The sequence below is a fragment of the Melanotaenia boesemani genome, chromosome 24 (genome assembly GCF_017639745.1).
Source record: "Melanotaenia boesemani isolate fMelBoe1 chromosome 24, fMelBoe1.pri, whole genome shotgun sequence".
In the NCBI taxonomy this organism is placed as follows: Eukaryota; Metazoa; Chordata; class Actinopteri; order Atheriniformes; family Melanotaeniidae; genus Melanotaenia; species Melanotaenia boesemani.
Genome location: NC_055705.1, coordinates 7,149,262 through 7,293,440, shown reverse-complemented (window position 1 = coordinate 7,293,440; position 144,179 = coordinate 7,149,262). Strand labels below are relative to the sequence as shown.

Sequence of the window (144,179 nt, the reverse complement as noted above, 5' to 3'; positions counted from 1 at the left end):
AGGTTTTTTTGTTGAGCTTCTGGCGCATGTTGTTTCTTTGTAAGCTAAGTGTGCTCATTTTGGCAACGTGGTGCAGCCTTAGCTTAAAAACCACAAACACAACTAAAAATATAAAATAAGATCCTTTATTGATCCCACGGTGGGGAAATTTCACTGTTACAGCATCTCAAACACAAAGCAAAGGAAACATTAAACACTAGACTAAATAAAAAAAGAAGGACTCAAAAATATAGGTTTGAACCTGAAGGGAAGTGGCCTTTCTGTGTGGAGTTTGCGTGTTCTCACGTGTACACGTGGGTTCTCTTCTGGTACTCTGGCTTCCTCCCACCGTCCAAAGACATGCATGTTAGGTTAATTGGTCTCTAAATTCTCGCTAGGAATGAGGGTGAGTGTGAATGATTGTTTGTCTCTTTCTGTGTTGGGCCTGTGATGGACTGGTGACCTGTCCAGGGTGTACCTGCCTCCATCCATCCATCCATCCATTCTCTTCCGCTTATACGGAGTCGGGCCGCGGGGGCAGCTGCCTAAGCAGGGAAACCCAGACTTCCCTCTCCCCGGCCACATTCACCAGCTCATCCGAAGGGATCCCGAGGCGTTCCCAGGCCAGCCGAGAGATGTAGTCTGTCCAGCGTGTCCTGGGTCTACCCCGGGGCCTCCTTCCGGTGGGACGTGCCCGGAACACCTCACCAGGGAGGCGTCCAGGAGGCATCCTAACCAGATGCCCGAGCCACCTCATCTGGCTCCTCTCGATGTGGAGGAGAAGCGGCTCTACTCTGAGCCCCATTCCCGGATCACCGAGCTTCTCACCCTATCTCTAAGGGAGAGCCCGGCCACCCTGCGGAGGTAACTCATTTCGGCCGCTTGTATTCGAGATCTCGTTCTTTCGGTCATTACCCACAGTTCATGACCATAGGTGAGGGTAGGAACGTAGATCGACCGGGTAAATCGAGGAGCTTTGCCTTTCGCCTCAGCTCTCTCTTCACCACGACAGACCGATGCAGAGCCCGCATCACTGCGGACGCCTGTCGATCTCTCGCTCCATCCTTCCCTCACTCGTGAACAAGACCCCGAGATATGTAAACTCCTCCACTTGGGGCAGGACCCCATCGCAGACCCGGAGAGAGCACTCCACCCTTTTCCGGCTGAGGACCATGGTCTCGGATTTGGAGGTGCTGATTCTCATCCCAGCCGCTTCACACTCGGCTGCGAATGGCTCCAGTGCGAGCTGAAGATCACGTCCCGATGAAGCCAACAGAACCACGTCATCCGCAAAAAGCAGAGACCCAATCCTGAGGCCACCGAACTGGATCCCCTCGACACCTCGGCTGCGCCTAGAAATTCTGTCCATAAAAGTTATGAACAGAATCGGTGACAAAGGACAGCCTTGGCGGAGTCCAACCCGCACCGGAAACGATTCTGATTTACTGCCGGCAATGCGGACCAAGCTCTGACACTGGTCGTACAGGGACCGGACAGCTCTTACAAGCGAGTCCGGCACTCCATACTCCCGGAGTACCCCCCACAGGAGTCCCCGGGGAACACGGTCAAATGCCTTCTCCAGATCCACAAAACACATGTAGATTGGTTGGGCAAACTTCCATGCCCCCTCGAGGACCCCAAAGAGGGTGTAGAGCTGGTCCACTGTTCCACGACCGGGACGAAAACCACACTGCTCCTCCTCAATTCGAGGTTCGACTATCTGACGGACCCTCCTCTGCAGCACCCCTGAATAGACCTTACCGGGGAGGCTGAGGAGTGTAGTTGGAGCACACCCTCCGGTCCCCCTTTTTGAAGAGGGGGACCACCACCCCAGTCTGCCAGTCCAGGGGGACTGTCCCCCGATGTCCACGCGATGCCGCAGAGGCTTGTCAACCAAGACAGCCCTACGGCATCCAGAGCCTTAAGGAACTCTGGGCGGACCTCATCCACCCCCGGGGCCTTGCCACCAAGGAGATTTTTAACCACCTCAGCGACCTCAGCCCCAGAGATAGGCGAGCCAGCACCAGCTACCCCAGACTCTGCTTCCTCATCAGAAGACGTGTTGGTGGGATTGAGGAGGTCTTCGAAGTATTCCCTCCACCGCCTCACAACGTCTCGAGTCGAGGTCAGCAGCCCCCCATCCCCACTGTACACAGTGTTGACGGAGCACTGCTTTCCCCTCCTGAGCCGTCGGATGGGATGGGAGTTGAAACTCTTTCTGACAGGGGACTCTGCCAGACGTTCCCAGCAGACCCTCACAACACGCTTGGGCCTGCCAGGCCTGACGGCATCCTCCCCACCATCTGAGCCAACTCACCACCAGGTGGTGATCAGTGACAGCTCCGCCCCTCTCTTCACCCGAGTGTCCAGGACATGCGGCCGCAAGTCCGACGACACGACTACAAAGTCGATCATCGAACTGCGGCCTAGAGTGTCCTGGTGCCAAGTGCACATGTGGACACTCTTATGTCTGAACAAGGTGTTCGTTATGGACAATCCATGACGAGCACAGAAGTCCAACAACAAAACACCACTCGGATTCAGATCAGGGGGGCCGTTCCTCCCAATCACGCCCCTCCAGGTCTCGCTTGTCATTGCCCACGTGAGCATTGAAGTCCCCCAGCAGAACGAGGGAGTCCCCAGAAGGAGTGCTCTCCAACACCCCCCCCAAGGACTCCAAAAAGGGTGGGTACTCTGAACTGCTATTTGGTGCATAGGCACAAACAACAGTCAGGACCCGTCCCCCCACCCGAAGGCGGAGGGAGGCTACCCTTTCGTCCACCGGGGTAAACCCCAACGTACAGGCGCCAAGTTGGGGGGCAATGAGCAGGCCTACACCTGCTCGGCGCCTCTCACCGGGAGCAACTCCAAGCTGTACCTGCCTCTCACCTGTTAAATGCTGGGTTAGGCTCCAGCTTCCCCGTAATGGACAAAGTGCTACAGATTATGAATGAATATATATATTTATATAGTACATGTTGTAATACCTGCAACGTGCTTAGAAGTCAGCTCAATGGCAAGAACAAGACACCCTGCTGGGATAATAAGCTGCCAAAGGAGGAAGTTCAGACCACAGATGTTAAAACACGGAAGTTGTTCACCATGCATGGAGGCTTCCACCCACATCCAGTGTCCAGAGACTCTACGCTAAGCACAAAGAGGGAGGATGAGGACTAGTGAGCATCAGGGCCACTATCCAAGATGAAACAAGCTCCTTGAACACATCAGGAAGATGGACCCAAGGGATGAAGCACTGAGTGAATGTCTCAGACAACAGAACCTGGAGGAGAATGAAATGGAGGAACCATCATGGGAGGACGAGTCCCTGAAGTGTCTTATTATCAACATTTTATAATTAGAATGAATTAAAATGACATAGATTGGGATATACTGGGTTGCAGCTTAAGCAGACTGCAATTTGCTAAGAGTAGTTAATTTTAGACTCCATGTATAGACTGGCTGATGTAAGACACACTCAGGTTCTTACCACATGAGCTTCTCTGTCTTAGAGACTGGACTTCAACACAAACACCACATATGTAAACATATGTGTTTCCACAGGATTGGTCAACTCGGAACTTAAGGAATGTCTTTGTTTGAAAGGTATATAAGGTGCCTCACACATGTGGTTTTGGGATTCTCAAGATTGGCCAGAGACCTCACAGACTCTGCAGATCTGTTTAAGATGTCACTTCTTGTAATAAAATCATTCTTTTTTTATACATCAAGATGGCGTCCAGAGCTCTTCTTCTTACCTGAAACTATTTTTCCACATCACCTGCTTCCACAAAACAAACAACACCCCTGCATGGGATGTACCACCGACAGACAGCCGAAGTGGTGGAACAAGTCCAACCAACGGCTAGAGAGGGCTGGACTGAAGGACAGCACAGAGGCGCTAATCATGGCAGCACAGGAGCAAGACTTGAGTACCAGGACAATCGAGACCCAGATCTACCACACCAGGCAGGACCCCAGGTAAATATCAGGAAAAAGAAACATGAGAAACTGGAGAAATACCAAGAACCCAAGATAGAGCTGGAGAAAGCCTGGAAGGTGAAGGCACCAGTAGTAACAGTGGTCATGGGATCACTGGGGGCCGTGTCCTCCACACTGGAGAAGCGGCTCCACCAGAAACCTGGAGAACCATCAGACATCTCCATCCAGAAGAGCAGCTTAGAGCTAAGATACTGCGTAGGACCCTCAAGCTCCCAGGACTCTGGTAGAGGACCCGAGCTGGAGATGAAACACCACCCAGCCTACCCAGGAGAGATGGGAGGTTGGGTGGAGGAAAAGTTTATTTAAATATTATTATTTAATATGAATATATTCACTAGATTATTCCTCATCAGGGAAAAACAAGATTTCATTTAGTTTAATGTCACAATGTGGTTCTTTCTTACCAGTAATTTACATACTTTCATCATAATCACCACAATAATCATTTCACACTCACTGTTTAATGTTCAATGTCATTAAGAACAACGACTAACATGTTTTTCAATAAACACTGTTAAACAATAATTAAACTATTTACAATTATTCACTAATATTGTGTGTTTAATGTCGCTCTTCACAATGAGATATGTTGCTTTTACACAGAAAATGAATAATACAAGAACCATTTAAAAAAGACCAATATTTACAATAAACACTCAAACAATCAGAACTATTTACAATTATTGACGAGCAAGTTCCCTAAATTCTATTTAGGATCTTTCTCCTCCACATGCTGGTATCCAGCCACATTCTGCTCATCAACAGCCTGCCAATGATATTAAGCAGAAAACAGGAAAATTACTATTTAAAACCTTTAGTTTCAATAACATCCGTGAACATACAGTATGTAGAAAACAGCAGCAAATAACTGTTACTGAGCACAGTTTCATGTGAGGAATCTCCAGCCTCAGATATGCCAGAGGCCAGCGTGGAGGAGGTGCTGGGAGCAGGTTGAACCTCCATATCCAGCACTGTGGCTCGTCTGTGAGGTCAGAAAAGCCCTCATCTTCCTCATCAAGCACCACATCGTGCTCCTCAACCAACCGGGCGGTCTCCTCTGAGTCAGGGTTCATGTCCTGCAGTTCCTGATCAGTCTGCTGGAACAGATACAGCACTCCTACGAGTTCGCCTGAGACAGGACCAAATAAATAAACACCATGCAGACTGGAATGAGTAAAAACCAGTCGGCTGGAAGAATCATGAAATACATACACAGTAACAAAAGGCTAAATATTGTTTTCACTAAGCAACACAGTTTCACAGGTATACAGTACAACACAAGAGTTTTCAGAGAGATGCAGCCTCATGCTTTTCCTTTGTCCTGGTAACACTGATGTAATTCTGACCTGTGTAACATGAGGACGGACAGAACTCTGGCGCCACCTTTCTGCCAAACAGCTTCTTGTAGGTTTGGTTGACAGAATGCAGCAAATCACCAGAGTAGCAGCACAAAGGAGACTTCTCAGTTGCCATGGCAGCAACACCTGGTCCTGGTTCCACCTGTGTAGCCCTTCCAACAGGTAAACCTGAACATTCAGGCTGTTGGCACTGCTCCCTAGAAGTACATTGAAACGTAACATGAAATATCAAACTGAAACATTATAGGCGTACACAACACATGAACCACATCACATACACAACCACACGTCAACAATAACACACACGTTCTGGTTTCAGTTCTCTCAACACAAACCTGGTATGAAGCGGTTTAGCTGCAGATGAAAAGACTCCAAGGAAGTTGAGCCTCTGGTTCACCTAAACACCGGCAGACACACACCTCCCTTGGTCAGCTCCCAGTTTTAGTGTAGAGAGAAACACCTGGTGGATCTTGGATGCTCTTCACATGCTTCTTCTGGACCCGCCAGATGTGCTCCATCCTCTCCCGATCAAACAGAGGAACACCAAGCGAGTTTGGGGGTCTAGAGCCTGAACAAAGTTTTATCATCGGATGTTTAAATCAGTAGGAAAAGACTTTAATGCTGTACAGAGAATGAAGTGTAGAACTACAGATGCTCTGGCTGAAAAGGTCATCACTCACTGAGATGCAGTGCTGACCGGAGAACCAGTAATCTCCCACCTTCCATGACTTGTTTCTGTAAAACAGAGTCTAAGTAACTTGTATTAACAATCCACTTTTAAACAGTTGACGTGTGATTGCAGTTTACCTGAGACACTTTCCTGGCCATGGCGACATTCGGCTCTGCAGCTGCAACATGTGAACCACCAAGTCTTGGTTTGGTAAACTGAAAGGTAAGAACTGTGTAATGAGAGGCCGTTTACTGAACTAAACATATTTATCTGTAGCAAAGAGAACTAATATTAAAGCTGTACCGCAACATTTTATTATTTTTTTTGAGTTTCATTTAATTTCAGGATTCATTTAAATTTGTGAGACTTTTTCTTCAGATAAAATCTTTCATGATGACAGACTTTAATATTTAAGACAATTTAATAATATTTAACATAAAGCTGGTCAAAATCTCATAAATAACATCATATCATAATGATATTTATAAACAAAAATAACATTTTTTACATTTGTTATGCGATTAAAATGTGATTAATTGAGATTAATTAATTACATACATATGTATATAATATACAAAGTTTCCATCACTCTGACTTTAGGTTGTGTTATTGTGGTTGTTTTGAATAAAACAAAGTACTACATCAAAAACTGATCTCAGCTGCAGGAATTGAGGCCGTGTTGTTCAAATAAGAAAACTTTATCGTTACAATTAATTTTCTAATAAATGTTGCAAAGAGACTGAAACTAACTCAGCAGTTAGTGATAATCTACCCTGATCCATCATCCACTCAGGTCAATAATCCACTGCCACAATGGTCCAAAACAATCAATAACAGGCCCAATATTTATTAGTTATTTAATAAATAACTGCTGTTTAGAAAGCATCACACACTTCTACTCATAGGCCTATAAAAGCCACAGTAAACTTAATAAATGAATCATCAGTAATCCTAAAGTAATCTAAGTGTCAGTCAGTCCATTCACGTATGAAATGTTCATTTTAATTTAACCAACTTTAATAAATGAAACACTAAAACTGATTTATGAGTTAAACTCCTAGCTAGCTAACTAGCATTTAGCCGAGGCTAGCTGAGCTAGCTAGCAGTACTAATTACAATCTCTCTCTCTCTCTCTCTCTCTCCACATCACGCGCCAGTGTCCCACCTCTGACTGTCTCTCTTCCTCCGTTTTTCTGAACCGCTACGGTAACTTCTTCCTGAGGCCATGACGCCGTTTTCCTTTTATCTCCTCACTAACAGGAAAGATGGCGACCTGTCAATCATCCCGATCCTTCACGTGAATTCGTCCTCTGGAAGCTACGTAGAACTGTGTCACCATACTGTACTACAAACAGCTGCTACGTTACTGCGCACGCGCGCGGCACGTATCCAGGACACCACGCTGCCTTTCTGACGTAGCGTTCGGTGAGACATAATAAAGACAAGTTTAGAACGTCTCCTTCTACAAGCAGCTCTGAAAACCTGTTAGAGAGACGCTGGACCTGCTGGATGAAGGAAGCTTTCCTGATTTATGGAGGAGTTTTATTTTTCTCAGATTGTAGAAGGAAACGTTTCTGGTAAGTGGAATATTAAGGAAACTAAAGAGAGGAAGGAGAGCAGCAGAAGACCTGCCTGCAGCTGTTACAAGATAGGAGGGATTCAACCTCTGAACACATAAAGTTAAAGAAATATATTTCTAATTGTTCATTTAGCAAATGACTTCAAAGTAAACTGAAGTCATTTCACATTTTATGGTTTAATATGACTGAAATGTTTAGAAAAATAGTGCACATGTAGTTACACACATGACAAAAGTGTAACTACATTACAAAACTTTATCATATTTTTCCAGTTTTCCAAACATTTCAGTCACATTATGTCACAAACGTGAAATGAGTTCAGTTTTCTGAGATGTCATTTGCTAAATGTAAACTTTCTGCCAGCTTCAAATAGTTTAGATTAGACAGTAAATATCTGATTATGTGACTTCTAGAAAACTGACCTCATGTCCATCTTTCAAACTTGTGCAGCTGCATTTAATGGTAACCAGTTTGTATGTGTTTGGTCATTTCTATCACAGTTTCAGCCGTCAATAACATGGTCTGTGGGTTTAGTTGAGTTCTAGTTTGGACTCTTTTGGTTTCTTGATCAGACGTTTTGTTTTGTTGTTTAGTTTGATGAAGGTTTTTTCTTGTTTCAGTGTTTCGGTGCCAGGAAATTGTTATCTGATGTAAATATAGAAAGTTAATACCTGCTGCTTATTTCATGGCAGCTGTACATGAATGTGTTAAAGTTGACACATAAAAAGCAGGAAATGGTGTAAGTGACTTTACTGACTGAATATTCTCTGATATTCTGACAGAATTCTGGTCAAAAGGTTTTTAGTTTAGATTAAGATGCATAATCGGCCAAATATTTAATAGATTATAAATCATAATCATTGTGATTGAATGTTGTCATATTTAGGATCAGGTCAGAAGTCAGAAAATATGTTTATGATGTTATAGCTGATCTAAAATAACTAGATGTCATTTATATCCATAATGTTTGATTATTATTGTAAGAGGACAGAATAAAGCTCAAACATGTCAGAGTAACGTTTCTGTAACTAATATTTATCATTTATGTGTCCTAAACTTTCCTTTTCTTCTGCTTTCTGTCATGTACAGTTTATATTTCTAAAGTCATTTTCAAACATGTTTTCCTCCCGATTCTAAATAAAAACTTGTGACATTGTGTGAAATGTAAATAGAAACAGGATGCAATGATTTGTAGATCATCTTGCTGTGCAGTTTATCTAAAGCAGGTTTATTTTCAGAGCTTGTGATGAATCAAATGTCATCACCTTGGATGGAAACAGAAGTTATGCAGCAGAGATGGTCCACAGCAGTTTAAGGCTCATCAAGAGATGAAAAGGGACTTTATGACAACGCTTTTTCTCTCAAAGTTTGTACATTCCAGAGATATTTATATAAAACCTTCACAAAATGAACTTTTTTCTCTTTCCTGTGTCACCATAAGCATTGCAGATGTCATGGAAAGCCTGAATGAAAGAGAGGATAAAACCAACATCTTCAACATTTGTGTTACGAGGGATCAAATACTAGAAAGGAGCATGAAACAATGGCAGCGTCAGAAAAAACCTTCTCCCCTTCATCCCCTCAGAGTTTCTTTTACTGGAGATAATCTGAGGAAGGAACTTTTAACTGGGATGTTTTTTCTTCTTAATAGCAGAACTTATGTTTTGTTATGTCATTAGTAGCTTGTTAACCTTTATCTTGTATGTAAGCATCTTATTATTTCCTGTTTATTAATTCTAATCTATAATTTCCCACATTTTATACATTCCTGCTTAAAGTTGGCTAAGAATTTGCTAAATGGTTGCGTTCATATTTACTAAGATCATTTGATCAAAAGTAGGATAATTTGTTCTGAATTATCTTAAATAAAACATTTTCCATTTATTTTACTTTCAGTAGAAATCAAATGTCAGATTTTTGTGTAATTAATTATTTTGATGAGTTTGCAGGACAGTTGGAGAGGTATTTGCTGTGGTGTTATTTAATTTGGTACAAAAGTTGTGTTCAGTGTCTGAGTACAGTCCCCAATATATTTTGAAAGTGTATCATACAGGATCTTTACTAACAATGTGTTTTTCCAGAATGTAGATAGGACCAGACCTTTGAAGAAAAGAGGCAGAATAATCCTCTAAGGTCTGCTGAGACAAAGGCAGTCTACCCTTTGTTCTCTAGACAGGAAATAGATGGTGTTTTTATGTTGATCCAACAACTGGATTTATTGTCTGAGTTCAGTCCTCAGACAGTGAATCACATGTGGCGTGTTGTGAGGTTGTGGATCTCTCAAATGACATGGATGAGCAGACAAGGAAGACTTTATCCTTAGTTAGGAGGATAATTTCCAACCTGGTTTGTTGTCCTGTAAGTGATGTGCTTGTTTGCTCTGTTTCAGACTGAAGATCTACAGGAATTACCAGATAACAGACCTGCCTTGGACATTTTCCTGGAAAAAGCCTCAGATGACTCCTAGAACTGACTTGTCCATGACAGTAAGTCTTTTTCAGAAGTGCAATTCTAGTTAAACACACAAGCTCCCAAACAGAAAATAATAACTAATATTTATATTGTTAATAATAATGTTTGACAGTAACACCTTTAATTATAATAAAGAAGCAAATAACAAAATGAAATCTAAAATTTTAAAGAGAGATAAAATTAGTTTGTAGTAAAATATTGGACCTGTAAAAAGTAGAGACACATTTCTATGGAAACAAAATCAGAGTTTTCTAACAAATTCTTCACTATGCAAAGATTAGTGACAGAGCCATAGGGTGAACCAAAATGAACAATGTTGAGCTTCAGGGGCCATAAAGACTGTAGGAAATTTGTTTGAGTGATCAACTGTCAATCTTCTAAGTATTTTTCTAAAGCATGAATATTTTTACTGGAAACATAGTTTTTCCCAACAATACAGTAAAATTCAAGTTCAAATCTATCACTCCTACGGAAAAGGGGTTGTCCAATGGCAATCCCTTAACATGGGCCCTAGGAGGGGTTTGAATAAATTTCACAATTTTGCTCTGACTTTAATTATTCCAAAGTCCGTCTTTGCTCTCCTGGTACTCCAAAAAGAACTTTGAAAAATGACAGAACCATCATGTCATCCTGCAAAGTGAATTTTTTAAACTGATGTTTCAAGCTCCAGTAAATGACAGGAAGATCTTGAATGATGAATGAGACTTCTTTGGAATGGGCTGGGCTTTTGGGTGACAAAACTCACACTTTATATGGGAAAGTTTTACCCTCACCACAGCGCAGTTGAGTGAGATTTCGGTATTTGCAGCACTAATACTACACAATACCCGGACTTCACCCTCAGCACAGTGCAGCCAGGTGAGATTTGGGTATCTGGAGCAAGAATGCTGCCTCATAACCAGACTTTGTCCTCTAGCCCTCCCTGGCTTCCAGTGTTAAGGGATTGTCACTGGACAACCTTGCGGTGGACAAATGGACAGAGCTGATACTGATGGCAATCAACTGGTTGGCGACCACTGCCTTAAGCTGGATTTATACTTGTCTGGTGTCTACGTAAGATTACATCTGCGTAACCATCTGCTAGCAGGGTGTACGTTAGGTGTACAAGAGGTGCTCATCAAGCCTCCACAGACACACTCGGTGTTTGTGGCGATGACGCCGTAACCGCCCTCACGCAGAAGCCTCGCAAGTGTAAAGGGTGTAATCTTTTACAATGAAACTCTGGCAGCTTCCAACTCAGCAGTTACTATGAGCTTGTTCCAAATTGTATAGTTTACCTTTGGTAGTGGATGTGAAGCTTTTGGGCCTACAGAGCATTCCTTGTTAGTATAGTGACCAGTATCTCCGCCTCTCATGCAGAAGACCAGTTTGATTCCCTGACGGGGAGCTTTTGTTGTTTATTTGAGCCATAGTCTCTTACCACTGAACCCTTTTTCAGACACACAAACACACACAACACTGAGCAATGTCTTCACAGTGTGTTGAGAATAACTGTAGTTTGCCAAACAACTTTTATGGTTCAGATGCCTTTTCAGAATCAAAATGCTCTATACTGGAAACTGGATACACCTCATACAAATCAGGACATGGTGAAGAATCATTTTTTTTTGCCCTGTTTATGGTTATTGATGGGATGTAACTCGATAATGGATGGTAGTGATAAAATGCTGCAAAACTATAAATGTTTAGCAAGGTTTTTGGAACATCTTCAGTGTGTGGGAGTAGCAATGTAAGATGCCCTCAGCTCACCTAGTTTTTGCTGGTTATTTAGTGTGGTTGTGTCTGTATCAAATCATAATCTGGTGCACCTGTAAATACGCTGTAAAGACAGTCACACTGCTGTAGATATCCTCCAATGAAGCAATTAGTTTAAGGTACCTGACCAAGTATTACATGGCGAGTTGGAATAGCCTATTTTAAAATCATGTGCTTTCCTGCACTGTGCCATGACATTTTCATGTTGTGCTGATAAACATGTGAAACTGGTAGATGATTAACCTAGTAGAAGTAGTCTGTCAGGGTGTGATTTGAACCCACAGATCCTTTAAAAGACCAGAATTCCCTGTTTTATGAAAGGAAACAACCCTTGAGTTTGGCGTCTTAGACCGTTCAGCCTGAGTAGAATCTGACATGCAACTTGGAAATTCCTGGTGTTGAAAAACTTGTAAATCCTGACAAGGAGTAAAGCGTAAAACATGACTGCAATAAAAATACAGTTGTCACAGAAGGTCATGAAGATGCATTAAATGGCTGTTGGAAAAGCTTTTGTCACTTGATTCTTTCCATGAGATTTTGTTGCCCCTGGATCTGAAACATTCACACTTCATTAGCGCCTGATTTTCTGCTCTGTTGTTTCATAAAATGCACAAAAAGTCTTTTATAAATAAAGTTTTCCTGTCCTTTGACTCACATAAAAAAGGTTTCTAGGACCTCCTTCTTCCACCTACTTTATATTCCCAAGATGAGGAGCATCCCGTCTAAGAGTGATGCAGGAAAACTAGTCCATGGATTACAGATTCCCCATTATTGTTCTGTCCCAGAAATGCTCTGAAAAGTCTCCATCTGATATAAAAGTTTGGCTTCAGGAAGCACAGCTTTCAGTTATCGGACCCTCTCTGTGGAACCGGCTCCCAGTTTAACTTCAGGTATCAGAGCCCCTCTCCACCTTCAGATTATCTTCTAACTTTCCTTCCTTCCTGATAAACCTTATAGCAGGTCTGGTTTGGTGACCCTGATCCATCCCTCTAGTCCTACTCCTCTATGCCGAGGCTGCTGGGGGACATCCCATGATGCACTGGGCTCCTCTCTGCTCTCTTTACTCTCCACGTAGAAACATCGGACATTGACAAGGATTATACCACTTTTAAAGGTCTGACATGGGCTTTGCTTTAAACTGGTTTTCATCCTGCTTGTGGGTCTGTTTCCAGTTGTTCTGAGCTTGGTTTTGGGTCAGTTCAGAGGAGAATTGAACTAGCTTTGGACTTGGTCTGAAGCTGGTTTTCAGCTTTGGGTGGTGTAGTTATAGAGAGGTCTTAATTATGTTTTGTAAAAGTTTTGTAAGGATTAAACTGGTTTAAAGCTAATCTGGGTTTGAAATGGATTTTCGGTGGTTTTGTGATATTTTCTTAAACAGGTTTCAGACTGACGACCCTGAATTGGATTAAGACATATAGAAAATGATGAAATGAGACTTCAGACTGGTTTAACGGTGGTTTGTGACTGGATGCTGAACCAGTCTTGCGTGTGGGTTTTACAGCCTTTCAGTTAATGATTTAAGACTTCATCTTAATATTTAAGTCCTTATTTTGGCATGAATCTTATTTTTAAGGCTCCTCGGAGACCAAGATTGAGTGTCCCCGCAGCTCCAGTAAGACTCCTGTGTGTGTTTGTGTGTGTGGCCCCTGGGGGTCCATTGAAAGCATTTCACAGCTTTAAACGTTACTTGAGAAAGATTGGAGGGTGCAAGGCTGACAGCAGAGCTGCCAGTCAAACTTATTGTCACGGCAGCACACAGTCTGACAGCTGTCAGTCTTTGCATCTCGCTCTGTGTGTGTGTTTGGTCCTCAGGAGGTAATATTGCCACTTGAAGCCTCACACACACTGCTGCACACACACAAAAGCACAGACAGATTTTATTAGCGTGACAAACAGTTAAAGCAGCATTAGACTCTGGCAGCTAAATCAATAGGAGACAAATGATAAGGCCCCTCGCAGAGCTCCACGATGGGGCCTACTGAGCCTCCTCGCAGAGCTACGCGATGGGGCCTACTGAGCCCTCTCGCACGGTGGGGCCTACTAAGGCCCCTCGCAGAGGTCCACAGTGGGACCTACTAAGTCCCCTCATGGAGCTCCACGGTGGGGCCTACTAAGCCCCCTCGCAGAGCTCCACGATGGGGCCTACTAAGCCCCCTCGCAGAGCTGCACGGTGGGGCCAACTGAGCCCTCTCGCAGAACTCCACGGTGGGACCTACTAAGCCCCCTCGTAGAGCGCCACGATGGGGCCTATTGACCCTCCTTGTAGAGCTCCATGATGGGGCCTACTAAGCCCCCTTGCAGAGCTCCACGGTGGGGCCGACTCAGTACCCTCATGGAGCTCCACGGTAGGGCCTACTAAGCCCCCTCGCAGAGCTCCAGGATGGTGCCTACTAAGCCCCCTCGCAGAGCTCCACAGTGGGGCCTAATAGGTCTCCTCATGGAGCTCCTCGGTGGGACCTACTAAGTCCCCTCATGGAGCTCCATGGTGGCGCCTACTAAGCCCCCTCGCAGAGCTCCACGGTGGCGCCTAATAGGTCTCCTCATGGAGCTCCTCGGTGGGACCTACTAAGTCCCCTCATGGAGCTCCACGGTGGCGCCTACTAAGCCCCCTCGCAGAGCTCCACGGTGGGGCCTACTAAGTCTCCTCATGGAGCTCCTCTGTGGGACCTACTAAGTGCCCTCATGGAGCTCCACGGTGTGGCCTACTAAGTCTCCTCATGGAGTTCCTCGGTGGGAACTACTAAGTTCCCTCATGGAGCTCCACGGTGGGGCCTACTAAGCCCACTCGCAGAGCTCCACAGTGGGGCCAACTAAGCCCCCTCGCCGAGCTCCACAGTGGGGCCTACTAAGCCCCCTCGCAGAGCTGCACGGTGGGGCCTACCGAGCCCCCTCGCAGAGCTCCACGATGGGGCCTACCGAGCCTCCTCGCAGAGCTCCACAATAGGGCCTACTAAGCCCCCTCGCCAAGCTCCATGGTGGGGCCTACTAAGCCCCCTCGCCGAGCTCCACGGTGGGGCCTACTAAGTCCCCTCATGGAGCTCCACGATGGGGCCTACTAAGCCCCCTCGCCGAGCTCCACGGTGGGGCCTACTAAGTCCCCTCATGGAGCTCCACGATGGGGCCTAGTAAGCCCCCTCGCAGAGCTGCATGGTGGGGCCTACTAAGCCCCCTCGCAGAGCTCCACGATGGGGCCTATTGAGCCCCCTCGCAGAGCTCCACGATGGGGCCCACTAAGCCCCCTCGCCGAGCTCCACGGTGGGGCCTACTAAGCCCCCTCGCCGAGCTCCACAGTAGGGCCTACTGAGCCTCTTCGCAGAGCTCCATGATGGGGCCTACTGAGCCTCCTCGCAGAGCTCCATGATGGGGCCAACTGAGCCCCCTCGCAAAGGTCCACAGTGGGGCCTATTAAGTCCCCTCGCAGAGCTCCACAGTAGGGCCTACTGAGCCTCTTCGCAGAGCTCCATGATGGGGCCTACTGAGCCTCCTCGCAGAGCTCCATGATGGGGCCAACTGAGCCCCCTCGCAAAGGTCCACAGTGGGGCCTACTAAGCCTCCTCTCAGAGCTGCACGGTGGGGCCAACTGAGCCCTCTCGCAGAACTCCACGGTGGGGCCTACTAAGCCCCCTCGCAGAGCTCCAAGGTGGGGCCTACTAAGCCCCCTCATGGAGCTCCACTGTGGGGCCTATTGAGCCCCCTCGCAGAGCTCCACAGTGGGACGTACTAAGTCCCCTCATGGAGCTCCACGGTGGGGCCTACTAAGCCCCCTCGCAGAGCTGCACGGTGTGGCCTACTGAACCGCCTCGCAGAGCTCCACGGTGGGGCCAACTAAGCCCCCTCGCAGAGCACCACAGTGGGGCCTACTAAGCCCCCTCGCAGAGCTGCACGGTGGGGCCTACTGAGCCCCCTCGCAGAGCTCCACGGTGGGACCTACTAAGCCCCCTCGCAGAGCTCCACAGTGGGGCCTACTAAGCCCCCTCGTCGAGCTCCACGGTGGGGCCTACTAAGCCCCCTTCGCAGAGCTGCACACTGACCTGTGCTGACTCCGGAGTTGGTGATGACTGTGGCGTCGGTCCACTGGTCGGCACTGGAGACGGAGTAGGAGCGTTGGTGCATGATCTCAAGGCCGCCAGTGCAGCTGGACTTGTAAAGGAGTGAGATAGGTGAATTTGGAGGATTGAGTTATCAGCCTTGCAGCAGCGTTCTGAACCAACTGGTGACAGTCAAGCGATTTTTTGCTTAAACACTGTTGTGGAATTTTTAGTTATCAAAGATCACACACTAAGTGAGAATCGAACAAAGTAGTTTTTATTAAGAGCCGGCCGGCAATGAGAGTCACACAGTCAAAGGAGTTTGTCTGCGAGAGTCTGCCAGATACAAGTGAACTTAGTTAATATACCAGGCATGAGCTGATAACATCACAGTAGGAGGTCATTGTTTTAAATTTCTCACATAGCTGTTAACAAATGTTACGGAGTGAAGGGTGCAAAGGAGGAAGCTCATTAAACTCTCAACATCTGTTGAGGGGATGAGAGAGGGGGGGAAGGTGTGAGAAGGAGTTCTTATCTAAATACACAGACATACAAAGGGGATGAGAGAGGGGGGAAGGTGTGAGAAGGAGTTCTTATCTAGATACACAGACATACAAAGTGTAACCTACAAACTATAAGGGTATATATTGTAAATTTTCCATTACAATCCACCCCTTTGATTAAAATGCAACATATTAATCACACATAAAGAGGTTAAATTTTCCAAAGAGATTGATAGATCTCCCACAGTCCATGCTAGTTCCCCAACCCCCCACCAGGGCAAAGCCATCATAAATCCTTTCATCTGTGGAGAGAAGATACCGCGTTTAACACGATGGGGGTGATGAAAGGGTTCGGGAAAAGGCCGCAATGTACCATTTGGGGTTAGAGTAAACGCAGAGACATCAGGGAGCAGATAAGCCAGATAACATGTTCCAGACCAATTGACAGGAAGGTAAATATAAGAGTGTCTGCCACATGTCCAAACCATGTTCTGAGGACATCCAAAGCCGGTATCTGATGGGATATAAGACCAAATGGTGTTAAGAACAGAATTATTGTACATAGGAAGGTCAGGAAAAGGTAAGAGAGCTGTAAGGTTAAACACAACGACTCCTGAGGCCCACTCTGTAGAGGGAGAACTATCAGGGAATAAATCACGAGGATTTAAAGTGAACGGGTCAGAGCGTTTGGGGCAAGGTGAGGATATACATGAGGCTGAAATGATACGCTGACAACCTAGAGTGTGTCCTAAAAAGAATAGTGCATCTGTCCCATTTCGCTGAAAACAAGGAGGTGGAGAAGAATATGGATTTGTACGATCCCTTAAGCGGAAGACAGTTCTGGATGAAACACAAGTGGAGTTTGTGTTGCTGGAAAACTCAGCTGGTCTCCTCCAGGAGAGGGGAGGGCGCTGGTGTGGCCAAGTAATGTTCCTAGGGTGTAATCTATTACCCATGATCAGAGTCCACAAAGTGGTATTCAAAGGGACTGGATATGGAATAAAAACTGATTGAGTGGGTGTGGCATGCGGCACCAGTCCACAAACATAGCAACTGTCATTTGTCAATTTATGAGCAGACAAATTGGCAACTTGCCACCAAAGATTCTCAGTGTGATCATGATGCTGAAGGATGTGGTTATCTCGGCGGTGCCTCCTGAGGGAGGGTGCTTCTGTCCCCTGCAGTCGTCTGGCGGGTTGGGACGAAGCTGGGGTGCGTTGTGTCAGGTGAGGTCCGGTTGGATCCAGGTACCAGAGGAGGGAGGTGATAAGGATGAAGAGGATGACGCACGACCATCCCCTCACGGCAGTCTGGGTGTACTTCATGTTGTCCCGTGGAGAATGGACCATCTCGCACGGGGCTGACCTCAGGGATTATTCTGCCCTGTGGTTGAGAGGTCAGCTGGAGTTGGGGTACTTTGAAACCTTCTACAGTGGGACGCGTGAATCCACGTGGACCTTTCAGCGACCTTCACGGCTGTATGAGTGACCAACAGGACCTGGAAGGGACCCAGCCACCTTTTAGACCGCCAGTGCTTTCTCCTCGTCTCTCGAACCAAGATCCAATCTCCCGGAACCAAGGAGTGAAGCAGATCTGATGCTGGGCGTGGCAGGGCCTCTTTCACCACACTCTGCACCTGTGAGAGAACTTTGGACAGATTTTGACAATAAGCAAGCATGTTACTTTCACAGTATGTGGTAGACACGGAGAGTCCTGGAGGATCCAGACCAGTGTAGGGAGGTCTGCCAAACAGAATCTCAAATGGACTAAGATTTGTCCGGGCACGTTTCCTCATTCTCATGTGCATAAGAATGAGTGGGAGGGCTTTTGGCCAAGACAGTCCTGTTTCTTCACAACATTTAGCCAACTTACCTTTTAAAGTGGCGTTCTCTCTTTCAATTGCTCCGCCTGATTGCGGGTGATAAGCACAATGAGTCTTAAGCTGGAACCCCAATAGTCCACTTACCTCTTTCAGGGCCGCATTTACAAAGTGTGAACCATTGTCAGATGAGACCTTAACTGGAATCCCCCATCTTGGAATGATTTCGGTCACCAGAGCCTTAGCCACGACTGAACTTGTGGCATGCTTTGCTGGAAAACCTTCAACTCACTTTGACCACATGTCTACCATAACTAGACAATATTTCTTACCTTCTGCAGGTGTTAACTCAATGAAATCCATCATCAAATGATCAAAAGGCTGATTAGGTGGTGTATGACCAGCTGGAGGGCAGGCAAGAGGGCGGGCGGTGTTATAGCCTGCACAGATCAAACATTTTTTACAGTAATTTTCAGCCACCACAGTGAAGCCTTTTGTGAACCACAGAGATGTTGTGGAAGATACCATCCCCCCTTTTGACACATGGTCCAACCCATGTGACAACTTAGCAAACCAGGGGAAGAAATGGCGAGGAAGGCAAGGTTTTCCATCAACAGAGCGCCATACACCTGCAGAATCAGGGGTGCAGGAGTTAGCCTTCCAGACAGAGCGTTCCTCTGGAGTAGAAAAAGACTGGATGTCCTGCAGAGAACAGGGAGGAGAGTGATCCTCTTCTGTGAGAGGAGAAGAGGTGAGAATGTGCGGCGAGGCTGACAGAGCTGCCTGCTTAGCAGCCTGGTCGGCCAAGGCGTTGCCACGGGCAACAGAGGAAGTGTCTTTAGTGTGAGCTTGACATTTCACTACAGCGACATCTGAAGGAAGAAGAATAGCGTCAAGGAGAGCCGCAACCTGTGTGGAGTTCAAAATAGGCTTACCATCAGATTTCAAAAAATTACGGTGACGCCACAACGCACCAAAGTCATGAACTACACCAAAGGCGTAACGCGAATCGGTATACACAGTCAGGGACTTACCTTGTGCGAATTTACAGGCCTCAGTGAGAGCAACAAGTTCAGCTGTCTGAGCAGAGAATTGTGAAGGGAGGGAGTCAGAGAAGAGAACCTGATGCTCATCACAGACAGCAAAACCCACTCTGTTCTTACCAGAATGGTCTCTGAAGGAGGAGCCATCACAAAAAAGAATGAGATCAGAGTTAAGAAGAGGCTCATCAGATAAATCTGGTCTCGGAGTGCAGATTTCAGACAGAACAGTCTCACAACAGTGATGAACACCATCTTCTGCGGTAGGAAGAAGAGTGGCAGGGTTAAGTGATGTACACTGTTTCGTAGTGATGTTAGGCATATCGAGAAGAACTGTGGTGTATCTCAGCCATCTAGCTGCAGACAGATGAGAAGTCTTTTGTTCGAGCAAAATGATGGATACAGAATGAGGAACAAAAACAGTTAGCTCACTGTATCCCACAATGTCACGTGATGCAAGTACAGCCTTCTCACATGCAGCCACAGCTCTCAGACAGCCAGGAAGACCCGCAGCAACAGAGTCGAGCTTGGAAGAGTAATAGGCCACCGGGCGCTTGTGAGAGCCGTGCTGTTGAAGGAGAACAGAAGACATGAAACCATGTTTTTCATCAACAAACTGAAAGAAAGGTTTGGTTGGGTCTGGCAGAGCCAGGGCTGGAGCAGAACACAGCGCTTGTTTCACAGACAGGAAAGCCTGCTCAGCCTCCGGGGTCCAGAAGAAATGGTCATGAGCAGATAGATTCTTACCATGTATACAGGAAGTCAGGGGGGCCTCAAGTTCAGAAAAATGTGGAATAAAGGCCCGACAAAACCCTACCATACCTAGAAATGACATCAGCTGTTTCTTGGTAACAGGTTTTGGTGCTTTCTGAATGGCCTCAATCCGTTTAGGGGTCAGGGCCTTGGTGGTGGCAGAAATGTGATGCCCTAGAAAGATGACTTGAGGCTGGCAGAACTGTAGTTTACGCAGACTGGCTTTATGACCCTCAGAATGAAGATGGAGGAGGAGGGCCAGTGTGGCCTCCTCACACAAGGAGGCAGAAGGACAGCAGAGCAGAAGGTCATCAACGTAAGTTAATAAAACTACGCCCTGTGGAAGCTGCAAAGAAGAAAGAGAATCTCTTAGTACCTCATTGTAGATTGTGGGGGACTCACAGTACCCCTGGGGAAGCCGGGTCCAAGTGTATGGTTTCCCATTGAACTCAAAAGCGAACCAGAATTGGCTGTCTGGATGAACAGGAACAGACGTAAAAGCATTTGCCAGATCTACCACGGAGAAATGTGTAGCAGTAGGAGGAATCTGCGACACGATGGTGTGGGGGTTGGGCATCATAGGGGCCCGTGAAATAACTGCTTTATTGACAGCTTGGAGATCTTGGACAAAACGCCAGTCAGGTTTGGCTGGTGGTTTACGTGGTTTCATGATTGGGAAAATAGGAGTGCGAACAGGCGAATTTGGACAAGAAACAACAATACCACTCCTAAGATGTGAATTAAAGACAGGTGTAATACCCTCCAAAGCTTCAGGTTTGAGAGGATATTGCTTCTGGCAGGGGCGGTAGTCAGATTTCGGAGTGATGACTACTGGGGGGCAGTTCTTAACCAGGCCCACATCATGGGGCGAAGTGGCCCATAAATCAGAGGGAACCTGAGAGAGAGATGGGGGAACAGGTGGCAAGGGTGAGTCAGCAGATAAACATGTCAGAAAATCATCATCTACCAACTGAAGACTTTTCTGGCAGTGAATCACAGAGAGCATGCTCTGCTTAAACACACCCAGCCTTGGAGAAAACAAAACTGCTGAGTCATGAGTGGATTGCCACTGAGACTCTCTGAGAGCAGTAGCAACAAAGGGGCCCAAATCCTTCCACTCAGTCGAGTGGGACTTGGAAAGAGACACGTGTGGGTGTGTGTGAAGTTTAAACAACTTCTGTTGGTCAGAGGTTAGTGAGACAGACAAAACACACATACTCTCATTCCAAAACATACATGTCACAGTCAGTTTGTCAGAGCAGTCCCTAAAAAAGATTTTTTCATACTGCTGATCTGGCCCATCAGGACAGATGTAGGATGTGCAATGTAATTCCCTCTCCCCCATCACCTCTGCCCCAGGGGAGACTCTGGCTCTGCAGAGGGACAGCCAGTGTGAAGAAAGAGGGGAGCTTCCCATTTTCCACTGATAAGCATAGCAGGGAGCTCTTGGGTTATATTTAACCATCATTAAATCTTTTTCCTCAGTGTCAGAAGATGAACATGATATGGTCAGCCCCTGAGACCCAGAGGAAATCTGAATTCCCAGTTTGCACATCAGATCACGGCCCAGTAAATTTACAGGACAAACTTTGGACAAAAGAAAGGAATGTGTAAATGGATGCTCACCTTGTACTGAGCAGGTTAAAGGTACCGTGAATTTTTCTTTGTCATGATGGCCTCCAGCAGACACAGAAATAACAGTCTTACCACTGAGTGGTGGTGTGGGATTTAGGGTGCCTGTCTTAAGAACTGAGTGAGTTGCACCACTGTCAACCATAAAAGAAACTGGTTGATTATTTACAGACAATGTAAACAAAGGAAAACGTTTATAAGCTATAGCAGCTAAATGAGTGTATGTGTGTGTGTATGTGTGTGTGTGCATTTCACTTCCCTCAACAGTTGCTGCAGCGAAAACTGTGGTGGGTGGAGAAAAAAGCTCCTCTGGAGTCCTGTCTCCCGGGTCCGCCCCTCAGTCAGCCTGCTGGTATTCCTTCTGGTGGGTGGGCCCATTATCCTGAGGGCAGTTATCCTTCCAGTGTCCATATTGGCCACAGCGATGACACGGCCCATGTCGTTGTGGGCAGTTATCCTTCCAGTGTCCATATTGGCCACAGCGATGACACGGCCCATGTCGTTGTGGGCAGTTATCCTTCCAGTGTCCATATTGGTCACAGCGATGACACGGCCCACGCTGTTGTTGGTTGCCGCCCCTCTCTCGTCTTCCTCTGCCCCTTCCTCTGCCTCTCCTATCCCTATTGGATTGTGGCTGATTTTGGGAGGTGAACAGAGTCAGGGCTGTTGACATCTGTTTTTCTTTCTTGGATTCAGCTTTTTTCTTGTTTTCATCCATGTCAGGAAGATTTTTAGCATGTTCCATGATTTCAGAGGGGGACCAAGGGCGATAAACCAATATGGGGCCGGTGGGTCCTGATACTTCCACCATGGGGGCACTAAAAACCTCAGTGTCTTCATCTTCAGCAGTATTTTGTCCCAAAAATAGGCCCTTTGCAGTCTGTCCAAATTTGTAGAAAGGGGAGGTTGCTGACACCTCCGGTCCGTAGATCTTCCCGGACTTGGTACGTGAAGGGCTGGTCATGTCTGCTGACGGTCTTTCGGTTCCCCCTGTAGCTTGGCCATGGTTGGAGTCAGCGGGACCCGATGTCTCATCTCTCCATCGGTCCTCTGGATGACGCTGCTGAGGCTGCTGGGGCTGTTGTAACACCGGGGGACAGGAGTCCAGATCTGGATCCACCTTCAGCGCCTGTAATCGTTCCTGCAGTGAACGATATGGAGAGGGTTGTGAATGCCCTAAATTATTATTATATGGTGGAGGTGCACTAGACAGGGATGCATTATCCCTCCTGTTTCCTATATCTCCAGTCATATCTAATCCCCCACCCATTTCTTTCGTATTAGCTTTCCTAACCCTACATTCACTCTCATTCTTCCACATTTCAATGCATTTATTATGCCGTTCCCACTTCTCTACGTCCGTTGTCTTGATTTTTTTCTTCTTCTTTTTCTCATTCCAGTCCTTCTGTGCTTCCTCATTCAACTTATCTAATTCCTTTCTACTCAAACTCCCGTTCTCTGGAAAACCATATTTCTCTGTCCAGTAAGTCATGCAGTCCGTACAGTCAGGTCCATATTTCTTTTTCATATCTCTTAAGATTTGGGAGTCCCATTTACTCTCCTTCCCCGTCACAGCTGTGTTTCCCATTATGCAGCTAGGACGTCTCCTTGCTGGATTTTTCTTCTTCGAGGAGCCCAAACTCAGGCACAAAAATTGACTAAAACGCCTATTATTACCACCGAAGTTTTCACCTCAGTGCCGGACTAACTCTACTCTACCGCAATAGAATAGTAATCTACCTTGCCTCACAAGATAGCGGGACCCTGCGAAAAGGAGCAGTAAATGGGAGTCTGATATGAAAACTTCTCACCGTGTGTGATTCTGGATGCTGCTCCACACGCAGACTTCGTTCTGGATATCAGTGGTGCCTGAACGGAGTTCCTCCGCCGTCCCCTGATGGTTAAGGCTGACCCAGGGGCTGAAGTATTCTTCAGGATGATCAATCACGGGTTCTGGTCCTCCGGTCAGTCACTCAAGATATCCTGTTCGTGACGCCAAATTGTTGTGGAATTTTTAGTTATCAAAGATCACACACTAAGTGAGAATCGAACAAAGTAGTTTTTATTAAGAGCCGGCCGGCAATGAGAGTCACACAGTCAAAGGAGTTTGTCTGCGAGAGTCTGCCAGATACAAGTGAACTTAGTTAATATACCAGGCATGAGCTGATAACATCACAGTAGGAGGTCATTGTTTTAAATTTCTCACATAGCTGTTAACAAATGTTACGGAGTGAAGGGTGCAAAGGAGGAAGCTCATTAAACTCTCAACATCTGTTGAGGGGATGAGAGAGGGGGGGAAGGTGTGAGAAGGAGTTCTTATCTAAATACACAGACATACAAAGGGGATGAGAGAGGGGGGAAGGTGTGAGAAGGAGTTCTTATCTAGATACACAGACATACAAAGTGTAACCTACAAACTATAAGGGTATATATTGTAAATTTTCCATTACAACACGTAAAGAGGGAATTACAGTAATCCGGTCTGGATGAGATGAAGGCATGAACGATCATCTCCATTTCAGATGATAAAACAACTGGACTCAGCTTAGCAATATTTATGAGGTGATAGAAACAAGAGTGAACAAGTGATTTTACATGAGCATCTAAAGACATTGCAGGGTCAAGGGTTACACCAAGGTTCCTGACCGAGGGCTTAATACATGAGGCAAGTGGGCCAAGACTCTCAGCTATCTCAGGAAAAAATATGTCAGGGGCACAAACAAGGACCTCAGTTTTTACATCATTAAGTTGAAGAAAGTTATCATTCATCCAGCTCCTGACAGCATCCAAACACCCAAGCATGATCTGAATCTTAAAAACATCCTGAGGTTTAAAAGAAATAAAAGGCTGAATATCATCAGCATAAAAATGATGAGAAATATCTTTAAAAGACTGGTTTTTGTCCTGCTTGTGGGTCTGTTTGCAGTTGTTCTGAGCTTGGTTTTGGGTCAGTTCGGAGGAGAATTGAACTAGTTTTGGACTTGGTCTGAAGCTGGTTTTCAGCTTTGGGTGGTGTAGTTATAGAGAGGTCTTAATTATGTTTTGTAAAAGTTTTGTAAGGATTAAACTGGTTTAAAGCTAATCTGGGTTTGAAATGGATTTTCAGTGGTTTTGTGATATTTTCTTAAACAGGTTTCAGACTGACGACCCTGAATTGGATTAAGACATATAGAAAATGATGAAATGAGACTTCAGACTGGTTTAACGGTGGTTTGTGACTAGATGCTAAACCAGTCTTACGTGTGGGCTTTACAGCCTTTCAGTTAAAGATTTAAAACAATGATTTGGAACAAACTCTAACATCTGAGAATTAAAAATTATCAGTGGCTGCTCATTAGACAGAAACTTCAACTACTTTTTATAGTGTTGTCAGATTATCTTTTATTTTTAATCAAACAGGAACCGTGAGTTACAGCTGAGATGACCCTCCTAAGGAAAAAGCAACCTGGGTGAGTGATACAGAAAATAATGTAGCAAAGTACAGATGATTTTTACTGATTTAACACAAGTAACAACCAGGAAAACATTTACACTGAAGAAGCTCTGCAGTAAGGATTCATTGTTGTATTACCTCTGACACTTTTGTTTACTATCCCCCAATCCCAAACCGAAAACTTGAGCACTCGCCCTGAGCCCCTGACGACTAAATGACATCACCTGCGTGAGGAGTCGAGGGTGACAGGCCACAAGGGCTCGAAATGCTTTAAATAGGATTGGGACAGCACTTTGAGACCTGCACTGCAAGGAGAGAGACGCCATACACACATATATATATATATATATATATATACACACACATATATATATATATATATATATATATATATATATATATATATATACACACATATATATATATATATATATATATATATACACACATATATATATATATGTGTGTATATGTATATATATATATATATATATATATATATATATATATTATATATATATATATATATATATATATATATATATATATATATATATATGTGTGTATATTTATATATATATATATATATATATATATATATATATACACTATATATATATAGTAGAGGTCAGGAAGCTCCTGTAAACGCCGCCGTGGGGAAATTACACGGCGAAAAATATAACGACCCAGCGCCACAATACTGAAGAACATGTTTCACACGTCGGCTTCTCTCGGTAAACTCCGTGTTTCACGTGACATCGCAGTGATTTATGGGTAATTCCTTAGCGAAAGTTGGCATCGATGCTGACTTATGGAAAGGGGGCAGAAAGGGCTCAAAAATGTCCGCCATCATCCCTTGATCACTCACACAATTCCAATTGGAATACCACTGAACCCTCGAGCCCCTCGCGGGAGCGCGCCCGTGAGTGCAGGAGTGCTCAAGTGTTCCATTTGGGATTCGACCTATCTAACTGATTCTTGGCCAAGTTACCAAAAATGTAAACCAATATTAATCTTAAGTTCCTTTAGAAAATTCTGTTGAGTTAAAAGATGCATTTTCCTTTTATTGTTTTAAAGACAACATATTGTAAATGTTTGATATTTGACCTGAAGACATTAATGTAACACATTAGTGTCCATTTTTCACTCTGCTTTTAATTTTGTAATTATTAATGAAAATAACCAAACAAGCTCACAATGTGTTGCTATGTGTTGAACTTATAGATCTGCTATTTTCTTGTGTGACATTTTTGTATGATGAAGTAGGAAATCAATTCATGAAAAAAGTTTAAATATAGAACCAAAGGTTTCTGCCCAACAGCAGTTAAGTAAAGCACAGCAGCATTTCATCCTTGTTGATGGGAAAGTCTCGGCTAAAGCTGGTAAAGGATCTGGTTATTATGTAAAAGCATTAAGGTTAACTTGTTTTATGAATTGCAATACTTGTTATAACCTGTCAAGCTTGATTCCACTTTTTAATATGTATTATTGACGTGAATTATATTGTTAAAAAGAATCAATACTTTTTTTTATTTGACTAAAACTAGACTAAAATCTTTTAAAGTTTTCGTCTTAACTAAAACTATCAAACTTAGAAATGACTAAAACTAATAAGCATTTTCGTCCTGAAGACTAAAACTAAGAATAAAACTGAGATGCCTGCCAAAAACAACACTGTGCACCAGTGCACAAAGCAAGGTCCATAAGGACATGGATGAGCGAGTTTGGTTGGATGAACTTGATTCACCTGCACAACCTGATAGAACACCTTTGGGATGAAGTGGAGCAGAGGCTGAGAGCCAGGCCTTCTGGTCCAACATCAGTGTCCGACCTCACAAATGTGCTTCTGGAGGAATGGAGTAGCTGCCCACCTTTTATTCATGAATGGTTCAGTTAAAATACAGAACTATGGAATAATGAATGAAGCCATGAAGTCAGTGGTTCGATGTCGACTGAAGTCAAAACTCTTCTGCTGCTGATGTTAATTTCCATGATGATGTTTGCTCCCTGGTCCAGCAGCAGAAGTTAAATCTTGGTGTGATGTTAATATCAGGGTGTTACTCATTTGATGGACAGTAAATTAGAAATTGGGGTAGAAATTGTTAGAACATCCATTTATCTGTTCATCTCTATAAAATTTAATATAACTGAACAAAAAGAAACATTATCAGCTGACTGTGTTGATCAGAAGTCAGTCCCAGCATTACGTTCACTCATATGTAAAATCTTCATTGTGATTCAGAAAATATAATATTTTTTTACTCCTGACATCAAGCTGGTAAGGATTTAATGTATTTACATCTAGTCTAAAGTTGGCTGAAACAACTTAAAGCTTTCTTGAAACGGCCATTTCTCCTTCATCTTCACTCCTCTTCATCCCACAGGAGGTCTGGACTGATGCTCAGCTGCTTCCTGCTCTGGATGTCTCTGCAGCCAGATTCCCGTAATCATGTGTCAGCAGTCAACCTGCGGTGTTTCATTGGTTGTGCAGTTCGGGAGTTTACTTTCCTGGCCAGGAAGCCCGGATGCGGCAGCCTGCACATCACCACCGATGCCTACTGGGGGCGCTGTGAGACCTGGGAGGTGAGGAGAAGGGAGGCATTTGCTCTGCTGACCTCAGCAGCCTCTGCAGGACCCTCCAGTCACGACCAGTACTGTTCCCGTACCACTGGATGATGTTACCAGTCAGAACACTCTCCACCACTCCAGTGTAGAACATCCTCATGATTTTCAGACCCTGAACTTCCTCAGTTCATGTGCTTCCAGTTCCTCCTCCCGCCTGTAGAGGACAGTGCCATGGTAACCTCCTTGTTGACCTCCTCCTCAGGTGCGGTGACTAGCAGCTCGTCGGCGTCCCAGATGGCGAGCGGCGTCAGCTTGGTGTCCTTCAACAGTTGCGGCCTGGAGGGCATGCACCGACGCTCCTACTCCGTCTCCAGTGCCAAGCAGTGGACCGACGCCACAGTCATCGCCAACTCCAGAGTCAGCACAGGTCAGTGTGCAGCTCTGCGAGGGGGCTCGGTAGGCCCCATTGTGGAGCTCTGCGAGGGGGCTTATCATTTGTCTCCTATTGATTTAGCTGCCAGTGTCTAATGCTGCTTTAACTGTTTGTCACGCTAATGAAATCTGTGTGTGCTTTTGTGTGTGTGTAGCAGTGTGTGTGAGGCTTCAAGTGGCAGTATTACCTCCTGAGGACCAAACACACACACAGAGTGAGATGCAAAGACTGACAGCTGTCAGACTGTGTGTTGCCGTGACAATAAGTTTGACTGGCAGCTCTGTTGTCAGCCTTGCACCCTCCAATCTTTCTCAAGTTACGTTAAAAGCTGTGAAATGCTTTCAATGGACCCCCAGGGGCCACACACACAAACACACACAGGAGTCTTACTAGAGGGACACTCAGTCTTGGTCTCCGAGGAGCCTTAAAAATAAGATTCATGCCAAAATAAGGACTTAAATATTAAGATGAAATCTAAAATCATTAACTGAAAGGCTGTAAAGCCAACACACAAGACTGGTTCAGCATCTAGTCACAAACCACCGTTAAACCAGTCTGAAGTCTCATTTCATCATTTTCTATATGTCTTAATCCAATTCAGGGTCGTCAGTCTGAAACCTGTTTAAGAAAATATCACAAAACCACCGAAAATCCATTCCAAACCCAGATTAGCTTTAAACCAGTTTAATCCTTACAAAACTTTTACAAAACATAATTAAGACCTCTCTATAACTACACCACCCAAAGCTGAAAACCAGCTTCAGACCAAGTCCAAAACTAGTTCAATTCTCCTCCGAACTGACCCAAAACCAAGCTCAGAACAACTGGAAACAGACCCACAAGCAGGACGAAAACCAGTTTAAAGCAAAGCCCATGTCAGACCTTTAAAAGTGGTATAATCCTTGTCAATGTCCGATGTTTCTACATGGAGAGTAAAGAGAGCAGAGGAGCCCAGTGCATTATGGGACGTCCCCCAGCAGCCTCGGCATACAGCAGCAGGACTAGAGGGATGGATCAGGGTCACCAAACCAGACCTGCTATAAGGTTTATCAGGAAGGAAGGAAAGTTAGAAGATAATCTGAAGGTGGAGAGGGGGTCTGATACCTGAAGTTAAACTGGGAGCCGGTTCCACAGAGAGGGTCCGATAACTGAAAGCTGTGCTTCCTGAAGCCAAACTTTTATATCAGATGGAGACTTTTCAGAGCATTTCTGGGACAGAACAATAATGGGGAATCTGTAATCCATGGACTAGTTTTCCTGCATCACTCTTAGACAGGATGCTCCTCATCTTGGGAATATAAAGTAGGTGGAAGAAGGAGGTCCTAGAAACCTTTTTTATGTGAGTCAAAGGACAGAAAAACTTTATTTATAAAAGACTTTTTGTGCATTTTATGAAACAACAGAGCAGAAAATCAGGCGCTAATGAAGTGTGAACGTTTCAGATCCAGGGGCAACAAAATCTCATGGAAAGAATCAAGTGACAAAAGCTTTTCCAACAGCCATTTAATGCATCTTCATGACCTTCTGTGACAACTGTATTTTTATTGCAGTCATGTTTTACGCTTTACTCCTTGTCAGGATTTACAAGTTTTTCAACACCAGGAATTTCCAAGTTGCATGTCAGATTCTACTCAGGCTGAACGGTCTAAGACGCCAAACTCAAGGGTTGTTTCCTTTCATAAAACAGGGAATTCTGGTCTTTTAAAGGATCTGTGGGTTCAAATCACACCCTGACAGACTACTTCTACTAGGTTAATCATCTACCAGTTTCACATGTTTATCAGCACAACATGAAAATGTCATGGCACAGTGCAGGAAAGCACATGATTTTAAAATAGGCTATTCCAACTCGCCATGTAATACTTGGTCAGGTACCTTAAACTAATTGCTTCATTGGAGGATATCTACAGCAATGTGACTGTCTTTACAGCGTATTTACAGGTGCACCAGATTATGATTTGATACAGACACAACCACACTAAATAACCAGCAAAAACTAGGTGAGCTGAGGGCATCTTACATTGCTACTCCCACACACTGAAGATGTTCCAAAAACCTTGCTAAACATTTATAGTTTTGCAGCATTTTATCACTACCATCCATTATCGAGTTACATCCCATCAATAACCATAAACAGGGCAAAAAAAATGATTCTTCACCATGTCCTGATTTGTATGAGGTGTATCCAGTTTCCAGTATAGAGCATTTTGATTCTGAAAAGGCATCTGAACCATAAAAGTTGTTTGGCAAACTACAGTTATTCTCAACACACTGTGAAGACATTGCCCAGTGTTGTGTGTGTTTGTGTGTCTGAAAAAGGGTTCAGTGGTAAGAGACTATGGCTCAAATAAACAACAAAAGCTCCCCGTCAGGGAATCAAACTGGTCTTCTGCATGAGAGGCGGAGATACTGGTCACTATACTAACAAGGAATGCTCTGTAGGCCCAAAAGCTTCACATCCACTACCAAAGGTAAACTATACAATTTGGAACAAGCTCATAGTAACTGCTGAGTTGGAAGCTGCCAGAGTTTCATTGTAAAAGATTACACCCTTTACACTTGCGAGGCTTCTGCGTGAGGGCGGTTACGGCGTCATCGCCACAAACACCGAGTGTGTCTGTGGAGGCTTGATGAGCACCTCTTGTACACCTAACGTACACCCTGCTAGCAGATGGTTACGCAGATGTAATCTTACGTAGACACCAGACGAGTATAAATCCAGCTTAAGGCAGTGGTCGCCAACCAGTTGATTGCCATCAGTATCAGCTCTGTCCATTTGTCCACCGCAAGGTTGTCCAGTGACAATCCCTTAACACTGGAAGCCAGGGAGGGCTAGAGGACAAAGTCTGGTTATGAGGCAGCATTCTTGCTCCAGATACCCAAATCTCACCTGGCTGCACTGTGCTGAGGGTGAAGTCCGGGTATTGTGTAGTTCTAGTGCTGCAAATACCCAAATCTCACTCAACTGCGCTGTGGTGAGGGTAAAACTTTCCCATATAAAGTGTGAGTTTTGTCACCCAAAAGCCCAGCCCATTCCAAAGAAGTCTCATTCATCATTCAAACATCTTCCTGTCATTTACTGGAGCTTGAAACATCAGTTTAAAAAATTCACTTTGCAGGATGGCATGATGGTTCAGTCATTTTTCAAAGTTCTTTTTGGAGTACCAGGAGAGCAAAGACGGACTTTGGAATAATTAAAGTCAGAGCAAAATTGTGAAATTTATTCAAACCCCTCCTAGGGCCCATGTTAAGGGATTGCCATTGGACAACACCTTTTCCGTAGGAGTAATAGATTTGAACTTGAATTTTACTGTATTGTTGGGAAAAACTATGTTTCCAGTAAAAATATTCATGCTTTAGAAAAATACTTATAAGATTGACAGTTGATCACTGAAACAAATTTCCTACAGTCTTTATGGCCCCTGAAGCTCAACATTGTTCATTTTGGTTCACCCTATGGCTCTGTCACTAATCTTTGCATAGTGAAGAATTTGTTAGAAAACTGTGATTTTGTTTCCATAAAAATGTGTCTCTACTTTTTACAGGTCCAATATTTTACTACAAACTAATTTGATCTCTCTTTAAAATTTTAGATTTCATTTTGTTATTGCTTCTTTATTATAATTAAAGGTGTTACTGTCAAACATTATTATTAACAATATAAATATTAGTTATTATTTTCTGTTTGGGAGCTTGTGTGTTTAACTAGAATTGCACTTCTGAAAAAGACTTACTGTCATGGACAAGTCACTTCTAGGAGTCATCTGAGGGTTTTTCCAGGAAAATGTCCAAGGCAGGTCCGTTATCTGGTAATTCCTGTAGATCTTCAGTCTGAAACAGAGCAAACAAGCACATCACTCACAGGACAACAAACCAGGTTAGAAATTATCCTCCTAACTAAGGATAAAGTCTTCCTTGCCTGCTCATCCATGTCATTTGAGAGATCCACAACCTCACAACACGCCACATGTGATTCACTGTCTGAGGACTGAACTCAGACAATAAATCCAGTTGTTGGATCAACATAAAAAACACCATCTATTTCCTGTCTAGAGAACAAAGGGTAGACTGCCTTTGTCTCAGCAGACCTTAGAGGATTATTCTGCCTCTTTTCTTCAAAGGTCTGGTCCTATCTACATTCTGGAAAAATACATTGTTAGTAAAGATCCTGTATGATACACTTTCAAAATATATTGGGGACTGTACTCAGACACTGAACACAACTTTTGTACCAAATTAAATAACACCACAGCAAATACCTCTCCAACTGTCCTGCAAACTCATAAAAATAATTAATTACACAGAAATCTGACATTTGATTTCTACTGAAAGTAAAATAAATGGAAAATGTTTCATTTAAGATAATTCAGAACAAATTATCCTACTTTTGATCAAATGATCTTAGTAAATATGAACGCAACCATTTAGCAAATTCTTAGCCAACATTAACCAGGAATGTATAAAATGTGGGAAATTATAGATTAGAATTAATAAACAGGAAATAATAAGATGCTTACATACAAGATAAAGGTTAACAAGCTACTAATGACATAACAAAACATAAGTTCTGCTATTAAGAAGAAAAAACATCCCAGTTAAAAGTTCCTTCCTCAGATTATCTCCAGTAAAAGAAGCTCTGAGGGGATGAAGGGGAGAAGGTTTTTTCTGACGCTGCCGTTGTTTCATGCTCCTTTCTAGTATTTGATCCCTCGTAACACAAATGTTGAAGATGTTGGTTTTATCCTCTCTTTCATTCAGGCTTTCCATGACATCTGCAATGCTTATGGTGACACAGGAAAGAGAAAAAAGTTCATTTTGTGAAGGTTTTATATAAATATCTCTGGAATGTACAAACTTTGAGAGAAAAAGCGTTGTCATAAAGTCCCTTTTCATCTCTTGATGAGCCTTAAACTGCTGTGGACCATCTCTGCTGCATAACTTCTGTTTCCATTCAAGGTGATGACATTTGATTCATCACAAGCTCTGAAAATAAACCTGCTTTAGATAAACTGCACAGCAAGATGATCTACAAATCATTGCATCCTGTTTCTATTTACATTTCACACAATGTCACAAGTTTTTATTTAGAATCGGGAGGAAAACATGTTTGAAAATGACTTTAGAAATATAAACTGTACATGACAGAAAGCAGAAGAAAAGGAAAGTTTAGGACACATAAATGATAAATATTAGTTACAGAAACGTTACTCTGACATGTTTGAGCTTTATTCTGTCCTCTTACAATAATAATCAAACATTATGGATATAAATGACATCTAGTTATTTTAGATCAGCTATAACATCACAAACATATTTTCTGACTTCTGACCTGATCCTAAATATGACAACATTCAATCACAATGATTATGATTTATAATCTATTAAATATTTGGCCGATTATGCATCTTAATCTAAACTAAAAACCTTTTGACCAGAATTCTGTCAGAATATCAGAGAATATTCAGTCAGTAAAGTCACTTACACCATTTCCTGCTTTTTATGTGTCAACTTTAACACATTCATGTACAGCTGCCATGAAATAAGCAGCAGGTATTAACTTTCTATATTTACATCAGATAACAATTTCCTGGCACCGAAACACTGAAACAAGAAAAAACCTTCATCAAACTAAACAACAAAACAAAACGTCTGATCAAGAAACCAAAAGAGTCCAAACCAGAACTCAACTAAACCCACAGACCATGTTATTGACGGCTGAAACTGTGATAGAAATGACCAAACACATACAAACTGGTTACCATTAAATGCAGCTGCACAAGTTTGAAAGATGGACATGAGGTCAGTTTTCTAGAAGTCACATAATCAGATATTTACTGTCTAATCTAAACTATTTGAAGCTGGCAGAAAGTTTACATTTAGCAAATGACATCTCAGAAAACTGAACTCATTTCACGTTTGTGACATAATGTGACTGAAATGTTTGGAAAACTGGAAAAATATGATAAAGTTTTGTAATGTAGTTACACTTTTGTCATGTGTGTAACTACATGTGCACTATTTTTCTAAACATTTCAGTCATATTAAACCATAAAATGTGAAATGACTTCAGTTTACTTTGAAGTCATTTGCTAAATGAACAATTAGAAATATATTTCTTTAACTTTATGTGTTCAGAGGTTGAATCCCTCCTACCTTGTAACAGCTGCAGGCAGGTCTTCTGCTGCTCTCCTTCCTCTCTTTAGTTTCATTAATATTCCACTTAGCAGAAACGTTTCCTTCTACAATCTGAGAAAAATAAAAAATCCTCCATAAATCAGGAAAGCTTCCTTCATCCAGCAGGTCCAGAGTCTCTCTAACAGGTTTTCAGAGCTGCTTGTAGAAGGAGACGTTCTAAACTTGTCTTTATTATGTCTCACCGAACGCTACGTCAGAAAGGCAGCGTGGTGTCCTGGATTTGTGCCGCGCGCATGCGCAGTAACGTAGCAGCTGTTTGTAGTACAGTATGGTGACACAGTTCTACGTAGCTTCCAGAGGACGAGTTCACGTGAAGGATCGGGATGATTGACAGGTCGCCATCTTTCCTGTTAGTGAGGAGATAAAAGGAAAACGGCGTCATGGCCTCAGGAAGAAGTTACCGTAGCGGTTCAGAAAAACGGAGGAAGAGAGACAGTCAGAGGTGGGACACTGGCGCGTGATGTGGAGAGAGAGAGAGATAGAGAGAGAGAGAGATTGTAATTAGTACTGCTAGCTAGCTCAGCTCAAGTGTATCTGTCTGCGGCCTGCAAGACAGAGGCGTGTCGAATAGTGGGCGTGTCGTGTAGTGACGTCACTACACGACACGCCCACTATTCGACACGCCTCTGTCTTGCAGGCCGCAGACTACATGGCGTATAGTAGGCGTGTCGAGCAGTGACGTCACTGCTCGACACGCCCACTATTCGACACGACGACGGTTCTTAAAGGGATATGAGCCCAATTAACTACTAATACAGTTTGAACGTTATTATAGCTGCTCAAAATTCATATTTGCCCTAATGAATCTATTCAAAAACATACGACCAGTGCACGCTGACCACGTACGGACCAGTGGGAGCGCGCACGGACCATCTGAGCTCCACAGTGTGTTTCACTGGTCGCCCTGCTGCAGGACTTAATTAATATTAAAGTCGCAAATTATCCTACAAAAGCTGGCATTACTTCATACTCAGAAAAATGTATTTTCCATTAATCAATAGGGATCAATAAGGAAAGTTTTCTTTGACTCTCAGGAAAAAACAATGAGGACAATAACTAATGAGCTAAACAATAATAAATAGATAAGGTCAGCAGTTGTGTGTAAGAGCATAATTTGCAGATTTATTTGAAAAGGGGGGCCTATGTTGTAATATTATGAATGTGAAAGTAGTAAATTAAAAAAGTAAAAGAATGTCTAATGGCAGTAATTTTATTAATCCTTAATGGCTCCCATGCTTTCTCTCTTGACATCAACAGGCTCGTCGGCAGCATCAGCTAAACCTGGCCTCTGGAAAGCTGTGGGCCTCTCCGTTGGAGCTCAGTTGCTGGTTCTCTCTCTAACCTGTAACACCTCTTGGTCTTTATTTGGAATTCTGATGTGAGCATCTCCTTCCATGGTCTTGGCCTTTTTGTGACAAGCATCAATTCATTTCTAATGCTTATGAACTGTAAAATGTGTTTGTAGTGAAGCAGGAGATCTGATAACATTAATTTGTAATCTGTTACTTTATGTACATGTTTTTTTTTATGTATTCATGTGAATGGCTCTGTGAAATGTAGAAAGAATATGGTCTAACAAAACAAAATATATAATAAAATATTGATTTCTTTATCTTTTGCATGTTTGTCCCACTAAAATGTGTCAGATCACCATAAAACTGTAAACATTAGACAAAGACAATATAAGTAAACACAAAATGCAGTTTTTAAATGAAGGTCTTTATTATTGACAAATTCTCAACAAGAAATCACAAAAATAGAACCTGCCTGACAATGTAAAGTAATAGTGGGAGAGGCCCGCCGACCAAAATGACCCAAAAAGCACACCTAAAAGTCATCCGAGAGGTCACAAAAGCCCCCAGAACAACACCCAAAGACCTGCAGAACTCACTGGACTCAGTTAAGGTCAATGTTCATGACTTTACAATAAGATGGACAAGGGGCGAAAATGGCCTCCATGTCAGAGTTCCAAGGCGAAAACCACTACTGAGCATAAAGAACATAAAAAGTCAAGTCAGTTTTTCCAAAAAACATCTAGATGATCTCCAAGACATTTTGGGAGAATATTCTGTGGACAAAAGAGACAAAAGTTAAAATTTTGGGAAAATACATGTCCCATTACCGTACAAACATGCAAAAGAATAAGAAATCCGGAATACTTTTTCACACAACTGTATTAGAGCCAGCCCTCTCCTCTGAGGGAAAGGGCTCTTTCCATTCTCTTTTTGAAAGCTCTGAGCTTCACTGCTGCGTCCTCAGGTAAGTTCTTCACTAACGCTTTCTCAATCATTTTCAATTCACTGTCAAAAAAGAACAAATATTAAGGTTTTCAATTAGATGTTGCAATACTTATTGAGATATGTCTATCATCAATTCGTTACATAATAAACTTACCATGGTTCATACTGTATCCCTTTTTTGTATCTGACAATAGCCTCTTGCATTGGCATGTCATATTTTATAGCCAGGGTGTGAACTGTCACCTAGATAGGATTGACATTAGTTTAGCTCATTAGCATTAGCTCTAAGAATTTTAACATTACACATCTGTATTGTTCCATTTCAACGTTCTTTCAACTAGAAGTCATGTGGTGTGGAAAGCCATTATGTACTATATTAAACACAGTGCCAATATTAAAGATTTTATGTAAACAAAAAAATCTTGTCATACTTCCGGTAAGAGCACATTGATGGTGAAGTCAACCCAGTCTTCTAGCCGTCTTGTTCTTGGTGTCTCCCTGATGATCCCAAACAAAAATGAGACAGCCTCATCAAGTTGATCATCCTCAAAGTAAAGGGTTGGCCTCTCCTTCCTGTGTTCCCATGCTGAGACAAGATCCCCAGTTATGATAGCCTAGAAACAAATAGCAAAGGATGATTAAAGGATGGTGATGGTCAACATTGATAGTATGACCAAAATATTCAAATTTCCTTTTTTATTGAGAAAGACTTTCACTTTGAAATGTAACTACTCATATGGCAATTATCTCTTCATGCTGATATACTTACCTCAAGGTGTTTCCTTATTGAAGTGCTGCCCTTCATGCAGTTGATCAGCTCAGCACACTGAAGTTGCCGCACCCGCTGTGCTTCTTTTACCGCTTCCTGAAATTTAAAAATACATTTCTCACTAATAATCCTAAAAACTTTACGTCAATAATAAGTGGCTTCTCGCTAACCTCCAGCAGCTCAGGATTTTCCTCAGATTCACTTTTCTAAATGATAAAAATATTATTAATATCAACATTGATATAATGTATGCACTCTGTATGGAATGTGTAATGATCATGTCAGTCACTTACCAACTTAGTTTTTTTGGCATAGCAGTGGTCTGCAATTGTCCAAAGGTCCTGCTGACAAAGGGAGCAAGAATTTGGCCCTTATGTTAATTCATGGCCACCATGAATATCACTCAGTAATTACTGTGATGTCATTTGTTTTTACATTTGTCTCTTCAATAGGCTTTCTTTTCCTCTCCACTCTGAAGACAGGTAAAGAAAGCCCATTCACCATTTCTATTCCCTCTTTGGTGAAATGGGCGAACCGTCTTCCATGCCTGAAGAAACATGATACCATTACAAAAATAGTCATAAAACTGTGAGGGTGACACTTTCAACTTGATAGAGAAACAATAGAACATAATAATTATGACAAGCCAAATGTGTTAGCCAATGCCCATCAACTGTCCGGTAATGCTTTTACAATAGGAAAAAATATTTTTTGGTCAATTACAGTACACAGGCTTTGGAATGAGCAACAAAGGTCATTGTCTGGCAGCCCTTACAGCAGGACTTATACACTGGCACCTTAACTAAACACACTCATCAAATAATCCAGTCTGGGGCCTCCCTTTAGTTGACCTGAGTCTGTGATCACTATGTATTCAAAAAACATTTTTTTTGAGGGCTAATACTGCCATCTGGTGTTGCCAAGTCCACATAGGTGTGCTTTTCACTGCACCACTCCCTCTTACAGGTGGAGAAGCCCCATTGGCAGAATACATGTATAAAGCTCACATGGTGTACTTTGAATCTGTTTGTCCCCCTGATGAAGGCTGGAGGGCTGAAAACGGTTGGGGTTTTATAAAGTCTATCAAGAAATGCCATAAATAGTAAAGGCATTTTAACAGTCTAAGACAGTGCATTGGTCTTCTCAGTTTTGTTAAATTTATTGTCCCTACTCCAAAGCGTACCTCTTTTTATGAACTTTATACTTCCTTGAGGTCCTGGCAGTGTTCCTTTTCTATTGTCTATAGATATATTTCCATATTAAATCGAAACAACAAAGAAAAAAACAATGGGTAAATCAATCATACCCTTCGAGGTGGAAGTTTTCCACCAGCACTGTACACCACCATCTCCGCAGAACTGGCATGTCAACCTCAAAGGAAGAGCACATCCGCAAAATCCACAATGATTAAGTTCATACACATGTATATTTCAATGATGCAACATGGCCTTAACAATCCAAACTGCTATGTTAAACAGAAATTGACCATATGAGATATCTATCTGTTAGTCAATGAGAAAAAGATCTGTTCAACTTACAACAGTGAAGTCGAATGGTGCGCCAAGTATTAGGTACCAAGTATACTGTAACAGAAACATAGAAACGTTGTAATTGGTACAGTGTTGATAATATGTTCAGCTAATTTTAAAATCATGTGATTGTAATCTTACCATTATCATAAAAATCCCACAGTCGTTGCCGTGTGTCTGTTGGGGAAGTCCCTGAACCATGTGAGTAAAACAAATGTCACAATGTATTACTTACAATTTATTAATAAAACAGACGCCATTGCTTTGGTGGGACTAGTCTGATTGTGTATATTAATAAGGACAAAGTTCAGACATTAGTGAAGGAGCACAAATATTCTGCATTTAAGCACCTCGCTATCACTCAGCAAGTACAGTTACAGTAGCCGTTGCAGGCTGCCCTCTTACTGGTGACACAGAAACAGAATGACCCTGTGACCCCTTGATTCCCATGAAAGCAGTATTTTCTCCACATAAAATGTTACAATATTAAAGACATTTACCACTATGTCTTGCCCTGTTTTCACAATCCAGGGGCCTGGAACCAGCTGCTTTGCAAGATCACTGTAATAAAAAAAAATATCAGTATCACACTCTTAGATAGTATGTCATCATCAAGCTAACCAAACTTTGCAAGTCAGGAGAACGTGACTGCCTTTAAATAGAAAACAAACATGCAGAAAGGTTTTACTGGGATTTTACAACTTAATCTACAGAAGCCAAAGAAGATAATTTTTGTGTATTTTCTATATTTGTGTAATTAATTAAGTAATTCATGTAAAATAAATGTAAACAAATCTCTGTTGTAAAATCACAGACCTTAGTCAAGGGAACGTCTTTGACTAAATAAAAGTACACTGCATATTTTTTGCCTTAAACAACTGTGATAGGCGTCGTGTCCAAAGCCCTGCTTTCTTATGTGATAATGAGAGTCAATGAACAGAATTTCCCTCTGCATTGGCTTCATAACCTGGAGAACATAGCAATTACAGGGAGGTTAAAGATAGGATCACACTCAAAGTATTGACCTCAAAATTTGATGAGTATATGGTTGTTAGAAAATTAAAAGGGGCTTTCAAAGAGCATATGGAGGATGAGGTGAAGCCTAGAACTAAAAGAAGAGAAAAAAATAACAGAAAATCATGGGGTGTATAAATTTCATAACCAAGTGACATGACAGTAAGAACAATATTTCAATACCACAGCAGAAGACAACACTAATGTACCATAAAGCAAAAGACAGACAGCTGTGAGTGAGCCTGTGGAGGACAGTTGTTGACAATTTTACCATAAAAAACTTCACAAATATCAGCTTAAATACACAAAAGTAAACTTACACACAACAGGAAATGCCCAGGGACCCAAAGAGGAAATACAATGGCATCCATGTATTCTGAATTTACCTAAACAAAAAGAGCAATTACATGTCAATTTATCTGTAATCGTGTTACACATGACACAATTTACTTACAGGCAAGCACTCAGAAGGGTTGCAATTCAAGGGTGGCAGCCACGTTGGGGGTTTGTAGATGTCCACAACATGAACTGATTTCCCCTGAAAAAGAAATTGATTTTAACTGACAGGAATGTATTAACATCTGTATGTCGCTGCTTTTCCTGATTGTCTTGTTTATATGAAATAGTCTGACATTTTAGAATTGAAACTGTAATTTTGACTGTGTATTTTCGGAACTGTATAACTCTTTTATATGTGTGTGTGTGTATGGCTGATAGAGAACTGTAACAAACATGTAACTGAACTGCTGCCTGTCTTGGCCAGGACGCTCTTGTAAAAGAGATTTTTAATCTCAATGAGACTTTTCCTGGTTAAATTAAGGTTAAAAAGACAAAGACAGGATTAACAAACAGTGAACAGGCTCCTGGGCCCAATGATAAACTGTCATAGAATGACTTCACTATTTAAAACAATGAGAACCGATAATTAGCACCATTCTTTGTCCATTTAAAAACTGTACCTGTATCTGCAAGATCTCCTGAACGAGGCGCAGACAAGCATTTCCCATCTGTGAATATGTTTATAGTAAGTATAACACTTTTAAATATCAAGGCTTGTAATTTCAGAAATCACATGCAACCTCTAAATAGCTTAGTCTTCCACTTAACAGTGGGTACACTGAAATGACACTAAAATTTCCCAAATTTCGTCGATATCAATCAGATAGAATTCTGAAAAGATGAATTTAGGTACCTCTGAATCCATGTCCCTCCGAAGCCCCAAAGTCTGGAAATTTTCCCTTGTAAGGCAAGTATTGCCATCTTTGATGATAATTTCATTTGGATGTTTATCATGTAGGATGTATTCCAGCTGTGACAACAAAAAATGAATGAATTCTTTCCTGTGTAAAATTTATCAACATAGGGGTCGACTGATGAGTGCCTATTTTCCATGTCAAGATGACCAGTCTATTATATAAAAGTATTAGTACATCTTCAAGGTAGCTTCAGTAACATGTGGTTGGCATATGTTGTTACTAGTTATTCGTAACTTTGGCAATAACAAACATTTTTCTTCTATGGATATGGTGGATACCTTTGATACACAGTTGTTTCTGATTAACATACCAATTGTTGTTGCTCTGGGTGGTCTCCTAATGTCCAGGAGGACCGACATGGTCTGAGGTTGCAGGTCTGTGTTGCAGCCTCACAATGCCATCCACAGCCAAGTCTGTCCTCACCCTTTGCTATAACACAGTGTCCATCACCCACAGAAATAATTTGACAATACATAAAACTATGTGGCTTCCAAAAAAATCAAAGCAATACCTCGGTATTTCTGTGTCCCTTGTGACTTTCTTGACACTGCAGTGGTGGCAGCTGTGGCAGTGGCAGTGGTGGCAGCAGAGGAACCGACAGCTGCAGAGGCATTGAAGGGAAGCAACACGCTGGTGGCTGCAGATACAAGAAGACATTAAATTTAAAAATTAATCAAAAAATTATTCAGAATTATATAAAAATAAGAGATTAAGTAAATACTGAGGACGGCTTTTCCATTTGAGTGAAGGATGACATTTCCGTTAAAAGCTTTCTTCAATCCATCAATGGCCTGCTGGTTAAGTCTCTCATTACGATGGTGTAAGATGTTGCGCATCAGGAATACATGGCTTGATGGGGAAAGAGAGTTCATAAAGTAGTTGTTTTTACGCATTCCAGAGAAGAGCTGCTCCACTGTCTGGGAATTGAGCCACCCACATAGCTCTGGTACTAGTCCAACTAGGTACTAGTCAGAGAATCCTTTTCATCTTTTGTGTTGAATTGATGAAACGTGTCATATAGTGCATAATGTTCTGCAGAGCCTGTTTCAGGATGACCATTAACATCCGGTGGGCATTTTTTCGTCTGCAACCACGGCAAACTGATCCTTAGTTTCCCACTCTTGGCACATGAAATGTTCTCTGGTGTAGCTGTCACCAGTCTTCCTTCATGTGGGCTGAAGGGCAGTCTCTCTGGCTCCCGTAGGTTGGTGTGGGTCACTAATCCTCGCGCAAAATCATATATTACGACGTTTGGGAAATGTTTAAAGGAAAGCAACATGTCAGTATAGTCTCTTGGGCTTTCAGCTCTTATATTGAATTTAACAGAGTTTACAATGCCACAAGGGCACATGATGACTGCCCAGCCACCTTCAAATAGAAAAGAAGAACACAGACATCTGTCCTAGAGTATTCATAAAAAAGGTTTTCATATATAGCAGTAGATGATGCAATAGTAAATACGTTTAATGTTTAACCTGATGCTCCCCAAACAGTTTGAAACACTTTATCATAGGTGCTCCTGGTTTTCATCTCGTCCCTCAAACGCAGGAGGAGATCCATTTTGGATCCCTTTGAGTCAACGCCACACTGACGAACAAGTTTCCTCAAAGTATCAACCTATGTGAACAGTCACAAAAGCAATGATGAAAAACCAAAGGTTTTTTGCTTTCAAATAATCTAAACGACTTAACAGTGTGTGTATAGCTATCACATGCAAACAAAATATTACAATTTACCTTCAAGTTCATAAGTTCACTTGACAGACGTTCCTCTGATATTTCAACTTCAGCTTTTTCTGCTACAGATGTTTTCGATGAAAGTTTGGCATACTCTGTATTGAGGAGCACTTTCTCAGCTCTCGTATGAGGACCAATCCATGGTGCCCATTTATCATATGAAGGAGAGACTTTACAGGGATTGTCTCGATTACCTTCATAGTGAAACAATGGATTTTATGTTATAAACGTGACACACACAAGAGCATAAATGCAAGTATACATATGCATTATTCCAAGTTACATTAGACTGGAAATTTATGAACACTTCAGCAGAACAGTTCTCCAGAATACTTACTTCACATACACATTCAGAGCTACAACTTACTTTTTAAAAACCCTCTGCAAAGAATTTCTTTCTCAACAGAGTGCCAGAATTCCTCAGCATCAACATGTCCATCAAAGTTCGATGGGGGAACTTCAAGGTCACTCACTGTACGACAGGTGGTTGGAAATGTTCCTTGAAATCAGTGCCGTTATTATATTGGAAATGTCAAAAGAAAGCAAAGCTTACCCGGCATACTAAACACTCCCTTTTTATGTAAATCCATAATAACGACAGGTGGATGGACCCCACAATTTACACAAGAATAATTATAATCATGTGCTGTCAGTGCCTCAAAGTGCAGATAACCATGTAGAATGGAGTCATGGTTTGGAAATTTGTTATTGTTGGTTTGTTCGAGGATGTCAATAGCCCTCCCAACTGCAGTGTGATTCTATGGAAACATAAGAAAAAAAAAATCGGTAGACAATTACATTTGAGAAATTTGACTGACTGCAATAACTCAGTGGTGGATCCGTCTGCATTTTAGGATAAATAGCTTAATATGGAAAACAACAAGTACGTAAGTCATCAGTTGATTTAAACATTTAAACAGACAATCAAAATTAAAACACAATAAATGAAGAATACCTGCACAGACTGTCTCAGGAAAAGGCAAAGATGCAATGTCAGAATGACGTGATCATCAAAGTTGTGTAGCCCCTCAGTCCACTCTTGGTAGCGGTAGAATGTTCCACATATCCCACACCTCTTACAATATGTAGACACATCTACAGTATAAGAAAAAATATAAAAATAAGTTTTCCACAATTTCACTAGATGTAAGAAAGATCCTCATGAAATGTACTACCGTATATGTCGCATCAGTCTAAAAATGCATCATGATGTGGAAAAAAACATACACAAGTCGCACCTGATTATAACATGCACCTATTTCGAATTGTATTTTACAAATATCCAAGACATTTAATTGTAATCTGGGAAGCCAAGTTATTCACATTAACATAAGACTGTAAGTCGCAGGACCCGCAAAACTATGAAAGTAACCGCCACTTATAGACCGAAAAATACGGGTATCTATGATTAGACTGGAATTAGCAAATATAATGCATTTCTTAAAAATACAGACCTTCTAGTACACCTGTGAACGTGACAATCTTGGCTTTCTGCGATACCAAGATTGGTTCAGAAAGAGGTACCCTTCCTGGACACACCGCACAAAATGCTTCTTGAGGGATTAGGTGCTGTGGCAATGTATTTCTATTTGATGGAGAGCTGACATCTTTTGGCAGGACAGCTGGTATTTTTTTGTTCTTCAGCAAATACACAATCATTGCCATAAGACCATTTCCTTCTGGTGGGTATACAGGTGTGGTATCTTGCACAGTGCTCTGTTCATCTTGTCCATCTTGTTCAAAAACATCAAACACATCGGAATCGGTTGACCTAACTTTTTGAAAAAGCTGTGAATGTGTTTGATTCAAGTGCCATTTTGCTATTGACTTGTGCAGACAGCTGTTCCTCTGCTTCGAACAAGGGCAGTGCCATGTATTTTTTTTTTGGTCAAAATACACCACCACTCTGCCCAGCCTCGAGTAGTATGCCGTTTCACTTGCTTTGACAGACACAAACAGTTTTGAAGCTCCTTTTTCTAGAATGATCTCTTCACTGAAAGGGGATCCCTCGGACTCAGCTGCTTTCTGTTGTGAGAGACAAACGTGCTTAGTGTTCTCAGAAATCCACCTTTTGTCAACCATATCCTTTAGGACCTCTTCTTTAAGGGTTACATTTCGTCCTGAAGACATGGGACAAAATGAAACGGATTTTTGATGCATGCACTTATAACCCATGTGACCACTTCTTATGGCAAACTCCCCTGCCCGTCTACATTGCTCCACCTCACACAACACAAGATGTTTCTCACCCCAAGTGCAATTTTGAACATGTACTGGTGTAAGTGGTCCAGAAAATGTTTTTCTAATAGCAAATATACCATTCTTTTCATCTATACATTGTGATGGCAGATGGTGACTTGAAGTTATGTCAGTGATTCCAGAGGTGTGGCGTCTTTGTATGTGTACTTTTATGTTTTTTTTATTCAAAATCAAATTACAAAAGGTGCAGGTAGTTTTTTTTGGCCTTGATTTCAATAACTCACTTCTCCTTTGAAGGTTGGAAATGGTCGAATAATAGGAGAAAGAGGAGGCTCCATGGTCACTGGCGGCATGAGTGGCAGAGGAGGCAGCTGAGGCACTGGTGGTGTGAGTGGCAGAGGAGGCTGCTGAGGCACTGGTGGCCTGAGTGGCAGAGGAGGCAGCTGAGGCACTGGTGGTGTGAGTGGCAGAGGAGGCAGCTGAGGCACTGGTGGCCTGAGTGGCAGAGGAGGCTGCTGAGGCACTGGTGGTGTGAGTGGCAGAGGAGGCAGCTGAGGCACTGGTGGTGTGAGGGGCAGAGGAGGCTGCTGAGGCACTGGTGGTGTGAGTGGCAAAGCAGGCTGCTGAGGCACTGGTGGTGTGAGTGGCAAAGGAGGCTGCTGAGGCACTGGTGGTGTGAGTGGCAGAGGAGGCTGCTGAGGTGGCATGAGTGGCACGGGTAGCATCGGAGAAAGGTGAGGCACTGGTGGCATGAGTGGCAGAGGAGGCTCCATGGTCACTGGTGGTGTGAGTGGCAGAGGAGGCAGCTGAGACTGCAGGGACGGAGGAGGCTGCAGTATTGATGGAGGAGAGAGAGAAACAAGCATATACTGTATTTAAACTGAAAATTGTGAGAAATGAAGGTGCATGTATGTTAAAATATAAAAAATATCTAAACAAAGGAATACCTAAGGTTACCACATTGCTGCAGGTGTTAAGATGCCTTATAAAGAAGTCCTGTGTGGTGACTGTGCGGCCACAATACAAGCAGTGGTGGTGTGGCGTTTTAACACAGCCACGCAGGCACCTGAATATTTTATAACCTGCAAACAAATACAAATTTCATTTAAAAACCATTTGTGCATGAAATTCTTATCCAGTATATGTTCACTAATACAACATATATGCCACCATTGGTATAAAGTACATATTTACAACACTGCAAACACATGCATGGAACTCTCTGGATTTGAAATTTAAACATACCTCCATGATGGACAGCTGCCCTTTCATGACTTTGCACATGTGCAAAAATATTTGCATAGTCACCATGTTTTTTACAAACTGCACATTGGTACTTTTCATTTTCAAAAATCACTGGAGGTTTACCCCCAATGACAATAGTAGGGTGGAGCTGAAAGCAAACATAAACATAAATTTGAGCACACAACTCCATCAAAAACACAAAGGTCATGTAACCTCAGGATCCATTAACTATGGTCAAATCATTTCTGTTACTCCGACCAAAAAACATGTTGATGGCACACTCTCAGAAGAAACCCATACAAATTGCTTTCTCTGCACTTCTTTGTACATGTTGTTTAGTAAGCAGAGTCTGAGGCCAGTTCATTTGTTCAGGGTAATGTGCATTTATTGATTGAGAAACAGTAACTTTTATGGCTATAGCAAGTAGTGTTTGACTGTAGAAACAACTTTAGCAAAACTAATGGTAAATCAGAAATGCCTGCGGACAAGCTGTCAATTAACTGATATGGCCAGTTCATGTCACCATCTAGGTGATAGTAATAATAATCAAATTTACCGGTATAATGCTATAAATTATTCCCTTTTAAGTAGAATAAAACGAATATGATGTAACGTTATGTTGCTTATCAATATGGCTAATAACGTTCACTCCCTCTGAAACTTTTGAAACTCGTTCTCGTTCTCTTTATCCACTTATATTTTATAATGTAGATAAATATTACTTGCTACGACAATATAAATATAATACACTGACACTTACAGTCTGCATACGGTCCTTCATTCTTCTTATTTTTTTCTTGTTTTTTGGCGGGTGCCGGAACCAACGTTCAAGGTTAGTTAACTTCCTGTTTATTTTTTTTTTGTAGCTTTGGCGCATTTTACATCTCGCGTGGTTTAACGTGATTTCCCTCTATTTAGTGGGCGTGTCGAGTAGTGGGCGTGTCGTGTAGTGACATCACTACTCGACACGCCCACTATTCGACACGCCTCTGTCTTGCAAGCCGCAGACAGACCCCTCTCGCTCAGCTAGCCTCGGCTAAATGCTAGTTAGCTAGCTAGGAGTTTAAGTCATAAATCAGTTTTAGTGTTTCATTTATTAAAGTTGGTTAAATTAAAATGAACATTTCATACGTGAATGGACTGACTGACACTTAGATTACTTTAGGATTCCTGATGATTCATTTATTAAGTTTACTGTGGCTTTTATAGGCCTATGAGTAGAAGTGTGTGATGCTTTCTAAACAGCAGTTATTTATTAAATAACTAATAAATATTGGGCCTGTTATTGATTATTTTGGACCATTGTGGCAGTGGATTATTGACCTGAGTGGATGATGGATCAGGGTAGATTATCACTAACTGCTGAGTTAGTTTCAGTCTCTTTGTAACATTTATTAGAAAATTAATTGTGACGATAAAGTTTTCTTATTTGAACAACACGGCCTCAATTCCTGCAGCTGAGATCAGTTTTTGATGTAGTACTTTGTTTTATTAAAAACAACCACAATAACACAACCTAAAGTCAGAGTGATGGAAACTTTGTATATTATATACATATGTATGTAATTAATTAATCTCAATTAATCACATTTATGAGATTTTGACCGGCTTTATGTTAAATATTATTAAACTGCCTCTGGGGTTTTGAAGCCCTGGGCCCTTCATTCTGGCCACCCTGGATGGCTGGTGTCTGGCGGGGTCGGCAGCTGCCGATCTTGGCCCACCGGGGCCTGGACCCTGTGACCCCGGGGGGCTCTGGCTGGGGCTTTGCTCTGCCGCCCTTGGGGTGGGTCCAGGGTAGTCTTTTTGGTGGGGTGGCTTGGGTTCGTGCTCCAGGATTACCAACGATCACCCCGATCTCTAGGCCGCCCTAGTTTGCCTCTAGTCTCCGTGGAGACGTGATCACATTTGCAGGATCACACTCATCTCTGATCGCTCCTCATTCCTCATCCTCTTCATGCTGACAGTCACTGAGTTGTCCAGTGGGTTTATACACTAAGAAATACTTTTGTTTAGGATTATTTTTATTATTATTTATGTGTGTGTCTTTGGTGCTTTGGTTGTTGATGTGATACATCTTGTTGCTGTCTGGGTTATTTTTTTAGGAACTCCTGATGATTGTCAGCTTAGTTTACTTGTAAAAGCTGTAAGAAATTCTTTGTTGTGTTTCTGTACAGGTGTAGCAACAGAAGGAAGGCTCCTTCTTCGCCTCTGGTTCCTGCAACAAGAGGGGGACACTCTCCTCCGCCTTTAACTCCAGGGCCTGTCTTTGGGTGGATCCTGCTGGACTATCCAGCTCCTGTGGTCGCGGCCTCCTGGCTGCCCTCCAGAGAGCTGTTTCCTGTCTGCGCCGCCTCCCAGCCTGACTAAACTAAATATTTTAATATGTAGGTGTTGACAAACATGCAGTTATTGTGGTATTTATGTATTTATTTATCAATTTTACTGGTAATTTAAGTTTGATTCACTAAGTATCCTATGAAAATGTTACCACCACTTCCTTTCTCCTCAGCGGAGCTGCTTTCAAAGTGATTTTCCAAACACATGAAGTTTCTGGACAAAGTATCAGACCGGTATCAGATCGGTATCACCGATACTGGCTTGTATATTACTTGGTATCGGATCAGAAAGAAAGCGAGTGGCATCGTACATCACTACTCCAGTACTCCTGCTGGCAGCACGCGGTGTGACGGAAACCTACGAGCCTGCGTGCTCTAGTCTGGAGCTGCTCTTAAAGGGCCAGCGTCACTAAAATACCCCACACAGTTATCACAATACCAGCTTTACAAGCAGAACGAATGTGAACAGGTAAACAGTTTAAAACATAATAAGCTCCGTTTCACAATGACACATGTTTAATATTAGTTCTCTTTGCTACAGATAAATATATTTAGTTCAGTAAACAGCCTCTCATTACACAGTTCTTACCTTTCAGTTTACCAAACCAAGACTTGGTGGTTCACATGTTGCAGCTGCAGAGCAGAATGTCGCCATGGCCAGAAAAGTGTCTCAGGTAAACTGCAATCACACGTCAACTGTTTAAAAGTGGGTTGTTAATACAAGTTACTTAGACTCTGTTTTACAGAAACAAGTCATGGAAGGTGGGAGATTACTGGTTCTCCGGTCAGCACTGCATCTCAGTGAGTGATGACCTTTTCAGCCAGAGCATCTGTAGTTCTACACTTCATTCTCTGTACAGCATTAAAGTCTTTTCCTACAGATTTAAACATCCGATGATAAAACTTTGTTCAGGCTCTAGACCCCCAAACTCCCTTGGTGTTCCTCTGTTTGATCGGGAGAGGATGGAGCACATCTGGTGGGTCCAGAAGAAGCATGTGAAGAGCATCCAAGATCCACCAGGTGTTGCTCTCTACACTAAAACTGGGAGCTGACCAAGGGAGGTGTGTGTCTGCCGGTGTTTAGGTGAACCAGAGGCTCAACTTCCTTGGAGTCTTTTCATCTGCAGCTAAACCGCTTCATACCAGGTTTGTGTTGAGAGAACTGAAACCAGAACGTGTGTGTTATTGACGTGTGGTTGTGTATGTGATGTGGTTCATGTGTTGTGTACGCCAATAATGTTTCAGTTTGATATTTCATGTTACGTTTCAGTGTACTTCTAGGGAGCAGTGCCAACAGCCTGAATGTTCAGGTTTACCTGTTGGAAGGGCTACACAGGTGGAACCAGGACCAGGTGTTGCTGCCATGGCAACTGAGAAGTCTCCTTTGTGCTGCTACTCTGGTGATTTGCTGCATTCTGTCAACCAAACCTACAAGAAGCTGTTTGGCAGAAAGGTGGCGCCAGAGTTCTGTCCGTCCTCATGTTACACAGGTCAGAATTACATCAGTGTTACCAGGACAAAGGAAAAGCATGAGGCTGCATCTCTCTGAAAACTCTTGTGTTGTACTGTATACCTGTGAAACTGTGTTGCTTAGTGAAAACAATAATTAGCCTTTTGTTACTGTGTATGTATTTCATGATTCTTCCAGCCGACTGGTTTTTACTCATTCCAGTCTGCATGGTGTTTATTTATTTGGTCTTGTCTCAGGCGAACTCGTAGGAGTGCAGTATCTGTTCCAGCAGACTGGTCAGGAACTGCAGGACATGAACCCTGACTCAGAGGAGACCGCCCGGTTGGTTGAGGAGCACGATGTGGTGCTTGATGAGGAAGATGAGGGCTTTTCTGACCTCAGACGAGCCACAGTGCTGGATATGGAGGTTCAACCTGCTCCCAGCACCTCCTCCACGCTGGCCTCTGGCATATCTGAGGCTGGAGATTCCTCACATGAAACTGTGTCAGTAACAGTTATTTGCTGCTGTTTTCTACATACTGTATGTTCACGCATTTTATTGAAACTAAAGGTTTTAAATAGTAATTTTCTGTTTTCTGCTTAATAACATTGGCAGGCTGTTGATGAGCAGAATGTGGCTGGATACCAGCATGTGGAGGAGAAAGATCCTAAATAGAATTTAGGGAACTTGCTCGTCAATAATTGTAAATAGTTCTGATTGTTTGAGTGTTTATTGTAAATATTGGTCTTTTTTTAAATGGTTCTTGTATTATTCATTTTCTGTGTAAAAGCAACATTTCTCATTGTGAAGAGCGACATTAAACACACAATATTAGTGAATAATTGTAAATAGTTTAATTATTGTTTAACAGTGTTTATTGAAAAACATGTTAGTCGTTGTTCTTAATGACATTGAACATTAAACAGTGAGTGTGAAATGATTATTGTGGTGATTATGATGAAAGTATGTAAATTACTGGTAAGAAAGAACCACATTGTGACATTAAACTAAATGAAATCTTGTTTTTCCCTGATGAGGAATAATCTAGTGAATATATTCATATAAAATAATAATATTTAAATAAACTTTTCCTCCACCCAACCTCCCATCTCTCCTGGGTAGGCTGGGTGGTGTTTCATCTCCAGCTCGGGTCCTCTACCAGAGTCCTGGGAACTTGAGGGTCCTACGCAGTATCTTAGCTCTTAGCTGCTCTTCTGGATGGAGATGTCTGATGGTTCTCCAGGTTTCTGGTGGAGCCGCTTCTCCAGTGTGGAGGACACGGCCCCCAGTGATCCCATGACCACTGTTACTACTGGTGCCTTCACCTTCCAGGCTTTCTCCAGCTCTATCTTGGGTTCTTGGTATTTCTCCAGTTTCTCATGTTTCTTTTTCCTGATATTTACCTGGGGTCCTGCCTGGTGTGGTAGATCTGGGTCTCGATTGTCCTGGTACTCAAGTCTTGCTCCTGTGCTGCCATGATTAGCGCCTCTGTGCTGTCCTTCAGTCCAGCCCTCTCTAGCCGTTGGTTGGACTTGTTCCACCACTTCGGCTGTCTGTCGGTGGTACATCCCATGCAGGGGTGTTGTTTGTTTTGTGGAAGCAGGTGATGTGGAAAAATAGTTTCAGGTAAGAAGAAGAGCTCTGGACGCCATCTTGATGTATAAACAAAGAATGATTTTATTACAAGAAGTGACATCTTAAACAGATCTGCAGAGTCTGTGAGGTCTCTGGCCAATCTTGAGAATCCCAAAACCACATGTGTGAGGCACCTTATATACCTTTCAAACAAAGACATTCCTTAAGTTCTGAGTTGACCAATCCTGTGGAAACACATATGTTTACATAGATGGTGTTTGTGTTGAAGTCCAGTCTCTAAGACAGAGAAGCTCATATGGTAAGAACTTGAGTGTGTCTTACATCAGCTAAAGTGTCTCTTCTGTGTTACTTTGCCGGACCCAAGCCTGGATAAAGGAGGAGGGTTAGACACAGAGCAATGCCACACAACTTAACAGTCCTTTGGTTAAATTTGATATTCTAACATTTAACAATAAAGGACAAAATTGATTTATGTAATGTGGATCTCGACAAAGGTCATCAGAGCTTATTTTTAAAAGTGATGTCCAATTTCAATGACAAAAACACAAAAACAATAAAACAAACCAAGAATCAACAGAAAATATTATTTGTAGTTCTAAACATATTTAGGGTGTTTTTGACTCACCTTTTCTTCTTCTTCTTCTTTGGGTTTTAAGGCTGTTGGCAGCTAACTTACTGGTGCATTACCGCCACCAACTGGACTGGGGTGTGGAACATGAGTCTTACCTGTCTAACGTTTTAAAAAAAAAAAAAAAAAAAAAAAAAAAAATAAATTCTGTACATCAGTCCTGTAGTCCTCAGGAAACTAAATACATAATTGAAACAGACTTCACCTGAGCTTCTCTGAAGAATGTCCTGCAAGTTAAATGTTATCTTTTGTCCCTGCAACAGTGAGACCAATATGCGCCTATCATCCTGGTATTTAGGGCAATATATAAACACATGCTCTATACTCTCTGGTCTACCACATACTTCACAGTTGCCATCTGCATGTTTCTTCATCATAAACAGACTGTTGTTTAGCCTTGTGTGCCCATACCTCATTCTTGACAGAACATCCTCCTCCTTCTTACTTCTGTTTGTATTCCTGCCCTTTCCCACTTTGTTCTGGATGTTGTAGAACCGTCTACCAGTCTGCCCATTATCCCATAATGTTTGCCATCTTCCCTTTATTGTGCATTTAACCATGCTTTTGATTTCCGCTTTACTGTATTTGATTTCTATATCTATGTTGGTATGTCCAGCTGCTTGCTTGGCACATTTATCTGCCAACTCATTTCCTATAACCCCTACATGCGCTGGGACCCACACCAGCGTTAGATTAATACCTGCCTGAAGAAGGTTGTTAACAACTTGGATGATTTCAAATACAATGTCCTGCCTTGACTCTGACCGGAAGTTCTGGATACTGACCAACGCTGAGCTGGTGACTCACCTTTTGTCTCTCCACGATGTTATTTCTTTCTTAACAATGGCCAATTATGCAGATTAGGCGATGACGTCATTTAGCGACTTCTGCCGATTTTCAGGACAGCCAATAGCTACTTTCCTTACTGAGGAGTTGGCAACAGTGGCGGCTACAGACGGAGCGGACAGCTGCTGGACCTTCAGACAAGAACCAGAATGGAGGAGCAGAACCAGGACCAGAACCCCACGAAGAGGAACAAAGCGGGATCATCCTCTGATACCACCGGTCGGCAGGTCAGTGTTGAGGACACTAAAGACACGAGGACGAGTCTCGAGGCTCCGTGTCTCATCCGCCTGTTCTGGTTTTCTATCAGAGGTGAAAAAGAAAAGTAGTAAAAGTTTGTGTTTTCATGTTTTTCCTCGTTAAAACCGCAAAGTATCCGCGTTTCCTCCCAGACAGAACCCAACGTAGGAGCTACGTCTGCAGTACAGAGGAACGGAGATAATATATCACGTTACTTTTACACAAAACGTGGCGTATGGCGCGTTCACGTTGTCTCATAATTCCGAGCGTCCGAGAGTTGTTGACGTCATTATCGAGCAGTTCCCGCTTTAAATGCTGCTGGACAATGGCTCCATCCAGCAGTATTGCTGAGTCATGGTAGTTACTCCTGATAGGAAATGTTTCTCCTGGACGAAGGAACATGAACTCATTCAGTTGGATCCACACCAGAAAAATAACAACATGTAGGTGACTTCAGTCCTTGTTTGAATGTTGTTCCCTCAGTGAGGTTTTTAGTTCCTCGTATCCTCCTGAAACACTGAGACAATCTTACTGTAACAGTCCAGTAACCTGCTGGAAGAAGTTCACAACCACACTACTGTCAAGATGACCTGTAATGATTGTTAATCTCAGTTAGTTTACTTGATATGAAACATGCAGAAAAGCAGAACTTTACACGTTATTTAATAGTTTTAGTTCAACTCGACCATTTTAAATTAGCTCTACGTAACTTTTTATTTACTTTTTTACTTTAGTCAAAGCCTCTTTTTCTAATAAATAAGCTTTTCTATATTGGACTAAATGTTTAGTCCTTTTCTTTAACACACAGAGTATTTTCTAACATCAACTTCAGGTTTGTTCATATTTCAGATCATGTTTCATTATTCTAGTAAAGATTTACAGGTTTCTGTCTTTACACGGGATTTCAATAGTAGATTTTTCTGGTAGTATTTTCCCTTTGCCAGATATAGTTTCCCCTAACTATAATACACAGTTTCAGTTCAAACATCAGTGTTTTTATTTATTTCTCATGTTTACACACATGTCAGCTCATCTGTGGCTATTCAAGTAAATACAGTAGTAGCGGTTTAAAAGTTCCCATCCAAGCTGAAAGCCAGCCGAATACCTGCCGGCTTCCAGCCCAGTTCCATTCCAGTTCCAGCCAGCTGCCTTCCAACTTCCAGCCGCCAGAGAGGCCCCCTCCTTCTCCTGGGAGTGTCGATGTTTTAATCAAACTCCACCCATTCCTTGTAATATAGGGTAGACCCAGAAGATGGCGCTTCTCTCACAGACTTCTCATCGCCCGTAGTCTGTCAGATTTTATCTGAATTTACACTGACCGGCAGAGGCGCCACTCAAAGCACCTCTGATGGCCAGTCACAATTCATAAAAATGCATAAAACTTAATACATAATCATCGTTTGACGTGGAATGTGAAATTGTAACATGCTTGTGCGCTGCCAATTGTTTTATTCAGAAATGAATGCTAGTAGGTTAATAAAACCTTTCAAATACTGGATCACAGCCCCTAGCTCTATTCTCAATAGGATGTATTTATCATACTGATTAATCTTTTAATATTAGCATATTAACATAGACAAATCAGATTTGGATCAAGCAACACAGAATCTGTTTGAGGTAGCTAGGAAGGGTTATTTTATTCTCATATTATTTATTTCACCTCCATAAGAAGACAGGGCGACAGATAAAAGCCCCACGCAGGATCGGAGATAATTTCTTCCACTTCAATGTGTCTAATCGCGGGGGGACATCCAACACTCGCTGTGCTGCGACTTCCTGCTCGCCGGGAATCCCGATTACGTCACCCCTCCAGGTGGGCTATTCCCCGACACGCTCTGATTACCATTCCAAAAGGTACTGTATGCAGCCCCCAACTTGAACATGCGCCTCCTTCAACATTCGCACTTGCTCCAGAAAATTACCATCTCTTAGGCTCCTCCACCACCACTTTGACTGTGGATTGATACGTAAATGAGCCGCAATGAGGCAGCTGAACAAGTGACCCAGTTTTGTGATTGTTGCACATTGGGTAAGAGTGGTCAAACGAGTCCAGTTTGTGTTGTCATGCTACCAGAAATTCAGTAGGCTAGTCGGTCCTAATGCAGTGAATTTCCATGTTAATGTTGCCAAATTCAATAGCATAGCAAGAGATGAAAAAAGAAACAACGATATTTCTTCAACATGTTAACCAAAATATTTACCTCTTAAAGCATAAACCAAGTATTTACAACAAGCAGTGTGCTTTTTAACGTTAACGTGTGCCATAGCCTACTGCACCGCTGTTCCTCCTTCCAAGTCTTCTTTTTTATTATATTGTTGTTTTATCATCTGAATATACTACAACAACACAGAGAAAATATATGAAAGTTTATTTTACTCTGGTATTTGCGCAGCAGAGTTTTCTGCCGCCGGATTTGTAGTCCAGGAACGGAGAACACAGCTGCTGCCAGGAAAGGTGGATTACATTTTGTTAAAGCACAGCAATCTCCGAGTAGCCTATTATAAATACCCTCTTAGTGGCAAAATAAAACACACTGGTCTGGTTTAGTCTTCACTCTGAAATGGTTCAGTCAGAGGAATATAAAGCTGTTTTAAAAATGTTGAGCAAGCTTAAAATAAACATTCATAGGCTATCTATGTGTTTTAGATTAACACAATGATAAAACAACAATAGGCTATAATAATGGAAAAGAAGCGGTGCAGCATGGCAATGATGCGTTAATGGCTCGGGTCGCGGGTTAAACATCAGTCTGGTTCGGATTTAAATGGAATAAATACATTGGTGACGAGTCGGGTTCGGGAGTCATTCTAACGGGTTAGAGCAGGTATGCGTAGCAAAACGGAACCGTGCAGGACTCTGCTCTAAGCAGTTCGGACTTGGTTGACCTGGAACCATTTGACAATAAAATCTGGAGCCATCCTGCAACGCGCTCGCTTAGGCGTCCAGTTAAACCGTGTTTATTCAACCAGTCCCTACTTCATTGCATTCATTCTTTCCTCATAGCCTACGTGCACATTTTTTTCAAGATTGTTTATGTCAGTTTTGTTTTGGAAAATGAAAAAGGAGTCTTTGCGCAGAACTTATAACATTATTCTAATCTTGCCACTTGCCTATTTTATTATTGTGTATTTTTGTAATAACATGTAAATTCACTGCATAGGAACCAACTAGTCTACTGAATTTTGTGTGACAACACTAACAGAACTGTTTTGACAATGCAACAATTACAAAACTGCGGCTCATTTACTTATCAATCCATAGTCAAAGTGGTGGTGGAGGAGCCTTGGAGATGGTAATTTTATGGAGCAAGTGCGAATGTTGAGGAATTTAGCCTTTGTTCAAGTTGTGGGCTGCACAACTTGGTATACCTTTCAGAATGATAATAAACAGAACAAGACACACCAAACCAGGAGCTAAGACCACGAAGTTCAGCATCATGCTTATCTATCTTTGGCGTTTTTACACCAACATTTTTATACACTGGATAATGATAATAATTATCGATTAAAGTCACGGATAAAACTGCTGTTGTTAAAACACACCCATCTCTTACAAAATCTAAAATGTAAAACAAAAAAAACAACAAACAAAAAATCTGGATCACTGTAGAAATATCTTTATTCATTGCTGATCATCTGGCCATTGAAGCGTTTTTATTTGGAATTGGGAACAAATATTTTCCACCCTGTTATATTCTGTTCCACTCTGTTATGTTCCATTCCACCCTGTTAGTAAGGTGTTTTTTAATTTTTTTTTTTTTTTTACTAAAAACATTGAGGACTGTGAACCTTGTTGCACCATATTAGGAAGTGAGGAACATTAAATTGATTTTGCTTTTCTGTTCCCAGGTCAAAAGGAATGAAATTATCTCTCATTTGAAATACTTGATTATGCTTTCCTTCTTGCCTTTGTGGAAACAGAAACGTGATAATCTCTCACTTGAAAGCAAGCTGGGCGTACAATAGTGTGATGACGATGAAAACTCACATGACCAATGCTCAATAAAGGGTACATGAAAATGTGAGAAATGGTCAAAAGCACAAATACCGTTTGTGGTGAGTGAAACTATACAGCACAGTCCCTAGCTCTTTTCAAGCACACTCCTCCCCCCAAGGAGTATGCTTGAACAGCTAACGGCAGGTAATGGCTGTGTTTACAAATGTAAAGGTGCTAATTGTTGGCCATTGAATTGTTAATTTCAAACCGGGCAGCCTTTTGGTTGTACTCTGGGCATGGTAGAGGGATAAGAAATCTCTGGGTTTTGTAGTGTTAAACACTGGAAGCGTCGCCAGCGGTCTTTTGATGACCGCCAGTCACGCTACCATGCTTATAGTGTATTAAAAACTAAACGGCTGAACCTGGTATTTTAGGACTTTTATTATATAGTTGTTGTCTATAGTTTTACCTGCTTACTTGTTTGGAAAAGTAAACACATCAATATTTACGAGCAGTTTAGCACGTCTAAACTTCCACAGAGCCGCTCAGGGAGACTCTTGCCGCTCAGGGAGACTCTTTCTCAGCCAAACTGTCGTATATCACAAGGCTATGGAGTTGTAATAAATGGCCGCCCTACTCTGCTTCTGATTGGCTGTAAGATCACAAACCCTGTGTGCTGATAGGCTGCTGGTTCCTGTCATTCCTACCAGCCTTTGCGCATGTGCCTGCTTCAGACAGCGGGCAGGCAGCTGTCCCACCGCTGAGACACAGTTGTATGACGTTTTATCACGTTTTATCACTAGATCGCTATGAATAAAATCCAGGGACACTTCATTTCACAGTATAAACCATTTATTTACTTATCTACTTAGGATAATAGCACTTTGAGGCCTAATTCAGAATATAGGTTGGGCTGGGTCCGGACTTTTGTGATCCCTGCTTTACACATTATCAGTATTATGTTATTTTTACCTGCCGATATTACGTTATGATTTTGTCAATATTCAGTTATGCAGCAGCTGTATCAACCCCCACTGTGAATAACTTACGTTGCAGTCAAATGACCGCTGGCGGCGCTCCTCGGGATGTTTAGAAAGCTCGCTGCTAGTGACATTCACCACTTAGCCGACTTGAGGAGGTTGTGCTTTGCCTCATAACACCATTAGCTACACATGTCGGCTTTTTTGATACATTTATTTGACGCCATTTTCAAATCAAATCATTTTTTAAATGTTGGCAAAAATGCAACAAATGAGCGACACAGCTCATTATAAACTGTTTAGAGAGCAGCAAGATCAAATCACTGCTCCTCCCCGTGGACAAAAGAGGGATTGCAGCTGTTTTTTTACTTGGGCTGCTTAGGGGCAGAGCCTCGCTGACGACGTCATTGCGGGGGATTACATTACCCCCACAGACCTGTGAAGGATCGGCCAAGGATCAGTCAAGGACCAGTCAAGGACCAGTCAAGAACCAGTCAAGGACCCATCATGGAAACAGGGGAACTTTTAAACCGCTACTACTGTATGAGGAGATTTAATTTTTCTCTTCTAAATTGTTTGTGGATTCAGATTCTGGTCGACTGTAGTTTTCCTTCAGCCAGAATCTGTTTCCCCATAAAACTTTAGTAAATAAAGAAGAAACGTCCTCATATTTACTAGAGAAATGAAACATGATCTGTGTGTAAAATAAAACAATTCCAGTTTGAACACACTGGTCTTTCTAGAAAGGGGATCCTGGTTTTGATAAAGTAAAAATCCAGCCATAAACATCGACCACAGCACGTGTCTCTGCTTCACTTCCATCCATTCATTCATTTGCTGTCCCTGCTTAGTCCAACACAGGGTGGTGGGGGGGTGGAGGCGATCCCTGCTGCTATCAGCTGAGAGGCAGTTTCCACCCTGGACAGGTCACCAGTCCATCACAGGACCAACACAGAGACAAACAAGCTCTCACTCACTCCAATGGAGAGTTCAGAGACATCAATGAAGCTAACATGCATGTTTTTATGTGGACAACATGGAAAGTCATCCCTGCTTCACTTTAGTAAAGAAAGTCCAAACCTCTGCACATGTACAAGAGTCAGAAAAGATGACGTGACGTTTCTGCTAAATATCACCTGGAGAAGGGACAGAAATGATGTCAGAGCAACTTTCTTGGAGGGAAAAAGGGATGACATTTACTAGAGTAATGAAACATGATCCAGCCTGCGTGTAAATAAAAAGCTGATGTTTGAACATAGATTGGGCTTCAAAGAGAGACGATATGACCGACTGTATTTACAGTATGATGGGATGGAACTTTCTGCTATCAATGCAAAGACATTCAGATCGTATTTTCCCTTTATGGAGGCCACGTTTTGGATCAGAAACATCCAGAAACAGCTTCTTATTTGCAGTGGAAACATGGACTAAATGTATTAAATTCTGTTATATTTCATATCAAGTAAACGGAGCCAAAGAGAGTAAAAGTCCTTCCAGGTGATCTGGATGGTAGTTCGGTTCTAAACTTCTCCAGCGTGTTATTGGACGTCACTTCTTTCCAGTATCTGTGTCATCAATGTCATGACGTTCATGCATTAGAACTTTGTTAAATGATGATGAAGCTGATGTTGGAGGAAATGAGAGTTTAGTCGACACTATGATTGTTTTAATGTTTCAGCAGCTCTTCTCACTTATTAGAAACCAATAGTTTAATAGTTGGTCCAGACTCAAGCAAACCTCAGTGAGGGAACAACAAGCCTCAAACAACAAGTGAAGTGACCTGCATGCTGTTATTTTTCTGTTTCCGTGGTGAAATAGAGCGTAGTCAGGAGGATCCAGCTCTACTGAACGAGTGCATGTTCTCTCGTCCAGGAGAAATATTTCCTATCAGGGAGAACGACCTCGGCTCCACAACGATGCTCCATAGAGCCGCATTAAACTCATTCACACAATTCTACCTGCTGCACTTTTTCTCTACATCTTATCAAACTGGATCGATTTCTACAAACTGTGACGTCTGCTGAAACACTAAAACAATTACTGCATGTAAACTAGTTTTAACATTGGAAATGGAAAGAATGGAGTAATAAAGCTCATTTCTACCTGTTATATTTTTAGTTTTCTGTCTTTCTGTATCAGGTGATGTGGAAATATTCTGTAAAGGGTGGTAAGCAGAGATGGACCCATACTGTAGCTTTTATTTATTTATTTTTACTGTATGTATAACACGGGACTTTGTACGAATCAACATCAGCTGACGGAGGAACTTCCAGCGGAGTTTAAGAAGTGAAAACAGACAAATATTCTTGCCAGGATCGCAGTCGTATCAGCCACGTGCACAAAGATGCACATGCATGAAGAAGGAAAGAATATTTCTACTTCCTGATCAGTGGAACTGTTGTCTGTTATATCAGCCAATCACTCTGACTGATCAGCTGCTGTGTGAAATCATTACGCTATCAGAGATCTGAAAACGGTGCTAGCAACAGAGAAGCTGATCAGCTGATCATCAACAGCCAATCACGGAACAACAGGAGAGAGAGGAGGAGGAGAAGCCATATTATTACAGACCTGTGGGAAGTTTATTCTTTTGCAGTGGCCCTCTTTCTGGCTCGTGATGCCATTCTGTTGCTTATTTTGTGAAAGGAGGTGATGTGACAAAAATGCTTTCAGGTAAAAAGAAGAGCTCCGGACATCAAGTTGTTGTTTAAAAAAATGATGGTTTATCACAAAAAGTGACATCTTAAACAGATATGCATCTCTGTGAGGTCTCCGGCCAATTTTGAGGATCCCCCTGAAAACATGTGTAAGGCATCCTTCTGTACCTTTCAGACAAAGACATTCCTCAGTCCTAAACTGACCAATCCTGTGAAAACACAAATGTTTACACACATGGTGTCGTGTGCTGAGTCCAGTCTTCAGGGCATCTAAGAACCTTATATGGTCAAACCTCTGTCAGCCTTACATCAGCCTGTCTATACACGGAGTCTAAAATTCACTACTATTAGCAAATTGCAGTCTGCTTCAGCTGCAACTCAGAATGATCCCCATCTATGTCATTTTAATCAATTCTAATTATGAAATGTTGAGAATAAGATACTTTAAATGAAGGAGTGCGGGTGTTGAACCCTCTCACCCAGAAAAGTGTGGGAGATGAGGGAGGATTAATTCTGTTTATAAGTTTTACACAATTAGATAAATCAGTTACCATCATTAATGTGTTAGTTTTGACAACTTAATATTTATTTATATAATTCATGTTAACACATAAAAAACTTTTTAAATTATTGAGTAAATAATAATTTCTATTTAAATATCTCTGGGAATAGTGAATCTTTTCTACAAAAGACAGGGTCTGCTAATCCAGGACAATAAATTTTAAAACATTGTCTGTTATTGTGGTGGCTTCTGGCTTTCTTCTGCAAGTTCCTTACGTTTTTAACTGTGTGTTATTGCTGCCATTCGTTGCATGTAGCATCAAAATCAGTCAGTCACACTTCTGGGAATCAGTCTGTCCAGTTAGGAAGTAACACTGATTGTAAATCAACTTTGTCAAACATTTAATGTTATTGCACTGCATTAGCTGCTCAATTAAAGCCAAACCTAATTACTTATTTGATCTTAAACCAAAAACCAGAGTAAACTGCTTTACAACTTAGAGCTCCATCGCTTCCAAACCAAAGAACTGATCCTAAGTCTCGCCAGGCAGAAGGGCCCAGTCCTCTACAACGGATCAAGAGTCCACATTTTCCCCAAATACATTCTGGACGTCAACAAACGACTTGTGGCTTTCTCCAAATCAAAGAGGAAGCTTTACGTGGTGAAAATTCAGTTTGGCCTTTATTATCCAGCCACTCTGCAGTTCACCCACAACGGGAGACGTATGAAGTTCACCGATCCTGCAGAGGCACTGCTCTACATTAGTAATGTTGGTGCTGAGGGTATACTAATTAGTGCTAATCACTCGTAAGAGAGGGTGATAATGTCTGATTGGGCTATTTGACCTTGTTATTGTTATATCAGTCAGCTTTTTATTTATTTATTTTCTCTCCCTTATAAGATTACTTATTAATATCAAGGTGTATTATACTTACCAGGATATGTGTCGAAGGTCATCCAACACATTGTTCTTGGGGTTCATGTAAGTTTAATATAAAGGAAAAAAAGATATTCATTATTGTGGGTAGCATGCAAATGCAGGTTTGCAGTAGCTTGAAGTTCATAGGGGGGTAGTCTGTTTAAGGCCTGTATGTATGCTGTATGCAGGTTTGATGTAGTTTTTTGTCTTTGTTTTTTCTTTGTTTTTTTTATCTTTTCTTTCTTTTTCTTTTTTTTATCCTATATACAGCTAGTGAGCCCATTTGTGTCTTCTGTTGTACTTTTGTGTTTGACAGTGGTACCTTTGACTTGAAAACTTCTAATGGCACAGAGTAATTCACATCCAACCCTGGGTAAAGATAATGTTAAAATTATAAGCTGGAAAGTGAAGGGTTTAAATCAAACAGTTAAGATAAAAAAGGTTCTCTCACATTTCTATGTGTTGGTATAGCCTTTCTACAAGAAACCCACCTTTGAATCCGAGATCAATCTAAACTTCGCAGGGACTGGGTTGGACAAATGTTCCATTCACAATTTAATCACAAAAGTAGAGGGGTAGCCATACTCATCCATAAAAAGATCCCTTTCATCCACTCAAATACTTTATCAAATCCAAATGGCAGATTTGTGATGGCCGTGGGAAAGCTTTTTCAACTTCAACACTTGGTGCTGGTCAGTATTTATGGGCGGGTTATTGATAAGACTTTTGAATAGACTAATTTTAAAATACTAAAAATAAGGATATATTTGGCCATTGTTGAAACATTTGTAATATAGCTTACATATCCATTAATGTAAAAAAAACAAAATTAAGAGATTTTTGTGTTTTTATACTTGAATTATTAGGATACAGCCTCATAAAAAATCATTTGGGGCGACCATGATTTATGTTAAAATTAATATATTTAATGTTACTCATAGTTTAACAAGTATTGCTAATTAAATTGACGGTTTGAGAAGGACAGACATGTGTGACTTTTAATTTTTTGTAAACTATGATTCTATAAATTTAGTCTATCCTTGCAGTGTCTCCCTTCTAATGCAGTTACAATGCTTAATTTCTTTTATCTAAAACCCATAAAACTGTTATTAAATGTGTACAGTTAGTACCCACTTAACTATAGTATACCATTGATTAATATTTGAGCCAAAACGGATGGATATTCTGTTTCGAATTTAGTACTGTTATTTTCATTGGTTTGTTACCCCAAATGACAGATGGTCGCCCCAAATGATGAGAAAACTGCAGGTAGTTAAGTCTATTTAAAAAAAAATACACAATACAGATTAGACAAAAGAAAACTGAACAAACTTTTTATTCAAATAACATTTAAACAATTCAACATTTGAATATCACACATTACGTTCTCCAGGAACTCACATTGGACAGGGATGAACAATTGTATTAAAAAAATAAACAGTTGTATAGATGGAATAAAATCAGAACAATTTTCAAAGTAAACAAACACCAACATAGCTGCATGGATTAGATCAATGCTAAAAGGACAAAAGTAATGTATAAAAATTCTATGAAATTTAACCAATGAAAGTCAGACGTTGCTTTTCAACCATGTTTCAACAGAATTATTTAAAAAAAATAAACTCATGAAACAGGCCTGGACAAAAATGATGGTACCCTTAACTTTATATTTAGTTGTTCAACCTTTTGAGGCAACCACTGCAAACGATTCCTGTAACTGTCAATGAGACTTCTGCACCTCTCAGCAGGTATTTTGGTTCACTCCTCATAAGCAAACTGCTCCAGTTGTCTCAGGTTTGAAGGAAGCCTTTTCCAGACACCATGTTCCAGCTCCTTCCAAAGATGCTCAATAGGATTTAGGTCAGGGCTCATAGAAGCCACTTTAGAATAGTCCATGTTTTCCTCTTAGCCATTCTTGGGTGTTTTTAGCTGTGTTTTGGGTCATTGTCCTGTTGCAAGACCCATGACCTGCGGCTGAGACCAAGCTTTCTGACACTGGCCAGCACATTTCTCTCTAGAATCCCTTGATAGTCTTGAGATTTCATTGTACCTGCACAGATTCAAGACACCCTGTACCAGATGCAGCAAAGCAGCCCCAGAACATAACAGAGCCTCCTCCATGTTCCACAGTAGGGACGGTGTTCTTTTCTTCATATGCTTCATTTTTCCGTCTGTAAACAAAGTGCTGATGTGTCTTAACAAAAAGTTCCACTTTTGTCTCATCTGTCCATAGGACATTCTCCCAGAAGCTTTGTGGCTTGTCAACGTGTAGTTTGGCTTTTTTATGGTTTGTTTTCAACAATGGTGTCCTCCTTGGTCGTCTCCCATTAAGTCCACTTTGGCTCAAACAACGAAGGATTGTGCGATCTGACACTGATGTTCCTTAAGCTTGAAGTTCACCTTTAATCTCTTTTCTGGGTTCATATTATCCGTCTCTTTGATTTGTCATCGATTTTCGTCCTGCGGCCACGTCCAGGGAGGTTGGCTACAGTCCCATGGATCTTAAATTTCTGAATAATATTTGCAACTGTAGTCACAGGAACATCAAGATGCTTGGAGATGGTCTTATAGCCTTTACCTTTAACATGCTGGTCTATAAGTTTCTTTCTAATCTCCTGAGACGACTCTTTCCTTTGCTTCCTCTAGTCCATGTTTAGTGTGGTACACACCATGTCACCAAACAGCACAGTGACTACCTGTAGCCCTATAGATAGACCCACTGACTGATTACAAGATTGTAGACACCTGTGATGCTAATTAGTGGACGCACCTTGGATTAACATGTCCCTTTGGTCACATTATTTTCAGTCTTTTCTAGGGGTACCATCATTTTTGTCCAGGCCTGTTTCATGAGTTTATTTTTTAAATAATTCTGTTGAAGCATGGTTGAAAAGCAATGTCTGACTTTGAGATTCAAGTTATTTCTGTGACCATTGTGAGTTTTTCTTTCATTAATCGAAGGGTACCAAGAATTTCGTCCACGTCTGTACATAAGGAAGTTCATCGTAGGTGACAATAACAAACTTGCCACACAGATATACAACACTTTCTTGTTCCCTAAGTGGCTCAGGAGGAGAGTTTGGGGGATCCTCAGTGTGGTGCATGGTGTTCCTCAGGTCTGGTGTTACTGGCTTGTAACAAGAGCATGGACTCCTCTCTCTTTTCCTAGCAAGATTTTCTGCTCTTGCTGCAGGGTCTGACTTGATCAGCTGCCTATAGTGAACTGTCTTTTCTTTACTTGTTAATGGTGCCATCTAGAAAATAGGTTAAACTAGTTAAACATGATTAATACATGTGCAGTTACCTAATGGAATGTCATGCTATGCAGTTTTTACTTTTCTCTTATAAGATTGTACAATAATCAAAAATAAATGTTTATTCCTAAATAGGATTGGAAAATGACTAAATTCAGAAAAATGTTATGTTAAAGTACACAGAGTTATGCTTAAACAATGTACTTTATATTCATAAATCATGTATAAAATATAAATTTACAGAAACTAAAATAAAGGAAAAATATTTATCATGTAAAACACTCAGCAGAGGTCGCCCCACTTGATACTCGGTCACCCCAGATGATGTTTTCAAATTCATTTAAATATTACAGTTAGCTACAGAAACCAAGCTAGGTGCATTTTAAGACATGTCACTATCAAATTTATCATCAAAATATGAATTTGTAGATAAAATTTATTATTTACAGTTTAAGGACAGTCGCCCCACATGATATCCAAAAGTGGCTAGTACATTACAGTAGTTAAAACATAGATATATTTGCCAGTATGAGAGGAATTTACAAACCTCCCAGATGTTTTGCTGTGTCCCTCAGCTGTGTCTGGCTGATGCAAGATGCTGTCCTTGAGGTGTTTTCAAAATAAAAGTTCAAAATTGGGTTTTTCTTGATGGTCACCCCGGATGATATTTCAGAAAATAAACATGTAAACATTTAAACTGATTTTAAACCAGATGTCCAAATAGCAGTCAAGGCTGGACGGTCGCCCCACATAATGTTTTGACACTTGGAAAGCAGAAAAATCACCAATAATTAAAAGGTTTGTAGAAGTTAAAGTGGATCTATATATGGGAAAGGTAGGAAACAAACATGGTATCTTTTTATGTATTTTGAGGGGTTTTTTTTTGCTGGAAAAAACTCAGTTGGACAGAAAAAGTAGGCGTCATATCATAGACCCAGGCCTCACTTTGATAATAATCTTTTTTTTTAAGAAGATGCTCATCTCCATCCCCAACCTGGATAGTCACCATTTGATTATGTCCGGAGATTGCAACCAGGTGATGGATCATGTTTGGGACTGTTCTTCTCAATCTGTTTCTAGCCCTTCTAAATCGACCCAAACAATTCAATCGTTTATAGAAATACATAAATTTGTAGATCCCATGGAGATTCAAAAACCCTACTAAAAGAGAGTATTCATATTACTCTAATGTACACAGATAGTTTTCTAGGATAGATTTCTTTCTGGTCGATCCCTATTTACTTAGTATTATTTCAGATTGTAAATATGATCCAATTGTGATCTCCGATCATGGCCCAGTGAGTATTTAAATAACCCTTCCTGACCAGAAGACGAGACGGACGTGGCAGCTTGATACAGATTTGGATTTTGTGAGGGTTTGTGAGGACAAACAAAATGGAGATTATCTCAGCCTCTGTCCTCTGGGAGGCACTTAAGGCGTATCTACTTGGCCTATATCAATAAAATTAAATATAAGAATATTGGAGACTTAGCTTTGGAAATCAAAGTCTTGGATGGACTCATTTCTGGTTCTCCGACTCCCTATCTGATTTAAAAAAAAAAACAAAAACGTAAGCCTACAAACTGAAATCCACCTCTTAACCTGAGAGGCTTATCTCAAAATCCCACAGCAGACTTTATGAAGAAGGGGATAAACCCTCCAAACCCTAACCCAGAACCACCCCCACCGCAGAGCAGCCCGGTCCTGCACCACGGGAAACCACAAAGAACCCGCAACCACCAGTCACTCCCGGCCATTTTCCAACCCCCAAAGCAACGAGATCACAGTCCTCCACCTGCACTAAGAGATGGAGCTAAGCACAGGGGACCAGAGGGAATGAGATTCAGCTAAATGGTTCTTTGAGGAGGCAGATATTGTCTCACTACTGATGTGGTCTACTAAGAGATTCCTAAACTGCTGAATACACAGATTATTTTTGGTTTTCCAGTTCACAAGGATAGTTTTCTTTGCGATGCATAATGCTGTGCGTATCATGTGCAGAGTTAATTGCCATATTAATGTCACCCAAGTCACCTAGTAGACATAGTGTGGGGTTTGCAGGAATATTACATTTAAACCATGTTGACATGTCCACACATACCTGAAGCCAGAACCTGCAGACAGGTGTGCAGGACCACAAGGCATGGAGATAGATGTCAGGTGTGTTTTCATTGCAGTGTGTGCAGATGTTTGATTGTGACAGACCCATCCTGAACATCCTTTGTCCTGTATGAGTTCAATGCAGAATTTTGAATTGTATTAGTTGCATATTTGAATTCTAAGTCATTTTGAAGGTGTTTAAACATATTTGTGACCATTTATCTTTATTAAAGTTACTGGATAAGTCACCCTCCCATTTTGAAGTTGGAAGACAGATTGAGTCTTCTAGTTTAGATAATAGTCTATATGTTTTTGATAATAGCTTTGGGGCATTGAGATTCATGAATTCTGCCACCCTAATAGGTAGCTGTAAGTTTAATTGATTAATGGTATATTTTTTACATATAATACATAAGCTGGTGATATTCTAAAACATTTTTGCTACTGATTCCATATTGTGAAGTGAGGATATTAAATGAGAAGAAGTTTCCATTTTCTATTATATGTTTTAACTGTTTTATTCCTTTATTTTTCCATTGTGTAAAATTGATAAGCTTTTTGTTTTGCAGGATGTCAGGGTTGTTCCAGAGAGGTGTAAACTTACATGGAAAAAGTGAAGATTTGGTTATTTTCAGGGTTGTCCCGATACAACTTTTTCACTTCCGATACGATACCGATATTGCAGCCATTAGCATTGGCCGATACGATATCAATCCGATACGATATCTCAAATCATATATACTTTTACTTATTTTGTACTGTGAAATGTGAGAAAAGGCTTGATCAAGTGATATTATTCAAACAGAATAGTCAGCAACAGTAGGTATGTGAAAGAAACTGACCCATTTATTAATAACCATGGATTGCATAAATTTAAATCTTAAACATAAGACATTCTGTGAGCATAAAAATTCAGTGTTTTCAAACAGTAAGATACTTATCTAAATGCATGTCCTCTGCTGTTAGAAAATTGACTTTCTTATCCACTACGCTCAAGCATTTCTGTTTCCTATGCTTTCATTTTAAATGACATAAGACAAGTAAGTATGTAACAAGTAAATTAAATAAATAAATAAATAATAAATTGGAGGACCCTGAAAAATAACTTAAATAAATCAAATATAAACAAAAAGTTAATTTTTTAAAGTGCAAAATAAAAATTCAATGTCTCTTTAGCTATTTTATACTGTCAGTATATCATAGGAACAACTGAGGGTGGGGAAGAAAAAACAAAATAGAACATTGTCCATTAACCCACTGCTCAAAGTTAAGAGTCCACAACTTCAATTTCACTGACTGCCCAAAACAACGTGGTCATCATTGCTCTTAGAGTGTAAACAAAATAAACATATTACTCTAATAACAAGCGCAGAAAACAAATAACCAGTCAGTTAAATGATAACTACTCTTTCTAATCCTCCATCTCCACTTTCTGCAGTCCGAGCATGATGTGGAGATTCTTTTTTAAGATAAGCATTTCGGCATGCTGAGCTGTCAACCTGCTCCTGTGCTCCTCAACGATAACTGATGCTGTGCTAAAGAGCTGCTCACTCTCAACACTCGTGCAGGGAGCACAAAGGAACTTAACTGCTGTTGCGGCCAGTGTGGGGAGTCGAGCTTGGTTGGCTCTCCAGTAATGTAAAGGATTGTTCTTATGTTCAATAGGAGCCTCACAGAGATAGCTCTCTATTTCAAAGATTACCCCTGGCGTGATCTGCTCTGAACGAGTTGTTGCTGTGGTGCTTTCCTCCAGTATCTCATCAAAGATGCTGCTAAGGGTGCTGCTTGCACTCTCCATCTGTGGAGTCTTCTTTTTACTGGCTCAGACACAGTTTTATCAGATGGAAGCGTGTTCTTCAGCTCTTCCTCTACTTTCAACACCTGCTACCTTTAATGCTGTCTTTGCATGTTCCAGGTTTTCCACATTTGTGAAGTACCTGGCATAAATATAAATTAATGTAATATTTCAGAGGTTTTCACATCCATTTGTGCTCTCAGAAAGCAACACACTCACACACAGTCATAATAATGTAAACAGTGATTGTGTAACCCACTTTTTTCATCAATATGGATGCATATTTATTCATTTAAATGATTTCTTCATTTGTACAATAGTTATTTATTATCTGTGCAATATCTGTTAATCTGTTTCAACACTAAAAACACTTCCTGGTATCTTCAGTTACAGCATATTTTTAAAATGATTTTTAATCAACTTGCCTTGTTTCTGGTGAATGGTTGTGATATGTGCATGTATGTATAAAATCTGTAATGTGTTTATCAGTTTTTTTATCATATAGATCAAATTTGATAAAATAGATTTCACAATTTAACATAAATTCCCTTACTTGTCTTTATACCGTGGATTCAGTAGTATTGCCACAGCGTAGAGAGGCTCGGATTCCACATGCTTGAAACGTCTGTGGACTGCATCCAGAAGGGTGGCTTTCATAGTTTGGATCCCCTGCTTATCCCCACTCTCCTTACTGAGAAACCGTACCAGTACATGGACCGAGGGGATAACATAAGCTGCAGTGGCAGAGGTGGCACTGACAGTATTTGTTAGTTCTTCAAAGGGGGTTAGAACCTTTGAGGTCTTCTCTAACTGCGCCCACTGGTTTGCTGTTGGAATGGCTGGCAGGGTGTTCTTCAGATGAGTAGGCCTGCAGTGGCTGTTTTTGATGAATAAGGCTGTCAATCATGTACTTGGTACTGTTCCAGCGTGTCAGGACATCCTGCTGGAAACGTTTTGGTGTGATGTTCAGCTCAATTTGTAGGTCTTCAAGACTCGAATAAGCTTTGGGGGAATGCTTAAAGTGGCCCGCTATTTTTCTTCCACTGGCTAGTGCATCACTTACAGCTCGCTGTGACAAAAGCCCCTCGAGGACTACAAGCTGAAGACTGTGTGCAAAACACCCTAAGCTTCGCACACCTAGCTGATCCATAGTCTTTCTCATATTAGCAGCATTGTCTCTTAAAACAACATGGACCTTCTTTTTGTCGACTTTGCAGTCACGCAGCATGTCCTCCATGGCGTTCGTGATGGCATTAGCTGTGTATGAACCTCTGAATTCCGGTGCATGTAACACTGCTCTCTGCAAAGTAAAGTCAGTGTCTATCCAGTGCGCAGTCAAACTCAATAAAGACAGCGGACAATGGTCTGAGCTCCAGATGTCGGTGGTGAAGCTAACAGCATTGGCTTTCTCCACATGTGCGGCAATACACTTTTGAACTTCTTTATGCATCTCAGGTATAGTTTTTTTCAACAATGTAGTGGCGGCTGGGCATAATGTAGCGGGGCTCAAGGTTGTCCGATCAAGCGTTTAAACCCGACATTACTCACCACTGACAGGGGCTGGTCATCGAGCACAATAAATTGTCCTATCTTTTCTGTTATAGTTAGTGCCTTTTTGCCATCCCGTGGGAGTTTGTCACGCTGTGCAAGTGTTTGTTGGCTGTTTGAAGGAGCCAGAAGTTTGTTTCTTCATCTCAGTCGTCCTGCGAAAATCCTCATGCAGTTTTTTGTGATGCTGCTTCAAATGCGCGATGAGGTTGGACGTATTAAACCTCCCCTGTTGTGTGCCACCTCGGGAAACTTGTGCATTACAAGTGTTGGACTCAGCTGCAATGTCCTTTTCGGACTTTAATGAAAAATACTGCCACACGGCTGACATTGCTCCTGCTCCTTGCTACTTTGCTAGCATGCGTTGTTGTGATCATGTGGGCTCTGCATGCTGGATCCAGGCGCTGCAGGATAGAATTACTGGAGTGGAATAAAGAGCGGATTGGACTGCGTATATCGGTGTGCTTATATCGGAGATTTTTTATGCAGGCCGATACCGTTTTTTTTTTTTGGCTGATATCGGACCAATTTCCGATATCAATATCGGATCGGGACACCCCTAGTTATTTTTAGAAATTCCCACGAAGCCATTAAAGAGGAACTGATATTGATGCTTTTAAAACACTTGTGTTTTGATGGATGTGCTGATGAATGGCAGGTCAGAGATAGCCAGATCCTCACATAATGCTTGCTCTACATCTAACCATGGTTCATCCAGACTGCTAGGTTTAAATCATTTGGAGATATACAGCAGCTTGTTAGCTAAAAAAAAAGTAATTAAAGTTGGGTAGCTCCAATCCACCTCTGTCTTCAGTCTGTTGTAAAGTTTTTAGACTGATACGTGATGGCTTGTTTTTTCATAAAAATTTAGATATGCGAGTCCAGTAACTTAAACCAGCTGGAGGATGGATTAGTGGGTATCATTGAAAACAGGTACTTTATTTTATACAGAACCATCATTTTAACTGTGGCAACCCTCCCCATGAGTGATATGGGTAAGCACCTCCACCGCGAGAGATCATCCTCTATTGTTTTAAGTAACTAGACATAATTTAGCTTTGTTAGTTCTGATAACCTGGGGGAAATGTTTATGCCTAGATATCTAATGTTTCCAGACTGTATTGTAGTATTGGGTGTGTTTTGTAGGTCACAGTTAATGGGCATAACAATAGTCTTAGACCAGTTAATAGAGTAGTCAGATATTGATGAGAATGTGTTAATAAGTGTGATTGTCTATGGGAGAGATGCCGGTGAGTTCTGGAGGAAAAGTAATACATCATCAGCATAAAGACTTATCTTATTTTCTATATTTTTGCAAATACAAATTTCCAGTTTACTCAGTGAAATGCTTTTTCTGCGTCTAAAGAAATGACTGTGGGTTCCAGGTTATGTAGAGTAGAATAATCTATGATGTTAATTAATCTATGCATGTTAGTGCATATGTTAGTTTGATAAAGCCCGTTTGGTCAGGATGTATTATTAGAGGCGTTATTTTTTTCTATTCTTCTGGCCAAAGCTTTGCTAATTATTTTGAGATCTACATTTATTAATGAAATTGGACCGTAACTGGATGGAAGTGTCGGGTCTTTTCCTGGTTTTAATAGTACAGTAATATTAGCTAGGTTCATATTTGAAGGTAATTTTTGTTTTTCCCTTATTTCTAATATCATATTGTAGAAAGTGGGTGCCAGCATTGTCCAGAATTCTTTGTAAAATTCTGCTGGGTAACCGTCTGGACCTGGAGCTTTATTGTTGGACATATGCTGGAAAGCTTCTTGGAGTTCGCCGACTGAAAGAGGGGAATCCAAGACCATTTTTTTTTTTTCATGTTTTAATTTTGGAAGATTGATCTTACTAAGAAATTTATCAATATTGTCATCCGTTGTAGTTCGTTGTGATGTATATAATGTTTTATAGAATTCTTTGAAAGTGTTATTTATCTTGTCAGGGTCGTGGCTGATGTTTCCTTCTGGATCTCTGACAGAGGAAATGGTTGTTTTCTCCTTGTTTGTTTTTAACTGATTAGCCAGGAACCTTCCAGATTGTTGCCATGCTCAAAGTTCTCCAAGCGAAGTCTTTGCACCAAGAATTGCGTCTTTTGATTAGGCTAGCACAAAATACAATTTGAATGAAAGCATAAATGTTTGAGCGCACCTAGTTTGAATCTGCCGTCTCCCCGGAACTACGTCACCTACAGCATTAGCGTCACTTACCTGCCACCAGCGTCACCTTCCTGTCAGCCTAAGTGCAATTAAACTGAGAGGCGAGTTGCCACAGGGTGCATACGAGGAGACCACTAAATGGCCCCCTCTGCTCCACCCCGCATGGCATGCATGCCTCCCAAATAAGAGGGGTCTAGGGGATGAAAGTCCAGAGGGAAGCAGACGTCCCTCTGGATGTTGAGCCTCTAGTGGCATTAGGCACCCCCGCTCCCCAGGAGGTCCGCCAGGACAAGACAGGCCAGGAGAAGCCGTCCCCCACGACCGGGCCATACAGGGATGCCACTATCTTTTATCGGGAGAACAAACTCAGTAAAGATTAATGTTATACCAAAATTTCTGTACGTGTTTCAGGCTCTGCCTGTTTTTATTCCACAATCCTCCTTCAGAATCAAGAGCAACTTGAGCAAACAGAAAACAACATGGAGAAACACCACTGTGGTTACCATCCTAAAAAGAGAATGCAGGAAAGCTGAGCGGAAATGGCAGAAAAATAAACTTCAAATTCACTATGAGCTGTGCAAGGCCAGAGAGCTACATTTATCTGAAATGATTAAGAGGAATGTCAACAATTCTTGCACTCTGTTTGCTATGATTGAAAAACTTACTAATCCTCCTATACAGGTAAGCCCAGAGCATTCAATTCAGCACCAGAAATTCTAATTCAGATTTGAAATTCAAACTTTAGTGCCACACCTGACGTGAGGAAAAACTAGTCGATCGCAGATGGAGTAACGTCAGTTTTGTGCAGTTGTTCTCAACAGCTACAAGCAGAAGGAGGGCAAGGGGAGGGTGGCGGCGGGGAGAGAGAGAGAGCGAGAGAAATGAAGAAACGCTAAGATCCAGGCCAGCCACTTTAGCTACAACAGCAGTTACTGTTCCTGCAACGGCACTTGCAGTTTCTGTAGTGGTAGTTACCATTTCCTCAACGGCCTCAGCGGTTTGCCACTGTGGGCTGGTTGCAGACTTTTCACATTAGTGGTAACTCCTAATACAAAAAAAATATGCGTTGGTTTGCACAGATTAATCTGCACCTCAAGTGATGTACATACACCATGTAAGCTATAACGGCCAGCTTTTTTTTTGCTTTGGTTTGGAAACATTTTAGTAATATCGCTTATTGATAACAATAAACGTGTCATTATTTTTTTTAACACATAAAATATACTACATATATATGTGTATATATATATATATATATATATATATGTATATATATATATATATAGTAACTTTCCAGATCTGTTCCATTTTGATATTAAATAATCAATGCAATAACCATCATGTAGGCTGAAGATCAAGCCCCTTCATTGTACTTCTTTCTGCGACCTTCATATACCAGAGGAGGGCGCAACCTTGGAAGATTAAGTCCGTTTTGTATTTGGGACATCATTTAGTTGTTTTGTGTGATTAAAACATGAATGGTCTGGGTAAATACTCGATTCTTATTTGGCTGTAGGGTGTCCATATGGACACCTATAAAAGAAGTTCCGGTCTGAATTTGAATTTCAGATCTGAATTTTTCAAATACAAAAGTTTCAACTTTACCACAATACACATAAACAAAGATTCAATATCAAATGTGGTCATTTGGATTCAGTTTTTAAAGCAATTATTCAAACAGGCATATTCAGATTCAAATTGAATGATTCAAATTCAAATATAAAGAATTCAGATTCACTCCCCAGTGGCACAAAGCTTATCCCATAAACTAGCTAAAATATTTCCTAGTATTGATCCACTGTGTGACAGATATAAACAACTGCCTGCTACTTCCTACCATATGTTTTGGTCATGTCCAATACTAGTTTCATTTCTGGTCTTTAAATGATTTCTAAAGCACTTCTCCTCTGGTTGCCATTTTTGGTTGTCTCTCCTCCTCGATGAACTCTGCACCCCCAGCTTCACTACAGAGAGTCGTTGCCTTCTCCTCTATACTAGCCAGACGCTGTTCAAATGGAAGGCTACCACACCCCCTTCACACCATCATCTGATCTGAGATATTATGCAGAATGTAAAGTTGGAAAGGCTCAGATGTACTCTCAATGGTACTATGGATGCATTTCATAGTACCTGGGAGCCCTTATTGATATATGTTGAAAAACGTGCCTGGTTTGGATATGGAAACCTGAATGTATTTAACCTTTCCTCTGGTCAACCTGTTAATAAGAAATGTTAAGCTCACTTTTAGATGCTGATGTTTTATTAGATTACTCACTCACCCATTTTTTTTCCTATTTTTTTTTTCTTTTTCTTTTCACAGATTTTATTTTAATAGACTTTCTGTACTCTGTATTTAATTCTACTTGTTCTAAGGCCCCCCCCCAGGAATGTGTCAGTGGTTGAGCTACATGTGTGTGTTTGGAGGAAAATTGAGGTTTTTGACCCCAGTGGCAAATTGGCTGCATAGTTCATGCAACTGATTTGAACAAAGTTGTGTTCAAAGACTTACAGAGGACTGTCTGGAGTGCTCCTATCTGAAGCTCTTTTTCAGTTACGAATAGATTGGGATCAGTGCTGAAGTAAATGGTGTAATTGTTTAGTCTCACAAAAGTTAAAACTTAATATCACCTATTGTGTGTACAGCTGTAAATCCTTTGTATTTTAGACATGTAGTCAGACAAAGCTGGTTTTGATTATGTTTAATTTCCAAGTTTTTTGGAAACTTTTTTCTGTACTTGGGGGGGGACTTTTGATACAATGTAAATGTTTTCTTTCTGCTCATTACAGAAACATGGAGGCCAAAGGAGACCCAAACATCACGGTGGTCAAGGCTGTAAGAAAGTCTTCACTGGTGCATCACGACCAAAGAGATGTCGGAGGATTCACGCTGGAGAGAAACCATACACCTGTGATCAGTGTGGAGCAGCTTTCAGTTATCCAAGTCATTTAAAAAGTCACCATCGCATTCACACTGAAGAGAAACCATACAGTTGTGATCAGTGTGGAGCAGCTTTTAGTCAACAAAGTCATTTAAAAAGTCACCAACATATTCACACTGGAGAGAAACCTTACAAGTGCGATCAGTGTGGAGCAGCCTTCAGTCGATCAGATCATTTAGAAATTCACCGACGTATTCACACTGGAGAGAAACCATACAGTTGTGATCAGTGTGGAGCAGCTTTTAGTCAACAAAGTCATTTAAAAAGTCACCAACGTATTCACACTGGAGAGAAACCTTACAAGTGTGATCAGTGTGGAGCAGCCTTCAGTCGATCAGGTCATTTAGAAATTCACCGACGTATTCACACTGGAGAGAAACCATATAGGTGCAATGAGTGTGGGGCTGGTTTCACAGACTCTGGTTCTTTAAAATGTCACCAACATATTCACACTGGAGAGAAACCATATAGGTGTGATCAGTGTGGGACAGCTTTTAGTCTGTCAGGGCATTTAAAAATTCACCGACGTATTCACACTGGAGAGAAACCATATAGGTGCAATGAGTGTGGGGCAGCCTTCACTGTATCTAGTGCTTTGAAAAGTCACCAGCGTCTTCACACTGGAGAGAAACCATATAGGTGCAATGAGTGTGGGGCAGCCTTCACTGTATCTAGTGCTTTAAAAAGTCACGAACGTATTCACACTGGAGAGAAGCCGTACAAGTGTGATCAGTGTGAGTTAGCTTTCAGACAATCGGGTCATTTACAAATACACCAACGTATTCACACTGGAGAGAAACCATATAGGTGCAATGAGTGTGTGGCAGCTTTCACTGTATCTAGCGCTTTAAAAATTCATCAACGTATTCACACTGGAGAGAAACCATATGTGTGCAATGAGTGTGGGGTTGCTTTCACCGAATCTGGTACTTTGAAACATCACCAACGTATTCACACTGGAGAGAAACCATACAGGTGTGATCAGTGTGGAGCAGCTTTCAGTCGATCAGGTCATTTAAAAAAGCACCAACGTATTCACACTGGGGAGAAACCTTAAATGTGCCAGGAGGGTGGGGCATCTTTCAGTTATTCAGGCAATTTCGAAAAACACTGCTTTGTTTCAACGGTGAGGTGACGGTCACAACATGTTTCATTCTACGAGTTTGAAATAAATAGTACTGTATGTTCTACTCTATTTTAGAGTCATTTAGATGACGCTTTTCTCCAAAGCGACTTACATTTGAGAGTAAGAACACAAGCAAGAATGCAAACAGGATGAGACATCATCAGTAAATGGTAGGCAGACTGCTGTGAGTCCTGTTGGACTCAGGTGCTGTCATGAAATGCTAGATGCAGTGCCTTTTTATCTTATATATATAAACTGTGTACTTTTTTAGTCATCACAGTAGGATTATACCACCTCTGGTTGTCGTGGTCACCACAGTTTTCTGTTAGCATGAAGACATTACCATGTTTCACACAGTTTTACAAATAAATGCATTGTTTACAGTATGTCTCTGTTTCCTGTTCATGGGGGTATTTCATGAAAGTCATTGGAGAGACCCCTAAAAAAAGTTAAACCAGCTTCATCTTCTACTTAAGCCTCATGTCGTTCTAGGAACACAGTTCGGCTTTATTTAATCCAGTGTCATTCAAGACAGGCCTGCGTAAACTAAGTGAAGGAAAAGTTGCTGAAAAGAGGAACACTAGAGGCAGAATGAGAGAAACATTCTCCTCATCAGCAGATCAAATGCTGCTGATTGATCTGTACAAAGAATAAAACATCCCCCAAAACTGGCGAGATGGTAGCCAATGACAAAACTATATTTTCTCTACAACCTTTTTGATGTTGCATCTCGTTTTCCTTTTGCAATACGAAGGGTCTTATTTATTTTAGAAATGATAAAAAGGATAATGGGCACACAGACACTCGTGATACACAAGAGCTATCGTGGAGGTCAACACTTGACTAAATCTGTTATATTGACCATATGAATGTAAATCTTCTTAAAATCCCACTCACGGGCTCAAACACAGACTGATCATAGACAAATAATGATAGCAGCTGCAGTATAAACACAGACCAAAATTCTAGTCATGTGTTAGTAATGAATTATTCAGTGTAATAGTACACAGGGCTCAAACTCCCTTAATCTTAGACCAAAATGGCTGAGACTCCAGATATATGTTCATAAACCCCCAATGAGTGTGTAACATCAATTTCAACTTGATCTGTTCAGAAATTACCACGTTTTGGCCACTGTCCACCAACCTTACCTGACGACCAATGTTAAAGTATTACACGTGGACAGGTGTATTCAATCTGTCATAAATCTGCCATACTTCATGCTAGGGTCCCCAAATTTGTACCACAAATTCAGACAAAGTATAATACAGTTATGGCATTTTGAAAACAGGTGTCTACGTCTAATACTTTATCATTGAGCATCAGGTCAGGTTTGTGGACAGAGGCTGCAACTGGGTCACACTTTGAGCTAGAGGGCTCAAACACACTAGGTGGACTCAGATAAGTCCACTGAATAGGTCCTGACAGTTTCAGGTTGATATCTTCAGAATTGACCAAGTTATAGCCTCTGTCCATGAACCGCACCTGACCTCCAATGTTAAAGCCCTAGACGTGGACACTGCATGTTCAAACAGCCATGACTTCTCCATACTTGATGCTAGAAGGCTGGTATTTGTCCCAATTTGTCCTAGGGTCATGCCCAACAAACACAAAGCAAGTTGGAGATGAATCAGCCTGGTTGGATTTTCAGGTCAAACCTACATCCTGTATGTGTTGCTCATTCTGGAGTACCAGGGGCACAATGAATATCTTCTAACAGGGACACAGTAAAGTATTCACTTCAGGTTTCCACTCAATTTTATTAATTTTTAGATTTTTGTTCTAGAATACCAGGGGCACGAACAGAATTTGGTGAATTTTTTCATAGTATTTCATTCTGGAGTAACAGGGGCACCAACGGGACATTGTGAAATGCTTCACCCTTTGTCAAGTGTTTCATGCTGGAGTACCAGGGACACAATAAAACATTTCAAGTTTCTACTCGCTTTTACTCACTTTTATTCATTCGACTTTTGTTCTAGAGTACCAGGGGTGCAAACGGGACTTTGTGCACTTTTTCACACTGTTATTGTTAAAAGTGTTCCATTCTGGAGTACCAGGGGCACTAAGACTGTCTTCTACCAGGGACACAACAGTGTTTATTGCAGTTTTCCAGTCACTGTTAATCATTTCTAATGTTTCATTCTAGAGTACCAGGGGGTACAAATGAGACTTGAGCTGGCATTGTCTTCACCGTGGGGTAGCTTGGGTTAGTGCTCCGGGCTACTGCTGAGGGCCCGGGTGCTGCAGGAGCTGGAAAATTTGCTGGTGCCACCAAACACTGCCTTTTTACAGCTCCTTTTGGCTGGATGGTGCATGATACCTGCTTCTTCTTCTTCTGCTTAGCCTGGCCAGCTGTACTCTCTGGCAGCTGGTACTGGTGTTCATGCTGTGCTGGCACAAGAAAAGAAGGCAGTACTCTTGCATCCATGAGTGGTTCTTCAGCTACTGGAATCTGTGAAGGCACCCCAGTTACCTGAAGCAAGACAGAAAGCTCCTGCTTCTTCTGTCTGGCATTGTGACACTGATTTAATGTATTCTGGTTGACCTCCACAAGCTGCATGTCTGTTCCCTGCATCACCCGGGCATTACCAACAACCAGCTCCCTGATTTTACGGTACACCCTAATAATTAAGGACTACCTTGACTCTGTCCCCTTGCCTTTTCGTTTGGGGACTGGGTGCAGACGACAAAGCCTAATAAAAATGGCCTCCACCAACCTACAGCAGTCAGGCCACTGTGCAGGTGCACTGCTTGCACATAGCACACAACAGGTTGTGCTCTCCACATCTGGAGTTTGTGAGGGGTTTTTTGGTGTTCAGAAGCGTCCACTCAAAAGTCTCTCATTGTGCTTGTGCTACGCTGCATAAACAACCCACTGCTTATCCCCTTCATCTGGCCTCTGCCAGAGTCCTATAATTTGGTCTGCCTGCAGGTTGCTGAGACAGAGAGAGGTCTGCTCCCGAAGCCCAACCAAATACTCTGCAAGTCTGTCCACATGCTGGTAACCAGGCACATTTTGTTCATCAATAGCCTGTGAATATTATTAAGCAGAAAACAAAATAATATTTAAAACCTTTAGTTTTAATGAAATCCATGAACATACAGTATGTACAAAACAGTACCAAATAACTGTTACTGACCACAGTTTCATCTGCAATATCTCCAGCCCCAGATATGCCAGGGGACTGCGGGGAGGAGATGCCAGGAGCCAACGTGGAGTTGCTGGGAGCAGGTTGAACCTCCACATCCAGCAATGTGGGGTCAGCAGATAGCTCATCTTCCTCCTCAGCCAACCGGGCGGTCTCCTCTGAGTCAGGGTTCATGTCCTGCAGTGCCTGACCAGTCTGACGAAACAGATACTGCACTCCTATGAGCTCACCTTTGACAAGACAAAATAAATAAAACATAATGAGTAAAAACCTATCAGCTGTAATAATCATGAAATACATACACAGTAACAAAAGGCAAAATATTTTTTCACAAAGCAACACAGTTTCACAGGTTTACAGTATAACACAAGAGTTTATGCTTTTCCTTTGGGCTGTAATACTGATGTAATTCTTACCTGTGTAACATGAGGGCGGACAGAACTCTGGTGCCACCTTTCCGCCAAACAGCTTCTAATAGTTTCGGTTGGCAGAATGCAGCAAATCACCAGAGTAGCAGCACAAAGAAGACTTCTCAGTTGACAGGGCAGGAACACGCCGGTCCTGGTTCCAAAAAATCCTGGTTGAAAAAAATATTTTAGCCATGTATTTAGAGGCATTGAGGAAGGTCCAGAGTTGCAGGTTGGAGACCCCTGATGTCGCGTTTGTAAACCAAAACTTACTGAATTTTCTTTATACAGCTGTAGGACTTCTTTTAAAGGAAAGAGACATTTTGCGCGTAACAATGTGATTAATTGTGAATAAAAATTTTAATCGTTGCTCAGCATATAAATATATATATATATATATTTTAAATTTTAAATTTACATCTGGTCTGGGCTAAGCCCAGGATTTCCTCAAAAGCTGGAGACGCCCCTGGAATCATCCCTGGTGATATATCTACTTTGCCATATAACCGTGTATGCCGTGTATGCAAATCCTGCTGAGCTGGAGCAACTCAAGTATTGGCTGTGAAATCTCCCTCCCCCTCCTCCATCGGCACTGCTTGACTACAGTTCCAGATCATTTCAGCTGAGTCAAGCGGATGGACTCCTCGCCCATATAAGCCCGTGATCAACTACAGTTTTGGCAGATATGTACCCTTCGGCACACAGTTAGAAGAGATGGGATTTATGGCTCTTTGAAGGGAGCTGGATCTTGAGGAGCCGTTCCTTTCAAAGAGCCATTCAAAAGACTGGCTCGTTCTCACAATATCTTACAAAATTTCACAATATATAAGAATGACAAACAATCAAAATATGTACCTATATGAAATCTACTATACAAGATTAAAAAATTTTAGGAAAAATATAGATAAAAAAAAGGATAAATCTGAGCAGTCAGTGCAAATTCTTGTTTTGGAAAGAACTCACAGTATTTGTTTCCAAACAATACTCTCTGCCCACAGATGCTTCACATGAATGGAGAGTGTTGGACATCAGACTTCTATGATGTCACAAATGTTATTTATTATATTTTTATTTTACTCAACTGTACTACTTCTTATTTACTTATTTATTCATTCATTCAGTCATTTTTTGCTGCAAAGGGGGGATGGAGATATGCACTGAGATATGCATAAATATGAGATATGCATAAATGTTTTTAATCATGTAAAGAACTTTGTGTTGCCTATGGCATGAAAAGCACTTTATAAATAAAGTTTGATTTGATGAAGGCAGTGTCAAAAATTTGTATAATTTGTATATAAAAAGAATGGCTCACAAATGAACGGCTCACAGCTGTGAATCGGTTCCCATCGTTCATTTAAAAGAGTCGTTCAAAAGAATTGATTCGTTCATGAACATCACATCTCTAACAGTTAGCCAGTTTGGGATTGCTCTGAGTGTTTTAACCTGTTGTGGTGTAATAGGAGCTGTGTTTTGTAAGAGCTTTCTGTGGATTAATATTTAGTTTGGAGAAAAGACGCTATCCTTAGGTTTTGAAGTAGCTTTTAAGTTATTGTAAGTGAGTAGATAATTAATGCTATCCTTATTAAAAAGCTGGTTGAGTTGTGTTTTGTCTGTTATTAGTGTGAAGTCCCAGAGTTAGTCTGGTTGACCTTCTTTTGTTTTGTTGTATTGATTTTTAGAGTATTGCCATAGTTGGACACCTTTTGTTAACTAGGTTTTGTTCATTTGTAGTTTTTGTTGTTTGCCAGTAATGGTATAATTTTGTTTATAAGATCCTTTGTGTTAAGTGATCATTGAACCCTTTTGTGTTCATTCTTTTTTTTTTTTTTTTTTTTTTTGCATTTATAGGAAGAGCATGATAAGTTTAATTGTTAAATTATTTTTTATATACAATTTAGTTTTGACCCAGCCTGATTTGTTACTAACCCTTTTGCCCTAGATGTGAGCCACAATTAAGGGTTTGTAACAGTCAAGTTGCAATCCCTTAACATTGGAAGTCAAGGAGGGCTAGTGGACGGAGGCCCAGAAAGCAGAAACTCAATGGGTCCATTCATTCAGGCCCAATGAGTGTATCCCATGAATATCAGCTTGATATCTTTAAAGATGACAGAGTTTTGTCCATTAGCCCTCACTGGAGCCCAATATCAGGCAACTGGATTTGGAGAACTTTTTTTGACCAGCCACAAGTCCTCCATAGTTTGTCCTAGAGTGCTGAAATCAGGTCAAATGTGCATTTTAAGTTTGGGTAAAAATATTAAAGTTTGTCTGATATGGACCATTTTGACACCACAATTTCCCAGTGCCCCAATGGAACGCCAGTTCAATTTCCAGCATGATAGCATGAAGTATAGTGCAGTTATGGCTCCGTCCGTTTGCTCACCCCAAGGTTGTCCAGTGGCAATCCCTTAAAATGGGAAGACAGGGCGGGCAAGTGGACAAAGTTTGCTTATTGTGCAGCATTCCTGCAGCAGATACCCAAACCTCACCCGTCTGCGTTGAGCTGTGGGCAGAGTCGGTTTTGCTACTAAGCAAAAGAAGGAAGAAGGTTGTTTCAGTGAGTCGTTTATGGGCTTTGTTATGAAGAGGAATTATCCAACTGGGGCAGCAAAAAGGAAAAGAAAAAGCTGACGAGGCAGATGTGCAAGGACAAGGTAATTTCTTTTGCATTTATACTGTAAAGTAAGGAATGGTGATGAAGATTAGACATGTGACAGCACTTTTTGATTTAGCAGCAGGTGCTAACAGGTTTAGCAGCTGGTTGGGTGTTGTTAGCTATTAAAGCAGTTGTAGCTCAAGCTAGTGGTAGGGTTGCCAACCATCCTGTAAAATATGGAATTGTTCCTTATTTGACAATTAAACATCTCCTCCCGACATTTTATTGGTTCACTGTGGACGGTCCGTATTGAACGCAATTTGTTCTGTATTTTCATAAATTCTGAACAAAACACATCTGTCACACACACACATCAACACTAAATTTAACAATTATGGACTAAATAAAACACAGGAATTACTCAGGCCAGCAGGATCTAGACAGGACCCCCCACCTTGCTGCATGTGTTGCGTTCACGGTTGCCTAGAGACAGACGCCGCATTCCGGTGCTGCTCACAACACCTGAGACTTTTTAAAACGTCCTCTGCACCCAAAACTCCACCACGTCCTCAAAGGCGAAAATACTTTCAACCTTGGCTGGACAGCGTCAGTGGAGATGTTTACAAGGCAGATTGTAAAATGTGTTGGTGCGTGTTTTCAGTGGTGCGGTGGGCTGTCTGACATCAGACATCATGCATCAGGAGAACAACACTGGAGGCATGAACACAGAAGACTAGAGCTCAGTGTACCAGTTCTTCAGCCCCCGAATCATTTCCTGAGACTGATCTGGTATGGGACATCATGTCATGATTGATCCATGTCCGGAATTTAGGATGATGAGTTTTTAAAGTCGAAGGAATGATCATTTATTTAATATAGAGTAGTATCAGCAATCATAAATGATATATATATGTCCATTTAAAGAAAAGTCAGACTAATGGATTAACAGTTAATAAATGTTGTTCAGACAAAACATTTATTTTTAAAATATAACTAAACTTTAACTTTAAAAATTACATTAAGTTCTCAATGTATTTAGTTTATATTTTAAAAATTCATTGCTGCACACTCCACACAAACAGATCTCCTTTAGTTGTTGGTGCTATTGTTGCATGGTAGATTATACAGTATCTCTTTAACTAAGTGCAATAACTAAGTTGTGTGCATATGGTATTTTGTTAGATATTATTTACCTCTTGTATGTTAAATGGGGATGCATGTTGCGGGAGAGAGTGAAGACTGCTTAAGGGTGGGTGAGTGGATTCGGCTGGTGAGCCTGGGGCCACTGTAGTTGTAGGATGGCCAGTGGCCGGCAGGAGGCCAGGGTGGATGGAGGAGGTCCTGTGAGATGCAGCTGGTTGGAGGTGAAAGACTGAAAAAAAAATCTGTAACTTCCCAGATGGCCAAAATGACACTTTGTGGAGAAAGATTTTGCTTCTGGACAAAGTTAACATTACAGGCAGTGTAAATGGACAAAACGATACACTGCGGACAGTTATGGGCCAGGAGCCTCCTCCCCAATGGGGTGAATGTCACAAAATGGCGCTTGATAGCCACACATCATCTGATAGTTCATTGTGATCTTCATTCCTTGTTGACAGAAACTTTCTTTATCTGTCAAAATCTTTATTTCAGGCAGCAGGGCAACAAAACACTAGAGCACTTTGCTGCGACTCAACAATTGAACATCAGCATGGAGAAGTAGATCTCCATACGCGGAATAAACAATATGCTACTAAATTGTATAGTTTATCTTTGGTAGCGGTTATGAAGCTTTTGGAGCTATGCAGCCTTCCTCGTTAGTATAATGACCAGTATCTCTCTCTGGCATGCAGAAGACCGGATTTGTCACCTGGATACTCCTTATACGAAGCAGGACATGGTGCACACTCAATACACCAGAAGATTTAGTGCTTTGTTTGCAGGATGTAAAATGCCTGGTGAAAATCTCTATTGTCCCAAGATGACCAGTACTTCCATATTAATATTCGCACTGTTTATTTGACTGTATGGAGAATGGGGAAGAGACAATCAGACTGGGTATGATGAAGCATTTGTTCTTGGCCTTCAGAATATATTCTGAAACGTTACCTGTCCTGTTGTGTCTCTGACAGATGGGTATCATTACCTTGGAGCTGGTGGTGTGGGTTTTGGCCTTATTCTGCACATTTTTAGAAATGTACAGTTCATTGCTGAATTGCATGTTTGCAGCAGTGTGTTTAAGTGTTAACAATCTTCATCAAAGGTATTTTTCTGCCCAGTTCAAAACCGGGTGGAAACATAGATTTTGCCTGAATCATACTTTTTATATTAGCCATTACACCACAAAAATAAACAACAAAACAGAGAATTATGACATCTAAAAGTTTGCACAAACAGCATATTGTCACACCTGCATCAGATCCTGCCACGCTCCGCCGAAGCAAGTCCCCTGAATACTGATTGTTCACACCTGTTACCTGTCTCTGGGACGTCCTTTTAAACCACGGATGGTGGATCACTCGCCGTCGGACCTCGTTAAGCTTCGGATGGACTATCCTGCTTCCCTATCCTTTTCTAAGGAATCCCGGCCGACTCCTGGACTCTGTATGTGTAAGACTGTTTTCCGTTTATTTAGCTTCTTTCCCCTGATCACGTTTGGGAGTGAATAAACCTGCTGTCATCCTGATCTGTCTCCGGGAGGTCTATTCATAACACATATGCAATGTTACAAAAATTAGTTTGGGTTTTGTTTGTAATTTCTGAGGTGTGAAGCTCATTTGAAAAATATCAAACACGAAAATCAAAGAGGAATATGACATCATAAATGTGGCTTCAGTAACATACACAGATCAAACAGTGATATCAAAGTGGAATATGACAGTATAAATGTTACACAAAGAATATACACAAACCAGTTTTATCAAAGAGGATTATGGCATCATAAAGGTTAAAGGTGGCAGAAAGCATTGACAGGAGAATATGACATCCCAAAGGTGGCACTGACAACATACGCATATCAAACAGTGACATCACACTGATAAATATTACATTATAACCATGGCACAAAGACAATACGCAGATAAAACAGTGACATCACAGAGGAATGTGACGTCATAAAGTTGGCATAACGAACACACAAATATCAAACGTGACATCAAAGAGAGATATGGCACCATAAAGGTGGCATAAAGTACAAAGTGTAAAAGGTGTAATCTTTTCCAATGAAGCTCTGGCAGCTTGTAACAAAAGCAGAATGGTCTTTTTAATTGAGCCAAATTCTCTAACCACCCAACCCTTTCTAAGACACAAAAACACACACACTTGGCAATGTCTTGAAAGTGTATTGAGACTGTAGTTTGCCAAACAGCTTTTCTGGTGCAGATGCCTTCTTACAGTCAAAATGCTCTAGATTGCCACCTGGATACTCCTCATATGGAGCAGGACATGACACATACTCAGTACACCACTACATTTAATGCTTTGTTTGCAGGATGTCCAAAATGCCTGATGAGAGTCTCTATTGTCCCAAAATCAACAGTACTTCCATATTGATGTCAGCACTGTTTATTTGAATGCATGAAGAATGGGGAAGAGACAGTCAGATAGGGTTTGATGAACCAACTGCTTTTTTTGAACATTTGTTTGCAGTGTATCTTCAGAACGTTACCTGTGTGTTGGCCCATGTTCTTGCTCTGAAAGATGGGTATCATTACCAGGGAATGGTGGTGTGATCTCTGGCTCAATCTGCCCACTTCTAGAATATTTCATCTGTATGTGTGTAGCAAGTGGTTTCAGAAGGACAGAATGTTTCTGCCCGGTTTCGAACTCAGTGTTGGCTGATAGATGCTACACCACAGAAACCGCTCAAAAGGTTAGTCGTCGCTGGTTACTTGAACACTTTGGTCCAGCTTTCAAATAACACTGTTATAATAAGGCAATGACTGTTTGGTCTATAACAGATGAGGTGGCTCGGGTATGTCCCACCGGAAAGAGGCCCCGGGGAAGACCCGGGACACACTAGACAGACTACATCTCGCGGCTGACCTGGGAATGCCTCGGTATCCCCCCCGGATGAGCTGGTGAATGTGGCTGGGGAGAGGGAAGTCTGGGTTTCCCTGCTTAGGCAGCTGCCCCCGTGACCCGACTCTGGTTAAGTGTCAGATAATGATGGATGTAAGGTGTAGGACGTGCGTGTGCATGCTTTAATAAATCTGAAAGTTTTTGTGCGCCACATTTCCTTTTTGTGCTCTAGATGCCACCTGTAGTTTGCTGTGCTATGGACAGTTTGATGAATGAGGCACCAGAACTGAAAGAAATAAGAGACTGGAGACACGGACTTTATATTCTTCCTTGCTCTCCAGTCATCTCAATCTCTGATTGGCTAAATTCCGTTCCTGTTGCACGCTGTAAAGACAGTCTCATAGCTTCATCCGTTGAAGGTACCTGATCAAGTATCAGTTTTTGATCAAAACTTGTACACCTGACTTGGGGCTCAAACCCACGACTATGAGATTAAGAGTCTCATGCTCTACTGACTGAGCTAGCCTGGCTGCTTATGAGGCAATATATTCAGAGTAAAGCTCATAAAACAAAACGTATAATTAGGAGGGGTTTGCTGAACGGCCTCACATGACTCTAAGTGGATTTATGGTTGTCTGCGTAACCGCTGTAGGCTCAGCATAGCTCCGCAGAGGCTCGACACACACCCCCGGTAATTGATCAGTTTGGGATCACGTGTTACCGGATATCTGGATCTTCTAGCTGAATTTGTGTGGTAACCACCATTTTTAAAAACAATAGCCAGTGGATGAGAGGCTGATCAAATTATTTCTTTGTTTTCTTCCACAAGCTAATGAAGACGCCATTGCTGTTTAAAACAGAACATATTTTGCAGAGATTTTCATCTTAGATTACTATAAATATCCTTGGAAGTTTATCAGAAGTGGGATTTGAACCCACGTCTCCTTTTGGAGACCAGAAATCCCTGTTTCAGTGAAGGTAACAGCCCTTGAGTCTGGCGTCTTAGACCACTCAGCCATCCTGACACACATTGAATCAAATTGTTCATGTGGTAGGGAATCTTCTGAATAGTGTCTGATTTGTAACTATGAAGTTACTGACTAAACCTGACAAGGAGTAAAGCGTAAAACATGGCAGCAAAAAAAAAGTACAGTTGTCACAGAACGTCTTGAGATGCATTAAATGACTATTAGAAAAGCTTTTGCTACTTCAATGTTTCCATGACATTTTGGGCCTCAGTGTACTTGGAGCTTCACTTACTGTGAAGAGAGAATCTTTTTGATCTTAAATGTGCACCAAAACAGACTGAAGTTGTCAGAAGTGGGATTTGAACCCACACCTCCGCAAGAAACTGCAACAGAAAAAAAAGGACATCCATTGGCAACCCCCGAACATGGATTCTAGGGAGGGCTTGGATAAATTTTACTTTCCCTGCATGGGCTCCCCAAGAGGGGGGTAAAGATACACCGGGGACATCTGTGCGAGCGTCCCTCCCCCCTCTAGCCTACAGGGAAGGTAAGAGTGTGCATACCTCTGACCATCACTGGGACAAAAAATCTTTGATATTTTTACTAAAATTGCAGGACTGCACAAATACACCAGGTGGATGGAGAATCTGTCCAAATGGCCTCCCTTTGCCCATGAGCCCTCCCCGTCTACAAAGTGTAGCATTCACCCCATTCAGGAGGAGGCTTCCGGACCTTACCAGTCAGCAAAGTGGCATTTTGTCCATTTGCAATGCCAGCAATGTTAAATTTGTGTCCAATGGTTGGATACTGGACTAAATTTCTTGTTTATGTTCTGAGAGCAGATGATTTGCTGGAGTCACTGACTGCATTCAGCAGCTCTGTCCTGCTTGCTTCAAATGCTGCACGAGCTCTTCGCTATCCATACCGCTACCGAGTCAGGTGGTGTCATTAGGAGACACAGACACCTTTGGAAACCTGCCGGTTGGTGCTGAAGCTCATTTTCCCAGTGAAATCAAAGTCTGCAAATATCAACTCACTCATGACTGTAGAAGTCTCTCTGTTGCAGTGAGAACCCTGGTTATTGATTGAAATCTAGTGCAGTGCATAAATAAGGTGCTCTTCTTAAGCTTTGCTGAAGTGAACAAAGAAACATGAGGGCAACAATGGAAAAGTTACATTTTCTGACCAACCTTCAATTACTTGCTGCACTGACAACACAATATTTCAAAATGTTGATTCTGGATTGTTTACCAGCCGTAGGGCTGCAGTGCAGTGAGGCAGATTTCAGCCTGGGGTGTCTTATAGCAGCCAAAGCATGGCGCGTTACATAATGATTGACAGACTAGAAATATATCACATCACCTATTTATTTGTTTGAGTCTCAAATTTTATGTCATTTTACAGCAGAATCTTGAACTTTATTTTGTGTTGTTTATTGAAGGTTGAACTGTTGAATTCCCCACCTGAAGGATTTTTTTCCTCATCCCATAGTCAAAAAAGTAGTTCCTCGTTTACTTCCAGATCCTTCATTGCTCTGAAAAAGATGATGTGTTGTGATCCTTCGGGAAACTGCATTAAGCAGATTTCAGGCCTTATGTTTGTGTCCCATTTGGAGTGATTGATAATCCTCCCAAAAGTCTCCATGTGAGGGTGGCACGAGCATGGGACGTTGTGGGCATCAACACAGAGTTCCTTAGAGCCAGCCTTAAAGAAGAAGGAATAATCTGTGTCACTACTTCTGTTGGCCATCCTTCTTCTCCCCTCTGCCCCTGTGATGAGCTCTCCATGATAATCACACAAGATGGAGTTCTTCGGGAAGCGTTTCGTGGTTACCACTCCTGTGGGTCAGAGGCAAGAACATCAATTTTCTTCATGTTTTTCTACGTAGCTTAACCATAAGTGCCTGGATGAAGAGATTGGTTGTGGCATAAAAACAGAAGTGAAGGAGTTTTACATGCCCAGAATAAAACAGTGTTACCTTTCCCCTCGCCAGCCCATGGCGATGGTTCAACAACAGCCAGATGTTTCCACTTCTGCGTGTGAACCAGCTTCATGAGTGAGACGCTGGACTCCACTTCCTCCTTCTTCGGTGGACTCCACTTGCTCATGATGGCCTGAGCTGTTGGGCAGTTGGAATACCACCGTTCTTTTTGGATAACGCTGTCGATCTTTGGGATGGTGGGGGGGCGCCTTGTCCATTTTGCTGTGAAATAGATTAAATATAAATTGAATACGATAATATTCTTTTAAAAAAGTGTAGGTAATGATCATCACAGATATATATGACTTGTTTATTATTCCCCACACTGACCCAGCAGATGTTTCTCCCTCATCTTGAACTGCAGAGCTCTCCACTTGTCATACAGAACCCTGTCAGCACAGAAGCCAGCTGCAGTTCTTCTGACTTTGCTGGGTGGCTTCCCATCCAGGGTGACCGGGAACGTCACTTGAAATTTAGTAAAATCTTCTTCTTCGGGGGCCTCTCTTGCTCTTTTTGATGCAGGACAACGCTGGTCATCTCTTGATTCATCAGAACTGCATAAAGAAGAGACCTGAGTGAAAAAGTGAACATGAAGCAGCTGGGAGAGACTCTAAATGTTTCACCTTACTTACCTTTGTGTTAAGAAGTGTATGAAGTTGGCAGTGTTCACAATGTTTTCTGGGTCTCTCATTTGGTAGTGGTCTTTAGCAACCTTGTCCGTGTGCGCCAGATAATGGGCCAAACCAGTTTTCTGCTCATCCGTCAGCATGCTGTTGCATTCTGTTTCCACAGCCTGGCGGATTTCCTGGCTTGTGATGTTTTTCAACTTGTAACTGAAATGGAAGAGAAATCGAAATGTCTTTAGTTCATCTCATAAACTTGGTTCAACTTTATACATCACACGCTAGGAAGAAATGTATTTAGATTCATAAACTCACTGTTCATGCAGACGCCGGAGGTCGTTGGTGGCACTGTTAATCGGTCTTCCATTTCTCGCCAGAAACAGCCGGTCATGTCCATCTGCGTCTTTGTCCACCACGTCTTTAATGCAGTCTGGTCGTACTGACATGTAGTACTGGTCAATTATCTGTGGAGACAAGAAGTTGAAGAAATGAATGAAAGGGAAGAAATGCAGACATGGATCCTGGTCCACATTTATGGACAGTGATGTTTATGAATTGAATCTAATTTTATTTATAGAGCACTTTTCATGCACAAAGCAACACAAAGTGCTGCACATAATAAAAACCAAATTATGCATATTAAAAGCATCATTTAAAAGCCTTCACACTCCAAAGAATAACAAAAAATAAGAAGGCACACCTCATAAAAGCTCACACATAATTGCACACAAACTCACACACATACAAACAAAGCGCATGTATAGAATAAAATAAAAAGAATTTTTATTGTATTCTAAAAAGAATAAAAATACAGATAAAAGAGTTCAGAAAAATAATAAAATGAAGGCCTCTATAAAAACTGTACTTGGGTAAAAATAAAATAAAACAGAAAGCCATATAAATAGCTGGTAAAAATAATAGAAAGATACATTACTAAATAAGCAAAATTTTAAACAATAACTATTTAAATTTAACTATAAGTTAAGCTACAAAGACCAGCCTTTAATGTTACTTACTGCAGCTTCTTCCTGTGTCAGGGCAAATGGAGCCACCTGATTGTTGGCCAGGACGACCCGTCCGTTGCAGTCTTCCTTCTGAAGCCATTCTGTGACCTGAGAAACAATCATGAACACATTAATGGTCTGAACAAAGTAGCTTGTCTGTTTTAAGATGGCCACTGCATGCTGAGAAAAACCTGGCCTGGAAAAGCACTTACTGTCAGTTCCTCCACTGCTCCAGGCCTCTGGAAATGACCCAGAAGGAGGATGGCTTCACAGTAATAACGGTACTGTGTCTTTTCTTCTTCTGTAACAGGTTCATGACTGAGAAGTCGCCTGTAAATTCCAAGAGCATCCTTCTTGGCGTCTCGTAGGATTTTCTGGCAGCTATGAACTGCCGTCTTCGGACCAACAAAGTAGTCATGTCTGGAAGATGAGACGGGCCAAAACACCAGTGAGAAGGAGAGGCTGAATTATTTGGATAACCTTTAAACACCAGACAGAAAATTAAGTTTGGGGGAAGTTAAAAACTCACCTTATACTGCAGAGGTCTCTGTTGTGTGTCTTTGAAATTGGCTTTCTCAGAACAGTCAGAAACTCCAGGTAATGACTGCAGCTGTTTACTAAGCCTTGGTCAGATGAGCCATGCTCCAGCTTCAGGAACTTGATGAATTTGTTGCGCACAAACATGGCGCTGTGCGAGCAGCTGCGTGCTACGGCGGCTCTGCCTTCTCTATTCCTTTTTTTAGTGTTTTATATGGTTTTTAGACGTGGTTTTCTTTTTTCCTTTACAGTAGTCAGTACCAGGTGCAATTCTGCACATGGGAAACCTACTTTTATTGTTTTTCTATTTGGATTTCTGCTTCTTTTGGCACTTTTCCAAACTTCGGCGGGGGACACCTTTGGTTTCAGCCACGGCTCCATTGTTTACACCAGGGACCAGCTGTTAGCTCTGAGCGGCACTGCTCTTCTCTACGCGGAGAAGCCGGAGATTCCCGCGGAGATAAGGAGAAAAAGAAGAGGCTGCAGAGCAGGAAGAAAGCTCCAGGAGAGGAAACGGAGGTACAGGCCATATTTACCCTCCGTGATTATGGGAAACGTTCGTTCCCTCTCTAACAAGACCGAGGAGCTCATGGCGCTGACCCGGCTACAGCGGGAGTTCAGGGAATGTAGCCTCATGTGTCTAACGGAGACGTGGCTGAATGGACTTATTCCGGACTCTGTGGTTTCCCTGGATGGATTTAAACTTTCGCGCGCGGACAGGAGTGCGGCGGAGAGTGGTAAGAGGAAAGGCGGGGGACTCGCGGTGTATGTCAACGAGAGATGGTGCAACCCGGCGCACGTCTGTGTAAAGGAACAGCTCTGCACCAGGGACATTGAGTTACTCGCTGTGGGTATGCGGCCGTATTACCTCCCGAGGGAGTTTTCACACGTTATACTGTTTAATGTGTACATCCCTCCCTCGGCCGATGCAGCAGCTGCTTGTGAGCTGCTCCACAGCGCAGTGACTCGGATGCAGACTCGCCACCCGCAGTCCCTCCTGCTGATCAGCGGGGATTTCAATCACACCTCGCTCTCTGCCACTCTCCCTACTTTCGTCCAGTACGTGAAGTGCCACACCAGGGAGAACAAGACGCTGGACCTACTGTATGCTAATGTGAAGGACGCATACACCTCCGCCCCCCTCCCCCCGCTTGGACGCTCTGATCACAACCTCGTACATCTGCTCCCTGAATACACACCCAGGGTGAGAAGACAGCTGGCACAGAAGAAGTCTGTGAAAGTGTGGACCGATGAGGCCAATGAGAGACTGAGAGACTGTTTCCAATCCACAGACTGGGAGACACTCTGCAGCTCTCATGGAGAGGACATTGATGGCCTGACCCACTGCATCACAGACTACATCAGCTTCTGCGTGGAGAACACTGTGCCAACCCGTAGGGTGCGGTGTTTCTCCAACAACAAACCCTTGGTGACCCCTGAGCTTAAAGTCCTGCTGAACCAGAAGAAGAGGGCTTTCATTTCAGGGGACAGAGAGGAGCAGAGGAGAGTTCAGCATGAACTCCAGTACAAGATCAGGCGAGCCAAGGACAGCTACAGGAAGAAGCTGGAGGAGCAGCTGGAGCAGAAGAACACACGGGACGTGTGGAGAGGGCTGAAGGAGATCTCTGGATTTGGACAGAGCGGTGCCAGAGGGACAGCTGATGGAGACCAGCGCTGGGCCAATGATTTAAATCTGTTTTTTAACAGATTTGATTCAAACCCCACTCTCCCTGCCCCCCCTCCCTCCTCTTCACACATCCCCAGTCCAGCGTCTACCATCCCCTTCCCCCGACCACCTTCATCTTCACCTCCTCTTTCACCTACCCCCCATCTCCACTCCACACCAATGGACTCGACCACCAGCCCCCCACTGCCCTCCACCTCCCCCCTCTCCTTTACATCGGCCCAGGTGAGGAGAGAACTGATGCGGCTGAAGAACAGAAAAGCTGCAGGACCCGACGGCATCAGCCCCAGGCTGCTCAGGACCTGTGCAGACCAGCTCTGTGAGGTGCTCAGGTACATCTTTAACCTGAGCCTCAGCCTGGAGAAGGTCCCTGTCCTGTGGAAGACCTCCTGTGTGGTTCCGGTTCCTAAGATATCACACGCGAAGGAACCGAACCATTACAGACCCGTCGCCTTGACCTCCCACCTGATGAAGACCATGGAGAGGCTCATCCTCGGTCACCTCCACTCCGTGGTGTGCACCGTGATGGACCCGCTGCAGTTTGCCTACAGGCCAAACATCGGGGTGGATGATGCTGTCATCTACCTACTGCACAGGGCGCTGGCTCACCTGGAGACCGCTGGGAGCGTCGTGAGAGTCATGTTTTTTGACTTCTCCAGTGCGTTTAACACCATCCAGCCGGTGCTGCTGCGGGGGAAGCTGGAAGGAGCTGGTGTGGATGGAAAGTTAGCTGTGTGGACCATCGACTACCTCACCAACCGGCCACAGTACGTGCGTCTGCAGAACTGTGTGTCTGAGGTGGTAGTCTGCAGCACGGGGGCCCCTCAGGGAACAGTGCTCTCACCGTTCCTCTTCACCCTTTACACTTCGGACTTCACCTATAACACCAGCAGCTGTCATCTCCAGAAGTTCTCTGACGACTCAGCCATTGTGGGCTGTGTGTCTGAGGGGAACGAGCTGGAGTACCGGTCAGTCATCAGGGACTTTGTGGACTGGTGTGAGCTCAACCACCTGTGCTTAAACACCAGTAAGACCATGGAGATGGTGATTGACTTCCGGAGAAGGACACTACCCCACACACCGGTGAACATCCAGGGGAAGGAGATTGACCGGGTGGACAGTTTCAAGTACCTGGGTGTTCACCTCAACAGTAAACTGGACTGGTCACACCACACAGACGCCCTGTACAAGAAGGGCCAGAGTCGCCTCCACCTCCTGAGGAGACTGAGGTCCTTTGGAGTATGCAGGCCTCTGCTAAGGACATTTTATGACTCTGTGGTAGCCTCTGCTGTCCTCTACGCCGTTGTCTGCTGGGGAGCGAGCAGCACCGACCGGGACAGGAAGAGACTGAACAAGCTGGTCAGGAGGGCCAGCTCTGTCCTGGGCTGCGGGCTGGACTCTGTGGAAGAGGTGGGTGAGAGGAGGATGTTGGCCAAGCTCACATCCATCATGGACAACACCTCTCACCCACTGCACCAGACTGTGGGGGGGCTGAGCAGCTCCTTCAGCAGCAGACTGAGACACCCTCAGTGTAGGAGGGAGCGCTACCGCAGGTCCTTCATCCCCACTGCTGTCAGACTGTACAACTTATCTGTATAGTCATAATACTGTGTAGTATTTATTTATATTTTACTGTGCAATACCCCCCATTATCAATGTCATCATATTCTTCATATCCCACCATCACCATGTAAATATGTATATAGTCTGTGAGGTTGTTGTTATATTTTATTTTATTTTATGTATGGATGTAGTGTGGGTGTGTGTATGTATGTATGTATGTATATATATATATGTGTGTATATATATATATATATATATATATATATATATATATATATATATATCTTTATATTATAACGGTACATATTTTTGCTTTTCTTAGACTTGTAAATAATTTCTATTGCACTTTCTTGCTGTGATGCATGTTCACCTTATTTTGCCTCTCTGTACTTTATTCTATAACAAGAGCTGATGTAACAAGTGAATTTCTCCACTGTGAGATAATAAAGTCTAATCTAATCTAATCTAATCGAATTTGATCATGCTTTTAATGTAGTTGATCCTGGTGGCTGCTGACTGCCCCACTCTCTTCAACTCATTGAAGTAGTCCCCCAGTATTGTGGTGTCCTGGAGGAAGTCCAAGCTGACCTCATTTCCAGTTGGCTGCATGTACCTCAGCATTCTGGACACGTTGTCTACCTGTAAAGACACAGCAATTAAAAACAAATCAGGCTGCAGTTAGTGACTGAGTGAAGCCTCCATACATATGGTAATGAACATGCAGAGAGAGGAGCAGAAACCAGCCTGGTCTGCAAAAAAGAAAACAATAGAAAACAGACGCCTACCTCCTGCTGGCAGTTTGGAATCTGAAGCACAGAAACCAAATGATTTCTAAACTGCTGCAACACTGATGTTTCAGGAGGAAACTTGGCATACAGGTTTTCTTCCTGCATCCGGATTCTCAAAGATGTGGAGAACTGGGGAGTTGACCTGAGAAAGCACAGAGAAATGTAGTTCATACATGTCCACAGAGGAGACCACTAATTCAGTCCTGTCTGTGTGGAAGTTGATGGACTCACCTTTGCCTGGTGGGATCACTGGAGCTGCCTTCCTCTGCTTCAGAGGCTTGGATGAGGCTGCATTCACCGGTGTTGTTTTCTGTAGAGGGAAGTGGGGGAGCAGAGGTTGATGGCTGCTCAGCTACTGTTGTTTCCTCTGCTTCTGCAGAGTCTATGTCTTTGGACATGTTTGGGACAAAGAAACCTCTTCTTTTCAGCTCTTTTACAAGAGCACACCGGGAAGGACCATGAGGACACCACTGGCAGATTTGATCGTAATCCCAGGTCCTCCCCTCACGAGTCCAGGCCTTGGTTGACTCTTTGGCCTTCAGTAATTCCTGCTGCTGCTCCTCTGGTGTGTTTGTTTTCATGCAGACCCTGGCGAGGTGTACAGAGAGGGTCTCACATGGCTTAAAGCACTTCAGGCAGTGAACCACACGGCGATCGTAGCTCCTGTAACAAAGAGATGAAACACATTGTTCATGTACAGATAACTACACTGCTGTTTTCCACAGGTATGTGACTATAAAACATGTTTAACAATAAAATACAGGAAATAAGAGCAGTGAAAAGGTTTGGTCTGACTTACTTGTTGTCTTGAGCCATAGCAAAAAGCCTTGAGGAAGCAAAAGCAAAATGAGGAAAAAGTCCAGCGATGTCCAGCAGCGTACTCTGTGCCTCTCAGGAAACAATGAGCAAGGTTTATAAAATCAGACCAGTTTAAACTAAACTCTGCCATTGTGATGTACCTGGGTTACGCCCACCCATCAGAGGCCCATTTAGAGGTCTTTGTCTCAGAGCAGAGCAGCAATCTCAGGCGTGGTTTCTCTAACTGAAGGTGCTTTCACTGATAGCTGGCAATAAGGAAAGGAATTTGAATCTTGGTCTTAACTGTTTCAAGTTGTGGAGAATTCAAAGTTTTACTTGCATTGAACTGTGTTTATCCAAGAGATGCTTCAGTTTTATCTGGGTAATAAAATAGTCATCTGCAGCAAAAATGATTATACTTGTTTCTGAGTCTGTATCGTGGATGATTTAATTTGACAGTCAGTGAAGGCAGCTCAGCTGGTTGAAGTTTAAATACAACTTAACCCAAGTCAGAAAACAAATTAAATGGATTTAAATATCTGTGTTATTGCCTCAGTTTCTTGTAATCCAAAAAGCACTTATCTGACTTGTATGTTTTCCTTTGTCCACTAAAAATCCTTGAATCAAACATTACAGGGTGGAGTTTTTTATTGGTTCATGTAAATTAATGACCAAATGTGCTGGAAGTGAAGTTAACCCACAGAAGAGGTGGAGAAGACTTTTTCTGCTAAGATGTTTGCCATGCTGATGTGGTGACATGACACAGATCCACAATCCAAACCATATCAAGTAAATCAGACAGCATCCAGCTCAGCTAAAGCAATCCTTGATTCACTGAAAGAACATGGATTTCAGTGTGCAAGTATTTTGAGTCTTGAAAATATATTTGAACATTTATGGATGTGTGGCCTAAACTGCTGTGCAGTAAATATTTAAGAGGGTCAAGAACGAAATTATTTGAAGATACTGAAGAGATCAAAAAATCTTTGGGCTTCATGTCACAGGAAATAACTCATGTAGCAACTGAAGAAAGAAGCCTCGAGGAGCTGCTGGAGGAAATCAAATCACTTCAGAAACTGGTAAAAAAATAAAAATAAATAAGACAAGAAAATCAAAGAACTGGAAAAAAGAATTGATGGCTTGGAACATTATTCAAGAATGGAAGATGCCCTGATATCAGGGCTTGGAATACAACACACATGCACCGGCTGCAACCGGTGGTGGGGTAGATGAAAATCTGCAAAATTAAACTCTGATTTGCTCACAATTCAACACGTAATAAAGCTTATTGACAGCAAAGACATTACAATATGCATTAAAGACATTGCTGATTGCCATATTTTGCCTTCAGAAATACAGTAAAAAGCCAAACATTATGAGTGGCTTTACCAACAGGAAGCACAAAATGGAGGTGCTTAGAAATGCCAGAAAGTTGAAGGGCACAGATGTTTATGTGAATTAGCACCTAACCAAGAAGAAATGCCGAAATTGCAAGAGAAGTAAGGATTCTGAGAAAAGAAAGGAAGATTTAAGAAACCTGGACAAGAAACTGTAGATAGATAAATAGATAAAGTCCGGATTAATAATTAATGTGTAAGGATTTCCAGTGTGAGATCATCAACTATTTTTAGAAGCTGGACATAATTTAGCTTTGTTAGTTCTGACAACCTGGTAGAAATGTTTATTTCTAAGTATCTAATATATCCTGATTGAGCAGTATCAGGATTAATCTGGAAAGTGCAGTTAATGGGTAAAACAGTGGTTTTAGGCCAATTAATGGAGTAGTCAGAGATTGATAAGAATAAATTAATTAGTGTGATTCCTTGATAAAGACAAGATTGAGAGTTTTGGAGGAAGACACATGTCAAATTTAAGTCATCCACACATCATAGTAAAACCTCTCATACACTATACTGAAACTTCCTCTCATTTACTATACTGAAATGCTCTCACATAGTGAAATCTCCTCTTATATTCTATACCGAAATGCTCTTAGACACTATATTGAAATCATTCACACACTATAGTGAAATTTCTGAAATCACATTTCCCCAGTATGTATGAAAAGAATTCTACTAGTGTGTGTGAGAGCTGATTTCACTTGAAAAGAAGGTCATTTCAGTTGAAACGGAAGTCACACGGTAGAAAAAAAAAACAAAAAAACAAAACAAAATTAAACAAAACAAACAAAACAAAACAAACAAAAAAAAAAAAACAGGAGCGCCTTTTCAGTACACACCAAAGAAGAAGAAGTGGAGAACACTGTGACAGATGTTTTGCAAAGACTTGTGCTGTATTAATATCTGTTCAGTCGCCTGGAAATAATCTCATTGAAGCAGCTGGCATCTCCAAAACCATTCTGGCCTCAGCAGAGACTATGAAGAGTTAAGGTGACATCAGCCTGACAACCGACAGCAGTAAGTCTGAATGAGGACATGCTAAGTAGCCACCTAGCATATCTCGGCCATTAGGATATACAGTGCTGTAAAATGAAGACCTAACAGCACTGTAAGGCATATCCTGGAGAATATTCCAAACGCAGGTGAAGAGTATGTTGTCCAGTGCTGTCCAGGTCTTCCTTTGACAGCAACAATAGCCGAGTTATGCTAGGTGGCTAGTTAGCATGTCCTCTTTCAGACTTGCTACTGTCAATGATCTGGTTGCTGTCGCGTTAGACCCTTATCCTAGTCTCTGCTGAGGCCAGTATAGTATTGAAGAAGCCAGCTGCTTCACTTAGTCATCATAAACTCATGGACACATAAATAGAATTAAACAATCCCACTGCCACTGAACAGAAGCAACACCTGCTATGCTTTCTGCAAACAAGATGACAAGTTGAAAATGTCCGTGTCCCGGAAACAAATTTTAATATAACGTTATAAATGCAACAACACAGTTACTATCTCAGTTACATAAGCACAATGCTTCAACAGTGACTTAAACACTGAGAAATGAAAACAGTTACATAGGGTTGAAAACTTCTTTATCAAACACTGAGTCAAGGATGAGCCAGGGAGCTGCATTTCAGTATAGTATATAAGAGAATTTCAATATTGTATATAAGAGGCAGATTCAGTACAGTGTATGAGAGGTTTTACTATAACGTGTGAATGATTTCAGTATGATATACGAGAGGTTTCAGTATAATGTGTGAATGACTTAAATTTCACATGTGTCTGTGAGAGGGTAATTCTGAATAATGTCTCAACCGGCCCCTCATACTTGTGCATGATCACTGATAGAGATGGAAATTCTAGTTTCTGATACGTCATTCATTAAAGAGCTGTTAGCTGCGAAATAATCATAGAGTATGAGTGGTGCACTGATGAAAAGGAGGAGTTTGATTTAAAATGTTTAAAATGTCTGGACTGCTGTAGCCCGTCTGCTTCAAGGTTGGACGTGTTGTGTGTTCAGAGATGCTATTCTGCAGACCTTGGTTGGAACCAGTGGGGGGAGGTTCAAACAGTTTGCCTTTCATTGTGGAGTTTGCATGTTCTCCCATGCGTGGGTACAAAAACATCCCACCGTACAAAGACATGCATGTTAGGAATGGATGTGAGTGGGTGTTTGTCTCTCTGTGTTGGTTTTGTGATGGACTGGCCACCTGTTCAGGTCCATCTTCCTCTCGCCTGTTAATTCCTTATGAGCCTAACATTGCTAACCCTAACACGTCATCCGTTCTGTCTGAAGTGATAAAGTAGCCACAGCCTGAGTAACAGCTAGCTTGTAATTTCTGTGTGAATACATGCCATGAATGTCACTGACAAAAATGTGAAGCTAAATGAGAAACAGGCAATAAGTGTGGGTGAAATTGTTGCAGCTACATGTGAGAACAGGAACATGGCCGGTTTCTGGAGCCAGCTAATTGAGCTTGCATGAATGAGAGTAGACAGGGGTAGGAACAGTGTTTGAGTGTGTTCTTCCCCTTCTTCTGTGTGAATGACTATCAACAAAAGCACAGACTCTTTCCCTAATTAATGTAATGGAGTGGGAAGAAGCTGGTGACTAACCTGGATGTGCATTGACAGGTATGAAGGCCCTCCGGAGGGTTCATGGAGCTGGGAGAAGAGGAGGAGTGAGGTGAGGACTTAAGCTGTTGGCTGTCATGACATGAGATGATAAAAAGTCCTGGCTTGCACCGTCAGATCCATCAGCAGTTAGTTCAGGACTGAGGAACACACAGCAAGAGAGTAGCTTTGGAACAAACTCTAACATCTGAGAATTAAAAATTATCAGTGGCTGCTCATTAGACAGAAACTTCAACTACTTTTTATAGTGTTGTCAGATTATTTTTTATTTTTAATCAAACAGCAACCGTGAGTTACAGCTGAGATGACCCTCCTAAGGAAAAAGCAACCTGGGTGAGTGATACAGAAAATAATGTAGCAAAGTACAGATGACTTTTACTGATTTAACACAAGTAACAACCAGGAAAACATTTACACTGAAGAAGCTCTGCAGTAAGGATTCATTGTTGTATTACCTCTGACACTTTTGTTTACTATCTAACTGATTCTTGGCCAAGTTACCAAAAATGTAAACCAATATTAATCTTAAGTTTCTTTAGAAAATTCTGTTGAGTTAAAAGATGCATTTTCCTTTTATTGTTTTAAAAACAACATATTGTAAACGTTTGATATTTGACCTGAAGACATTAATGTAACACATTTTCTCCTTCATCTTCACTCCTCTTCATCCCACAGGAGGTCTGGACTGATGCTCAGCTGCTTCCTGCTCTGGATGTCTCTGCAGCCAGATTCCCGTAATCATGTGTCAGCAGTCAACATGCGGCATTTAATTGGTTGTGCAGTTCGGGAGTTTACTTTCCTGGCCAGGAAGTCCGGATGCGGCAGCCTGCACATCACCACCGATGCCTGCTGGGGGCGCTGTGAGACCTGGGAGGTGAGGAGAAGGGAGGCATTTGCTCTGCTGACCTCAGCACCCTCTGCAGGGCCCTCCAGTCACGACCAGTACTGTTCCCGTACCACTGGGTGATGTTACCAGTCAGAACACTCTCCACCACTCCAGTGTAGAACATCCTCATGATTTTCAGACTCTGAACCTCCTCAGTTGTCTGAGGTGAAAAAGGCGCTGCCTCGTCTTCTTCACCTGGCTGTCTATGTGCAGAGTCCAGGAAAGATCCTCGGTGATGTGCACACCCAGGTACTTGAAACTGCACACCCTCTCCACCAGAGTCCCACTAATACTCAGAGGGGTGTAGTTCCTCTGCTTTTTCCAGCTCCCCTGTATACGCCCGCTCATCATTGTTGTTGATGCAACCAACCACCACAGCGTCGTCCGTGAACTTTACTATGGTGATGGAGCTGTCCATGGCTACACAGTCATGAGTGTACGGGGAAAAGAGCAGAGGGCTGAGGACACTGAGGGAGCTTGGAGTGGAGTGTGGTGGGGACTATAGTGTTGAAAGCTGAACTAAAGTCAATGAACAACATCCTTACATAGTCCCCTGTGTCCCGTTGTCCAGGTGGGTGAGGGTGGTGTGCGGTACCTGGGACATCGTCCGTGGATCTGTTTGGCTGATAAGTGAACTAAAGTGGGTCCAGAGACTCAGGGAGGGAGGCACAGAGTAGCTTCAAGATTTACATTTTTGCTTCCTCTTAGAATTGAATTCAGAATAAACTCTCTTAAAGGTCCCATATTATGCAAAATTCACTTTTTAATGGTTTTGGAACAGTCATACTGGTCCCCCCGCATGTGTAGGAGACCCGTAAGTGTGAAACTCTTTCAGGCGCTCTCTCTCCCCCCTGCTCCACCTCTAGGGAAGTAAGCGCTGAAATGAGCTTGTTTGAAAGCGTGTACGTTATGACGTCATAAGGGACAATAACCACTCCCCACAGAGCGATGGACTCTGGCTCAAACTGGTAAGGGAGAACGACAGCGTCTCTACCAGTTGCCATAACGCTGCTGTTCACGAGAGCGGCATGAATGGGCATCATCCATGAACATAGTTACAAAAGAGGGGGAAAAAATTCAAGACAGGGACTAATGGAATGGCTGAAATTTTACTGGCTGGACGAGTAAAAGTCACACTAACCTTTCACTAACGTCCTGTTAGTCTTCTTGCTCGAAATTCTTTAGGAATGGGTTCCGGTGTTCCGGCGTTTGTTTATCCTTCACTACGCTGTAATCAGCGTCTAGTAACCGCTAAGGCCTAACCTGTCAATCACCTCATGACGGGCGATGCGATGGGCGGAGCCAACAGCTGAGCTGCTCCACCAGGGTTCCGCCCACCATAAACGGCACATTTCTGAAGCTGCTAAAAAGAGGGAGGTGAAGAGAAGCCGCTGCACTCAAACTGAGGGTCGATTTGTCCATACCATGGCGGAAATATTTCATTTAGATATTAATGAATGGTCTCAGATTGGGAATAAAGTGTATAATATGGGACCTTTAAAGCAGCAACAAAATAAGATGAAATACATACAGGAATACATTAACAGTTACCAGTGACTTTGCAGGTGGGCCAGAAATTCCCATGAAAAAATTATTTGATAAGAAAATGAAGGTTAGTCATGTAACTGGTCACTAAAACAAGCGGAACAAAATAATCCATAAAATGTTAAATGTGCAATAAAGTGGATTAATTTCCATTTGAAGTTTGTTTAATCTGATAGCCAGTTTGGAATTACCAAGTAAACCAATATGCATAAAGGGAAACCAGAAAATCTGGAGAGAACCCACACAGGCACATGGAGATCATGGAAACTACACAGAAAAGTTCCAGCTAAGGTCCCAGAATCAGGAGACAAAAGAGTAAAACATTTAGTTTCCCTGAGGTGAGGTCAGTGTTTTATACTCAGTGGTGGCTGCTGGTTTCCTGAGTCCTTCTCTGCTTCTGATCCTTGTAGGAGGCATCGTTGCATGATTGCACTCATCATTAAACACAACTCATTCCTGATATCTTTCTCTCTCACTAACATGCATGCTTAAACAGTCACTGTGTTGTCCTGCAGCTTTACTCGCTGATACCTACAGTCATGTTTTTCTCAGTTTGTCTTCCTCTAGGTGCTCCTGATGATTCTCTGCTCTACAGAGGCTGTAGGATGTTTTCTTTAAAGTTTCTTTTCCGGTGTATCAGCTGATTGTCTAGTTTTTGTCTTTGGCTTTTGGTTGTTTAGTTGTTGTTTTCTATCTGGTGCATCTTTGTCTCCTTCTTCTCTTCAATCTCTACTTTTCTCTTCTGTTTACTCTCCCTCTTCAAAAGATGTTATTTTTATTCCCAGAAACCGGTTCTTGAACCTCCGTTCATCGAGTCCTACCAGCAGGTTTGTACCTACAACAGGACTCGTCTGGTCACTGTGAAACTACCCAACTGCCAGCCCCATGCGGACTCCACCTACACCTATCCTGTGGCCCTGAGATGTGACTGTGGGGTCTGTCTGACAAGCACCACTGAATGCATAACATCTGTGTGAAGAGAGGGTACATTTAGCTTTATTTACTATTTACCACAATTTAGAGCCATGTTCTTGTTTGGCTCAGTACCAGCCAAATAAATCAGTTTAAAGCCACGTGTCTTCAGAAAGTTGAATTTCATATCTTTTATAAATGAAATAAATCAGATTCCTTATCTTTCTGATTCTCTTAGAAAGTGAAACAAGGGGAAAACAGTTATCTGTCCATTTCACATTTATTATTATGGCTCTGAACATTTTAATTCAAATATCAGTGTATGAAAAGTATTAAAATGGGACGTTTCTATAACAAATGAATTTGTTTTAAATTTAGATTGTTTTCCACATGGAGGTCATGTTATGTAATTGATGATCATTGTCCCTGCGATGTTCTCTGTGTAATCTTAATCTGCAGAGTTTATATGCTGAATGTGCAGTTGTGAGAGTTCATTAAACTTGCTTCACTTCACAGTTTTAAAGATCTAACCACCTTTGTTTGTATAATTTCTTTATAAATAAAGCAAAAACTGAGCATTTTAAATGTTGCAGCATTAATCAGTTTTTCCCCCGAGTGCTTGAAATGATCACTATTTAGGAGGAAAAGGTTGATGTAATCCGCCACGTAGTCACATGATTCTGAGGAGCTGCAGAACTGAGAGGGAACCAGAACTACAGGAAAGTGCATCAGTCCTTCCTGCGATAAAAGATCAACCAAAAAAGTCGTTTCTTTACATCTGAGCTACTTTCAGTTAATAAGACAACACAAACTCTTTACTAAGAAACTTTTCTTTCTAATGTGTTTTCATGAGCATCTATGTGGCTGAAAAAGTTTAGTGCATCCCAGCTTTTTCAATATTAACATTTTGATGTAACATTATAGACGTTATGACCTTTAGAAAAATGTTATTTGTGGGAGGTGGGGGAGTGCACTGTAGGCCCATGTGCCACAGTTTAAGTTTTTATCTTTAATGGTATTTTTTCACCCTGGTATTACTTTTACTTTTATACTTTAAGTATTTTTAAACCAGTACTTTTACACTTTTACTTAGGTAAAAACTTTGAGTTGATACTTTTCTTCTACAGAAGTCTTTTTAAACCTGAGTAATGAATGTGCATAACACCGGAGCAGGAGAAATCCTCCATCTGCTCCTGACTGGAGCAAGTTGCTTCCATCTTCACCTGCTGAGAGACTTTAGGAAACTCTTATTTTTGTCATATTTTCAGCTGGTGTTTTCCGACGAATGCACTCTGTCCTCTGACGGAAACCTGTGTGTGCGTGCACGTGTGTGTGCTTACTGCCATGGACACACGGAGCAGCTATGACATGGCGTCATGTAAAACAGATCAATAGCATCAGACTGTTTGTTTTTATAAAAAGGAGGACGTGTAAACTTGTTGTAGAGGAAATGTGACTTTAAATGATCATGTCGGATTAATGTTAGAGTACATACGTGTGGTGACATTGTTATACCCCTGAATTAGGGTAGAAAAAATCACGCGAGTGATTAATACTGCTTCCCTCATGCAGTGGGTTCATTGCAATGTACAAATAAACAATATTGAACAAATATACATTGCTGTTCTTCTGCCATTACAATCAATGGGAGAGAAAAACAAGACATATTGTATAAAAACTACAAATAAAGTTGTAAAAAAAATAAGTAGGCTACTGTTATATTTCTTGAGACAAAGGCACATGTCGAGGTAAAGCAATTATGTCTCAAAACAGTATAAAACCTTGATTTAACTTTATCAAGCTAACATGAAACAAACTATAATATGTTTAAACACTGTAATTATCGTGAAGACATTCTTATTATTCACCATTACCTGAATTAGGGTAGAAAGAATCTGCTTCTCTCATGCGGGGGGTTTATTGAAATGAGGAAACAGCACCGCAATTCCCTCTAGTGGTAGGTGAACCAATTGTTCCTAGAGCAGGATTTAAGGCTTATGAGCTGCTCACCCGTGCATGATGCATTATACTGAACAAAATGACAAAATCCTTATAAAGGAAATATGAAATTAGCAGGTTCTTAACTATATTTAACTCTTAATTTACTATTATGTTTTATTATTTATTGCAAACCTTGTTACTGTTTTTAACCATTTTATCTCTTTTAAAATGAAATCACCTTATGAATTACTCCATCTTAAGAAGGTAGAAAATATGGTTGGGGGGTATGCCTGTGTTATATTAACCCATCACAACATCACTTCCTGTTGTGGAACTTGATGGCGCCTGTTAACATTAGTTGCTAATGCGAGTGCCAGCGGTCTTAGTATTTACTGCTAATGTGAGCGGAAATACGACTTTATAGACAAATGTAATCCACACTGGTGAATGAAAACATCTGAGTTTGACATCATCTCGGTAAGAGAAGCTGATTTTGGACGGAGGCAACACAGGAAACCAGTTACATGCAAAGATCTCGCCGAGCCTCGATAATTCACGCGAGAGTAGGGTCACGGTGCTGAACCAACAGCCATCCAGCATCCTACCTCTACTGTGTTGTAGAAAAATGAATTAGTCTGGTTGAGAGAAAATACAAGAACAATTTTTTTTTATTTTATTTTTATTTAACCAGAAAAGCCTCACTGACATTAAAATATGTTTTCCAAGGTGTCCTGGCCAAGACAGCAGCAGAGCAGCTAAAAACTGAACTGCTCTGCTGTACTGGTACAAAACAGGGAGCTGAAGGCCACACAAGCTTAAAAACACACTACAGACCAGATAAAAGCCAGTTTTAGTAACGTTATTATGCCAGCTGATGTTTGACAGAGCTGAATATCATAAAACATCATTTCACTGATTGCAGATCCCAGATCTGATGAACCAGCCTAGAGGAGATCAGATTAAGTGGCTGTACATAATATTTTATATTATTTTATATATTCATTATAGAAATTAGGTCTTTTAATTGAGCACAATGCCTAATTATTATTGTCATATTTTATTTTTAGTATAAGCTTGATAATCTCTCATGTTGTTACCATTTAATTTAATTTAACTTTAACCAAAGGTATGAAAGTCCCACAAGGCGATGCCAGACACTGTCTGGATGGCCGCCTGAGGAGCTTCACCACCACAGGGTCATGGCCTGCAGGTGAGGCCAACAGGCCAGCAGCCAGAAGAAGAGGTGGGACGAGCTGGATCAGAGGGTTTGTGTCTATTTAACAGGTCTTTACTTTTACAGTTCTTTTGGTACCAAATGCAACAACATAAACTGTTTTTTTGGGCATTGTTCTTTTTAGATTGAGAAATGTCCAATGATGCAGCAGAAGTCCTTGTTTGGTAGTGGGAGGAGGTGTGTGTGTGGATTCTTCATCTAGATGGTAGGAAGCCTAACACAGTAGTTTTGTAGTATAGTAGAAATATCACCTCACAAAGTGACCAGTGATATATCTACTTTGTCATGGAACAGCTGCTCCTGCATGCCAGGCGGCTCCGACGTCGCAGGCTTCAGCTGCAGCTGCTGCCCAGTCTGCTGCACTGGGACCAGTACAGGGAGCTGAAGGCCACAAGCAGCGGCCACCACTGAGTTTGTCCATGGTATTAGTTTAGTTGTTAATGCTCCTAAATTTACTATAAATATATTTAGTTCAGTAAACAGCCTCTCATTGCACAGTTATTACTTTTCAGTTTACCAAACCAAGACTTGGTGGTTCACATGTTGCAGCTGCAGAGCCGAATGTCGCCATGGCCAGGAAAGTGTCTCAGGTAAACTGCAATCACACGTCAACTGTTTAAAAGTGGGTTGTTGATACAAGTTACTTAAATCTGTTTTACAGAAACAAGTCATGGAAGGCCAGGAGATTACTGGTTCTCTGGTCAGCACTGCCATCTCAGTGAGTGATGACCTTTTCAGGTAAAGCAGTGGTTCCCAACCTGGGGTCCGGGACCCACAAAGGGGTCCCCTGCAGCAGGCGCACACAGGCATGGCACAGCTGATGGAGCTCTGTTGGGTCTCCAGCACACACGGAGAGCTGCTGGCGGTCAAGCTGGAGGTCAGGTGGGACTGCAGCAGCCATGCACAAGCAGGCTGGATGTCTGCTTGGCCTCCAGCTTCGCATAAAAAGCTGTTACTTTATATAAAGTGTGATTTGGTCACTCATATGTCCCCGAAATGTCCAGCCCATTACCTTTCTAAAGAAGTCTCATTCATCACTCACATATCTTGTCATTTACTGGACTTTGGAACATCAGTTGAAAAGAGTGTTTACTTTGGGTGAAGCTGCTGTAGGATATTTATCACTGCTGCAATCACATTTCAATGATAAAGGAATAAATGTGTTTTTATCCAGATCATCAGTTTTATCAGTTCCTTCATCAATGTTAGCTGTTTTACTTCAATCATCACATCTGGTGGTTTTATGACAGATATGATCACCATGGAGACGGTTGGTGAGATGATTATATTATATTGCAGATGTTTCTTTGATTGAACGGTGCTCTGGATAAATGTATTAAAACCACCTGAACTGTTTACAATCCGCATCTACTTTCTATGGTGAACAGCTGTAATTCAGGGGCTCGTCTGGGATTTGAACCAACGAGCTGGCGCAGCAGCATATAAGAATAAGCTGACTAGTCAAAGCTCTTTTGGGAGCATAAGGAGAATGCAGTCAGTATTATGTGGATTGTTAAACTCTTATGGCAGATTGGAGCCTTGTCCAGTTTTGTTGATACCCTCATTGTCACTTCTGTGCTTAACCAAGTCTTCTAGTTATGTAATGCAGGCCTTTAACGTGATTGTAATGGAGTCATTGCTTTCCCAGCCCCATGTTGATACTCTTAGCTTCGTGCCAACTGCAGAGATATTATTATCTCCCATTTATCCCCAAAGGCCTTGAAAACATATCTTGTATGAGCTAGCAGGTGAATTAGGAAGCAAGTGTTTGTCTTAAGAGTTTCAGTGTGGATGAAGCATGCACCATGGTAATGAAACTGTTTTAGGTGATAAGATAGTTTTGTGACAAGAAAGGTTTCTGTGTGGTGGTCCTGGAAATCTGGTCTCCTGATTATTCCCAAATCAATGAACACATGAATCCTTGACCAGGTAAAGCCCAGGATTCAACAGGGCTCATGTCACCCTTTCGGGCTGAGCTAAATCCCGACTGAAACTCTTCAGATTGTTTCTACTCAAATGAGAACATAGTTGAGTTGAACCTATTTTCTCAAGAATTTTAGACTTTAAGGGGAGGTTGGATATAGGTCTATAATTAACTAATACTCCTGGATCAATGGCTGGGGATCCAGGTGGAAACTTCATTCATTCATGGTTTATCTAATCAGCCTGTCCTCAATTCAGACTATCATTTAAGTCTAACGATGACCCCGTTTTCAGCACATTTTGACATGGACACAAAAGTTTCAGTAGCCTTAAGTTAGTGTTATTTGGCTCATGGGTTTGCATCTTTATTTTATAATTATTGCTAAGAATATTGTTCTAAGAATATAGTTAATGATCTCATCTGTCGTATTTTACATAATTCTTAAATTTGAACTCTGTAAAGCACTTGGTGTTACATTTAGTTCTGTGTTAAAAAAGTATAAAAAGTTAATTAATTTGAGTAACAAGAATTCCTTTTTCTTAATATCAAAGGGAAAATCTAATTTGCATGTTTAAATGACATCATAATTCTCTATGGCAACGGAACATTCCAAGAGCATATGACCGTGTGTTCTATAGTACAGAGTTCCATTTCAGTCAGACACCAGACCAAGAGAAAGCACTTGCTTTGTTTCAGAGCTTTTTCACCAGCGATTTTGGAAAATCTTTGCGACACTCATGGATTTTCTAGGAAGGAAAAACATTTTCCTGCATCAGCAGAGAGTTGAGAATCAGCCTGTTTTTGACTACAATGTAAGTAACCAACTTAGTACACCGATCAGATCGCAAGATCACAAATTACAAGCACAAACAATTCACTTTAGGAATTAGAGTTAACAATAATTTAAAAACTGTCATGATTATAACAATGTTTTTTAGATTAGGTTAAAGTAAGAAATTGGAAAACATACATATTAGTGCTGATCTTGCTAATTTAGCCAAGAATTTGTTGAGTTATTCCACATCTGTACAGTTAGATGTTACTGTGTTACTTGCACAGAATCACTAGTATCATTCAACTAGTATTAACACATTAGAATAGTAGTATATAATATATTAGTATAGCATATGTAATCATTTCCAACTGGCTCAACTAACGAAATGAAAAATATAAAGTGAAAAATGTCAAAATGATGATGTGAGGAACTGTACCAAACAATCTTTCGGCCACCATCCCAACGATTAAAGCTTAGGGAGGTGAAGCATTGCTTACCCGTATACCCTCAGTCTGTCTCCCTCCCAGGGTATTATGTTTTAAAATTTACGTTGCTCAGTACTTTTGCCTCACTGACGTGAAAGCATGTATAGTGGTCCCTTGTTTATTGTGGGGGTTACGTTCTGAAAACACCCCACGATAAATGAAATCTGCGAAATGACGACCTTATTAGTTTTTCACTATTCAAATGCATGTTAAGGCCTAATTATCCCTCCTTGGAGTGTTTATAGACATTTCCTAAACTGTAATAAACAGTTTCACCATTCTTACACACTTTATACACTCTCAAAAACATACATATATTTAACAATGTGAATTTCTTAATACTTATTCACCCCATAATATATATTACAGCTTCTCTGCTGGTGCTGTGTCCCCACCCTCGTCTGTAACATCATTTTTCACAGAAGGCCCGGGTGTTGTCATTTTCAGAGTGGAGAGCATAGTTATGGGAATTTGCTGGCACTCCTTTTTTTCTGGGCGATAATTTTCTTATACACCGAAATGCCACTTTCAATGACATTGGAGAATCGTAATGAGCGGAACATCAAGGGGTCCCACTCTTGTGCAACTTGCTAAAGTTCATAGCGATCAGGAATCGATATGTAACACAGTTAAAGAACACAGGACACGAAGTAGACTGACTCTGGACAGAGTCCTTTGGCCAATCAAGAAACAAAGCACAGAGCGTTGATGTTTACTGACTCAAATAAGAAACAAAGCACAGTGGGCAATTCTGACAGTAAAATTTGGACATAGCATGGTTCAAATAGGATTTACATATACTTAAATATGCAGTGCTGCATACAAAAAAAATCCACGAAACAGCGAGATCGCACAAGATGAATCGCGATATGGCGAGGGACCACTGTATAGCTTACTCCTCTCAGTGAGCAGCGGGAGCTGCCGTAGGCCTCTATTCCATCTAAAACCGCTCACAGCTGCAGACAGAGCAGGACGTTATCATCTCTGCTCCATGAGCAGACTGAAAGTGAAACATGCAAAGTTTCCACTAGCTGATCCCGTCCTGTTTTATCATATTTTATATATCAGATATTAATGCCTGTTAATGAAGAGTGTGTACAAAAACATGTAGAAAGTTAAAAGTCCTGTAACATGTTAAATCCCGACTGAAACTCTTCAGATTGTTTCTACTCAAATGAGAACATAGTTAAAAGTACTTTAACTTTAAGTCTGTTAAATTTTTGTCAGTGATATTTTGTATTTTTTCTGTACTGTTTAGAAGTTAAATGCATTTGTTTTGTCCAGGCGTTTCTAGAGTTTAAGTTTAGAGTATTAATATCTGTGTCTGTTATTTGATTCAGTCATTCAAACACACACGCTCACAAGAAAAAAAAATCATACTTGGTCAACTGTTGCCTGCAGTCAGGACCAGTCTTTTTTTTTTTTTTGAAAAACCTCTAAGAACAGGTGTGTTCGGCTGAGTGATCCAAATAGTTTACACTGAATATTTATACTAAGTGTGTATTTTCTCTATTTTCAGGTCAAGTAGACTATAATGCTTCTGCAAAGAGTCAGAAATTTTCAACATTTCCCTGCTCCAGCACACCTGACTTAAACTAATGAGTCATTGTGCAGATCCTTATAGGCTGTTGGATCATTTAATTTAATTTGAGTGAGAGAGTAGAGATAAATTTGTTTGGTTACTTTATGGATACTGAATGGGGTATAAAATAGTATAAAGGTAGCCACAGACTGGGAAGAAAACCTTCAATAGAGAAAAAAAAGATGCATTAAAAATCGTGATAATTCTTTAATAATCAAATGGCACCATCCTGAATTGAAATCAGATTGTGAGGTACCTAAGATGGCCCTAATCCCCTAATATTAAGGATATTTTCAAGCTTTATCTTCCTGATCTTTGGTGTAATACAGTATACAACAGGCACAGCAGATTGTATCATCCTGTCTCTGTGCTCTGCTTCCACAAACTGGAAGTGTGCTGTCTGCTCTCTATCAGGTAATACACTGACTGAACAGAGCTACATCATAAAAAACCTCAAAAAACTGAACTATGCCTTAAAGAGTCAGGACATACAAGACGTTAAACCTCACAATAGCATCAAGCAACTTGTAATATATCTACCTTAGAGTAATGGCATCCTTTGCTTGTACAGAAAAATGATCTTAAATTATTTATTCTTTTTTTTAAGGCTCATGCTGAGATTCTGAGTGAAGCCATGAAGAGGATGCAGCTTGGTCTTCTGAAACTGAAGGCTGTGAAGGTGGTGAACTGGGTGCCGTTCCACACGAGGTCTTTGATGTGGCAGTTGAGGTGGAGGAGACCATTGTGCTTCACAACATTAAAGATGTGGCACATAGCTTTGCCAGGCTTATGGGTGTCATCTACTGTGTCAATCTCAAGCATCCAGATGCCATGAAGTATTCATTTGAGTTTCTCCAGAGAGTGGTGATGAAGATCAAACCAGACCAGACCTCGGCTCGAGTACATGGATTGAGAAACCGAATCCTGAGATACAAACTGTAACATTTGCTAAGTTCCCTCCATTTCAGTTCCTCATCTGGAGAGTTCCTGTAAGAATTTTATTCACTGTTCTTTTCAATACACTAAAACCTTGAGTTTTGTGCTGAACTTGTGTACTATGAAAAACATCCCCCTCCTCTCAGGGTTTTCATTTTGAGATTGCTAGAGAAAAGACTGATCTTACATTTTATATCGGACTGATTATGAGAGATGATGGTATTGACAGGTAAATACAGACTTGTGATGTTAAAATGCAGGAAACTTTGTGTTAAGTTGGGACAAAAGAGGAGGAGTCAAGATGGCGGAATGAGCAGCAACGTTTTTTGCAGGCTCCGGTGCTAAAGACTTTCGAAATGTCCTAGACCGCTATCCCATACAAAAAGGAGACAACAAAGGTATTAAAGAACCGCAGGAACAACTCCCGAGTCCCACAGAACTGTTTATCTTAGCTTCCTCTAGTCTTTTGCTTGCAACGAAAACGAGATGGCTAACGCTAGCAAAGCGGCTAAAGCACTAACATTAGCAGATCACGACTACGACCCGATGGCCCTACGAGAGACAAGTGGCGAAGAAGAACGCGAAGAAGTGGAGGAGATGGAAGAAGGAAACCGGAAAATATTACATGACCACACTCCATTGCAAAGCCCACATCCCAAGAAAACAAAACAGAGGAAACAGAACGAGGTAAACCAGCTGGGTGAGGTTACAAATGAAACCATCTTAAATGCAATTCAAACACTGATAAAAAGATTTGATGAACAAGATGAGAGACTAAAGATTTTTGAAAGTCAAATAGAGGCAAACACACGAGCAGTGAAGGAAAACAAGGAAGAAATTAACAAAGTGAAGGAAGAAGTTCTGTGCTTGAAAAAAGATAATACGTTACAAAAACAGATCTGGCTAGAGCAAGCCAGATACAAGAGAAGATGGAATCTTAGATTGATGGGCCTTCCAGAAAAAGATAAAGAAGAGACAAGAGAGATTGTGATCGGCATCCTTACAAAAGTAATCCCGATGTCAGTGGAGAAACTCCGTGAGTCAATAGACACAGTGCACCGCCTGGGAAAGAAAAACGACGCAGCTACCAACATGATGCCCAGACCCATAATCATCCAGTTTGTTATGCGAACTTTTCGTGAAGAAATATGGAGGAGATCAAGAGAGGCAAGAGTGTGCAGAGAGATGAACATTCAGTTCAAGGAGGACTTCTCAAAGGAAGATCGTGAGGCTCGTGCTAAGCTGTGGCCCAAGGTGCAAGAAGCCAGAAGACAGGGAAAAAAAGCCTCCCTAAGAGAGGGATACGCACTCATAGACGGACGCAGAGTTGACCCGTAACTATAGATGAATAAGCAAGTACTCAGCCACTTGCTTGTGCATATAGAGCGAAAGATATGTTTTTTGTTCACAGCAACACCTCTCAGGTCATTTTTGTTAAATTATATATTGTTAATATGAATAGAGGTGAAAATTTGTTTGACCTACAGGGGATGAAGGTTTCCTTTTCGAGCTGTTGTCTCCTTTCTATACATGTAAATAGGATGCTATAAGGACAATATGTTCATTCCTGCATGAAAAAAAAGAACGTAGTTTAAGCGAATTCAGAACAATCATAATTTCTTTTATGTCATTAAATGTTAGGGGTTTGAAAAACAATTTAAAGCGTAAAGCTATTTTTCTGTTTTGTAAGGATCAAAAATCACAATGCGTTTTTTTACAGGAGACTCACTCTGTTATGACTGATGAAAAATTCTGGAAAATCCAATGGGGGGACAATGCCTTCTTTGCACATGGAACATCACAATCAGCAGGAGTCATGGTATTGTTTAATAGATTCCCAGGCAACATAATTGATCACAAAAAGGATGAGGAAGGCCATTGGTTAATGGTGGTAGTGGAGTTAAATGACAAACGTTATATCTTAATATGCATTTATGGCTTTAACAACCAAACAACCAATATAAATCTGTATGCAAAACTAACCCAACTTGTAACTGATTGGAAGATAACCTATAATTCAGATAAAATAATATTGGGAGGAGACCATAATATAGCCCCAGATTCCTGGTTAGACCGACTACCTCATAGGACCCCTCAACGTGTATACAGCGACACAATTTTATCCTTATGCACAAAAACCCACTTAATTGATTATTGGAGAATGTTAAACCCGACATCAACCCAATATACATGGTATAATTCGGCAGGAAATGGGCAATGCTCACGCCTAGACTACTGGCTGATTTCTCAAGAGCTGTGTAATAACATTTCAGATTGTAAAATATCAGCCTCCCCGCTCACAGACCACTGCATGATAAGTTTAAATTTATTAACATCTGGGCGAAGACTGAATCCTCCAAATATTTGGAAATTTAACAATGATATTTTACAAAATGTTGAATTTTGTAATCAGGTTAGATCCCTTATCTTGGAGGTGGAAAAGCTAGACTTGAATGATATATCTAAGTGGGAATGGTTTAAGTTTAAGACTAAACAAATAGCAATTGACATAGGTAAAAAACTATCACGTATAAAGAAACAAAAACAAAAAGATCTAATAGACAAAATTAATTTATTAGCAAATAATACACAATTATCCTCAGAAAACACTACTGAATTAAAGCTTTTACAATCCCAATTAGATGACCTATACAACTCAAAGGCTAACGGAGCTTTTGTTCGATCAAGAGCTAGGTGGATAGAAAAAGGAGAAAAAAGTTCAACCTATTTCTTTGGACTTGAAAAACAAAGACAAACTAAGAAAAAAATAAGCAAACTTACAATAAACGGTACTATAAGTGAAGACCAGAAATCAATTCAAGATGAAATCTATCTTTTTTATAACAATTTATATAAATCCAAATTTAATAAACCGGATTGTGACATTCTCTTTGACAAAATAGACAAAGACATAAAAAAACTAAATGTAGAAGAGGAAAACATACTTGAAGAAGATTTAGATTTAATAGAAATTGAAAATGCACTAAAACAAATGAAGAATGGTAAATCACCAGGGATTGATGGCCTAACAACTGAATTCCTAAAACACTTCTGGAAGGATAGAGAAAAGTTATTATACAACGCCTTCTTGGAATGTATAAAGACAGGAAGTCTATCCCCTACAATGAAAACAGGAATAACAACCCTACTACCAAAACCACAAAAAGATTTATTAATGATAGACAACTGGAGACCAATAACCCTACTGTGCAATGACTACAAACTGCTTGCTTTAGTCTACGCAAACCACCTGAAGCATGTAATTGGTAAAATTATACAAGAATATCAATCAGCCTTTATAAAGGGAAGAAATATACACAACCATATCCGACTAATTCTAAATATGATCGATTACCAATCATTCATTCATTCTGAGAGTCTTATATTATTCATAGATTTCTTCAAAGCCTTTGACACTGTAGAACATGACTTTATGCTTGTGGTGCTTAAAAAACTTGGCTTTGGAGAAGGGTTCTGCAGGATCATGAAAATGTTCTATAGTGACATCTACAGTTATATCTCCCTCAACCCTGGAATGACACCAAAAATAAAGATTTTACGGGGTATTAGACAAGGTTGCCCTATTTCGCCTAAATTATTTATCTTATGCACCCAAATGCTAGCATACTTAATAGTAAACCATCCACAGATGATAGGAATCACAATTTTTGACTATGAATACCGAATAAGTCAATTTGCAGATGACACAGTAATCTTTCTAAAAAGTAAATTATTAGTAAAAAAAAGCCTTAGATATAATATCAGTCTTCTCCAAAGCTTCAGGTCTAAGCATAAACCTGAAAAAATGTGAAATTCTATCTCTTCATCCATGCACTGAGACGAACATAGGCTCCATTCCAATAAAGACTGAAATAAAATACTTGGGTTTAATAATGTCTAAAGACAGACATATAAGAGAACAACAGAACATTGAAGGGAAAAAAGGAAATATGAAAAAAGCTCTTAACCACTGGCTTATGAGAGATCTTACCATGTTTGGCAGAATTTTATTAACCAAAGCAGAAGGTCTGTCAAAATTAGTATATCCTTGTCAATCTCTATATGTGGCCCCCCAAATGATTAAAAAGGTAAACTCAATCATCTTTAACTTCATATGGAAAAATAAAACACACTATCTAAAAAAATCTATAATGGTAAAAGATTATAAACATGGTGGATTAAAAGCTGCTGATTTTGAAGCTATGATAGGTGTTTTAAAAATGAACTGGATAAAAGCTTACTTAACAAAACCGAACTCGATGTGGTTTCACATACCAAACTGTCTTTTCCAAAAAGTTGGAGGATTAGATTTTTTGCTAAGATGTGATTTTGAGATAAACAAACTACCGATCAAACTTGCTGAGTTTCATAAACAAATATTACTATATTGGAAAATGATGTTCACTCACAACTTTACACCTCATAGCTCCACCTTGTGGAATAACAGAACCATACAAATTAACAGGAAGACTTTATTTAAACAAGAATGGTACGACAAGAAGGTTCTTTTTATTGCTGACTTGATGGATGAAAATGGAAATACACTGGAATTCAATTCATTTGCAGAAAAATTCAATATAAAATGCTCTTATAGAGAATTTAACCAAATCAGTAGAGCTATTCCACTTCCCTTAAAACACATGATTAAAAATATCCTCACGAATTCAAATGTATCAGTCAAGCTACCTGACTTAAAAATTGGTGAACATAAAATTGGTGATAAAAAATGCAACAACAGAGTACTTGGAGATGTGATTAAAGAAAAGCTGTTCAATGATATCAAAAAAGTAACGAAAATAAAAATAACAGAAAAAGAAGTTGCACTAAAACAGAATTTTTGTTATTATCTGAAATGGCCAATTTCACCCAAGACAAAAGAGGTTCATTACAAATTGATAAATAATATTTATCCTGCTGCTGAAACCATGAGAAAAAGATTTAATTTTGAAGTCAATCCATGTGTTTTTTGTAGGACAAGCAATGAAACAATTGAACATCTCTTTTTTTCTTGTCCAATCATAACAAGGTTTTGGGAAGATATTTACCGATGGTTGAAAATTGAGATAAACAATTCCTCGTTTAACGCACAACAAGTGATGATCTACAGGGAGGGGCTGGAAAAAAAGACATCAAAAATGGTAAATATTATCTTTATTCTGGGAAAGTATCATATACACAAAAATAAATGGAGTAATAGCAAACCCTCCATAAACGCATTTAAAAATGAAATGAAAAATTACATAACATCCATAAAAGTATTAGCAGAGGAAAATGAGTCAATAACTGAGTTGTATGAAAAAATGTTGAAGTCTCTTGTCTTTTAAGTTTACACGCCTTATCACCAGACACGCTTAAGTACTTCCCTGAAATGACAACCCCTGTATATGTGTTTATTTTTTATTTTTGGTTGTAAATTTTTCGCAAGTAACTTTCCTCAAACGAGTTCATTGTTAGAGTTTGTAAGTTGTCTTCATTTAATGTTTCAAACAAATGTAAATTGTAAGTTTTTCTGTAAGTTGAAATAAAAAAAAAAAAAAAAAAAGTTGGGACAAAAGACTTTCCTTGAAAATTTTCAGACAACACAGGCCTCAGAAAGTTCTATCTTTTCAGTGGAATAGGGCCTGACTGTTGGAAGCTGGTGTATTTTCTTACTCATTACTCACATTGTTGTAATAGAGTACAATGAGTGTCACGATTCAGCAAACTGGACCACAATAATTGTCAGAACTGATGATTGGGTGATAAAAGGTTTTTATTGTAAAGATGAGAGTATATCCAGGGGAGCCGAGTCTTGTCTCGCAGTCCGTTACCCTGAGAGGGTAGGAGAACCAAGGTCAGATAAAGTGTGATCAGGCAGGAATGTGTAAGATAATTTGCTCACGTACCAGCAGAGGGGATGGAAGCTGGCCGGAAGGTTGTCAGGAACCAAGAAGGCAGCAATGGGGCTCCGCAGGGGCTGTGGAAACTGCTGAACCAAAAACAGTTAGTTGGGTCTGATAGTGACAAGAGCTGAATATCCACACTGGATAAATCCTCTGGAAAGATCCAGGTAAATCCTCCAGATTTTCCAGAAGTGAGAGAGACAGGTTCTGTAATCCAAATCCTGGGGACAGTCCAAGGGTCAGAGTACCAGCAGAATCAAACGACAGACAGAGTTACCAGACGGGGGGCAGGCAGAGTCAGGATATCCAGGTCAAAAACAGGTCAAAGATCAGAACACAGGTTTGGCAGGCAGGAGATCAGGGCTGGAAACGTGCAGGGTTAAACCGAGACGATCCGGCAGGGAAGAGTTGTTAACCACTGATATTTAAAGCGCATGGCGCAGGTGGAGCGCATCAGCAATCAGAGCTGTGCTGGAGGGAGAATGCCTTCAGGGACGGCTGGGAAATCTCAGCGCCAGCTATACACCATGACAATGAGTCTATTTAATTCATATGAAAACATTTTAGAGATCAGGCTCAGGATTTTAAGCACTTGTATTGACCAATTTTGTTAAACCAACTGAAAAGTGATAGTTTCAACTGTTATCTGCTTAGACAGTCTGGTTTTAGGTAGCATATACTGGGTTTTATAATGATAACTGCAATAATGTGAAGTTTCAGCAGCCTCAGGATTTAGAAGCACTGTTACTAAACCCTTTCATGATAAAATATGATTCTCTCAACTGATCTGTTTAGCAGAATTTGTTTCAACAAATTTGAAGTTAGTTGGCTGGACTTTTCAGTGCAACTGGTATTTAATGTGTGGTTAAAATATTCTTGTTCATCATGTTAACAAGCAGTAAGTTGAGAAATTTGTAAAATACATGTTTTTGAACATTTAAGTAATAATTTACTGTAATCTTTTTAAATCAAATCAAACTTTATTCATAAAGCTCTTTTCATACCAAAAGCAAAACAAAGTGCTTTACAAGATTAAGAAATTTAAACACAATTCAACTCATGCATGTTAAAAACAAAACAAGCCTTTACACATCAAAACTGAATTACCTAAAAGTTAAAAACACTCCTTATGATCTTTCAGTCGCACACACACACACACACACAACTCTATAACTTCTGTCTCCAAGCTGAAAGCAGGTATAAAATATTAAAAGTGATAAAGTAATAAATACCTGACTTGATGCTGCTTCGAGGGTAGCTCAGAGTATTAAGTTCAAACAACTAATAGTCATTAATTAAACAACTGGTATAACTGAATTATGTGAGTTGAAATGACAAACTTTAAGTTTACTAGAAAGTCTTCTTTTAACTGTAAAGCTTCTTTTTCATTTGACTGTAACTTTTCTTTTTTATCTAATTGTAACTTCTATTTCTTCTGGTTGTAAGTCCAAGAGGAATTGCAAGAACTTTGATTATTTTGTTTTTCATCGCATCAATTCCGGAGTTGGACTGAGTTTATTATCAATGTCCTCATTTTTTATCTGCACTGGATTGAATTTGTTTTTCATCACATCAAATGCAGATTCGGAACGCTTTTGTTTTTGCAAATCTTCTTGGAGTTTCTGACTTTGTTCTTTGTATTTCCTCTTCATCTGCATCTCAGTTCTTCTTCATGTCTTCCTCTTCATCTCCTTGGTAATCTGGTCGTCCATTTGCTCCATTGTCTTCACCTATATCTGTGTTTCAATTCTTCTTCATATCATCCTCTTCATCTGCTTCTCAATTATTGTTAATGTCTTACTCTTTGTCTACTTCTTGATTCTTCATTAGGACTTTCTCTTCATCTATTTCGTGATTCTTCTTCATGGCTTCCTTTTCATATTCTTTCCCATCTGGTCCTCCGTCTGCTGCTATGTCTTGCTCTTTGACTGTTTCTCGATCTTTCATCATGTCTTTCTTTTCGTCTGATTGTTGTTTCTTCTTCATGACTTTCACTTCATCTGATCTTGAGTCATCGTCATGTCTTCATCTTCCACTGTTTCTTGATTCTTCTTCATGTCTTCCTTTCTATCTCCTTCTCCATCTGGTCCTCCGTGTGCTGCTATGTCTTGTTCTTCGTCTGCTTCTTGATTTTTGTTCATGAACTCTTTTTTGTTTGTTCTCGATTCTTCTTCATGTATTTTCTCTTCATCTGCGTCTCAATTCTTCTTCATGTCTTCTCTTCCTCTTCTTCTCGATTCTCCTTCATGTCTCTTTCATCTGCTTCTCGTGTCTTCTTCATATCTTCCTCTTCATCTTCTTCTCAATTCTTCTTCATGTCTTCCTCTCGTCTGCTTGTCTATCTGCTCCAATGTCTTTTCCTTCATCTGCTTCTCAATTCTTCATGACTTTCTCTTCTTCTATTCTCAATCCTTCTTCACGACTATCTTTTTCTCTGTTTTTCAATTCTTCTTCTCGTCTTCCTCATCATCTGATTCTCAATTTTTCGTCATGTCTTCTCCTTTGTCTCCTTCTTCGTCTTGACCGTGTCTTCCTCTTCATCTGCTTCTTCATCTGGTCCTCCGTCTGCTCCTATGTCTTGTCCTTCATCTGCATCTCAATTCTTGTTCATAATTTTTACTTTGTCTGCTCTCGATTCTTCTTCATATCTTCCTCTTTGTCTGTTCCTTGATTCTTCTTAATGTCTTCCTCTTAATCTGCGTATCAGTTCTTCATGTCTTCGTCTCTTTCTCGATTCTTCTTCATGTCTTCCTCTTCATCTGCTACTCAATTCTTTTTCATGTTTGCCTTTTCTTTTTTTTTGTTTGTTTGTTTTGATTACTTATAAATAAAATGGATAAAATGCTTTGTATGTGATTCCTTAAACTACGTGGTAACTAAAATGTCTAAGTACTGACACTGTCTCTTGTCTGGTAGCTGCTGGGATAAGCTCCAACCCCTCCCACCATGACCCTGCAGTGGAATAAGTAAATATGGGCAATGGATCAATCAAATTTTCTGAAGGTGGATGGTAGAGGCTGAAGGTGGAGGATGAAGGTGAGTTTTACCTGGATGTTGATGCCAGAAGGTGGAGGCTGAAGGTGAAGCTTCATGTACAAAGATAGATGGAAGATGATGGAGGCTGGAGCTGAAAAGAGGACGTTACCATGGAGACTATTCAGGAAGAGGCTCAATCTGTAGATTTGTTTGTAAATAGTGTAAGTTGGAATGTACATGAATAGATGGAGGTGTTTTATCTCAGGGTGGTGATAGAGTGTGCAGGTGGAGGATGAAGGTGAGCTTTACCTTGAGGGTGATGCCAGAAGGTGGAGGCTGAAGGTGGTTGTAGTTTCTTGATGCCAGAGGTTACCAGTACAGAAGGAAGGTGGATTTTTCTTCCTGGAGATGGATGCTTTGCAGGTGGATGTCTGTAACTGTAGGTGTAGCTGTGTCATTTTAGTCTGAAAGACATTTACAATTACCAGTGTCAAAGCAGAAGGTGGAGGACTCCATCAGCCAGGCTGCAGATACAGAGGAACATAAAAATACCTCAAGTTAATGGAGCTAGATGGGAGATGAGATGGAGCTGAAGAGAGGATGTTACCATGGAGACAATTCAGGTGGAGGTTTAATGTATAGTTCTGTTTCTAACAGTGTAAGTTGGAAGATGGGCTGGATGGAGGTGTGGGGGTTAGCACTGTGGCCTCCCAGCAAGAAGGTTCCTGGATTGAAGCTCGGCTGGAGCCTTTCTGTGTGGAGTCTGCATGTTCTTCTTGTTCATGTGTGGCTTCTCTACAGGTACTCTGGCTTCTGAGTGAGCGTGGGTGCTTGTTTGTCTCTGTGTTTGTCCTGCGATGGACTGGTGACTTGTCCAAGGTGGACCCTGTCTCTCGTGTGTAGTCTGTAGTCATTTCTAAGTTTGATAGTTTTGGTTGACGAAAACTTAAAAAGATTTTAGTCTAGTTTTAGTCAAATAAAAAAAAGTATTGGTTCTTTTTAACAATATAATTCACGTCAATAATACATATTAAAAAGTGGACTCAAGGTTGACAGGTTATAAAAAGTATTGCAATTCATAAAACAAGTTAACCTTAATGCTTTTACATAATAACCAGATCCTTTACCGGCTTTAGCCGAGACTTTCCCATCAACAGGGATGAAATGCTTCTGTGCTTTACTTAACTGCTGTTGGGCAGAAACCATTGGTTCTATATTTCAACTTTTTTCATGAATTGATTTCCTACTACATCATACAAAAATGTCACACAAGAAAATAGCAGATCTATAAGTTCAACATATAGCAACACATTGTGAGCTTGTTTGGTTATTTTCATTAATAATTACAAAATTAAAAGCAGAGTGAAAACTGGACACTAATGTGTTACATTAATGTCTTCAGGTCAAATATCAAACGTTTACAATATGTTGTCTTTAAAACAATAAAAGGAAAATGCATCTTTTAACTCAAGAGAGTTTTCTAAAGGAACTTAAGATTAATATTGGTTTACATTTTTGGTAACTTGGCCAAGAATCAGTTAGATAGTAAACAAAAGTGTCAGAGGTAATACAACAATGAATCCTTACTGCAGAGCTTCTTCAATGTAAATGTTTTCCTGATTGTTACTTGTGTTAAATCAGTAAAAGTCATCTGTACTTTGTTACATTATTTTCTGTATCACTCACCCAGGTTGCTTTTTCCCATAAAAAGTAGTTGAAGTTTCTGTCTAATGAGCAGCCACTGATAATTTTTAATTCTCAGATGTTAGAGTTTGTTCCAGATCATTGTTTTAAATCTTAAACTGAAAGGCTGTAAAGCCCACACGCAAGACTGGTTCAGCATCTAGTCACAAACCACCGTTAAAGCAGTCTGAAGTCTCATTTCATCATTTTCTACATTTTTTAATCCAATTCAGGGTCGTCAGTCTGAAACCTGTTTAAGAAAATATCACAAAACCACCGAAAATACATTTCAAACCCAGATTAGTTTTAAACCAGTTTAATCCTTACAAAACTTTTCCAAAACATAATTAAGACCTCTCTATAACTACACCACCCAAAGCTGAAAACCAGCTTCAGACCAAGTCCAAAACTAGTTCAATTCTCCTCCGAACTGACCCAAAACCAAGCTCAGAACAACTGGAAACAGACCCACAAGCAGGACAAAAACCAGTCTTTTAAAGATATTTCTTATCATTGTTATGCTGATGATATTCAGCTTTTTATTTCTTTTAAACCTCAGGATGTTTTTAAGATTCAGATCATGCTTGGGTGTTTGGATGCTGTCAGGAGCTGGATGAATGATAACTTTCTTCAACTTAATGATGTAAAAACTGAGGTCCTTGTTTGTGCCCCTGACAAATTTTTCCCTGAGATACCTGAGAGTCTGGCCCACTTGCCTCATATATTAAGCCCTCGGTCAGGAACCTTGGTGTAACCCTTGACCCTGCAATGTATTTAGATGCTCATGTAAAATCACTTGTTTGCTCTTGTTTCTATCACCTCAAAAACATTGCTAAGCTGACTCCAGTTGTTTCATCATCTGAGATGGAGATGATCGTTCATGCCTTCATCTCATCCAGAACGGATTACTGTAACTCCCTCTTTAAGCAAAAAATCGCTTGACTGTCACCAGTTGGTTCAGAACGCTGCTGGAAGGCTGATAACTCAATCCCCCAAATTCACCCATCTCACTCCTTTACTAGTCCAGTTGCACTGGCGGCCTTGAGGGCATGCACCAACGCTCCTACTCCGTCTCCAGTGCCGACCAGTGGACCAACGCCACAGTCATCGCCAACTCCAGAGTCAGCACAGGTCAGTGTGCAGCTCTGCGAGGGTGCTTAGTAGGCCCCACCGTTGAGCTCCATGAGGGGACTTAGAAGGCCCCACTGTGGAGCTCTGCGAGGGTGCTTAGTAGGCCCCATCGAGGAGCTCCATGAGGGGGCTTAGTAGGCCCCACTGTGGAGCTCTGCGAGGGGGCTTAGTAGGCCCCACCGTGGAGCTCTATTAGGGGACTTAGTAGGCCACACTGTGGAGCTCTGCGAGGGTGCTTAGTAGGCCCCATCGAGGAGCTCCATGAGGGGGCTTAGTAGGCCCCACTGTGGAGCTCTGCGAGGGGGCTTAGTAGGCCCCACCGTGGAGCTCTATTAGGGGACTTAGTAGGCCACACCGTGGAGCTCTGCGAGGGGGCTTAGTAGGCCACACCGTGGAGCTCTGCGAGGGGGCTCAGTAGGCCCCAACGTGGAGCTCTGCGAGGGGGCTCAGTAGGCCCCATCGTGGAGCTCTGCGAGGGGGCTCAGTAGGTCCCATCGTGAAGCTCTGCGAGGGGGCTTAGTAATCCCAATCGTGGATCTCTGCGAGGAGACTTAGTAGGCCCCACTGTGGAGCTCTGCGAGGGGGGTTAGTAGGCCCCATCGTGGAACTCTGCGAGGGGGCTTAGTAGGCCCCATCGTGGAACTCTGCGAGGGGGCTCAGTAGGCCCCACCAAGCGGCTCTGGGAGGGGGCTCAGTAGGCCCCACCGTGGAGCTCTGCAAGGGTGCTCAGTAGGCCCACTGTGGAGCTCTGCAAGGGGGCTCAGTAAGCCCTATCGTGAAGCTCTGCGAGAAGGCTCGGTAGGCCCCGCCGTGGACCTCTGCGAGGAGGCTCAGTAGGCTGCATCGTGCAGCTCTGCGAGAGGGCTCAGTAGGCCCCATCGTGGAGCTCTGCGAGGAGGTTCAGTAGACCCCACTGTGGAGCTCTATTAGGGGACTTAGTAGGCCCCACCGTGGAGCTCTATTAGGGGACTTAGTAGGCCCCACCGTGGAGCTCTGCGAAGGGTCTTAGTAGGCCCCACCATGCAGCTCTGCGAGAGGGCCTAGTAGGCCCCACCGTGGAGCTCTGCGAGGGCGCTTAGTATGCCCCATGGTGGAGCTCTGCGAGGGGGCTTAGTAGGCCCCACCGTGGAGCTCTGCGAGGGGGCTTAGTAGGCCCCAACGTGGAGCTATGCGAGGAGGCTCAGTAGGCCCCACCGTAAAGCTCTATGAGGGGAATTAGTAGGCCCCACTGTGGAGCTCTGCGAGAGGGCTCAGTAGGCCCCATCGTGGAGCTCTACGAGAGGGCTCAGTAGACCCCACCGTGGAGCTCTGCGAGGGCGTTTAGCAAGCCCCACCATGGAGCTCTGCGAGGGGGCTTAGTAGGCCCCACCGTGGAGCTCTGCGAGAGGGCTCAGTAGGCCCCACCGTGGAACTCTGCGAGGAGGCTTAGTAGGCCCCACCGTGGAGCTCTGGGAGGGGGCTTTGTAGACCCCACCGTGGAGCTCTGCAAGGGGGCTTAGTAGGCCCCACCATGGAGCTCCATGAGGGGACTTAGTAGGCCCCACCGTGGAGCTCTGCGAGGGTACTTAGTAGGCTCCACCTTGGAGCTCTGCAAGGGGGCTTAGCAAGCCCCACCGTGGAGCTCTGCGAGGGGGTTTAGCAAGCCCCACCGTGGAGCTCTGCGAGGGGGTTTAGCAAGCCCCACCGTGAAGCTCTGCGAGGGGGCTCAGTAGGCCCCATGGTGGAGCTCTGCGAGGGTACTTAGTAGGCTCCACCTTGGAGCTCTGCGAGGGGGCTTAGCAAGCCCCACCGTGGAGCTCTGCGAGGGGGTTTAGCAAGCCCCACCGTGGAGCTCTGCGAGGGGGCTTAGTACGCCCCACCGTGAAGCTCTGCGAGGGGGCTCAGTAGGCCCCATGGTGGAGCTCTGCGAGGGGGCTTAGTAGGCCCCACCATGGAGCTCTATGAGGGGACTTAGTAGGCCCCACCGTGGCGCTCTGTAAACGGACTTAGTAGGCCCCACTGTGAAGCTCTGCGAGGGGGCTCATTAGGCTCCATCGTGGAGCTCTGCAAGGGGGCTCAGTAGGCCCCATCGTGGAGCTCTGCGAGGGGGCTCAGTAGGCCCCACCGTGGAGCTCTGCGAGGGGGCCTATCATTTGTCTCCTACTGATTTAGCTGCAAGAGCCTAATGCTGCTTTAACTGTTTGTCACGCTAATAAAATCTTTGTGTGCTTTTGTGTGTCTGTAGCAGAGTGTGTGAGGCTTCAAGTGGCAGTATTACCTCCTGAGGACCAAACACACACACAGAGCGAGATGCAAAGACTGACAGCTGTTAGACTGTGTGTTGCTGTGACAATAAGTTTGACTGGCAGCTCTGTTGTCAGCCTTGCACCCTCCAGCCTTTCTCAAGTAACGTTTAAAGCTGTGAAATGCTTTCAATGGACCCCCAGGGGCCACACACACAAACACACACAGGAGTCTTACTAGAGCTGCGGGGACACTCAGTCTTGGTCTCCGAGGAGCCTTAAAAATAAGATTCATGCCAAAATAAGGACTTAAATATTTAGATGAAGTCTTAAATCATTAACTGAAAGGCTGTAAAGCCTACACGCAAGACTGGTTCAGCATCTAGTCACAAACCACCGTTAAACCAGTCTGAAGTCTCATTTCATCATTTTCTATATGTCTTAATCCAATTCAGGGTCGTCAGTCTGAAACCTGTTTAAGAAAATATCACAAAACCACTGAAAATCCATTTCAAACCCAGATTAGCCTTAAACCAGTTAAATTCTTACAAAACTTTTCCAAAACATAATTAAGACCTCTCTATAACTACACCACCAAAGCTGAAAACCAGCGTCAGACCAAGTCCAAAACTAGTTCAATTCTCCTCCGAACTGACCCAAAACCAAGCTCAGAACAACTGGAAACAGACCCACAAGCAGGACGAAAACCAATTTAAAGCAAAGCCCATGTCAGACCTTTAAAATTGGTATAATCCTTGTCAATGTCCGATGTTTCTACATGGAGAGTAAAGAGAGCAGAGAGGAGCCCAGTGCATCATGGGCCGTCCCCCAGCAGCCTCGGCATAGAGCAGCAGGACTAGAGGGATGGATCAGGGTCACCAAACCAGACCTGCTATAAGGTTTATCAGGAAGGAAGGAAAGTTAGAAGATAATCTGAAGGTGGAGAGGGGGTCTAATACCTGAAGTTAAACTGGGAGCCGGTTCCACAGAGAGGGTCCGATAACTGAAAGCTGTGCTTCCTGAAGCCAAACTTTTATATCAGATGGAGACTTTCAGAGCATTTCTGGGACAGAACAATAATGGGGAATCTGTAATCCATGGACTAGTTTTCCTGCATCACTCTTAGACAGGATGCTCCTCATCTTGGGAATATAAAGTAGGTTGAAGAAGGAGGTCCTAGAAACCTTTTTTATGTGAGTCAAAGGACAGGAAAACTTTATTTTTAAAAGACTTTTTGTGCATTTTATGAAACAGCAGAGCAGAAAATCATGCACTAATGAAGTGTGAACGTTTCAGATCCTCATAGAAAGAATCAAGTGACAAAAGCTTTTCCAACAGCCATTTAATGCATCTTCATGACCTTCTGTGACAACTGTATTTTTATTGCAGTCATGTTTTACGCTTTACTCCTTGTCAGGATTTACAAGTTTTTCAACACCAGGAATGTCCAAGTTGCATGTCAGATTCTACTCAGGCTGAACGGTCTAAGACGCCAAACTCAAGTGTTGTTTCCTTTCATAAAACAGGGAATTCTGGTCTTTTATAGGATCTGTGGGTTCAAATCACACCCTGACAGACTACTTCTACTAGGTTAATCATCTACCAGTTTCACATGTTTATCAGCACAACATGACAATATCATGGCACAGTGCAGGAAAGCACATGATTTTAAAATAGGCTATTCCAACTCGCCATGTAATACTTGGTCAGGTACCTTAAACTAATTTCTTCATTGGAGGATATCTACAGCAATGTGACTGTCTTTACAGCGTATTTACAGGTGCACCAGATTATGATTTGATACAGACACAACCACACTAAATAACCAGCAAAAACTAGGTGAGCTGAGGGCATCTTACATTGCTACTCCCACACACTGAAGATGTCCCAAAAACCTTGCTAAACATTAATAGTTTTGCAGCATTTTATCACTACCATCTATTATTGAGTTACATCCCATCAACAACCATAAACAGGGCTAAAAAATGAGTCTTCACCATGTCCTGATTTATATGAGGTGTATCCAGTTTCCAGAATAGAGCATTTTGATTCTGAAAAGGCATCTGAACCTTAAAAGTTGTATGGCAAACTACAGTTATTCTCAACACACTGTGAAGACATTGCCCAGTGTTGTGTGTGTTTGTGTGTCTGAAAAAGGGTTCAGTGGTAAGAGACTATGGCTCAAATAAACAACAAAAGCTCCCCGTCAGGGAATCAAACTGGTCTTCTGCACGAGGCGGAGATACTGGTCACTATACTAACAAGGAATGCTCTGTAGGCCCAAAAGCTTCACATCCACTACCAAAGGTAAACTATACAATTTGGAACAAGCTCATAGTAACTGCTGAGTTGGAAGCTGCCAGAGTTTCATTGTAAAAGATTACACCCTTTACACTTGCGAGGCTTCTGCGTGAGGGCGGTTACGGCGTCATCGCCACAAACACCGAGTGTGTCTGTGGAGGCTTGACGAGCACCTCTTGTACACCTAACGTACACCCTGCTACGCAGATGGTTACGCAGATGTAATCTTACGTAGACACCAGACGAGTATAAATCCAGCTTAAGGCAGTGGTCGCCAACCAGTTGATTGCCATCAGTATCAGCTCTGTCCATTTGTCCACCGCAAGGTTGTCCAATGACAATCCCTTAACACTGGAAGCCAGGGAGGGCTAGAGGACAAAGTCTGGTTATGAGGCAGCATTCTTGCTCCAGATACCCAAATCTCACCTGGCTGCACTGTGCTGAGGGTGAAGTCCGGGTATTGTGTAGTATTAGTGCTGCAAATACCGAAATCTCACTCAACTGCGCTGTGGTGAGGGTAAAACTTTCCCATATAAAGTGTGAGTTTTTTCACCCAAAAGCCCAGCCCATTCCAAAGAAGTCTCATTCATCATTCAAACATCTTCCTGTCATTTACTGGAGCTTGAAACATCAGTTTAAAAAATTCACTTTGCAGGATGGCATGATGGTTCAGTCATTTTTCAAAGTTCTTTTTGGAGTACCAGGGGCGCGAAGGCGGACTTTGGAATAATTAAAGCCAGAGCAAAATTGTCAAATTTATTCAAACCCCTCCTAGGGCCCATGTTAAGGGATTGCCATTGGACAGCCCCTTTTCTGTAGGCGTGATAGATTTGAACTTGAATTTTACTGTATTGTTGGGAAAAACTATGTTTCTATTAAAAATATTCATACTTAGAAGATTGACAGTTGATCCCTGAAACAAATTTCCTACAGTCTTTATGGCCCCTGAAGCTCAACATTGTTCATTTTGGTTCACCCTATGGCTCTGTCACTAATCTTTGCATAGTGAAGAATTTATTACAAAACTCTGATTTTGTTTCCATAAAAATGTGTCTCTACTTTTTACAGGTCCAATATTTTACTACAAACTAATTTTATCTCTCTTTAAAATTTTAGATTTAATTTTGTTATTTGCTTCTTTATTATAATTAAAGGTGTTACTGTCAAACATTATTATTAACAATATAAATATTAGTTATTATTTTCTAGAATTGCACTTCTGAAAAAGTCTTACTGTCATGGTCAAGTCACTTCTAGGAGTCATCGGAGGGTTTTTCCAGGAAAATGTCCAAGGCAGGTCCGTTATCTGGTAATTCCTGTAGATCTTCAGTATGAAACAGAGCAAACAAGCACATCACTCACAGGACAACAAACCAGGTTAGAAATTATCCTCCTAACTAAGGATAAAGTCTTCCTTGCCTGCTCATCCATGTCATTTGAGAGATCCACAACCTCACAACACGCCACATGTGATTCACTGTCTGAGGACTGAACTCAGACAATAAATCCAGCTGTTGGATCAACATAAAAACACCATCTATTTCCTGTCTAGAGAACAAAGGGTAGACTGCCTTTGTCTCAGCAGACCTTAGAGGATTATTCTGCCTCTTTTCTTCAAAGGTCTGGTCCTATCTACATTCTGGAAAAATACATTGTTAGTAAAGATCCTGTATGATACACTTTCAAAATATATTGGGGACTGTACTCAGACACTGAACACAACTTTTGTACCAAATTAAATAACACCACAGCAAATACCTCTCCAACTGTCCTGCAAACTCAGAAAAATAATTAATTACACAAAAATCTGACATTTGATTTCTACTGAAAGTAAAATAAATGGAAAATGTTTTATTTAAGATAATTCAGAACAAATTATCCTACTTTTGATCAAATGATCTTAGTAAATATGAACGCAACCATTTAGGAAATTCTTAGCCAACATTAACCAGGAATGTATAAAATGTGGGAAATTATAGATTAGAATTAATAAACAGGAAATAATAAGATGCTTACATACAAGATAAAGGTTAACAAGCTACTAATGACATAACAAAACATAAGTTCTGCTATTAAGAAGAAAAACATCCCAGTTAAAAGTTCCTTCCTCAGATTATGTCCAGTAAAAGAAACTCTGAGGGGATGAAGGGGAGAAGGTTTTTTCTGACGCTGCCATTGTTTCATGCTCCTTTCTAGTATTTGATCCCTCGTAACACAAATGTTGAAGATGTTGGTTTTATCCTCTCTTTCATTCAGGCTTTCCATGACATCTGCAATGCTTATGGTGACACAGGAAAGAGAAAAAAGTTCATTTTGTGAAGGTTTTATATAAATATCTCTGGAATGTACAAACTTTGAGAGAAAAAGCGTTGTCATAAAGTCCCTTTTCATCTCTTGATGAGCCTTAAACTGCTGTGGACCATCTCTGCTGCATAACTTCTGTTTCCATTCAAGGTGATGACATTTGATTCATCACAAGCTCTGAAAATAAACCTGCTTTAGATAAACTGCACAGCAAGATGATCTACAAATCATTGCATCCTGTTTCTATTTACATTTCACACAATGCCACAAGTTTTTATTTAGAATCGGGAGGAAAACATGTTTGAAAATGACTTTAGAAATATAAACTGTACATGACAGAAAGCAGAAGAAAAGGAAAGTTTAGGACACATAAATGATAAATATTAGTTACAGAAACGTTACTCTGACATGTTTGAGCTTTATTCTGTCCTCTTACAATAATAATCAAACATTATGAAAGAATAAGGAGGCAAGATGGCTGACGCTGCTGCTGCTGCTGTGAGTGTTGCTCCTGTCTTTAAACGGTCTAGAATAAAACCTGAGGTCTATCGGACTGTTGATGGTAAGGTTCTAGTGGAGGATGAGTTATTGAATTTCCTCTCAATTAAAATGAAGACGATGAGCCAAGATGAACTTGTTATTTTGGCTACAAATGCGTTTGACACCGAGTGGATTGAATCCTCTAAGTTGCTCCTGTTTGAACTCTGTCCTACAACACAGAGGAACATCTCTCACAAAGGGGCACAGAAAGATGCAAACAACATAAAAAGTTGCCTCAAAGTTTTGAATGAATGTGGTGTGAATATCCCCAGATTTGTTTCCCATTATCTGGATGAGCTTCCGCCAGTTACATTTACGAGCCTGGATGTTTCCTGTCTACTGTCCAGAATGGAGCAGCTGTGTGCAGACGTCGGAGTGTTAAAGCTGTCATTAAACATACAGACTAATGTGAGCAAAGATCTGTGTGCTGTCACAAATAACATCTCAAAACGTGTGGATACATTGGAGCGCATGAGTGTATGGGCTAATGCTGCTAATGAGGAGGTAGCTGCGGCAGCGGGACCAAACACGGACCGGGATGGTGACGTGGATCCGGATTTGGGCGATCCACCGAGCGTGTCAACCCTGAATGGCGGTGTGGATGAAGCGGCTATGGCTGTGGGAACGAGTGAAGCAGTAACTTCGCTGGGATCTCCAAAGTGGAGTTATGTGGTGAAGAAGGGCCAGCGTGCGCTGACAGAGGAGGCTGCAACTGTGTTGCGCACGGTTGTGCCAGGACCAAAGAAGAGATCCAGAGTGACAAAACCTGTTGTTGGCACCGGCTCCAGTGGTAACATCAAAACGGTCCAGACCAAGCTGGTGAGGGTATTCGCCTCCAGATTTTCACCAGATTTGGATGAAGTAACTCTATCTGTGTATCTAAAAGAAAAACTTGGCCGTGACGTTACCTGTAAAAAGATTGATACTGTGCAGCGCAGATTCAGCTCTTTTAAAATATCTGCTGAGTGTAATGACGTTAATGAGATGTATGACCCAGATCTATGGCCTGAGGGAGCCCTGGTGCGGCGGTATTATGAGCCCCGTCATGTCGGGGGTTCTGGGGCTAATGCTGTACCTAGCGCCGAGAATGTGAGTGCGCGTAATGGCATCGCGTCCGTGGCCACTCACTAGTTTGGGTTATGGAAATACGAGTCTTGTCCTATAACTGTCGTGGCCTTCGGCTTGGTACCACCGCTGGGGATAAAGCTCGTCGTTTGGTTGTTGACAACCTTTTAACAAACTGTGATATACTCTGTTTGCAAGAGACATTTTTAGCACAACAAGACTTGGAAAATCTGAACTCTTTTAATGACTCTTTCCATGGGGCAGGAGAATCCACAACTGACTTTAACCGGGGTATTGTCAGGGGGAGAATATCTGGAGATGTGGCAATACTTTGGAGAAAGACGCTTGATAAATGCATTACAGTTGTTAGAATGGGTGTTGATTGGTGTATTGGAGTACACTTTACATGTGCCAATAATGAATTTATTTTGCTAAATGTATACACTCCATATGAATGCCAGCAGAATGAAGATGAGTACTTGAATAAGCTTGCCTGGTTAAATTCATATGTTGAAAGTAGTGCTTCCCCTTGTGTTTATATAGTGGGTGACATGAATGCTGACATTACAGATATGAATTCCTTGTTTGCTAAACATATGGTCCAGTTTTGTGAGGATCACAATTATATCTTGTCAAATAAATTGCTGTTGCCAACTGACAGTTTTACTTATATCAGTGAGGCATGGCACACTACATCGTGGCTGGACCACTGTATTTGTACATCAGATGCTCATGCCTCTATTAAGTTTATGGATGTTTTGTATAGTGTGGTTACAGGTGACCATATACCAGTCGAATTTATTATAAATGTTGAACAATTAACTGTATTGTCTAAAAATGAAGGCTCCGTGAACAAAGGGAAGCTTGAATGGTCAGCTCTGTCTGAGGAAGACCTTACATCGTACTATATTAACACAGACAAACTATTAAACAACATCATTTTGCCATATGAGGCAATTAGATGTACTGATGTTAATTGTACCAGTATGACCCATAAAGGGGATGTCTGCTCACTGTATAATGATATTGTAAAAGCTTTGGTTGAATGTGGAAAACCCCTTTACAAAAGTAGAACTAAGAAAAATAGTGTGATGCCTGGGTGGAACACGTATGTTGCAGTGTTTTATGAGCAGGCCCGGGAAGCTACTACAGAGTGGGCTTTGGCTGGTAGACCGAGGCAAGGCCCTGTCTATGAAAATAAAAAGTTAACTAATGCTAGGTACAAATATGCAGTCCGGTTTATCAGGCGAAATGAACAGAGTATGAGGTCTGAGTCACTGGCTGGAAAACTGTTAACTAAAAATGTCATAGACTTCTGGAAAGAAATAAGAGTTCTCAATAGTAACAAGGCGTCCCTGCCCTGTACTATAGATGGCATTACTGGACCTGATCAGATACTGGATCGCTGGCGTCAGCACTACAGTGCTCTGTTTAACTGTATTCAAAGTGAGCAGATTATAAGCAGTAATATTGATCAAAATGAACATTTAATTATTAAAGCACATGATGTGTATCAGGCCATAAAACAGCTGCCGGACAACAAAGCATGTGGTGAGGATGGTGTGTTTGCTGAGCACCTGAAACATGCCAGTGTTAGACTCTCTCCTCTCCTGGCCCTCTGCTTTACCAGCTGCATGGTACATGGAGTGTTGCCTGACTCACTGCTGTCTATCACTCTGGTCCCTGTTATTAAGGACAAAGCTGGTCGAGTGGGTAGTTCAGACAACTACAGCCCTATTGCCCTGGCTAGTATTTTGTCCAAAGTGTTGGAAAAGATTCTGTTAAGTAGGATCCAAGGGCTAATTAATACCTCAGATAACCAATTTGGATTTAAAACTAAACATGGTACTGACTTATGTATCTTTGCTTTGAAAGAAATTGTGAGAAAATATAGGAGTCAGAACTCTACTGTGCTTATGTGTTTTATTGATGCATCCAAAGCGTTTGATCGGGTCAATCATAAGAAGCTGTTTATTAAAATGAGTCAGCGAGGTGTCCCTCAGTACATACTGAGAATACTGGCTTATTGGTACACTCACCAGGTTATGCAGGTGAGTTGGGGGAGTAACCGGTCAGCTCCATTCGGGGTTAGTAATGGAGTGAATCAGGGAGGGATTTTATCTCCTGGTCTCTTCAACCTGTTTATGGATGAACTGTCACAGAGACTAAATGCATGTAAAACTGGCTGTAGTATTGGCCTGACTCTTGTAAATCATTTAATGTATGCAGATGATCTTGTTGTATTCAGTCCTGGTAGTGCTGGTCTCCAAGACCTTCTCAACATCTGCTCTGAGTATGGCATGGAACATGATATCATTTATAATGCCAGTAAGAGTGTCATTATGATCAGTAGAACAAAAGATGATAAAGGGTTGACATTTCCCCAGTTTACATTATGTGGGAATACTCTGTCTGTTTGTAACAAATGTAAATATCTAGGTCATGTTATTACTGATGATCTGACTGATGATGCGGACATCTATAGACAGTGTCGCCTGATGTATGCACAGGCTAACATGCTCATCCGGAGGTTTGGTCCAAGTACAGATGAGGTGAAAAAGACATTGTTTAAAGCTTACTGTACACCTTTATACACTTCACATCTGTGGTCAAATTATAAAAGAGCAAGCATGCGCAAATTGAATGTGGCGTATAATGATTGTCTCAGACTTTTACTGAAGAAACCGAGATGGGAGAGTGCAAGTCAGTTGTTTGTGTCATCAGGGCTTAAAACCTTTCAGGCAGTTTTAAGGAATTTGATTTGATTTATTTGTCGTGTCAATGACTGTTGTAATTCTATCATAATGTGCCTGACTAATGTAAGACTCAGTGTTACACGCTACCAGTCTCAGTTATGGAGACACTGGTATAGATGTCTTCTGTAGGGTGTGTGGTGTACATTTATCAAGGCCTGCCCTAAGTAAGTTTTTTTTTTTTTTTCTTGTATTTTATTGTATTTTTGTTTTGTGTTGTGTGTTGTTTTGGACTACGAGTCGGTAATAAAGTTTGATGATTATGGATATAAATGACATCTAGTTATTTTAGATCAGCTATAACATCACAAACATATTTTCTGACTTCTGACCTGATCCTAAATATGACAACATTCAATCACAATGATTATGATTTATAATCTATTAAATATTTGGCCGATTATGCATCTTAATCTAAACTAAAAACCTTTTGACCAGAATTCTGTCAGAATATCAGAGAATATTCAGTCAGTAAAGTCACTTACACCATTTCCTGCTTTTTATGTGTCAACTTTAACACATTCATGTACAGCTGCCATGAAATAAGCAGCAGGTATTAACTTTCTATATTTACATCAGATAACAATTTCCTGGCACCGAAACAAGAAAAAACCTTCATCAAACTAAACAACAAAACAAAACGTCTGATCAAGAAACCAAAAGAGTCCAAAAACTAAACCCACAGACCATGTTATTGACGGCTGAAACTGTGATAGAAATGACCAAACACATACAAACTGGTTACCATTAAATGCAGCTGCACAAGTTTGAAAGATGGACATGAGGTCAGTTTTCTAGAAGTCACATAATCAGATATTTACTGTCTAATCTAAACTATTTGAAGCTGGCAGAAAGTTTACATTTAGCAAATGACATCTCAGAAAACTGAACTCATTTCACGTTTGTGACATAATGTGACTGAAATGTTTGGAAAACTGGAAAAATATGACAAAGTTTTGTAATGTAGTTACAATTTTGTCATGTGTGTAACTACATGTGCACTATTTTTCTAAACATTTCAGTCATATTTAACCATAAAATGTGAAATGACTTCAGTTTACTTTGAAGTCATTTGCTAAATGAACAATTAGAAATATATTTCTTTAACTTTATGTGTTCAGAGGTTGAATCCCTCCTACCTTGTAACAGCTGCAGGCAGGTCTTCTGCTGCTCTCCTTCCTCTCTTTAGTTTCCTTAATATTCCACTTACCAGAAATGTTTCCTTCTACAATCTGAGAAAAATAAAAATCCTCCATAAATCAGGAAAGCTTCCTTCATCCAGCAGGTCCAGAGTCTCTCTAACAGGTTTTCAGAGCTGCTTGTAGAAGGACACGTTCTAAACTTGTCTTTATTATGTCTCACCGAACGCTACGTCAAAAAGGCAGCGTGGTGTCCTGGATACGTGCCGAGCGCAGTAACGTAGCAGCTGTTTGTAGTACAGTATGGTGACACAGGCTGTGTCCGAATGTGCACCCTACTCCCTAACCCCTCGTTCACTGCATAGGGCTGCACTACATAGCACACTACGTAGTGCACTCATTCTCTTAGCGATTCGGACACGAAGCTCCCTATTTTTCCTTCACCGGAAACCACGTGACTACCGCCGTCACCACGGCAACAATAACCCGCCTGACGCAGTATTCTTCATTGGAGAAATGGCGCAAGTTTTAAATATCTTATTGATGCTAATTCAGCTTTTAATCGTCAAACATCGGCATAGAAGACGGAGACATGTGATAAGGAGAAAACAGATGAGGAGAATGGCACTTGTTGCGTTAGGAAGACACCACTTAAGTAAATAGTTTATTTTTTTTTGTATCCTGTTTATCACAATCAGACAACGCCATCTTCTGGGCAAAGTTAAATGTACTTTTGGTCCTCATCTCAAATTAAAAGCTGCCGTTACAGCTAGTTTTATGGGAGATCAGTCTCCTTTCTCTATAGAGAACACTGAAGGCCTTTATGTAGACCAAGAACAGGCCTCAACTCCAGCTTATATCACATCTTAGTTATACATGTTATAAATTGTATGTACACTGGAGTTAAACTAAGAATAAATTGAGACACTAAATAAAATGACTTTACATAGAATGAACTTTATTGGTTAAAAGAACACAACATTGGAAATTAACCAACAGAATAACATGTTTAACAACAAACAACACTGAGCTCCTTCAAACATTGAATTTTAAGTAGCTACATTACTTGGAAAGTTTTTTTTTTTTCCCCTTTTAGTCTTGTTTTATTTTTTTCCTTAAAGTGTTTCACACAAACTCACAAAGTTTTATTTCTTTTAGGGACCACCACTTTACTGCCAGGTGAATAAAAACGTCCCCCTCCTGACCATGTATTTTGATGGTCACTCTGATCTCCGCCCTGACTTCCGCCTGAACCGAGACACCATCTCGGGTCTGATTGGGCAGCTTTGGGCCACAGATCACCATGGCTGGGGGAAACACCTGGACACGCTGGTGTTTCTCTTCTGGCTGACAAGCGGCACATCATACCATGTTGTGGCCCGGGCCTTCGACATGCCCAAGGCCACGGTCTGCGACGTTGTCCACAGGGTTGCGGAGACCATACTGGCTCTGCGCAGAAGGGTCATCAACTTTCCCTCTTTGGATGGACTGGCAGAGGTTTCAGCTGGTTTCCAGAAGCTTGGTGGATCTGCAGCATTTAGGAAGGTGGTGGGAAGCATTGATGGCTGCCACATCAGGATCAAGCCCCCTGGTGAGAATGCGGAATGATATTTTAACTGAAACTTTTTCATTCCATTCAGTTCCAGGCAGTGTGCGACCATAGAGGCAGATTTCTGGACATTTTTGTTGGATATCCAGGATCAGTACATGATTCCCGTGTACTTAAAAACAGCCCCTTGTACACCCAACATCTTTACCCACCGAACGGCTTCATCATCATCGGCGATGGTGGATATCCATGCCTGTCACAACCCATCACCCTCCTTACTCCTTACAGGGAGCCTGTAAGGAGTCCCGTTGAAGCCCGGTATAATCGACACCACTCCAGGGCACGAACTGTAATAGAGAGAGCATTTGGTGTTTTGAAAAGCAGGTGGAGGGCCATATTTTTTAAGGCTTTAGAGGTCAAACCAACCTTTGCCGTTAAAGTGATAGCCTGCTGCACCATACTGCACAACATCTGCCTGAACCATGGAGACATCCTCGAACCAGCTGAAGTCCAAGAGCCAGAAGAAGATGCTGTCCACCACCAGGAGGACCAGGGTCAACAGGGGCAGCAATGGCAGCTGTGTTGTCTGCCCCGATGTTTAGAGATCAGGCTCTTTTGGATCATGATTATTAAACTCTTTTCTTTGCTTTATTCCTTCTTCTTGTTTTGTTCTGAAGTCAAACAGCAAATTAAATATGTAAAAAACATTTCAAAAGACACAAGTGTAAATAGTTTTAGTAGAATAAGTGTGTCCCTATAAATATGTCTTTAAAAATGTAACTATAATTGAAATATCCCTTGTTATAAGTTATGTATAAGTTTATTGTTTGAGTTTCTATTTTTATTTTAAATAAAAAGAACTCATCATTAAATGTTCCAACATTTTATTTAATTTTCTCAACTATTTTTTCTAATAGAGACAACAGTCTCTCCTCCCTTTCCTCTTCTCTCTTTTCTCTCTCTTCCTCTCTCTTCTCTGCCTTCTCCAGAAAATGGAGAAGACTCTCGCGCCTCGGCCGCTTGGCAGGGGTGCTGCTCTCGCCCTCATCTTCCTCATCATGTGGCACTGAGACAGAGGAGGGTGCCACAGACGTGGAAGGGCTCTCCTCCCAGGATGAAGCAATAAGGCAGGGAGGCCGTACAGACGGCTTGCTGCCTATCGCCTCATCCATCAGGCACTACCACTTCCATGATGCAGCAGTGGGCTCCTCCATCTCAGTGCCAATTCCTGTGGGTGGTTTCCTGAGCTCCTTCAAACATGGAATTTTAAGTAACTGTAACATGGAATTTACATTGTACTGTATATACCGATCACATTTGAAACTACAAAAGTCACAAACCTTGTAGGTTTTTTTAAGGTTTTCCCACTTTTTGGCAGCCCGGGCAGGGCTGACCTCCCGGCTCAGCCCCATTTTCTGCAGCACAGCCCTTAAACCACACACCACACGCAGTATTAAATAATTGCAGCAGCAGTAGTACTTACATTAAATTAAAATAATAAACTTACTCCCAGCCGGCAGCCGAAGCAAACCTCCTCCCATTAAAGAGGTGGTCCTCCGCCACACGGAGGCGGACCAGCCTCTCCACGTCCTCATCCGTCCCTAAAAAGACAAAAAAAACGGCATATATCATATACTACAACATAACCTAAACATGTACCCAACTTATTTTCTGATAAGCAGTTAATTAATAATTAGTGTTAGAAGATGTCATGAACATCGCTGAGCAGATGCACGGAAAGCTAACAGAAGATGAATGCGATCGTTGACTATCCTTATATATATATATATATATATATATATATATATATATATATATATATATATATATATATATATATATATATATATATATATATATATATATATATATATATATATATATATATATATATATATATATATATATATATATATATATATATATATATATATATATACACACACACACACACACACACACGTGGTCACAATGACCAAAAACCTTCACATCACAAGTTGTTTTTTTATTTCAATGCATTAACAACACTCAATTATTGAATATGATTAATAAAATACTTACATTTATAGGTCATTTCGTGCCGCTCGTTTTTTTCGCGTCCTTGCGCCATGTTGAGCTTCTGCCCGCAATGCATTGTGGACTATATTAGCCCGTCTAGTGACCATCGATGCTCACTACTTTTCAAGATGCATTGTGGGTAATTTTGAGTGCCCTACTTTTTTCGTTCTGGACATTCGGACACCCCTACAAAACGGCGTGTTCCCTATATAGGGCACTATGTAGGGAGTAGGGTGCACATTCGGACACAGCCACAGTTCTACGTAGCTTCCAGAGGACGAGTTCACGTGCAGGATCGGGATGTTTGACAGGTCGCCATCTTTCCTGTTAGTAAGGAGATAAAAGGAAAACGGCGTCATGGTCTCAGGAAGAAGTTATCGTAGCGGTTCAGAAAAACGGAGGAAGAGAGACAGTCAGAGGTGGGACACTGGTATGGGATGAGAACACTGCCATAATCCGAAACTGAAAGAAAACGTTTTGAAACCTTGAAAGTCAGTGTTTGAAAATTTAAAACCTGAAATAAAGTTTTGCAAGTCTGAAAATAGGTTTTGAAACCTTGAAAAGTATTTTGAAAGTTTGAGAAAAAAAGTTTGAATCTCTGCAAGCATAATTTTGTATTTGAATTTTTATTTTTCATAAGTGCAACATGCATATTACAGAGTTTGAGACTCACGTTTTCAGAGATTCAAACCTCTTGTTGCAACCTTGCTGTTTTCAAGTCTACATTTTCAGAGTTTCAAATATGGCATCGTTTTCCCACCACATTAGTTTGCAAAAAAACTTTTGAAACCTTGTAATATGAGATCTGAAAACTGCTGTGTGCATCTTTGCAAAAAAGTTTTGAAACCTTGAAACCTGAGTTTTGAAATGTTAAAATCTTCTCCAAACATTATATTGTAAGGATTAAATTTTACTTTGAAATCTGGTCGGATTAACTTTTGCTCTCGTAACTTTGCAACATCCGCTTTTCGGAGTTTCGTCTGCACCGCTGCGAGTTGCGATGGGGGGATTTTTGGCAGCGTTCTCTCGCTGCTTTGATTTGAAACTCTGAAACCCACACTCTGAAAAACTAGAGAAAAAAAAAAAAATGGCTCCGGGGGAGTGTTATGACCCTCGCCGTTGCGGATTCGCTACTGGACCTGCCCTTCTACACGACAAGCAGATGTGGAGGCGTGATCACTCTGACCCTCCGAGATTGGCCAGACCTGTCAATCAAGGGACGCGGATGTGATGTCAACGGTCCTCCCCTTCTACTTGGCGGATTGGTGGCTGGGCCAGTGTTGCTGCAGCTGATCCTCATCGGGATGATTGCCTTTTGTTTGGCTGACAATTAAATAGGGGAACTTACCATTCCTCTGGAGCGATGTCACTAGGGCATTTGCTCAGTTTGTGTGAGGTCCTCTGAGTAAGCCGGTATTTCGAAATTGTGTACTTTTGGAGCCAGTGGGTTCATTCTGGACAGAGCGGTTGGTTTTTGTGTTGTATTGGTTGTTTGTTTTCACAGAGTGCTAATTTGTTGTAATTTGAGAGTTTACTAGGGACTTCTCACTAAGAGAAGCTCCCCTCTTTATGTTGTTAGATTATAAGAAATTTTTGGTTGGTTTTTGCTATGGTTAAGTTTCCTTTGTGTTTATTTTGTTTAATAGTGTTTTCAAAAAGCTCCATATTTTGTGTTACTTAACCTGAAAAGGACACTTTAAGTTTGTTTTGAGAATATTGTAAATAAATCCTTATTTAGAAATTACCATTTATTTGGTTTGTTGCATTACTCGTCCTTTTACACCCCTGGAATACAAAGGGGCCGTAACAGGGAGGGACACTCGCCTCTTCTAACTAATCGTTTCCCTTGTGAAGTACTAGTCCAATCGCATGTAAGAATGCACAGTTCTTGTCACCGTTGCCGGGCGCTGATACAAAGCTCAAATCGTGGCACGGCAACTACCGGTTGTGGCCGCGATTTGTCACAGACTACCAGAGCCTGCCGAAGCCGATGGCCCGACTCTCCACAGCCTAACGTTTATAACCGTAAACAAATGTCTTTAGGCACAGAAATGTTGGTGGATGCAAGCTGCTTCAACCGTGCTGCGGCAGCTCTTTGCAGCACCAGGGAACGGGGAAAGTGCCTGCAACCTGCACCAGGCATGAACCAGATGGTAAGTATAATGAGAGGATTAATGTGATTTTATGTACAGCCTCGACTTGTATTTGGATTATAAACATATATAGTCCTTGTTGCATAAAAGTTAATACCCTACTGTTAGACAGTGCTGTATGTCAGTGGTTGTCTTTATTGAGTGTAAAATGTTTATTTTACACTCAATAAAATATTTTTTTCCCACAGCTCATCACAGTTTACCAACCAGTTGCCACTGCCTGCCACAGGCTCATTTCATTAAATGTACATAAAATCCCATTAATCCTCTCATTATACTTACCATCTGGTTCATACCTGGTGCAGGTTGCAGGCACTTTCCCCGTTCCCTGGTGCTCCAAAGAGCTGCCGCAGCACGGTTGAAGCAGCTTGCATCCACCAACATTTTTGTGCCTACAGACATTTGTTTACAGTTATAAACGTTAGGCTGTGGAGAGTCGGGCCATCGGCTTCGGCAGGCTCTGGCAGTCTGTGACAAATCGCGGCCACAACCGGTAGTTGCCGTGCCACGATTTGAGCTTTGTCTCAGCGCCCGGCAACGGTGACAAGAACTGTGCATTCTTACATGTGATTGGACTAGTACTTCACAAGGGAAACGATTAGTTAGAAGAGGCGAGTGTCCCTCCCTGTTACGGCCCCTTTGTATTCCAGGGGTGTAAAAGGACGAGTAATGCAACAAACCAAATAAATGGTAATTTCTAAATAAGGATGTATTTACAATATTCTCAAAACAAACTTAAAGTGTCCTTTTCAGGTTCACACAAAATATGGAGCTTTTTGAAAACACTATTGAACAAAATAAACACAAAGGAAACTTAACCATAGCAAAAACCAACCAAAAATTTCTTATAATC

The 144,179-nt window shown here is 41.5% G+C and overlaps 4 protein-coding genes, 4 long non-coding RNA genes and 1 other non-coding gene across 12 annotated transcripts; 3 read left to right on the top strand and 6 right to left on the bottom strand.

Moving 5' to 3' along the window:
- Nucleotides 1-4,574: 4,574 nt before the first annotated feature.
- On the bottom strand, nt 4,575-7,311 carry LOC121635627. Of its 3 annotated transcripts, none has more exons than XR_006009486.1 (6): nt 7,172-7,311; nt 6,144-6,235; nt 6,017-6,071; nt 5,672-5,904; nt 5,325-5,533; nt 4,575-5,107 (listed from the first exon to the last, which is right to left on the bottom strand). It is a non-coding gene; the product is annotated as an uncharacterized LOC121635627 (long non-coding RNA). The 3 variants fall into 3 exon arrangements; XR_006009487.1 differs by lacking the exon at nt 7,172-7,311 and having other exon boundaries at nt 4,575-4,744; nt 4,861-5,107; nt 6,144-6,261; XR_006009485.1 differs by lacking the exon at nt 7,172-7,311 and having other exon boundaries at nt 6,144-6,261.
- A 21,225-nt stretch (nt 7,312-28,536) lies between these two features.
- Nucleotides 28,537-34,275, bottom strand: LOC121635633. Its single transcript, XR_006009492.1, has 3 exons — nt 34,173-34,275; nt 31,754-31,850; nt 28,537-28,637 (listed from the first exon to the last, which is right to left on the bottom strand). It is a non-coding gene; the product is annotated as an uncharacterized LOC121635633 (long non-coding RNA).
- Nucleotides 34,276-36,057: 1,782 nt separating this feature from the next.
- Nucleotides 36,058-45,919, bottom strand: LOC121635171. The gene is given in 27 exon segments (XM_041978257.1): nt 36,058-36,282; nt 36,374-36,514; nt 36,609-36,697; nt 36,886-37,068; nt 37,224-37,319; nt 37,394-37,429; nt 37,517-37,567; nt 37,659-37,770; nt 38,530-38,594; nt 38,762-38,806; nt 38,894-38,944; nt 39,253-39,313; nt 39,622-39,719; nt 40,221-40,304; nt 40,726-40,773; nt 40,959-41,075; nt 41,333-41,451; nt 41,534-41,659; nt 41,744-41,984; nt 41,987-42,390; nt 42,498-42,639; nt 42,759-42,952; nt 43,126-43,230; nt 43,312-43,516; nt 43,714-43,853; nt 45,242-45,735; nt 45,915-45,919. Coding segments are annotated over 26 exon segments (3,435 nt in total). The 3' UTR covers nt 36,058-36,282; nt 36,374-36,390.
- Nucleotides 45,920-48,394: 2,475 nt separating this feature from the next.
- Nucleotides 48,395-50,813, top strand: LOC121635624. 2 transcript variants are annotated; one of them, XR_006009480.1, is made up of 7 exons: nt 48,395-48,589; nt 48,715-49,010; nt 49,138-49,215; nt 49,288-49,342; nt 49,455-49,687; nt 49,823-50,031; nt 50,249-50,813. It is a non-coding gene; the product is annotated as an uncharacterized LOC121635624 (long non-coding RNA). The 2 variants fall into 2 exon arrangements; XR_006009481.1 differs by lacking the exon at nt 48,715-49,010 and having other exon boundaries at nt 50,249-50,807.
- A 2,352-nt stretch (nt 50,814-53,165) lies between these two features.
- On the top strand, nt 53,166-77,371 carry LOC121635577 (zinc finger protein 665-like). The gene is made up of 3 exons (XM_041978833.1): nt 53,166-53,289; nt 75,942-76,816; nt 76,901-77,371. The coding sequence occupies exons 1-3, from the start codon at nt 53,212-53,214 to the stop codon at nt 77,148-77,150; spliced, it is 1,203 nt and encodes a 400-aa protein (XP_041834767.1). The 5' UTR covers nt 53,166-53,211; the 3' UTR covers nt 77,151-77,371.
- A 10,919-nt stretch (nt 77,372-88,290) lies between these two features.
- trnal-caa lies at nt 88,291-88,401 on the bottom strand. Its single transcript has 2 exons — nt 88,364-88,401; nt 88,291-88,336 (listed from the first exon to the last, which is right to left on the bottom strand). It is a non-coding gene; the product is annotated as a tRNA-Leu (tRNA).
- A 1,371-nt stretch (nt 88,402-89,772) lies between these two features.
- LOC121635604 (N-lysine methyltransferase KMT5A-like) lies at nt 89,773-90,727 on the bottom strand. Its single transcript, XM_041978878.1, has 3 exons — nt 90,656-90,727; nt 90,323-90,547; nt 89,773-90,182 (listed from the first exon to the last, which is right to left on the bottom strand). Exons 1-3 carry the CDS (start codon nt 90,675-90,677, stop codon nt 89,836-89,838), a joined length of 594 nt encoding a protein of 197 aa, XP_041834812.1. The 5' UTR covers nt 90,678-90,727; the 3' UTR covers nt 89,773-89,835.
- A 379-nt stretch (nt 90,728-91,106) lies between these two features.
- Nucleotides 91,107-92,013, bottom strand: LOC121635638. The gene is made up of 3 exons (XR_006009497.1): nt 91,965-92,013; nt 91,264-91,412; nt 91,107-91,158 (listed from the first exon to the last, which is right to left on the bottom strand). It is a non-coding gene; the product is annotated as an uncharacterized LOC121635638 (long non-coding RNA).
- Nucleotides 92,014-101,417: 9,404 nt separating this feature from the next.
- On the top strand, nt 101,418-105,009 carry LOC121635613 (glycoprotein hormone beta-5-like). The gene is made up of 3 exons (XM_041978888.1): nt 101,418-101,683; nt 102,026-102,224; nt 104,567-105,009. The coding sequence occupies exons 1-3, from the start codon at nt 101,655-101,657 to the stop codon at nt 104,756-104,758; spliced, it is 420 nt and encodes a 139-aa protein (XP_041834822.1). The 5' UTR covers nt 101,418-101,654; the 3' UTR covers nt 104,759-105,009.
- The last annotated feature ends 39,170 nt before the right edge of the window (nt 105,010-144,179 follow it).

Bases quoted from the DNA above. Each gene is read 5' to 3' on its own strand.
- LOC121635577 (XM_041978833.1), top strand. From the start codon at position 53,212: ATGGAGGAGCAGAACCAGGACCAGAACCCCACGAAGAGGAACAAAGCG. The intron at 53,290-75,941 runs GTCAGTGTTGAG...TGCTCATTACAG, and splicing joins CTGATACCACCGGTCGGCAG to AAACATGGAGGCCAAAGGAG. The intron at 76,817-76,900 runs GTGTGATCAGTG...GAAACCATATAG, and splicing joins ACTGGAGAGAAGCCGTACAA to GTGCAATGAGTGTGTGGCAG.
- LOC121635604 (XM_041978878.1), bottom strand. From the start codon at position 90,677: ATGAGGGAGAAACATCTGCTGG. The intron at 90,548-90,655 runs GTCAGTGTGGGG...TCTATTTCACAG, and splicing joins GAGGGAGAAACATCTGCTGG to CAAAATGGACAAGGCGCCCC. The intron at 90,183-90,322 runs GTAACACTGTTT...TCTGACCCACAG, and splicing joins ATGGGCTGGCGAGGGGAAAG to GAGTGGTAACCACGAAACGC.
- LOC121635613 (XM_041978888.1), top strand. From the start codon at position 101,655: ATGACCCTCCTAAGGAAAAAGCAACCTGG. The intron at 101,684-102,025 runs GTGAGTGATACA...TTCATCCCACAG, and splicing joins CTAAGGAAAAAGCAACCTGG to GAGGTCTGGACTGATGCTCA. The intron at 102,225-104,566 runs GTGAGGAGAAGG...TTTTATTCCCAG, and splicing joins GGCGCTGTGAGACCTGGGAG to AAACCGGTTCTTGAACCTCC.